Source organism: Populus alba, chromosome 17 (assembly GCF_005239225.2).
Source record: "Populus alba chromosome 17, ASM523922v2, whole genome shotgun sequence".
In the NCBI taxonomy this organism is placed as follows: domain Eukaryota; kingdom Viridiplantae; phylum Streptophyta; class Magnoliopsida; order Malpighiales; family Salicaceae; genus Populus; species Populus alba.
The window spans coordinates 119,357-259,480 of record NC_133300.1 but is presented as its reverse complement, the minus strand read 5'-3'; the positions used below and the strand labels follow the sequence as shown (position 1 = coordinate 259,480).

Sequence of the window (140,124 nt, the reverse complement as noted above, 5' to 3'; positions counted from 1 at the left end):
GTGAGGAGGTGTCGTCAACATGGACCCCACACCTCCACCTTTTTCCTCCTTTGTGGTGGACAGACACTCCCCTTTCATGAGCCCCTCCGTCCTCCTTAATTCTAAAACACTAAACATTTTTTACTCTAATTAATTTCTCCATCACTCACCACCCACGCTCACTTTTTTAATCAGTATTATTAAACTCATAATATTTAGATTTGACTTGATTTTTTAAAATATGTTTTAAAATTAATTTATTAACCGGAATCGATAATAACTTTGATCTTCATCGCTGCTCTTGCACACACTCTCTCTCACTCAATCGCACACTCTTTTATTTAAATAAATAAACAAATAAACACATCCCTTCTTCAAAATGAAATAACTATTATTAAAATAAATTAATCAAGAAACAAAGACAAAGCTTTTTTTGTTTTCTTAGTTTCTGGTGTAAAAAATAATAATAAAATCCCCCCCCCCCAGCCCAGTAATTAAAATAGCACAGGCATAGGGAGCTTCACCTTTCTCTTTCTCTCCCTTTCTCTCATACAGAAAACTTAAAAATTCCTCCATTTAGAATTCAGGTTTGGTAGCTGCACAATCTCTCTTTGTTTTAATTTATTCCATTTACACGGTTTTGATTCTCATATCCTTTATATTTCATATGTTTTCTCAATTTTTTTGAGCTTTTAATTGTTGTTGAGCAAAAAGATATTAATTTTATTGTTGATTGCTGCTAGTTGCTTATTGATGCAAATGGGTTTTGTGTTTTAGGGTCTGGTTGTGGATCTTTGATGATACTGATTGATGAAGGAGGAGGGGTTTCTGCTTTTTAGGGCTCTTATTTTTCTCTAGTCATGGAAACTGTTTATACCCCCGCTGAAGTTATATGATTAGTGGGTGTGCTTCTTTTGGTCGTTTTGGTACTTCAATTATTAGATTCAATTTGTTCAAGGAGGCCCAGCAAAAAGTGAAAAATTACTGAATATCTGCTTCTTAGTTTGGTTGCATGTAGCTGTTTGGAGAAGAGAATCGAATGAAAGGAGGAGGAGGAGAATTGAGATTTTAGTTTTCTGGAACCTGTCATTTGTTTTGATGGAACTGGGATTTTAAAGAAGGGGAATTCACTGCATTTTTTACTGGGTTCTTCAGTACTTTTCTTACTTGAAACATATATGATCGTGTTGTTAGGGAGTATTGAGTGTGTGCTTGATTGAGGTTTTTTTTTTTTTTTTTTTCTTTATTTCGGTGTGTCAAGGTGGTGGTGGTATAGTTGGAAAGTATGGAAAAGGAGATAACAATTGTTGAGGGCACTGATATGCATCTGGAGGATGAGTTTTTCCCAGAACAGTCATTTAGTGTGGAAATGGAGACTGAAGAGAATGAAATTGTAAGTCCAAAGAGTGAAATTCAATGTTTCTCATCAGAAACTGGGGAGGGAAGTAATGTTGTATTTTCAAGAGAAGCACCCCTTATAAGTAAAGAGTCAAGAATTTCTGGTGTTTGTAGCTGTAGTACGAAAAAACTCAAGCCACGTGTGGTTGCGATGAAGTCTGAGATTGGCAATAAGGAGAATTTCGGACAGGAGAAGAAACTCAGCAGGCAAGATAGGATTGAGTTGGGTCGGATGTTTCAAAGCGCAGTGAGTTGCCATGACTGGGAGCCTGCTGAGAGCTTGATATTGCTGGCCGATGCACAAACCCTTAATGATGCCTTGTGCATCACGCTGGACTCTATCTGGTTTTTGAGCACACAGCAAGAACTTGATGGGATAACTGGACTGATTAAGAAGATTATAGCTAATGGCGCTTATGACTTCACTAGAGCTGCTCTCAGAACTTCTTTTCTTGCTTCATGTGTTTCTGCCTGCCAGAGCCAAACAATGCATCTTGAAGACACAGTCAATGTAATGGCCCAAAGGTATACTTATGAAAAAATGAAAAAAAAGTCTGGCTTTTTTTCCTAGTTTATGGAACATCGGTGTTTACTTGTCCATATGTTTGGATAGAATTTATGTTGTGTGTTTGTATGGGCGTGTATAAGTATATACATTTGTTTGACATGCTATTTATATGCATGCATATGTATGTATGAACACCTGTATATTTTTTAGCACACCAATATTTATATGCATCATATATTTAGTGCTGGAACTTGTTTTTCAAAACTTGTATTCTCTATTCCAGGGTTCTGCCATCCATGCATTATGGTACACTATTTGCTTACTGCATTAGGGGGTTATTTTGTAATTGCTCTTACTGCCTTATGCTAGGTTGGATTTGCATTTCATTCTAGTGTACACCGGTGAATCTTACATTCCCATTTATAATCCTTTGGGCACTCGATATCCTTTCTGCACTTGCATATCCTGAGGTATTTCTTCTTGGTGATGAAGGATCATTTAATGTTTTGTACATTGACATGGGAAGTTATCTACCTTGATCCGCTGTTCTCGATGAATCTGTAATATATAAGAAGTTGATTTAGGTTTTGTTTTGCAGTCAATAGTTTTATATTTTACTAAAATGTACGTTTAGTCTATTCTGCTTTATTTCTCTGCCCCTTCACCCTCCCCACCTCCAACATAGTGTGGTCCTTGATATTTTAGATTTGATCTGGCAACTGTTAATCTACCCTTTGATCGGTCAAATGCATTAAATAAAATGTTGAGAGGTTAAAACAATTTTGATTCTACATGTGAAGGGGAAATTTACTTCGTATCTTCATATAGTTTTATTTTAATCCCTATACGCTCTCATAGTAAAATTGCAAAATGAAAATTTCAACAACCTGCTGGTTGAACATCGAGGAAAGGAATTGTAGATCTCATCCAGCTCCTTGTTGTGGAACTGCACTCTGGTACTGTGGGATTGCCTAATTTACTTGTGAAATTCTTGATGTACAAAAATAACCAGAGATTAAACTTTTTTGGTTAAATTTCCTGACACACTTCTGGTTCAAAAATAACCAGAGATTAATATTAGAAAATGAATGCTAATTAGTAGTTTAATGCGTCTGACATTGTCTCCTTTCAAGGAGTATAAAACACTTTCAGAGGGAGCAAGTTTTCATCCAGCCATCTGAGAATGCCATCTGTGAAATTGTTATGAATTGTTCACTGTATTTAATATGATTGTAATGCACACGGTATTTTTGCTATGCATGACTTGGCGTGACTTGTGAGCTGAAATAAATGAAGATGCATGTCTTGTTTTTATCACATCTTGTGCTATGGATTTACAATTAGTGAAATATGATTTGTTTGCTTTCTGCCTGTCCACATGGACGGGCACAGACATAAATGGCCGGATTCTGATGTGATTTTCATTTCCGTTTTATAAATGGCAAAGTCTCTGGAGATATCTTTCTGTAGGCCTTCATGAAGTGAGTAAGCGTGTATGTTTAGATTTCAGGGGGTAGGTGCTGCTCTGTGTGCTTACTTTCTGGTACAATATAGTATAATTGTCTTTCCTTATAAATTAGCTGTAGCAAATGCATGCACACAACAAAAAAATCTATCTTCTCTTTTGCATTCCTTAAAAAAAGAGAAACCAGGACTTCAGCCACAACATTTTTTTTATGCTAGCATGCATGGTGAAAGCTAATTTTTTTTTTTCTGCATCCTCTTGACGTGCATTCTTTGTTTTGCTTTCTCATCTTCAGATTGAAGGAGCGACTTCAGGAGTGCAATGGGGATGAGGTCTTGAAGGCAGAAGCCAGTGCCAAGGTTCAAAAGTTTACTGAGTGGGCTCTGAAATGTATTGGCTTCCATTCCCGCTGCCAGGTAAATAGAGACCGAGTGATTCAAAGCTCAATTGCTGAAGTTCAACTCCAATTGTCTGCATTCAAGACATTTCTTGATCTTGCTGGCAATCAACTCACTGGGAAGGATTTCACTGAGGCCTTTGATGCAGCCTGTTTTCCTCTTACTCTATTTTCCAGTTCATTCAATCCTGGCTGGTCATCTGGGATATCAGCAACTGCAATCCAAGGGTTGCTTAGCATGTTGGTTGAAGGGGGTGCAGACAATGTCAACCAGTGTTTCCTTGAAGCCTCTCGTTTCGGAAGTACAGAACTTGTGCGCATTTTGTTGCAGGTAACATTAATCACACACACATATACATTTTTCTTACTTTGCTTTTCTGTTTATGTTCCTTGAGTATTTTGGAAGGTCGAAGTTTTTGTTTTCCTTGGAAGATGAATCTTGCTATTTTATTAAGAGAGCAAGAGATACAATCAGAATCTTATTAATGATCATACCAATTCCTTAGGTGTTTTTAGGGTCAGTTTCTTTCTTTCTTCTATTTCTATGTTACTCATAAATGAGTATGGCTTTGGTTGTGCAAACCACAAATAGTTTTCATAAATGGTTGTAAAGAAGGAAGTAAATGCTGCAGTGAAGCGTTTTTAGTATAAGCAAAAATTGCAGATTTTGTAACCTATCATGTTTGTGTAAGATGTGCTCGTGATTTTTTTTGGTATGTTCTGATGAATTTGGCTTATCTTTTTTCCTCACACCACACTGTAGAACAATTTTTTCCCCTTCTAAAGCGCAGCTGCAATATCTATTTCCATGCACACATGTCGTGTGTGCGTGCGTGTGTGTGTGTGTGTGAGAGAGAGAGAGAGAGAGAGATGCTCTAAGAATTTTTCATCAATCTAAGTATGCGCATCTGACATTTTTGTTTGAATTTATTGCTTGTCAAATATGGGATCAATCTTTTTAGATTGCCCATAGGAACAGCTTGGATGTTGATGTTGACTTGGCCCTAGGTTTTGCTTCTCACTATTGCAAAATTGGTACAATGGAATGTCTTGTGGAAGAGGGCAATGCTATAGCCTTCCTGGGTCCTTTGATGAGAGCAGCTGAAAGGGGTTGCATGCAGGTTGTTCAGTGGTTTGTGAAAAGGGGTTGCCGTGACATGGAACTCTGCCTTGCTCTCACGGCTGCGACTTCCAGTAGTCAAGTTGATGTTGCTGGATATCTCCTCCCTCACGTTCCTCAGCATGTTCTTGCTGCCCTCAGCATAGAAATTCTCAAGGCTGCTGGGGAGCGAAGTGGTGGGTCACTTGATGGTGTGGCGTTTCTTTTGCATTCTGATTTCTTGGGTGATCCTACTGCTACTTATGCTGTTGCAGACAGCATTGCTCGCTCTGATGATGAGTCTGTTGCCCCTGAGCTCAAGGCTTTTCTTCGAGAGAACTGGTCAGAGGCAGCTTTCTTGGATGGATTAAAGCAAGGACAAGAGCATTACATGAATCTCGTGATGATTTTGAATTGGGGTAGATCGCCTATATCCCTAAGGCATCTGCCAGGCCCTTTAAGAGTGGCAGTTGCGTATCTGCCATTGTACAGGGAGTGTGCAGCAACGGGTGGTCGTTTATTTTCACAAAGACAAAGGGGGCTGCTTGTTGAAGCTGTGAGAAAACTTGGGGGTGGGTCCTTAGAAGATGTGAGCCAAGGGAAAGAGCTCTTGGCTGTTTTGGAGCATTACCTTCCTCAATTTCTGGTTCATCCCCGCAGGGTGCCCTAGAAGATCTTGTGCTGTGGATTTTGACCAGTGATTTCCCCACCATATCTCATAGATGCCATAGACAATAAATATTTCAACTGTGGTTAGGGTGACGGAGCTTTTAAGGTTGTCAATTTTCCGTCCATGATGTGGCTGGCAAAAGTACTAGTTCTCTCTGGAATTATTATACCATTATATCGATCTTGTGCATGTTTAACTATAATGAGCAAGGCAGAGAGCAACTATGTCACAAGGGGTTTTATATGCATAATGAAATGTATATTAGCTAACATAATCTTTATATAAATATATTTTCTTTGCTCTCTCTTAATTCATTTTTAATTTGGTCAGTAAGCAGGATCCCTTCTCCTTTCCTCCTCCCGTTTCTTTCTTTTGTGGTTGGATTGATAAGTTTCCAAGGAACGAGAGAATAAATGCTGTCGTATTGTTTGTATATTGAGACCGTGTTGACTGCTTCCTGTTCATGATGGGATGGCTTGCCTGGTGGTTGGACTTGCAAAGGATGCGAATGAAACCCGCCACGGAGGGTGGTAAAACAATGATGTTTCACATGGCATTCGACCAGCAGCCATTTAATCTGTGTGATGAATCATGGTATGGTCATGGATCTCATCTGTGAAATTATTCTCGGGGATGATGGGATGGGTGGGTATGGAATATGTCCATTATGTTAATAGTCATCTGCAAATGCCTTGAAATTGGGTGAATCTAATACGGGAAAGATCTCAACTATTTGTCCGGCCATATATATATATATATATATAGAAAATGTTTTCCTTCTTTTTAGCGTGTTCGTCTCATATTTTAAGCAATCGGCCATGTAAAAAGCATAAAAAAACAGTTTAAAACACGATTACACATCGGCCCTAGTGAAAAGGGTTTGCTACCATTTGAGGTTAGACCAATGCGAAGTATATTATTCAAACCAAGCTATATGGTCAAACGATGCAAGTGACCAAATCATGGTTCGTAGTCTTTATATCCAATTAAATATACTTGCTATCGAGTCATGTCCGACATCATGTTCCTTTCAAATTCTTGGTTAATGCATTGAACTTCATACGATGCCATGTATAAAAAAACAGAAAGTGCTGCTATCAACACATTAATTTATTTAAACACTTCCTAGATATGGATTTGATTTGGAAGTTCGTTTCTATTTCAACATAACCATCATGGCTGGGAATATTCGCATTCTAAACAGCAGCAACACAACCTTGAAGAAAGATAATTATAAATTTCAACTAGAAACTAGTCAGGTCATGTGGGGATCCCTTGTACCGTAGCTCTCTAGGCAATGGAAATCAATCTCTCAAAATACCAAGAGATTGAGCCTCCAATTTATATCTTTTTTAATCAAGTTCCTTGTGGCTTGTAATTCATCACTGACATAGCTGATAGTGAAGTATAGGCAACAACAACGAGGGAAGATGAGAATTCCAAATATTTGATCTATGGCAACAATAGCAGCATATCCCTGCTTATATATAATTAACTCCATTTCCGTGCTTTATGCATAAGGTCACCTGCAAATCTAGTGAACGATGAACAAGGCCACACCAGTTTTTATGACTAAGAGATAAAAGAACCTTTATCTTTTCTTATCAACATTTTCAGAGAGTTACAAAAGTTGTGTTGAGACACACAGGTGCATAAGTTTTCTTGAAACGCCATTTACACATATGCAAAAGTTATATCCCTTGCATTAGAAGGCATGAAAGCAAAGATTATGAGCAATACCAAGATACCTATTGGTAGCAGAAGTAACATGAAAGGTGGCGGAGGCAATGGTGCTAGTACCAAAGGAAGAATCAACAAAGATGCAGTAATACACATGAGCAAAAGCAATGATGCCAAGCTGAAATGGCTTGTAGTCAACAACCTTCTGGTGCTCCCTTGTGAGAGTGATCGATTATACTCAATTTTCTTTTTCTCTGCACTTGCATTAGGAGGGGAACGATGATTATTAGCAGTGATCCTTCTTGCTCTCACATCCATAATGCTGCTTGAACGATCTTGCAGATTGATTATGCCTCTTGGCAAAGTTATTTCTGGTTCAGAATGTTCGTAACTCATTTAAATCCTTCTTGTTCCCAAAATTCCCAACACCCCGGATAAGATCAATTACTTTCAACTACAGAATTAATTTCACAATGCCAGAGACCTTGCAGTATATCAATGGACAATCCCTTCTTTCCAAACCAGAAGAATCACCCTCCGTGGTTAACTTGGATCCCAATTACAGAATGTAGTTAAAAGACTAGACGCAGCAACAATTAAAGCTGAGTCTACCAATGATCACAACAACTCTGTGAATCAGCCAAGTTTGTCACTTGTGAATTCACCACTCTCCTGCAGGTCCTTATCCTTGAAGATAATTCACAAATCAAACATCCCAAAAACCTCTAACGCCTCTTGGATCTAAATGTGGATAGCTGGTCCTTTGATTGCTAGAGATCTGTGTACCAGATTCAACCAATCTACAGAAGCTATCTAACAAAAACTCATTTAGGCTCTCTTCTCTAAATGTATGGACAGCTTGTCTGTCTGCCGGTTACTGGAGAGCTGATCAGCTGCCTTGAAATTCGTACCAAGCAACGTCGTCCCCAATAACCCAACTGGATTCCAAGAAAAAATGATAAAAGATTCAATCAGTTTCAATAAATTTATCATCTTTCTATTTAACAAGAAGCCAACAGACACATCAATCCAAAAAAATGGAAAGTTTAAGAAAGATGCAGTATATCTACTGCATAGGGCTCATCTCCTCCTCCTCTCTACAAGATCACATGTTTAAGGGCTAACAGGAGTTAAGAAGTACGATTTCTGTTAAACATATAAAGCATAGAGAACATTAAAATTAGAAGAAAAAAGAAACATGGGTTACCATAAAGATTGATTTTTGAAGTAGATTCAAGAAACTCTATCAAAGAGTACAAAAAGAAAAGAAACCTGTGATGAAATTCAAGAAAGATGAAAGGATAAGAGAAGGGCGGACAAGATAGGAACCTGCGATGCCGTGGCTTCTGACGGTGAAGCTGGAAGAGGTGGTGGGAAGAGTAACAGGAGGATTTCCAAGCAAGGCAGACAGAGAGAGCGAGAGAGAGTTCACAATCATACACCGTTTGCGTCTCACACTCTCCTCCTTTCTTTAACGGTGCAAGTTTTTTATTGCTAAGAAAGATGGGAGGAAGGATAGAGATCTCTTCCCCTTCAATTCAAGAGGTGGGATGGAAGAGATGGGGAAGCGTGCCTGTCATTGGAAAATGGATGGAACTTTGAGAGGGTTTTTTGGCTGCTTGCGCTGTATTTGTAACGCCACCATGAGTACAGTGAATTTACCCAGACAAGTGGGGTTTTGCTGACATTGCAAGTTGCCGGTTTTGGAAAAGGAAGGCCTTGTGTTTCCCAAGGTTCACCTCCCCTCGCCTCTTCTCTATTAAAGTTATTACACTCTTCCTCCCTTGAAGACGAAGACACGCCTCTTGCAGCCCATTATATGTTGATGTCACGTCATGCTGTACTCGTTTCACTGCCTGCCATTTCGTGATGACACGTGTTCATCTCACATTAATCAAAATCTTAGCCCTTTGGATCATTACTGGTGTACATTATTTCAATAATAACACAATACATCGATCCCGCTTTTCGCCTGGGGGTCAGATTTTATGCGTGGACCGACTGGAATCAATAATATGACTTTAATTCAATTAGATGAAAGGGAAAAAAAAGTAAATAGATTCACAACTCGTTAAATATGGTTAAGCAAAATGAAATAAAAAAAGTAACATAAAAAATCAATTTTGATTAACTTAAATTAATATAATAAACCTATAACTTGGAGGATATCTCATTAAATTTGTGTTAATTTATAATTCGAGGTATTAAACTTAAAATATCCTATTTCAAAAAATAATAGAGGACAAAAGAATACATGTACACCTCGAAATCCAAACCCAAAACAAGGCAAATGAGTATTTTTTACGTTGAGAGGCATTACACACATCTCAAAATACATGTACATATCTCACACATTCATAGGTGTTGTATAGGCTCACCTTACATTTTTTTTTTCTATTTAGTTAAATACAAAATCACTCCTGATTTGATCTCATGTTGTAATTAAAACAAAAAATCATTATGCAAGGATAAAAAGTGACCTAGAGCTTTGGTTTATTTATCTTTTATTTAAAGGGTATTTTGATTATTTTATTGTGCATTTTAGTTGTTTATAATTTTTTATATTTGACTAAATATCAAATTGAAAACAAATAAAATTTTATCAAATGGGAAAAACAAAAAATTAGAAATCAAAAAAATAAAAACTGAAGTTGAAATACAAAAAACATAAACGACCAAACTAAAAATATTCAGAAGAGGAAATAGAAAAGAAAAGAAAAAAAAAAAGGTTCACTGATGACAAACCAGACTATCATTTAAGACACACACCGCACCATTAGAAAGAGATCATGATGCTTCCATAAACATAATATAATGGTATTTTTGGACACCGCGAAGCGCTGCACATGTCTCAAAGTGTGTGTGGGCCTCCCGCGCACCATTAGGTATCGTACATGCACGACCACATTTTTATTTAGTTTGTTAAATACAAAATTATCTCTAATTTGATCTGATGTTATAATTTTTTTAAAAAAATCATCATGAGAAGACCAAAAAACCCTTTGACCTTGTGTTTATTGTTTTTTTAATTTTAGTGGCATTTTAGTCATTTCATCATGTATTTTAATTATTTAATATTTTGTATCTATGTTCAAGTATCAAATTGCTTCTCAACTGATATTATATTATAGAACAAACCATTATGAAAGTACAAAAACACCCCTTGATGTAAGGTTTAGATTTTTTTTTATTTCTAATGGTATTTTAGTTGTTTTATTTTCCATTTAAGATATGAAAAAACATATAATCAATTTAGAAAGGATAAATATTCCACGTGAAAATACTTTAATAACTGTAGAGGTTAGGTTTAAGTGTTTAAGTCTTTTGGGCAGAGTCAAAGTAGTTATCATATTAGGACTAGAGCTAAGTTATTTTTCAAGGCAAAATAGGATTACCAAGTTTAATAATGTGAATAAATAGTGGTGCCCTAGCTAGGGTTTTTCAAAGATGGAAGGCTAGCTTTTACAATATTTTTATTCTAGAAGATGTCAAGTGGACCAAGAGAGATGGTGAAGTGTTAGGTGTCAACAAATGGGAAGATGCCACGTGGAATCCATACTTGAAAAATCATCCTTCCTTCTTTGATTCAATGCATCACATCACTTCCATACCAACTTGCCTATTTCTGTGATTTTAGAATTGGATTTGCTGACCTTTCCAAGCTCCCACCACACCACGGTTTCGCCCATGGTTCCATTCGCTTCTCTTCAACTAATCAAGACCAAAACCACTGTTTATCAACCGACCATGTTTCCATGGACATTAAAAATAAAAAGAACACTGCACATTATTGCCCTGCATTAAGCTAAATTTTTCTTTAATATTAAAAAAACATTTAGATATTGCTAATGTTTTTCTTAAATAAAAAAAAATAAATTGTAATAATATGTGGTTGATTCAATGTGGCTTGGTCAACTTTGTTGGTTTAAAAACAATTCTGACGACCTGTAAAAACATAGTTTGACTAAAAATTATTTTAAGATGATATCTTTTTTAGTATTAAGATAATAATATATTGAATTGATTTGGATCAACCCAGATTAACATGTTAAGTCATTGACCCTGGTTATGAGACTATAATAACCCTATTGAAAACAAATCAAAATAAATTATAAAGCCTAATTTCCAATCAATCTAATATTAAAGAATGCAATGAAAAGAAATATCGATTAAAAAAACCCGAATTAACTTGTCAACTCGTATTTTGAGTCATAAAACCGGATAATTTCATATAAAAAAAATAAAAAAAATTTAAAATTTAATTTTTAATTAATTCAACCGAGTTAATCCATTAAAGTAGCGATCCGTGAAAGTAGATAATTCAATAAAAAAAATATAATATTGAAAGATAAAACATGTTTTAGTGTATCTGTTAATATTGATTAATTATATATCTATATTTTCTAACTAGTAGGATCCATTAATTAAGGTGTCTAAATCTCCCCATAGAAACAAGTACGTAGTCCAAATATCCCGTGCAAGAACCTCAAAACATTCTTGAAATTGCGGTCTTATTGTCAGGGCACCTACTATGTTGATTGAATTCCAACCCATTTCTCGTTTTTGGCCGGTAGTCCCTTCGATGGTCACTTTTGCTCGACGATGACTGCAACTTTCATCTTCAAAAACATGCAGTGTTGTCTGTGTTTATGGAGTATGTTTTCGAGACAGAACTTGACAATAAGATAGGGAGTTCTTGGAGTGCTGGCATTGAATAATAAACGTCAGACCTTAAACGAGTGACATAAGGTTTGCGAAAGATGCTGCAAGGAGACCTAATGAAGCTCCATGGAAGCTTCATTCATGTTGTTGTTGAGCTAGCACCAAAGGGTTGCCAGACAAATTAAGTGGTTGAACTTGGACGATTGTTTTGTGCTTCTTCATTCTCTACAGTGACTGGAATTGCCATGGCACCAGGAATTTTCTAAATATAAAGACCATGTGCTTCAAAGATCTTGGAGGATCTTCTTTAGGGCAAAAAGAAAAAAGTAGTGGAAATCTTTAGAAATCCAAAAGGTGGGCAAGCAGGGGTGATCCCGGCCATGGCAGTATCCAGAGTGATTGGACCCTGTCATTTCACAGCATACTGTGCTTGCACCGTGAAATCAATGGTGGCTTTCAGATGTTTTCTATCATGTTTTTTAAAATGATTTTCAAATAAAAAAGATGTTCTAATTCTTTTTAATGATAAGGTAAAGGGGTATTATTAAAAAATTATTAATACTTCTTGAATGAATATGATTTTTTTTTGACAATTTAAGGTCTATTATAAATATATAATGTAATATTGTTTTAATATAGTGAATATAAAAATTCATTACTTTTATAAATGCAGGTATATTATCGAACCATGTTTTTTCTAGCTTATTTATTATTGTAATTATCATCAATAATTGCTGTGCTTTTTTCGCAACAATGGGACCAACCCAACCAACCGAGTAATGAGAACTGACCCGTATGTAGGCTCTTGCCTGGAGGAAATGACATTTTAGCAGGCTAGCCAAGCATGATCCATGAAAGACGATTGTATTGTATGCAATAATTTGTGAGTGGAATGGAATTCATTTTGTGATGGACATGACTTGATGTTCCTCCAGCGCCGACACCCGCCGTGTTGCTTCAGCACTGCCTGCCCTGTTCTTGATTCCTCGAAACTTACATCTCTGTTTGTTCACAGTTAGAACATAGAAAACGATACAGTACTGCAAATGGCACCGCTACTATAGCAGCAGCAGTTCTCACCATCTTAGCTCACACAGTGGTCATACATTTATCTGATTGTATTGTTGGATAGTGACAACTTGTGCAACCAACTGTGCAATGTAAAGCAAATCACCCAACCAATTATGAGTAAGAACAAGGCACAACACAACTAGACGTTGAGAAAGGATCATGAAGTCATTAAGAAGCGAGGCAAGAGAAGTAACGATTTGCAGATACAAACTGTCTTAACCTACACTGTCTGCTGAGACCGTAAAAGCTATGAAATGAAAGTAAGACAATGTTGAGCAGGATTTTCAATCTAGCCAATCAAAAATCTGATGTAACAATGAAGAATCTAGCAAACAAAAACAGTTACCATACCTCATCATCATTGGCACCGTCTTCTTTGTTCATCTTGAGTATGGTTGTGGCACCCTCCTTGCTGATGGGAAACTTCATAGCTCTGAAAGGAGTGTCCGCATTAATATGCCCTTTCATGGTGTGACCGGTGCCTTTTCCTATAATGATGTCCCAAAGTGCAGAACCAAAGTCCTTAGGCCTGAAGGTGATGGGAACATCAATGTAACTATTTCCATATTTATCAATTTTAGTAGATCTTTCCATTTTTATCACGTTTCCTTGAATCACTCTCAATGAAGTAGTCGATATCGGCAGTTGATGGAGGGGCAGGGGCAGGGCTTTTGATGAGCACATCAACAACAATGTCGGCTTTGTCAAGGTTGATGGAGGGGACGTGAATGGCAGTAACATCGGCAGTTGGCTTCCCAATGCCAATAGCTCCCTCCGCAATCTTTCCACCAATGTCATGAATGGAGTCCTTCACCTTACCAATAAATCCACCCTTGTCTTCATCTTTCTCCTCGGCATCTCTATCACCTATTTGCTGCTTGTCAGAAGAAGCGAACACATTCCACAAGCGAATACCTTCATTCAATTTCTTTTTCTTGTTCTTTCATATTAATGCAATGCTTCTTCACTCATGACTTGTCAAACAATTTCAAGTACTTGTATATAATATATATTAGCACAACACAGCTGGGAAGACAGCTTATTTCTTGAATTCTTACTTTGATTGATTGATTACGAGTACTGAACTAAGAAAAAAAAATAGAAGCCAAGGTAGTGCTTTTATTTATTTATGCATGCCTGTTTGTTGTCATAAACATTCAACAAATCAATAATAGTAGTAAGCACTACATTTATCTTATCTAGCAAAAAAACTTTCCATCATTTCATTCCCTTGATGATTATTCATCTTTGCTGCTTCTACTCCTGTCTTCACCTATATGCTCCTTGAGGATTTCTCTCAGGTACTCTTGCTGCTCATAACTTCCTTCTATTTCCTCCCACTGCATCAATCAAACATCAACAACCACATCCATAGATACAAACTATCAGAATTCAGTTGTTCATAAATAAAAAATAATAATACTGCCACCCATCATCATAAATACATGTAATACTGATGCTTTCTGGATGGTGAGATTTTAGGAGGAACTCACCTCTTGATGAGACAATGATACCACGTTCCAACCAGCAGCAGCAATGTACCTCCGTTTCAGCATGGTATGTCCTAAAGGCATCCCTGCAGTATATAACAGGATAAATAAACAAAAGCTAGGTAGCTGAGTGTGAAATAATAGATAATCATTGTAAACTTGGCAAAGGTACCAACCAGTATTCCTGGAGAAATGAGTTGGTCCATCTATCTCCAAAGCAATTTTCTTATCAACCACAACAGCATCCACAGTGTACCCATCCACAACATATTCTCTCACCCAATCAAGGCCAGTGCTGACGAGAAGCCGAGCAACTTCCTTCTGAAATGATGAAGTTGTTTTCTGATTAAACCTCTTAGTTTTTCCAGCACGAGCAATTTTCTCCTCCAGATTGTCCCCAAGAGACAACCTAAGATGCGGGTACTCAAGCTTCAAGCATTGATTCACAAGATGAGCCTGAGAAGCAAACATGATATCCTCTCTATATTGCTCTGAAAGCCTTTGCTCCTCAAAATGGCTCAGAGTTCTCCACACATTTGAAAAGAAAATTCGATCCAATTGTCCAAGAACAGCATATGACCAAGCTATATTCCCAAGCTGATCCCTATTAAAACTGAGCACTGGAGACCGTAGACGTCCTTCTGCATCGAGATCTCCACTGTCTTCATTGCTTCTCTCCTCATCAGAGTATGATGTTTTAGTCTTTAAGGAGCATTCAAGTTGGTTTGCATTTTTGAAAACAGTATCCAAGGCATCAAGCAAAGAGTCAGCTGGCTCATACAGAGACGCAAAAGCCCACAAAACCTGAGCAAGCTCCTGCTCTTGGAAAGTATGAATTATCTCGGAGCCCCTTTTTGATAATGCTGAAAATAGATCAGGAGCAGAGTGCTGCATTGAAGCAAAAGCACCAGCGACATTAGCAACATTCTGTGAATTAAACTCCCCAACCTTGGTTAAGGCCACCTCTGCAACTCTATCCATTTCCGACAAGTAAAGTAGCTCCCCTCCTATCTTAGACAATGCCCAAGAAATATTTGAGATACCTTGCGCTGAACATTCAGGCAATGCTGTCATAGCAATACCTACCAGCATCGACACCTCTTTCTGTCGAGCAAATGCCAACCTACGAGTATTCATCATTGAAACCTTCTCCATGTTCTTAGCAATTCGATGAAGTGCAGTGGCAATATTCAATGGGGATAGCGGTGAAGGACTCAACCCCTTCCCAACAGCCATAATCATCTCAGCAGTGATTTCCAAAACTTCCTCTGCAGTCTGTGCTTCCACAATCGCTCTATTCAAGTTAACCTCTTTCTTACGATCAGAAGGTCCAGAGAATTGGGATAGCCTCTGAAGAAACTCTTCCATGGTCTTCTCTTTCCTTTCTTGAAACATGCCATCCCCTAACATACTCACCATCCTTTTAAGGTCAGCATCATCATCTTCCAATTCAACACCTTCGTCCAAATCAAAATCCAAATCATCCTCTTCAAAGTCCTTAACTTTCTTAACCTTACCAACCAACTTTTTCTTATTCCTTTTCTTTTTCTTCTTCTTTACATTAATCAAATCTTCCATTCTCTGACTCAACCCCCTCGCCTCAATCGACTTGAGGGCAACCTTTCTCGCCCTCAAACACCAATCCATCCCATCAGTATCTTTCAGCAATCCTGAATTTTGTTGCTTTTTCTTCTTCTTAGATGCTTGACAACCCAATGGATCAAGCTCCCCGAGAAACTCCAATTTCCAATCCTCATCTTCCTTATCCTTATCACTATCAACAACTCCTTCACTGCTAACAACACTATCTCTACTTAAATACACACACTTTGTCTTCGTCCCTCTAGAGAAACCCACTTCAAGTCTTCCATACATAAACCCAGTTCCAGCTTTCATCACTGGAATATTATAACTTGTTTTTGGACTGAAAATGAAGGGCTTTAAGAAACCATGTTGAGGGAAGGTGTTTAGTAACCCTTTCATACTTATAATTCTCTTTAAAGAATATATCTTTCTTTAAGAGAAATAAACAAAGAGCAAAGAAAGCATGAAAAGAAATAAACAGCTCAAAGATAATGCAGTCCTAACAATGGCCATGAAGAGAAATCATCAATTTTTGAGAAAACAAAACATACCCATCAAAGGAAACCCACTGGTGGACTGGATGGAGAAGGAATTATTGCTCTATCCTTCTTCAAGTGCTGGCAAGTATTAGCAGAGTTATCACTGTGGAGTGGACGAAAGAGAAGAAAGTGCCCCGCAACTATTTTTACATGTCGGATAAGACTTGGGATTTGCTTTTGTTTTTCAGCTTTAGCCGTTTTCGTGCCCTTGCTTGAGTTAATTATTACTCCTAATAGTTTTCAGAATCATCAAATTAGTCCTTTTGTTATCAGAATTAATCTAATAATCCCTTAACTACTGTTGTCAATTTAGTAGCGTTTTGCTCTAAAACTTCCTTTTCCTAACACAATTTCCCTAAATACTTCTCTTTATGTATTCTATTTTTCAAGGAAAAAATAAAATATATTGAAAAAGTTCATAAAATTAACAAAAGACTAAATTATAAATAAATTTAAAAATAGAGGAATTAAAGTTTGGATTTTAAAACAATAAGGATTAATTAATTAGTTAGGTCTAGCTTATAATTAAGGCCTGGTATGTATTTGAAACTCCGTTTCAACCACACACAAAAAACATTAACAATGTTTTTTGTAAGTGAAACACGGTTTCAACAACTTAACCAAACCATTTCTAAAATCTAAAAAAAAGGGGTTGTATCTGGAAGAATTTTTTGCCCAACCTAATTTCTAAAACATGGTGCTTAGTGAGACATATTTTGCAGATACAGTTGAAAATTTTCAAATAATTTAAGCAAGTAAAATGTGTGAAAAGTCTCAAGTTCATAAGTGTAGAAAAATCACTGAAAGAATCAAACTTCATTGTAAATTCCATATTGAATGACATTTTAGGTGGAAGTGGCAGTGAGATTGCTCATCCCCCCCCCCCCCCCCCACACGAAAATGGCATTGCACATCTTGTTTAACTTTTGTTTTTAACTATATGAAAGAATCAGCTTGAGAAATAAATGAATGATGATCCTGTTGTTCAACATTCAACAATATCATAAAATGCTGCCATCTGGGATCACTGCACTCTCTAGGACAACCACTATTCCTCCACTGATTATGTAGCCATCAGCTTCCCTGTTGCATTCTTGTACATTGTCTTTGTTAATAATCTGCAGAACACAATTGCATAGATGTTACATCAGTAAGGAATGACAGGAACTCAATACTCAGTCCCACAGAGACAAACAATCCTGTTTTAATAATGTCTCAGACTCGCACCTTAACATTCTGAAAGCAATTGTATTTTTGTGTACATCACTTGTTTTGGCTTTGGATTAGTTTGGCTATGTTTATGATTCTACATACCATTACATTTCTGCCAATCCTTGCATTCTTGTCTACAATAGCTTTCTTTATGTGAGTTTCATCGCCAATTCCTATCGGAATCAACATGCCCTTCTGATCCTTGCCACTTTTTTGGATATAGTTTTTCTGTTGAGCATCCACATCTCAGTTAGTATCATCACTAAATGTACATACTTGTGTTGCTTTAGGAAAACTAAAAATGAAAGTTGCTTTCAATAGCTCTCTCTTACTTGATAGATATCAGAACCCATGATGATTGAATCTTCAATTATGGCCTTCTCTCTAATGATTGTCCTCATACCAACTACTGTTCCTTTGATCTTGCACCTCTATTCTTAGAAAGACCAAAAAGATATTTCCAAGAAAATAAAGCATGACGAGATTCAGAAACAAGATACAACACAATCTATGACATCATATTCCTTACTTCGAGCAAAAGGGAGAAACATAGGAGGCTGATGGAAAAGTTATTCTTACATCAAGGATACAACCATCTCCAACCACACTTTCTGTGATGGCAGCATCGGTTACAGTAGTCGGAGGCAGATAGCGAGGCATGGTGTATAGAGGAGCATCTTTATCGTAGAAGCTGTCAGGAAAGGAATGAAGTTTGTGTTAGCTGATGAGAGGCCATTATAGGTGTTATACTTCCATCCTTCCAGGAAGAAAAATTACTGACTTGTATCCCATGTTTAATCTCTTTATGCACTCCATGTTTGCTTGATAAAATGCTGCAATGCTACTCATGTCCTCCCAGTATCCATCAAATTCATAAGCTTGAACCTGCTCCATGCACATAATAAGAACTTTCTCAATGAAAGCTCATGGAAGAGAAGGAAACATGAAGCATATTTTTGGACAAAGCAAACATAGTTAGTGTAAAAGTTAATGCTTAATTAGCTAACTCCAGCCTGACCTTCATTCCAATCGATATTGTGCCGGGTATTACTTCAGTTCCGAAGTCATTTGCCTCGGGGAAGTATTCGTTTAGAGACTTGCTCATAATGTCTCTATTAACAAGATAGATCCCCATGCTGGATAGCTGCCTACAACCATTATCATTGAATGCTTGGGAACTTTGGACCTGAATTTTAGGAGAGATTCTTTAGAGAACACGATCCCCACAGGAGTCGCGGGTTCGAAACTTTTAGGAGGAAAATAATATTTACTAAAATCAACTTACTGCCCTCTCTGACTTCACATCGAACTCTGTAACTTCATTTCGAGAATTCACTTTTAATATGCCAAAACCAGGATCTTGATCTCTTATTGAATTCAAAGCTGCAATGGTTATATCGGCCTGGCTACTTCGATGGGCCTTTACTAGTTTCTGGTAGTCCATTCTGTAGAGATGATGGCCAGGAAGGACCAGAAACTCAGACACTGGGTACTCTTCCAGTACCCACAAGCACCTTCTCATTGCATCAGCAGTTCCCTAGTACAAAAAGAAACAGAAATGATCACATTGGCTTTGCCGACCATAGCTGCCCCTCATTGAGTAGAAGCTATAAGCATCGAATACGCATGTGTTACAGAAGTAGATAAGCTATCAGACCTGAAACCAGCCTTGGTCTTCTAGACTCTGATATGCCGCAATCACTTCAACAAACCCGTCTTTGCCGAGGCCTAAGCCAGCATATGCTCTAGAGAGGTGAGAATTGAGAGAAGTAGAATTATATTGTGTTAGAGCATATATCTTGTTTATGTTACTGTTAATACAGTTGCTAATAACTGCATCAACGATTCTGTAATTTGCTCCAATGGGAATGGCGCCTTCTGATCTTCTTTTTGTCAATGGATAGAGCCTTGACTCTGATCCATCTCCAAATACAATAGCTGCAACACTCTGCCATAAATGAATTCTCAAATATTATTCACATATAAGCATTTGCAAAATCCTGGCAAAAAGTACATTAGAAACTAAGGCAACATACGAAAGAAAAATAGACCTGATTTACTTGAGGGAATGATGATATGGGATGTTGAGGTTGCTGAGAATTGGATATGAACAAACTTGGCAAAGAGAAAGAAGAGAAAGTTGACAAGTGTTTTCGACGACTATGAGCCAATTCAAGGATGCAGTGCTTTGCTTGGGGATTTACAGGGTTGGAACTAGAAAGCTGCAATATCGCCATGTCAATAGAGAACAATTGACTATATGATGTATCAATGAAAGAAGATGAACCCTTAATCAAAATTATGATCTTTCAAGGTATATAGAGACTAATGGAGGAGAATATTTTCATTTCTTCCAAGCTGCTATGAAAAAAGATAAATCTTCCTTGCGTGGCTTGTACCTGCAGATCAAAAACTAGCCGAATGCCGTACAAAATGACAATCTTTCATGGTCCATGTGGGCAGCTTGCATGTTTGCGATACTATGTTTAACTTAGGTTCTAAGCTTCGTGTTGCCTTTTTTTTCTCTTTATTCCTTGGCTTGATTGCGTTTCGTTCACTTTGTTTGTTAGGATTAGCCAAATCAATGGTGCTTAATACAACTAATACAGTAACATTAAACCTTCCAATAGAATTACCGCAACGTCCTTATGCCCTTCTGAGATGGTTCGCAGTTCCTCTTCCCCTGTCCTTTGTTTTACTGAAAAAGAGAGGGGGGGTTATTCGGTCATTTAGTTTTAGAACGAATCTTGAAGGGCAATAGCCAGTGTCTGGCATTCTGGAATAGAGTGGCTATCAAGGGAGGTATTGTCTCAGCTTCACGGTGTACTGGCCAACAGCCTCCCTTTCTGTCTCTGTTTCACTCCTCTGCTCACCCACAATCTTCATGGGGAAACAAGATGGCCGAGGTGAAAGTGTTATGGCAGTTCTGTTCATGAAATATTATGGCAGAGTTCCCCATGGGTGAGGAGACATGGGGAAATAAAGTATGAGACAAATTGCTGCCAGTTGCAGCAATTTGACATGCACACATGGTTCCCCAAAGAAGTAACAGAGGAAAAAAAAAAAAAACACATCCATTTGACATGTTAAGGCAAATGAGCAGTTAGCATAGTTCTGTGTTTTTACAACATCAAACATGCTATCTTCCATTGCCAGTGCAAGTTCTGGTATGAAGTCAATTTCTTGCAGCCGACAAATAGCTGACTATCGTCTGAGATATTTAGGCTGCATTTTTATTTTTTCACTAACTTCTCAGCACATAAAAATTTCAACTGTTTTAAAGAAAAAGAAATCTACACAGTACAGTCATTTCCCAGGAGGGATAAAGGATTTCTTACAACTCTCCTCAAAGTAACAGTCTTGTTACTTTAGATGGTGCTCAAACAAGGATGCCATCTCAATCTGCAAACGAAAAAAATTAACCGAAAATTAATAAGAATTATCCAATAAAAAAACTCCAACTCGCCATGTTACATTACAAGCAAAAGGAAATAACCATGGTGTGATAAGAACAAAATGAACTTGGGAAAGAAACACATTACAAGCAAAAGGAATTATCTCATATGAAAAAGTTTTGAAACAATACATGTTGATGTAGACTATAAAAAAAGAAAATGTAAAGTGTAACATAGTTATTTCGCATTAAAAAGTTAAGAAACAATTCATTTAGAAATAGGCTATAAAAAATTATTAAGTGTAATATACTTATCCCATATTAAAAACTTAAGAAACAATCCATGTGGATGTAGGTTATGTATAATTATCCTATATTGAAATATAAAAAAACAATTCATGTGAATGTAAGTTATAGAAAAAAAGTGAAGTGTAATATAGGTATCCCACATTAAAAAATTAAGAAACAATCTATGTGGATATAACCATTTATAGTTATCCAACATTAAAAGGTTAAGAAACAATCCATATAGATATAGACTATATATAGTTATCCCACATTGAAAAGTTAATAAACAATTCATGTGGATATAAGCTATAAAAAAATAAATATGTGAGACTAAATATTTATAAATTAATTTTATATTTTTTGGGTTTATTAAAAAAAAAAGATCTCACTCAGGTTATGCCAGGTCACTCGGGTTTTGGGTTGACTTGGTAGGTCGCCTTGGTTTGACCGGGCTAATTGCAAGCCTGAATTTTTTGTGATTTGAAACCCAGCCAAGGCCTGGGTTCAACTCGTCAGGCCAGACCAGGGTTTCAAATCACAAAAACCCGCACATTGAAACCATGTGCCAAAGCCTATTGAACCTATTGCAAGCATTGAAAAAATGTAGAATATGAAACATGAACCTAAAGGACAATTGCCTTGGCTGAGCAACTAGACAACATTTCTTTGAACCACTCACTACACCTCTAAAAAGTTTATTATGTTAAAAGAAAATATATCGTCCATTGACAACAAATTAGATGAATACTTTTCTCAACCTCCTATCCCACAAGAAGATTTGATAAACAGAAAGATATACCAAAGAAAATCAAGGAAGAAATTAATAACATGTAAGATGGAAGAAGACAGAAAACTAAATACTAGAAAATAATTAATCAGTACATGTACTTATCCCAAGCATTAATAATGTAAATCCAACACAATCAACTTACAGCTGTCAAAGCAGCCTCAGCACCCTTATTCCCAGATTTGCCACCAGCTCGATTTATCGCCTGCATTTATCAAAACAAACGATTTCAGATGAAACATTCTCGGAAAAAAACCTATGAAGCGTGCTTTTGTTTTATTCAAATGCTTCTTTCACAAGTTTACCTGTTCCATGTCCTCGCATGTCAGAACACCAAATATACATGGAACCCCTGCAAATTCATCAAGAGAGTATTATAAGTTTTCACTGTGAAGCCTTTCAACAGAATTGGAGAGAGCAGCAGTAAACTGGTATACAGCTACCTGCCAGATCATTTCCTCAAGGGTTGACAAAGCATGCATGTTATGTTACATTAAAGGAGAAAGCAATTTTTCAGTTATAAAAGAGTTAGGCAGAAACAGAGCATATTGATGCTAAATGACACCTGAAGAATTAAAGTTGGTCGTATGCAACCGTGTACACACTTGTGTGTGGTGTGTGAAGAACAAAAGAAGAGATGGTGTTTTATCAGTTTTGAAAAGTATTATACACACCACAGTGATATTTGATGCAATAATGACAACTTCAACCACTCTTCATCTGTGTCTGTTTCCATCTTTGAGCCCATGGTGCATTTCGACATTTACTTTATTATATGGCATAATGTGTTACAGAAACTTGTATATAACAAGATAATTACTATAGTGAAGGACAAACCCTTTGAACCTTGGTCAACAGAGTTTCAAAACCACGCAATAAAACCAGCGAAAAGTGTAAACACCAACCTGAATTTAAACCAGCAGAAAGCACACCAGATGCTGCTGAATTAGCAACAGCATCATAGTGAGTGGTGTCACCTCTTACCTACCATCATCAACAAAAAATAATTCACATACTAGGCCAGCCTGGAAGTAGTACTTCAAGGAAAGTAAAATGAGGAGGAAGCCACCCCTCATAACACCAAAATACTTCCATCAAATAGCAACTTGTTTCAAGGTAATGAAGAGAAATCATTCATACCACAGCTCCAATACACACCACTGCATGATATTTTCCTGACTTGCCTAACCTTTCTGCAACAATGCCTATTTCAAAACTACCAGGAACCCATACAACCTGATGAGAAACATAATAAAACAACCACACCCTTATCAAAATTCACTAACAAAAAGAAAACAAATTTGAAAAAAATAGCTTCTCAAATAAACAGTTTGCATACATCAATGTCTTCTTCTTTGACTGAATATTTCTTGAAAGTTGCAACAGCTCCTTCTAAAAGTGGCCTGGTAATAATCTCATTGAACCTAGCCACGACCTTAGATTGTCGTTTCCAGTAATCAATGTCAACATAAGGAAAATCAATTCAAATGAAAGCCTAAATAAACAGAAAAGCAGAGAAACTTACGAGTGCAAAGCGAAACCCCTCAGTTTTGGTAACTGAGCCTTCCAAATGCCTAACAGCTGCTGTTTCCACAATGGACGACCGCTCTTTCCTCTCAAAGCCAATGCTAGTCGTCCCAAACCCTGAAAAGTTTTGAAATTCACATCACAAATAAATGATCTTTCATGGCTGAATACAAAAAAAAAAAAAAAAAAAAAGTCTAGCATTAACAATAAAAAATTACAGCAGGGTTGGATCCCAATGACTAAGAAAATGAAATTAACATCTTTCACAACTATTATAGCTAGTAATTTGGATTGAATAGAAATGACTGACCAATAGAAGATGATGAGGAAAAAGAGAGCTGTGTTGGTTTCCGATAGAGAGGCGAAAAGCTTCGATTTTGATGATGAAAAAAGTGAACAGAATTCGATAATAAATCTTTCGTTGAAGCAGACAGTAAAACCATTTCCTTTTTCTTTTGATTCTCTTAAGATTGACAAGAGAAAATGGGAAGAACCTTGACTATTCAAAACCCTACTTGACCTCACTCTATCTGGAGTATATATATCATGGTGGTTTCGATATTAAATTATTAATAACGTTAGATCCGAACCCGGGTTTTGTTTGTTGGTTGCTAACATAAAGTCCATTTTTTTCCTTACAAAAAGCCCATTTGATGTCAGTATAGTTCCCTTTTTTTTTTTTTTGTATCGATCTAGTGAATTGTGAACTATTTGACTAGTGGCACTATGCCAACCACACCATACAAAGTACCCCTAAAACCCTAAAAAAAAAAAAACAAAAAAAACCCTCCCCGTCTCCTTCTCATCCTTCTTCTTGAGCGAAAAATGTGGATTCAAGGGGCAGTGATTTGTGAACCATTGAAGCCACTCTATCTTAGCAACCCACTTAGCTCTAATGGAACTAGTTTCTTCACCAACCATTATCAGGTAATGTAAAAAGCTGGGGCTATCATGTTACTGCTTTCATTGTATTGTTTTCATAATCAAAGATCTTACTTCTTTTTTGTTTGCTTGCTGTATAAATCAATATAGACTAAGAGGGCAATGGAAAAAAATGAAACTTTAACAAGCTAAGTTAGCAAACACCCTTTAGTACATAAACATATTTTTGTTTTGTGACATCAGAAACGGAGATCTTCTGTGGTTGTAATGTCCATGACAACCAAAAGTACTGCAGTTCCTATCATGGTATGATACGGTATTGTTTTTATTTATTTATTTATGATTATATTGTATTTTTTTTCTTTTTACTAGGTTAGCTGACGTGAATTGTTTCGTCATTATGGTGATTAGGGGAAAATTGACTTTGGATGTTATTAATTTGTATTATTTTGTTAATTTGAGGTAAATGGCTGTAATGGAAAAATGGGGAGTTCTGTCATATTGGCAGCGAATTCTGCTGGACTTCAAATTCTTCCAAAATCATTTGGCCCGGAAAAGGAGGCTGGTAATACTGTGGAAGTTTTTGGGAATGAGATTAAAATTCATGGTCCTTCTGAAAGAGAAAGCGTGCTTGCGTCTCTCTATGATGAGTATCCGAGCATGATTGTGGTGGATTACACTGTGCCTGATTTGGTGAATGGTAAAATTTCTTGGAGCTATTGACTCTTGAAACAGAAAAGAAATTTTAATTATTATCCAGAAGAGAGTTCTCGTGGTAGTTCAAGTCTGAAATTCATAGATTTGGTATTTTACTCTGAGTTCAAAATGGAATTTTTTGTTGGCAACCTTTGCTACCTGAAAAGAAAATATTTTGGTGCTGCCAAAAATGGGATATGGATATCATAATTAAAGTTTTTTTTTTTTTTTCAATTCTTTTAGTTTTCTCTTGCATCTAGGATTTTTAATGTTAGAATTGCATGGAAAAAGCTAATCCATTCATGTTGAAAAAGTTTCATAATTCATCATGTGTTATAATATTACAGACATTGTGAAGCTTCCTGTTGTGATTTTGTTCTTTCTTTTGTTGATCATCTTTTAATCTTTTGACCTTTCTTTTTGTAATGTGTAGATAATGCAGATCTGTATTGCAGAGTTGGGGTGCCATTTGTGATGGGAACTACTGGTGGCGATAGGGATATATTATATAAGACTGTGGATGCCTCAAAAGTTTATGCAGTAATCTCGCCACAAATGGGGAAACAGGTGATGGGATTGAGTGCCTCGAACGGGTTGTGAAATGTAATAGATCCTGATGCTGTAAGTTATCATGTTCTCCGTACTAATGGGTTATTTCTTTTTGATAGGTGGTTGCATTTCTTGCAGCCATGGAGATTATGGCTGAGCAATTTCCTGGTGCATTCTCTGGATACTCCCTTCATGTATGTCTTTCTGCATTGATTCCCTTTTGGAAAAGAAGTTCCCTTCCTCACTTGAGTTTGTTGTCAGTGGTGCTAATATTGCTGATAAACTTATTTAATTTTTAGGTGAAGGAGTCCCATCAAGCAGGAAAGCTGGACACGTCTGGAACTGCCAAGGCTGTCATTTCTTGCTTCAAGAAATTGGGGGTGTCTTTTGATGATCAGGTGGTATTAAAGCATAACTTATTCTTATATCTTCATGAAAATAGTGAATTTCATGCTTCATTTGCTTGGTTTTCATGTAAAAGTTGAAACTTGACATGATTACAAAAAAAATTGAAATTTGGTCATGAGGTTAAGTCATAATACTTTTATTACCAGCCCTTGTTTGGCACATCTTTTCTGGTTTTAAACTTCACACTCAACCATGTTGTCTTATAAGTGTTTTCATTGAAGATTTGGTCCTATGCTGTGTCCACCTCCCAAAAAAATGTACTGTCTTTTTAATATGATTTTTTGCTGACTGTTCAGATAGAAATGATCCGAGATCCCAAGGAACAAGTGCAGTTGGTGGGAGTTCCAGAGGAGTATTTGTCTGGTCATGCATTTCATTTGTATTATCTGTCATCACCTGATAAAACGTAATAACAAATATTCGTTCTCATTTTTATTTGAATTCTGTTATTTTTTTCTTTTTTTAAAACAATTATCTTTTGGATTTCTTTTCGTGCAGTGTTTCATTTGAGTTTCAACATAATGTGTGCGGTAGATCAATCTATGCTGAGGGTACAGTTGATGCTGTACTTTTCCTTGCTAAGAAGGTGACAATGCTTCAAATCCTCCTCTCATACTTAAGATTTAATTTAGTTATATTCATAATAGGATAGCTCCTTGACATAAAACCTCTTTTGCCAATTTTTATTGCTCAGCTCTTGTAATCACTACCTCTTCTACCTCACTGCTCTTCTTTGGTAGTTTCACTATTTGAAGATCCTATGATAAAACGTTCTGAGAATACATATGTTATTGAGAAATTTAGCTGTGGTTTCGAAGTTGATTGTCAGTAGTAATTTCAATGTGATGTTTCGAAGTTGATTGCCGGTAGTAATTTTAATGTGATTAAAACGCAGATTCAATCAAAGGCTGACAAGCGGATCTACGATATGATTGATGTCTTGCGGGAGGGTAACATGAGATAAATTGCAATGGAGGCAACAAGCTAGCTTCCCACTCCAATTTCATCCAATCTTGCAATGGAACTTCCATTGGCTACATAGTTTAATCCAATGAGCACTCTCTGAAAATTGATTGAAGGCTTAGGCAGACTTAGCTAAACCTGAATCGGATGTCTGCTGCGGCACAGAGATCAGGGTAGTGCTCCCAAGCCTGCAAGAAAAACTTGAGCTACAAGTGTGGAAAGCGAGTTGGAGTATCATCTTTTTTGCGATGTACAAGGAGGATAATAATGCTGTAGTGCAGGCAAGTTTGGATTTTGATACTAGTGAGGGAATGTTAATTGCTTTTGTTTCTTAACTAGTTTTCACGGCAACTTTTTGAGGCATGCCTATCAATGACTGTTCTAGTTGAACCATTGCGCAATACAATGTCTGGGATTGAAGAACTCGAAAGGGTTACAGGGAAAAACCATGGTTCAGTGATTAATAAGAGGCGGTTTGTTACTGCGGTCAACCACCCGGTTGGCCGCTTCAAAAGCAACGGGTTGGCCATAATAACAAACAAACAAGCTTAAATCTAATTTCAGAAGTTGCTTGCCCTGTAAGTGTATTTCTTGTACTTCACCTGCCCTTCTTCAAGAGTGGGATCGATATGGTTTTCTTCTAGTGGTGCATCAAGCCCTTGCCTGCATTTTGTGTCCGATAATCTGCGAGAAGCACAGCCGTGCTTGATTGCGAAATGGTCCGTGTTCTGCATCTAAGCACAAAATCGTGATTCGAGTTCCACAAGGCACTAAATATTTTTGTTTCTCTTTTGGATGGCACTAAATAAGTTGAATTTGATTATAAATCTGTGTGTTTTATCTTTAATTTTAATCCAAATTATTTTGTTTCTAATCTTCTACAAGGAAAGCATAAAAAAATATTTTGCTATACTAATTCAAGTTTTTTAAAAAGATAATCACTAATTTAATTGAACATAACTATAAAGAAAGGCATGTCCCTGGATTTTTTTTGTTCAAAAATTAGGATCAACTAAATCGGTGCCCTGCTCTATACTGTGGGAATGACTGGCCAATTTTTTTTTAATGTGAAAAAAAATGCTTAGATCGTATATTTTTAAATAAAAAGGGAAATTTTATGACTTAGATGATTAATTTTTTTGGATCCAATAGGATTGGGTAATCTAATAATATGATTACAAAAAGGTAACCATAATAGATGAATTGAACAAAATAATATTTGACAATAACCCTAAATCCTTTTTATTCTCCCTCTAGTGACAAATCATAACACTAAGAATCGTGGTAACGTCCATGTTTCCTGTGGTTTTACTTTGCAAGCTGTTTTGTTAATTAACAAACACTTGTTACTGTTCATGAGTTCCACGGTCTGCTGCATTTGAAACACAAGAAAAAGGGGAAGCAGCTAAGAGATGCTTCCTACTCGCGACAAAATGTTGAATCGTGTTTTTTTTTTTTTTTGAAAAACCTGTGTAGTTAATTGATTTCATTCGCACTGTTCACGTGAATGTGAACAACAATTTTTTTTTATTTTTTTTAATTAGTTTAAGGTGGATTAAATTTACTCGTACTGTAATCTTAATTTTATTCTTGATAATATTTTACTTAATTTTGTAGTTCTTGTCGGATGAATTTTGTACGTAATGGAATTGTAGATAATTTTTTTAAAAGTAATTTTTTATATATAAAGTATGATTTATTTCATGATGTAATAACAATAGTTAAATCCACAATATTTAAATTAAAAACCATTAATATTAATATATGTTTTTTAAAATTATTTTATAATCTCAATTTCAAAAGCATTCTTAATCAAACACATTAAACTATTTTTTCTTCAACCTCAATTTCAACTACAATTTTAACCAAACATCTATTTTTTCAAACCAGCCTCAACTAAAAAAATACTTTTTATAAAACAACCTTTTTCAAACCACAACCACAACAGCTATCGTAATATCAAATATACTCTAAAAAAGTAAAAATGGTGTTTTTATACTTCAATTTTTGGCTAGTTACATATTGACCCAATTGTTTCTTTTATTTTTATTTTTTTTCTCACTAAACTATTTCTCTTTTAAATTTTAATGCTATTTTAGCCCTTTTTGTTTCAATTATATCTACCTATTTTATCTAGTATTTTTTTTAAAAAATTTCATTTCATCTATTTTTTATCCGGGTTAAATTTAACTATTTTACCAATCTGAAAAAAATATTCTAATTGATTGTTTACAACTAGGAAATAATAAAGAAAAATTTTCATGTAAATTTCACTAATTTTTACTTTTAAGGTTATTGTTGTAGTTTTACTATTTATAAAATAAAATCTCAAATTATCCTTGATGAAATTTAATAATTTTAAATGATCCTTGTAAAAATATCAATTCACTTTTAAAATTGATAAGATGTTGTTTGTTTGCTGTTTTTGTTTTTAGAAAAAATGGTAAAAATATAATTGTTGTCCACAATGTCACGTGTCTTAGAAATAATGTTTCTACAATTTTTTTTTTTGTTATACTTGGTTTTAATTACCCTAAACTTATATATTTTTAAAATTATTAATTAACGTGAAATGTGTATCTTTAAAATCATTTTGGAAAGAGAGGACTTAGTTTGACATTATAAAAATAAGGAATTACACCTTTTTTATCTAGCAAGATGAATAAAAGTTTAAAGATGTGTTTGAAAGTGTTTTTATTTATGTTTTTTTTTTTTTTTGGTTTTAAAAAATATTAAATTAATATTTTTTAAAGGTTTTGATGTGTTAAAATTTTAAAAAATTTATTTTAATATATTTTTATGTGAAAAATCATTATAAAAAATACCTTGTACTATAATCTTAAATACAAATTAAAAAAAAATAATTACAATGATTTTTCTTTTTTAATTTTCAATTCTTTCCATCTGAATAAATTGGCACAAACTTTTATATATTTTATTTTATAATTTTTAATATTTTTAATTTGAATGAATTAACTCATATATTTTTTTGAATAAAAGTTATAAGGTATCATTCTAAAATAAAATAAAAAATTTAATTGAACACAAAAATAAGAAAAGAGAGGAACATGTATTATTGTTTTGATTTTTTTTTTATTGTTTTTAGATTATTTTAAAAAAATAAAAAATATTATTTGAATATATATTAAAAAAACATTTTAAAATAAAGCTGAAATATTCCAGAGACGAGGGGAGAGGGAGAGGGAGAGGGAGATAGATGGAGGGAATGGTGAACAGAGAAGATTTGAAGTCGATGCTACCGTTTCTGCCTTTACTACTTGGCTCATCAAATCTGTTTTGGCCATCCCAAGTGGTTAAATCACTCGAAACCCTCTCAAAAGGACCTCTTTACAGCAAAGTTGACTCAGGTGAACTGCTTTTCAATGCCATTTCCCATATCAGAGATTCTCTTGCTCTCCCTTCTCTGCAACCTGTCGCTCCTTTTGCCCATGGAGGTTATGCTCTCTTCTTTGACGAGGTAACCTTTAAACTTAACTCGGTTTTCCCTTTTCTTTTCTGGGTTCTCTCATTTTTATTGCGTCTTTCAAGCTTCAATGGTTAAAATTTTTCAAACTTCCATAAAAGAAGAGTTGAAAAAGCCCATTATTTCGCTTGCTTTATATTTGATTCATTATGTACAAAGTTTTGAAATTTGACAGAAAAGTAGTTGAATGGGTGAGCTAAGAAGGATATGTTGCAAATTTCAGTCTAGGAGAGTTATTTTGAGAAAAAACCCCATCATTTCTCAATTCTTCTTAGTTGGTTTTGTATGGTGTGTACGCATTTTTCATAAAGTTTTGAGCTTTCTGTTGATTTTTTATTTTGTATTTTCATATGCATGAACTGATGCCTAGCAAATCGTTTTAGTTTGCATGTTATCATGCTAAGATCAGTAAATAAATTTTCCCTTAGATGTTATGCTGAATTTGTAGGAGTTCAATGCAGCTAATTTCCCGGGCAGAGGCTTCAAAATGGTTTGAAGAGGTTGTCCCAGCGTTGGCTAACTTGCTCTTGAGATTGCCATCTCTTTTAGAGTCTCACTATCAAGATGCTGATTACTTGTTTAATGGTGTCGGAACTGGCCTTCGCTTGTTGGGTTCACAAGAAGCTGGCATAGTGTTCCTTGGCCAGGTATCTCAGCGTGTTTGGTTTTTCTTTTCTCAAATATTATTCTTTTATTGGATTCAAATTTTGCTTAAAATGCATCAAGTGAATTTCATTTGGTAATAAAAATAGCACGGTGACACTTAATCTGTAGGATGTTGCAAACGGCTTCTTGTTATCTTTTGAATATCCTTTTTTAAATTACAATTTCATTCTGCACTTAGAAAAGCATTTCTTCATTTACAACATCAGAAACTGATTATGTCAATCAATGCTGCTCTTCAGGAATTGGTTGCTGCTCTCCTCACATGTGCGTTCTTTTGTTTGTTTCCTGTCTCTGATAGAGGTTCAAAACGTCTTCCAACAATAAATTTTGATAATTTGTTTGAGTATGTGACCTTCAGCTTTCTTTTGTGGACATCTTGAACTCATGCATCATGTAATAAATATGAGCTGTCGGCACTAGACCTAAAAATTGTAATTACCTAGGCTAGCTATGGTCCCACTTTATTATCATTTCGGTCTATTCATTCTTTTTATCACATGGGGATGGTATTTTTCATGAAGAGTCAAATGACCAGTATTGTGTCCAAAAGGAAACTAATTGAGACAAATAATTACTTCATGCTGGAGGTTTAGGTATTTTGTTGTAGGCTACTGTATTTCATAGAAGATGCAAATGTATTCTGGAACTTGAACCTTATTATATAAGAAAGAATTTAGTAAAACAGTTCTGAAAGATAGAAGGAATAATGTTCACGTCTTCTCATGTCATCTTCTCTATATTTTGTACGATCAGACTGTTGAAGACAATTGCTTAGGATCTCCAAAATCCATATACTTAAGACCAGGCAGTTCACTAACTGTACAGTGTTACACAAACAATCTCTGCTGGATGCTTTTATGCCACATTTTATTGTCGAGTAAATCAAAGTTTTACTGAATGCTATTTACCAATTGGTTTTGCTTCTATAATTCAGTTCACCTTGTCAATGTTTAACTGAAGACTCATTTTAAACTTTTTTCCTTGACCTGGAAAATAAATCCATCTGACACTTCAGTGCTTCTCAGGGATATATATGAGAGTTACAGTAAAAAGCAGGAGAACAAAATAAAGTGTATTATGCATTATTTTGAAAGGATATGTTCATCTATGCCTGAGGGCTTTGTCTCCTTTGAGAGGAAGGTTCTTCTTTTAGAACAACTTCCTTTGTGTGTTTCTTATCCCGAGGCAGATTTTTGGAGCAAATCTGTTGTTTCTCTCTGCCCTTTTGAGGTAAGTTAATAAATGGATTCATGCATAGCTAGCCAAAGTTCAAATTTAAACAATCAGCGGAAAATTATCAACCTAATCCAGTAATTTGTTTAATTTCATTCTTGATTTGTGGCATTTACTTGTTAGTTGGTCGTTTCATCTTTCTAGGTCCATAGTTCAGGCTTCATAGAAGACCAATCCAATGGAGCTCTTGAAGTTGATTTTGCTAACAAGTATCTCGGAGGTGGTGCTCTTCGTAGTGGCTGCTTGCAGGTATGAACTTTTTTATGGACTGTTGATGTCAAATCGGTTATGGTTGATACTCAAATTAGTCCATTTATTCACACAACACTTCATTTCTTCAATTGTTTCTTGCATATTTTTTTCCTTATTGTCATGTTAAAATTGCTGTTATCTTCTTGCCATATTACTTAACTAATATTGAGGATATTTTGTTGCTTTATCATCTTTTGTAGGAAGAGATACGGTTCATGATCAGTCCTGAGTTAATTGCTGGAATGCTTTTCTTACCTTGCATGGAAGACAATGAGGCGATTGAAATTGTTGGTGCTGAAAGATTCTCAAACTACACAGGGTGAGGATAACTTGGTGGAGAACTTCAAAACTTGACTTTAAATATACCATCAAGCAGTATATCTGTTTTATTTGTTACTTGAATCACAATAGTATGATATGTAGGCATGTATTCATTGATGAATTAGTTTCTTGGGTCATATGAATTGGTGTGTATAAACTGGGGTATAGGTATAGTGCACAGATTTGATTTAAAACAATCGAAAATTAATCATCTTGTGATGAGTTCTTGTTGGTGGGTTAACAGCCTTGTCAGTCTCAACATGTGGAGCTATCCAATGTAACTATCATGGTTGAAGGTGTGTGTTTCTAGGGCACTCCTTTCTTTTTTGTGTTTTGGCTCCCACCAAAACACTTATTTGGAACTGAAACCATGTTTGCCAAAACAGGGAACCCATTCCATTTCTGATGTTTTCTTAGTGTGTGTATGAGAAATCAGATAACAACGTGTGGAACTGAAATGATCATAGTCCAAACGGTGTGTATTTCTAGGGTGCACCTTTTTGTTTGTGTGTTTTGGCTCACACCAAAACACTTATTTGGAACTGAAATCATATTTGTTAAATTAAGTAACCCATTCCATTTTTGTATGAGAAATTAGATATCATGTGCAGGTGCTTTCTTTACTTTGTGGAATCCTACATGCTGATGCATGCTGTAAGCAAGAAATGTTAAGAAATTAAAATGACTTATTCCATATAACTTGATGGATTTGTGCAATATATGATCATCTATAGGTGTTTTAGTCATACTCTCCAAAATGTCAACCTAATGTTTTTGTGATGACATATTATGAGTATCATCATGAATTAATATGTAGGCAGCTTTTGTGGAGGTTTTATCTTTATATCTGTTTTTTATACCTGTTGGTTCAAATGTAACTATTTTTACACAATGGTAAACTTTTAACCATTGATTAACTAGCTTACGATTATACTTGTTTGTTATCCTTCCTTTATTAACGTTGAGATACAAACTTTTCTTTTTATGTGCTGAATTTGAAATAACAAGCATTTCCGTAAGAATGGAATATTGATTTCAGTTAACTAATGTTGCAGTCAATTTCTTATCAGTCTCCTCTTTGACTGCTGCAGGTACGCCTCTTCTTTTTGTTTTTCTGGTGACCATGTGGACAAAAGGAATGTTGATGGTTTCAGAAGATGTAAAACCAGGATTGTTGCCATTGATGCATTATGCAGGGCAGGGATGAGACAATATAAGTGCACATACCTGCTTCGGTATGTGAAATTTGGTTTTCCAGTGCCACACAGACTTGCATATGGAATTGAAAGGAAGGTTTTTCTTTGAGAGAACTTATAGAAGAGTGTGACATGGTTCCATATGTGAGTTATCAACATGACAAATAGTATTTCTCAACAAAACTAGAATAAAAAAAGGATGAACATGTGACAAGTGGTGGGTGCTCGAAACAACATGACTCTCTTCTAATTTCATGTTGTTCCATTTAGACTTTTCCATGCACACCAAATGGTTGTGCATGTTGAGTGAACCTCCATGAAAGTTGTTGTGATTTTCTTTTGAGAAAAAATAAAAAAATAACTTTCCAATTTACAACATGCTCTATCAGTGTTTGTTTAATAGGAACACAATCAAGGAACTCAATGTTGTTTTCTACAGCTTTCTTAATTGAGAATTCAGGAAGATAAAATCTGAAATTCTAAGTGTGGTTTGGGAAAATAGTATGCTCCTGTGCCCCCCTCCTCTTCCTGTGTAGAGCTTTTAACAATGTTTTGTGAAAACACCTTTGAAAGTAGCTTCGATTCTGAAATAGATGAACTTGTCCTTGGTGACAGTGGTTGAAATTCATTACTCATACATAACCAATAATTTGGCATGCCTTCTAAATGCTGCTTTAGAATTTATCATATAATAAATTTTTTTCAAGTGAAGTTGTTAAATTGTGTAGAATGATGAAACTAACTTTGAGAGACCTGTTGCATTTTAGATTGTTTGTTTATCTTTCTACATGGCTTCCTTGCCTAAATATGCAGCCTGTGAGACTGATGGCTCACTATCTTGTCGAACAGTCAGGATTTATGTGCAATCTGATTGCCAAGGAGGGTTTTTAGTTGATTTTGTTAATTTCTCTGAGTCCTACTCGTTTGGTTTTGGCAGGGAGGCTAACAAGGCATTCTGTGGCTTTTTGGATCAATCTAATTGTGACCATCACAAAAGCCCGTTTCAAGATGGTGGCTCACAAGGTTCTCAGTGTATGGAAACTGATAAAGACACTAATGTTGTGGTGAAGGACTTTCCGGTGCGATCTCCACCAGTTTTCTGAGCATTTTGCTTTTCATTGTCTTTTTATTTTTCATAGTCAGAATGATATGAACCTGCCCATGCACAAAATGATTGATCTGGTTCTTCCATTATTATGTTTCTTTCTCAATTCTTGTTGTTATGCTTGGAAATAGATGGATGAAGCCCCCTCAACTTCTGTTGAAATTGCAATGAACAGAGGAGAATATATAAACCAAGTGATTGGATATTCTGACAAGAAGGGTAGTTGGTGTCTTGACCTTGAAGATAAAATCGGTATTGCTACAGGGAATTGGGGGTGCGGAGCTTTTGGTGGAGATCCTGAACTAAAGACCATGATTCAGTGGCTTGCAGCTTCCCAGGTAATCTTTTTATCGAGCTCTACTTGCAAAAGCTGTGTAGGGAAGTTGATGCGTGCCGGTTTGTAGCAGCAGCTTTAGCATCTTGACCTGCTGTAGGAGATATTGGTTGCCAAACAGCTGTAGGATTACCATCACGAACATGCACATAATTTATGTATAACATAAACCATTATGAAATTACTAGTAATTTGTGTGTTGCCACTGCTAGCGAAACTTCTATCTCCTCCAGCTTACCTTCCTCCTGTTCCATACCGAGATTTCTTTAACCAAGGTGCATTTGTTTCAGGCAGCAAGACCTTCTGTTTCGTACTACACATTTGGCATTAAATCGTTGCAGAACCTGAATCAGGTACTTGCAGTAAAATTAAGCGATGAAAGCAGAAACAATTCACTCCAAGAAATTGATTAAGCTTAAACTACAGTCTTTGTAATTTTTATATTCTATGTTCAAAGCCATGCTGTTGCTGAATACAGTTATTGTTCTGCAGGTGAGTCAATGGATTCTGTCACATGAATGGACGGTGGGAGACCTTTGGAATATGCTGGTGGAGTACTCTTCTCGGAGATTCAACAAGGAAACTAACTTGGGTTTCTTTGCATGGTTGCTTCCTACCCTATTTGCTCACGATGCTAAGATGTCAAATTTGACAAGTACACCTTAATTTTTCTGTTGTTTTTCCATTTTTTTAACAATGTAATCAACTGCTTAGTTTCTTTTTTAATATTTCATATTCCATGTGTTCTCTCCGCGAAAGAAATGAAACTTTGCACTAGTTGTTGATGAATATCTGAAAATGCTTGCCTTGCCTTGTAAATTCAAAGATGTAGATAATCTTGAAAACCAAGTCATGCTAGCATAGGGAAAATCATGTTTCACCCTTTATTTATCTTCTTCTTCTTCTTTTTTAGGTTTGGGGTTTAAAATAATAATTATTTGACCAGGATGTATTTTTAATTCAACCCCCTGTATTCATTATTCTTCCTGTCTGCATCTAGGTAGTTTTGTCCACCTGAGCCCATAGATATTAAATCTGAACTTAGATTCATCCGGGATCTCGTCAATTTAGTGGTTAGACTGGTTTGATTAAAATAAAAGATTGGATAAACAAAAACCCAATAAAATTTGATTGATCCATGATTTGTACGACATGTAAAAACCCGGAGACTGGCAAAACCATTTCCACTATAAAAGCATCTTTAATGTAGATTTAATGTAGATGTTAAATGGATAGCTAAAAATAAAAAAGTAATAATTTGGTTTTTTTTATTTGTTTTTCATACTCCAAGAGGAAAACGGGAAAGCCAAATGAAATAATAATAGGTAGTTTTGTCCACCTGAGCCCATAGATATTAAATTTGAACCGGCTTGTTAGATTCATCCGGGATCTCGTCAATTTAGTGGTTAGACCGGTCTGATTAAAATAAAAGGTCTGATTAAAATAAAAGATTGGATAAACAAAAACCCAATAAAATTTGATTGATCCATGATTTGTATGACATGTAAAAACCCGGAGACCGGCAAAACCATTTCCAGAGCATCTTCAATGTAGATGTTAAATGGATAACTAAAAATAAAAAAGTAATAATTTGGTTTTTTTTTATTTGTTTTTCATACTCCAAGAGGAAAACAAGAAAGCCAAATGAAATAATAAAATGTTTTTTTTTTTTTTTTTTATAAATGCTATTTTTACATATCTCTTAAAAGAGCTAAAAATAACAAAGTGGAGCTAACAAAAGAATAAACCAATTAAATCTAGCCATGTGAAAAAAAAAACATGAAAATCATTAAAAAAATAAAATACTTATTTATTCTATTCTAATAAAATTGACTTTTCAAATGATTTTTTTTATTAGAATACACGTAATAAAAAAATTATAGTTATATTATTCAAAATGTTTTTTTTTTTAATTTACACTTTAAAATAGTATCCTCATTGGAGATGCTCTATTGCCAAATGCACTGCTAAGAAACAATAACCAAACGCATGAAAATCAGAGCCCCATGTCTATGTCATTAACTTGCTTGATTTGGTGGCAAGTTGATATGCTTTTTATATCATCATTTTAGATTTAAATTCGAAGGGAGCTGGGAAACAATTGTTTTCTTCCTTTTCTGAATGCTTAAAAACAAGGGTGTATTTGGATATTCTCGGACCAACTCATACATAAATCAAGATTATATTATCTTCTCGGACGATTTAAAAGACGCACCCTTTATTTTGACCTTATGCATTTAGATAAACTCACTATTTTTTTTTTTTTTCTTCTGAAAATTAACCTAGAAAATAAATAAAAAATATCTATACACACCTGCGAGACAGGTCATGAACATTAGGGTCACAGGGCATTTATTGCCATACAGACCAAGTCAGTCTATGCTCACCTCGTCAAATTAATAGATTATTTGGTGTTTAAAAAGTTATTTTAAAAACTCTACTGTCGCTAAATGGACTTCTGCACTTGGAGTTGAATCCGAGGGCTAGAATCAATGACAAATGCCAAGGCATAAATAATAAATGCTTCCTTGACAGGTTAGGAGTCTGGACAAGTGGAGAGCTCAACCACCAAAACCTAAACATGGACTTCTCCATTAATGGGGGCTGCTTTTTCTTACATCTTTTCAAGTCAAAGCACAACCAAACCACGGCTAACTACTCCACCCGGGATTCATTTTTACATCCTCTGGTCCATCTTGGAATCATCCCTAAACTTGAATATGTTCAATGAGGTTGTTAAATTTAACAACATTCTTGGAAATTTCCCACAACCTATGACGTCTGTTTGTCTTCCAAGTCTCGAGTTCTAGTCCGGACAAATTTGCTTCCAAAGTAATTCAAAGAGAGGGAGAGCCACTCGTGTAAGTTTCTCTGTTTTTTCCTCACCATCGTGCTAAAAGGAAAGTTTCAAACTTTAGACTTTTACCCACCCAGAAACAGAAATAGCTGATGATCAAGCAAGCATAAGCTAGTTCAGGTTGCCTAGATGGACCCTCCAATCTTCTCCATTGTGTCCAAAATCGTGTGTGCTAAACTTGCATACCTTACAGTTCTGCTTCATTGATTATCACTTGAGCTAAATGGGCTCTTAAAATTCATCGACGCGGTGGAAATCACAGTTCAAACTAAAAAGCATAAAAAATAATGCTTTCGGCTTTAAACGTCATTTACGGAGATAAATGCTTAGACAACAAACAGACACCACTCAATTGTTCACAAACAGTAGTGCAGCGAATATTGTCCGCAAAAACCAATTAAAGCGATCATTCTCACACGATTATACTCCCAACTTTTTTCCTATGGAAGAAAGTTAAATGGATCGTTAGCTTAAAAAAACGCAATGAAAAGTGGAGAAGAAAAGAGAAAAACAATTGTTGTAGTGAGATAATTATACTCCCAACTTTTTTCCTATGGAAGAAGACCAAATCCTTGGAAGCATGCTAGTCGCATGCTCTCTAGAGGAGCTTTACAGACAATCACCATTTACAGGCTTCATCACATAGAAGAAAAATGGCCCAACTGGAACATTACCTTATTTTTATCACCTCATCTAGCTTGGAAAAGAAATATTACAGGAAAAAGAAATAGATAAAAGGGATCAAGATCTTGCAACATTTGATCCCAGAAGTGTCATTTCTGGGCGCTTGTTACACAGGGCTAAACTCTTTGGCTCCTGAACCTCGCAAGCTTCTTTGTTTGAGGAGAAGCAGCAGTTGTGGAACGAACTGCCGGCGACGAAAATCCACCTGAGAAATCTTCATGAACAGACCAAAATCTCCGATGAACTTTTTTCTGAGAATTTGTGTTCTCCATGGATGGTTGGAAATGTAGCTCACTTTTAGGTGCCTCGTGAGTGTAGAAATCCGAGATGTTGTAACTTAGTGCAGTACCAACTGACAGGCACTCATATTGCCTCCGAGTTTTGTTCTTCCTGAAAGCTTTGCAGACCAAAGGAATGAGTCCCTCCATCAAAACACAACTTCCCCTTTCTGCTCTGTCTGGTTCTTCTTTTTCCCTTATGATTAATGGAAAAACAAATGAAACAAATGAACTGCTTGAACAAGGTTTGGAGTCATAGACTTTGGGGTTGGTGGGGTGGGGTGTGGGTGTGCTATATAGCGTCCAAAAACTTTTCTTCTATGTGGGGATTAAAAGTCCAACACGTCTAATTGTATTTTGAACCTTCAGAAGGAAACAAAACAAAATTTACCATGTTCTAAATCTCTCCATCAGATGATCATCATCATCAGAATAAATTATAATAAAACCAGAGAAAAATCATGGAAAACTATAGAAAAATCAGTTAAAAGCTCTAAAATAGTGACATGGCATGGCATTGAACAAGCAAAATAAAGAAACCTGTTCATTAGAATATAGATTACATCAACAAGACCTTGATATTTCTTCAAATTAAACATTATTTCCTTTTCTTTATAGTGAAAAATAAATTAAAGAACTATATCTTCCTTTTGCTGACTAGGTCAAGTTTTGTGAGCACACGCATGTAACATCAGGTCTCAATTGGGAAGCAATTCTCTCGTAACAAAACCCAAGTTAAAAACAAACCGTGTCACAAGAGAGCAATGGTATTTTGCTCAATTGACCTGTAAGCTCTACTGCAGTTCCTCAGCTAAACTTATTAAAAACATTCCCACTAGATATAATAATAATGATTAGTTACTGTTCTACGATAATCCAAGTTGATTTGGTTTGAGGTTACATCAAATGATGTCCTGTATTGACCATTGGCAGGGCAAATGAAGCTGTTAATTTTCATTGCTTCTGCTAAGCAGAGCTGCCATAGGTTATTGATGGATTACTTCTTCACTACAATCCATAGATGACTATGTATAGCCGGCAATAGTGGGTGGGATAATTAAACAAAAAGTCTTATATGCCATGGTTCTTGTTTACCTAATCATCTTACAGGATGTAGTGATGGTGACATAGAACAAGCATATATAGGAGTATCAAGGTCATTCCTTTTATCTTCTAACATCATGAATGATACTAACAGAATACTCTGGATTTTGTCGACTTAAGAGGCAAGTATGACCTGCACAAATGTAATACCTAGAAACCAAATCAGGGACTGATTCTTGAGAGAGTTTACCTTTGATTCTTACATGACATGGCAAGTTGGCAACTAACTCTAGATAAGCTTAATCAAATTAAGTTGAAAAGTATTATAATGGCAAGCATAGATGCATATTCATATGACTTTTTTTTGCAGGATCACCATCTAGAAGTATTGCAAATGAAAAATCATTTTATCAGAAACTTCAAGCCAAGTTTTCTTCTTGTTTATTATTTTCTTTCATTCATTTACTAGAAAAACCTCCCTCATCCATCCAATGCTTGAATCATAGTTGATCTACTCTAGTACTTAAATCTTAGATCAAGGGTGCGATCTGCATATTCCGGAGGGAAAAGAACTGGAGAGTCCTCCAAAAGATCATTTTCAGTTTACTTAGACTGAGTCTACTAGAATGTCGTCACAGCCCTGTTCTTTAGTTCAAGGGGCAAAGTTTAGGTGTTATTCAGACAGCTTCAAGGTTCTTCTGGTACAAGTTTCCACAGATAGATCCTTACTTATATATATATATATATATATATATATAGTGGCTAATCAGTTCCAAAATATTGATTTGGAGACTTTGTATGATGCTTGCTTCAAGCATTATCAAAATTCAGAAACATATCCCAAATGCTTTGTGACATTAACATTAACTCAATTAGCCTACCCAACCTTGTGACATCTCCGGCAATTTATCTGAACAAAGCTATCACAAGGATGACATCCGAGTTCTCATCTTCTTGTGAAGCTGAAAACAATGTTTTTAAATTTCTAATTATCATTACCCTTTCTTGCCCATGCTGTTCCTCTACTTCAGCAAGCCATTCCTATAACTAAAAAATTATTTCCACAAGCATACCCAAAGATAAATAAATTCCCAAAATCCATGATACATCAAGAATGTGACACGTTATGTGAGATTTCCTTTGCTGAGTGACTTGTTTTGGAACTAGCTTGTTCACTTAGGATATGAAATTCTAGCTGAAAGCTTGTTTCTACTTATATTCAGACAATGAAATTTAATATGAGATCCGTGAAATGGGTTAGTTACCTCAAATACAAGACTGCCAAAGATGGTGAATCCAATATCAGCAAATAGGCCTCTTGCACCATCAACTTTATAGTGGAGTTGTGACTTCCCACCCGGACCACAACCCGCCAAATCAATATACTCAATCACTGCAAGACAGGCTTATAATATTGCCAGTCTATTTGTACCATTGACAGGGAAAAAAGTTGAAAATAAAGGGTTTTTGTAAAGAGTTTTCGATCTCAAACCTGTTCGTATGACAAAGGAAAAGCTCTTCTATTAGCCACAACACGATCTTTTCATCTTATACAGTTTCCCATGTTTACCTCTGAATCTTTACTCCTCAGAACATCCAGAGATCAGAAACTGGTTTGTGAATTTTAAACCTCCTTGTTATAAACCTTCTACCAACAGTAATTTTGAGAGCATCAAACTCATGGCTCATGCAACTTGGTCTGTAATTTTAATTGTATTACATTTCTGTTATACATGCAATTGCCATATTTAGTAATAGCTAATGCTGTATCCAGCGTATGATTCGTTTCAGCATATATTTTACCTATTTTGAGATGCCACAAATTGGTATTTTCAAACTTGCTCTGTTATAACTTTCAAACTGAAAGTTTGGTTCATCTTTCTAGCCAACAAATAACAATACACCATCATGGTCTGTGAAACAGCTCTCAACCTATGTTTACCATCTTTTTCTTTTTTCCTATGCTATGCTGCTGTGTCTTCTGACACCTTCTTTTAAAATAAGTAGGACAATAAAAAAGCTATGAACAAGAAGAAAACACACATTTCTGAGGTCCAAAACATCAAATTATATCTATTTTTTTCCACAATTTAGCAATGGAATATAGTGTGGTAATGGATTTAAGATAACATAATGAATAACAATATTCAAACAAAGGAAAATCAAGAGATACAATTGAAATACAAATTTTGGAACAAGTAGAGTACAATAGTGATCATTAAGAACCACTTTTGAGCCAAGGTTAGTCAGATTTTCTCTAATTGAATTAGATAACAGGGAGGAATTATGCTTGAAACAAATGGTTCTTGTAGCATAGGGTCCAATCTGAATCATCTGAACGAACAAGACCACCTCCATCGGTGCTTATGGACTCTGCACACGAACATGGTGGCTGTGAAGGGAGGCCATCCTTGGTTTTGCCACCTGTATCCTGTTCCTTCTTTACAAATTCAGTAGATCCAATACCATTAATTGAAATGTGATCAGTTGCGGCCTCAACGTTGAGCTGAGGACTCTTATGAGATTTTAAGCAATCAATATTGCAGACATTGCCATCGTCCTCTTCATCAGACAAGTATCTACAACAATCAAACTCATCCATCTCAAACATACGACTCATCAACCCTTCCCTCCAAGATATTCTCATCTGAGATTGTGATACATTCTCGATTGTAGAATTAGAAAACCAAGAATTCCGATCTTCCAAAATTTTGTGAAACTTGGAAAGATCGACTGAATTGGAAGGCATGGTCAGAGAATCAAACCGGAAACTTGAATTGGTTGGATCCCATACTGACGCATGGCTCATGGGAGATAAACTAGTCATCTGAAGCTGCTCAGCCACTGAATTGAGATCAGAATCAAAGTTACATTTCTTTCTCTTGCCATCTACTTGTGTCCCAGACGCACCGACTCGTCTATCACAGCTAGTATCAGATTGGGGAGTTTGAATTATATTTCCACTACCCAACGAGCCTATGGAGAATGGGGAATTCTCTCCATCAGTGAAATGTCGATTCTCCGTCTCTTCTTCTAAGGATGAAACAGGAAAGTTATCGCATAAAGGAGTTCCCAGAAATCCTTGAAACTGAGGGACAGGGAGCGCACTGGGAGAAAGCAAAGAAGCACTCCTCCTCCCAGCACTAACAGTAGAAATACTCCTGTTCGCACTGGTATTGCACAACTCCGGTGAAAAACCACCATAGCCAGATGAAGGTGAAGCAGGAGAGTTGTGTATGGCACGCTCCTCCAATCTCCTAAAACGGCGTGACCTGTTCCGAGAATTGTCCTTCTGACCCTCATCCTTCTCATCACAAGGTGATAAAAGCCAATGCATTGAAGCGTCAATAGGCAAAGGCAACATAGAAACATCAGAATTTTCGATAAGCCCTACATCATTCGCTTGTTTAATATCATCATCGCTATCAAAACTACCAAGAGCTTTAGCTTCTCCTCCTGCGAGTATCCCTCTAGGCCTACATTTCCTCTTGTCAGTAACCCCCGACACAACATGACCAGCACCGTAACAAGTAGCAGGAGTAATCGTTTCCACTGTCATCAACTTCATAGATGACCCACATTGTATCTCTGGTGATACTGAGGGCTGAACTGGAGGGGTCTTGGTATTGCTACTTGTCGAGTTTGACTCAGCTTTACCGTTTGATGATTTCTCATAACAATCATCATTCATAACCTTACCACCAACTCCTAAATTCAAACCAGACCCGCTTCCCACTTTACACAAAGGAGTCAAATTGGCTCCACTACCCTCACAAACTCCATCGATCATCACCTTTTTTAACTCTCCAGGCCCAGATTTCAGCTTATTTTTCACAAGACTGCCACTTGAATCCAAAAAGGAAGAGACTTTAGAATCACCAACTTCATTCCTAGAGGAAGCGCGTTTTTTACCAGATTGCCACTGGTATAGACATGGCGGGTGGTTTCTCTTCCCCTTCTCCACCTTTTTTGAAATGGGTTTCTCCTTCGTGGGTCTCATACTAGGAGCTGACTTAGGAGTTCTCGAGGGCTTTACTTTTGTCAGTCGTTGATTACTACTACTACTAAAAGGGGTTTTTGCAGAACTGGAAGAGGAAGAAGAGTGAGAGAGAAAGAACCTGAGACAGCCCCTAGGAGCTTCAATGGAGGATAAAGAAGAAGCATTGCTGCTATTGTCAATGCTGGTGGTGTCAATGCCACCATTGTTGAGATCTTGAAGTGCGTTTCTTCTAAAACTTGGCTGATGATGCTGCTGTTTCTTTCTCCTTCGAATCTTGGTGGGTTGTTCTGGTAATGCTGCAGATGGGCATTTTTGGTTGTGGGTTTTTGATGATGATTGGTTCATTTGGTAGGAGAATGGATTAGAGATAGTGCAATCTGTGATCTAATCCTAAAGAGGGAGAAAGTGAATAATGATGATGACTTGTTTGATTTGAAATTAAGAGGGAGGAGGAGTTTTGACCCCCCTTTTGAGTTTGCCCTTGCTTCTCTTATATTCTACTGAAATACCACTGGATTAATTAGAGGTTAAATGGGCCCTACATTGTTTAATTCAAACCATAATCACATTGGGTTAATTTGATACAAAATTGTTTAGATGTTCACAAGAGTTTAAGCAACAGCGCCAAATAAATTATTTATTATCAAAATAATTATTCTTTAATGGATTTGAAGAACTCATTTTATGCAAAATTAAATAATTTCTTCATATTAATTATTTATTATTTCTTTCTCTTTTCAATCATCCATTTCATAGTTCTGGTGTATAATAATATTATTTCCGTACTTTTTATTTATTCTTTCTTAATTATATATATAGTTGATTTTTTGAGCGTTGGATAATGAAATATTTATGATGAAATGGATTCTTCCACAAGTATCGAAGATGTTGAAGTTTTTATTTATGGCGTGTCTATTCCTTCTCTCAAGACGATTACTGAATTCTCAATATAAATTCATGAAAGTCCCTGGCCATCTTTATCTTCCACAGGACCCTTTAGGCTCCCTTATAGATTCATATATAAGGCCTCTTTTCATCTCTTCAGACCCACAAAGCTCAGGTTCTTACTGCTTTCAAATTTGTTTCTGCTTTCCTGTTTCTTACCTTCATCTCAGAATATAACACCATTTCTCCCAGAATATGAATCAACCAGAGGCTGCTAGAGTGAAGCTAGAGCTGTCAAACCTGTGAAGGGACTGAAAAATGTTGTGGTTAAACAGAGGGGTCTGGAAATAGCAAGTGTGGTTGGAAAGCCTTTGTTCACTGAAAAATTATCAACTCCTCCAAGTGGAAGACTTCAATTTCCAAGAATTTGTGTCCAAGTGAATGGTCATTCGGAGTTACCATCTGATGTTCTTGTTGAAGATGAGCATAGTTTCTATAGAGTAGGTGTTGAGTATGAATGAAAACCTCCCAGATGCAAGTATTGTAAATGTTTAGGAATATATAACACATGGCAATAGAAATATTCGTCAATACTGATACATACCTTCAACTATCTTTAATTAGAGACACAAGGAGGAGGTATCACAGTGACGGCACCAGGTTTTCAAAAGTACCTGGCTGTGTATCTAAGAATAATGCTTCGACAAACAGCAATGAACATGATAGAAGTAAAATGCAGGTGTTAAAAAAGTCATTCATGAGAAACTGCAACCACTTGTTTTCCAATATTGCGGCCTGCAAAGAGTCCAGTTAGAGCTGCCGGAGCATTTTCAAGGCCTTCTGCTATGTCTTCCACGTACACAATCTTTCCTCGTTTGATGTAAGGCAGAACCATGTCTAGATATTTTGGGAACAGGTGAAAGAAATCATAGACCAAGAACCCTTCCATATGAATGCGTTTCGGCACAAGATGCATCAAGTTATGAACACCTTCCGGATGCTCGAGATTGTATTGTGAGACCATTCCACAAACAGAAATTCGCCCACGGACCCTCATGTTGAGCAGGACTGCATCAAGCATTTTTCCTCCAACATTTTCAAAGTAAATATCAATGCCATCAGGAAAGTACCTGCCAAATGATGGAGCCAATTTGGTTTTTAGATTTTACCCTCAAATAACTTGAAGGGGAAATGTCAAAAAGAAAAATATTTTGGTTTACCAACTGAATAGATTAGCAGCACCATAGAAATTTCAACTGCCTAGGTTACCTATGCTGACTAAAAGCCGTAAACATCAAAAAATAGACTCCCTTGCACCACTGGAATATCATATGAATCCCTTACCATGGCCTAGTGAATAGGAATTTCAAGGCAATAAAGCAGACCATACAAAATCCACCACCTCTTTCTTTAACCACTTTAAGATGCCTTCTTTCACAGCTTGAAACAGATGTTACAGGTTTTTTTTCCTAACATCTTTGATCTTACAGCTCTATACAATTTTTTTTAGTAGGGTTCCATTTTACCACCACAGGTCCAGTTTAAGCAAATTGTACCGCTAACCTTTTCAAAGCTGCATCCAAGTCCAGCTCTTCTTTGTAGTTGAAAGCATCATCAAAGCCAAACTTATTCTTCAACAAATCAACCTTATATTACAGAAATGAGAGGAGGACAGGAGAAATGAAGGTCAAGAAAACAAAAATAAAAAAGAAGATAATTCATGAGATTGCTTGCTTCACTTTGACAGAAGAATAAACACTAGGATGACAATTATCTATTTAACTTCCATGACACAAAGGGAGAGCCATTTGATCCTCTGATAACTTGCAAGTTCACCTACTTTGTCATGCACGAAAAAGGAAAGCATATACAATATTGGAAATAGTAACGGGAAGCCCAGGGAGTTGATGCAGACCATGAAAATATGTATTCAGAACAGATATAGGACAGAATATAGAACTACTCAGCACCATATCTCTCACTTACTGAACTACATGCTATCCATGTTTTCCCCTAAAATTCAGACTGAGAGAAAAAAATAAAGTAAAACAATATCCTTGTCCAACAAAATTTTATCCCTAGATGCAGTCAAGATTTTTTACAAGCTTCTAACCATGAAATAGACAGAGTATTGTAAAAGGAACTGGATGTCTAGATACCTGTTCATTGCAACTTCCAAGCAATGGAACGACAGAAAATTCATATGCACAAAAGGACTAACCTTAAAATTTCCTACGGACAAAAGGATGTAAAATCTTTGTCAAATTCTGGTGTTTTCTGTAAGTCTTGTGTTTTCTAGGCTATTCAGATGTTGTTTTTTGGAAACTGATTAGAATGCATTTACTTGTAGGCTACTTACGAACTTAGATCCTCATTGGTACATTATTAGAAGAGTAAGCTTTCAAGAGAAGAATATGTTTGGATGCAAGAAACACCCCCTGTTTCATGGTGCCTAAGATTTGTGTGACACTGAAATTCCCAGGAACCTATTGAATAGAACATTCATGTACCATCTTTCTTTGGCTCTTTCAGTTAATATATTTTGCTTGCCATTTGGCAGCTTTCGACCAGCTTTCTAAATAGCAATGAGTGTTTGTCTTTTGTATAATAACTTATTCTTCAAGCAGGTTTGCAATTTCAAGTTTTATTGTGTTCCAGACTTTGAAAAGCAACAGCGTCAGATTAGACCGAGAAGCAGTGCCAAATAAAATAGGAAAAACACAAATAACCATAAACATTCACTAAGGAGACATACCTTGTCTTTGCTTCCAGCACTTCCAACAACATAGCAACCTAACAACTTTGCAAACTGCCCAACAAGCTGACCAACTGCACCAGAGGCTGCTGAGATGAAAACAAACTCCCCTTTCTTAGGAGAGCATATTTCATAGAAGCCAGCATAAGCAGTCAAACCCGGCATTCCTAGAAGAAGAAATCATAATGGAAACCAATGATAGTTACAGTAATATCTAAGTGTGTTTGGGCACACGGTGCAAACTGCGTTCCTAAAAATTTTGACCATGCCGAATGATTAATCAAGACAAAGAAGCATCTGAAGAGGAAAAAGGCAAGCATGTCTACTCTCAGGACACAACACATCACATTTTAGCCAACAAATTAATATCCTGACATGACTAGAAGAATCAATAACAGCCCTACACCATGCACACTATAAGAAGTGGGTCTCATTTCTCTTGAGCCACATATCATCATCAACAAAATCATAAAAGATGTAAACTTCCCACACCCCATTCAATAACTCGAACTTTACCGAGTTCTAAACACAATAGTTTGGTTTTCTAGAATTCTCAAAAAATCAAACAAAACATTAAAAATTTCAATCAATTTATTAGCACAAACAATGATCTGATTTCATAAATAGAACAGTTACAAAAGCCGAAAAGGCTTACCAAGAATTCCAATATAATAGGAAAGGGGCACATCTTTGTCATGGATTTTAAATAGTGTCTCTGTTGCTGTAATCAGACTGTACTCTTCCCATCCAGTCATTCCCCAAATGTAGTCACCCTTTTTATAATCCGGATGCCTTGAATCCAAAACTTTAGCCACTCCACGCCCACTAATAGGCTACATTCATGCAAATTCGAAGCAAAAAAATGTTACATCTTACTTCAGTAACACACAAACAACAAAATCTATTAGTTTATGAGCTGAAGTAAGCTATTATCTCCATAATTTCCATCCACTTCAAAGCAAGTAAATTTACACAAAAAATCCACAAAAGCTACAGCTTCATTGTATAATTAAGAACAAAACCATGTTACAAAATTAATTACAAAAAAACTCAATTGCTGAAAAAAATTGAAAAATGCAATCTTTACTTCAAAACATGCTAAAAGCAAGAGAAACAGTGATAAAACTCAAATGGATCTAAGGTAACTCACCGAGCCAGGCTTCAAGGGAGAAATATAAGAGCCCTGAAAGTTTCTCATTCGGTTTCTCATGTAAGGATCACAAGACAAGTAAAGATTTTTTACAAGAACACCGTTAGTACAATCTTCTGGGACCTTGAGTGTGATAGTACTGGTAGTGATGTACATGTCTGACTCTTTAAGAACACCAGGCACGTAGTCCTTGAAGATCACTTGCTTGTTGCTCACCACTTCACCATCATCACTCTCCATTTTTCACTTCACAGTTGTTGCTTCAGTTTGTCTCTGTAGTGTAGACAGAGGAGAGTGGTTTGTTCCTGGATAACGTGGACGACTGGTCATAGGAGTGATGTTTTAGGTGGGCGATCTTAAGGATAAGTTATCTTATGAGTCCCTAATATTTGGCTGTTTGACTTGACAGTTTAGTCTTTAATTTTCTAGACATTATTTTGAATTTTATATATAGCTTGAACCCTATTTTGGACTAAGGGATTAACTTAATAATTAAAGAGTATATTTTCTTTCTTCATTTCTTGAGTTTAAATTTATTAAACTTCTACCGTATCAAGTTCGTAACAAATTATAAGAATAAAAAGTAACCTTTACTAGAAAAGCAAAAGAAATGAGTGTAAATTTGTGATTGCGGCAGTTTTTTTTTTGTTTATGATTTGAAAATAAATGATTAAAAAAAGTTATATATATATTTTAATTAATATAGAGTTTTTGATGAGATTTAAGCAATAAACAAACATTTTTAAATATACAATGAAGATAAAATATAAATCATACAATGTTGCTTATAATATATTTAATTAGAAGTGAGTTTCCTTATGTTTGGTATTGTGGTAATTTTTATAGTTGTGGTTTAAAAAAAGTTGTTTTATAAAAATTATTTTTAGTTAAGGTTAGTTTGGTAGTTATATATGTTTGGTTAAAACTATAGTTGAAATTGTGATTGAACAAAAAGTAATTTAATGTGTTTCATTAAGAATGCTTTTCAAATTGAGGTTATAAAATAATTAAAAAATATATATATATATATATATTAATATTAATGGTTTTTAATGCAAATGTTATGTCATCAAGCGATCTCCGTCTAATTTATGTAGTATTATTGAATAATGTTAAACATTAGTTTTTTTTTTGAATAAAACACAATTAAAAATAAAAATAAAAATTAAATTTTGTTTTTACCGAATAGAATTTAGTTTAACGCATTTAGTTTTGGACCGAATCCGGTCCGGCCTGAACAGTAGAGAGTGTCTCCACTATTTACTCAAGTGAACAATGAAGAATGAATTAATTTACACTCACTGTGTGGGAAAGAAGTTGTATTACAGGAACACAACGAGAAATATGCAATTTCTACTTCAACAACACAAGGTTCTCAACACAAATAATGATAGAGCCCACACATAAAAATTACACTTGATTTTATAACTAAACAATATATTGCAATTGTTAAATAATAAATGTTGTCGTAAATGCTTAGGCAAACCGGCTCTAAGTGTTTTTTAAAATTGCTTTACCTTTATAGAATTATTAAATTAATATTATTTTAATTGTATTTTATAATTGTAATGCGGTGATATTTAAAATAAATTTAAATTAATATATTTTAAAAACACGCGCTACGTCATCAAACAGGTGTGAGACAAAGTCGAATGAATATCAAGTAATAATTTATTTATTTATTTGTTCTAAGATAGAGTATGGTCATCACATGCACTTCACTCGATGCTTCCCATCATCCCCCCTCCATGTTCCGCGTTTCCACCTCCACTCGTTTGCGTTAAACTGAGGCTTTGTCTTTGTACTTCTGATTAGTTAGCGTTGAGCTTAGGCTTTGTACTTGGTTTTCCTACCCGCCAACACCTACCGGCTATATATACATGTGCGTGCATGGTAGGGAGCACATCTTTGATTCCAGATCCCACTTTCGTCTAGCCTTTCTATTTTCCAACGCTACTTGAATATTCAGATTGCATAGGAGGATGGAGTTGAAGTTCGTAGAACCTGTGGCCAAGAATGGAAAGGAATTGGCCCTCGTTAATGAAGAGGATGTTGCGTCGGAGTTTAAAAGATGGGAAAACGCTGTGGTTGCTTATTTTCCTGGCCATGATTCAACCTTCGGACCACCTTCTTTCGGCAAGTTTATCAACAATTTAATCGACTCGGAGTGGAGAAAATATGGGAATGTTAAGGTATATTCTAAAGGGTCAGGAGTCTTTGTCTTGGATTTTGAATCTGCTCGTGGCAAGGAGTTGGCATTGAGTGAGGGTCCAAGGTTTTATGATGGTAGTAAACCTTTTATTTTAAAGCCATGGAGTCGTGATATGAGCTTGGAAATCAAAGAGTTGAAGTCTGCACCGATTTGGATTAAGTTACCGAATCTGAGGTTGCATCTGTGGTCTCCTGAGGCACTTGGTAAGATTGCAAGTCTGGTGGGCAGACCTTTGTTTGCTGATACAGTGACAGCATCAAGAGAGACGTTATGCTTTGCAAGGGTTTGTGTCGAAGTGGATTTTGAGAAGATGTTACCTGATTCAGTCACCATTGAGGATGACAAGGGCTACAGCTATGATCAAAAGGTTGAGTATGAATGGCAGCCCACATCTAGATGCTCCTATTGTCTGCACCTTGGGCATTCTGATTCTTGTCCAAGACGCAAAACGATTTTCCCGTGCCCGTTCTGTTTGGGACAGCACACGGTGCTGCAAATTCTTCGTCTACGACAGCATTCGGTTCAACTCCTGCAATGTCCGGTGATGAAGCCCCGGTGTTTGGTGCAAACTTTTCGTCCACTCCAGCATTTGGTTCAACTACTGCTTCAAAATTTGGTTCCACTCTGCTTAGTACTACTGCTCCTGGTGCTACCAGTCCAGAGGATGATGCAAGGACTTGTTAGTCTACTCCAGCGCATATTTCAATTTACCAATCTCCAAGCACAATAATTTGATTTTGAAACCTATTTATTATCTCAAAACAGTGTTCTGAATTTCATAAACTGAACCAATCGTGGTCATGAATTGCGATTAGTGTCTATGTTTCTGTAATAAGACTATGTTGTTCTTGAAATTTGTATGTCTTGAATCCAATCCTTTAGCAACTCCTCGCCCACCAGTAGGCTGCATTTGCATGATTTCAAGCATCCAAGTGTCGTCACCAATTAATTCAGTAACTACACAAAAACACGTAAGAAACCCAATCATTCTACAACATGAATTCATCTAGACTCTTTAAAATTACCACCTTCTTGACTCTTAGCCATTTCAGTCCTGTAATTTGACACACGACTTGCATAAGAATCCGATAGTTTCACTTCAATGTAGCGTTAAAATCAATCCCATGTCACAAAACGGCGTACAGAATCCAAATTTTTACTTGAAAGGCAATAGAAACAGAGATGTCACATTTTGCAAGTTTTCTAGCACAGTATCATATCAAAAGGGAAACTGCAGTTCACACTTGCCAGCCATGTATGTATTTTAGTAGCACTACAGTAACCTAACCTTAACAAAGATGCAATTCAGACGAAAAAGAAGAATAAAAAAAGCTAACCATGAATTCCAGTATAATAGGAAAGAGTCACATCTGTGTGTTGAATTTCGGACAGTCCCTTTGTTGCTGTAATGAGACTATACTCTTCCCAACCAGTTACTCCCCAAACCAGGTCACATTTCTTGAACTCTGGATGCACTGAATCCAAAACTATAGCCACTCCATATCCAATCAAAGGCTGAATATTTTCAAACAGACACAAGCATTAGCTCAGGAAATAAGACCATTGCATGGAAAATTGAGCTAAAGTCATCAACAACCCTATTCTCAATTGTATTGATCACATAAAATCTTTTCAATGAAATGCTAGATAAACAGAATGAAGAAGGTATGAGTGACTGACCAAACAAGGCTTGTAGGACTCAGCATAATATCCTTCACGTTTTAGCATTCTACCTCTCATGGCTGGATCTCACGACAAATGCAGATTCTTGACTAGAATCCCAGGAGTTCCTTCTGGTACCTTAAGTTTGATGGTACCGGTAATCAAATACATGTCTGAATTCTTAGGCAGACCAGAGAAGACATAGTCTTTCAATATCACCTGCTTGTTACTTTTCCGTCACAACTCATCACATTATCTGCCAATATAATGTCAAGTTCTGATAAGCAGGCTTTGTCACATCAGGGTAAATGCTGCATTTTGTACCTACTCATGATGTCCTCATCCCAGCTCAAGAAAGGAACCTGTTGGCCTGCATTTAAGAAGATCATCGAGGGAAACAACATGATGGGCAGGATTCTTGTGTTAAAAACACAAAATGAGGAAATTACCTTCACAACAGAAGTCTGTTAAAATCATCCAACAGCATGTACTAGACTTGAAGGACAACTTCAAAACATAAAAGATACCAAAATGAATGAGAGATAACCTTGATGACGACACCATTAACTTCGAATGACTTCGTATCTTGGACCCTCTGAAGTACAGGGAAGAAAAGACTAACTTATAACAGACCAAACTGTTCTAGCGGTCCACAACTGAACCTATAATACAGAAATTTTATTCTTGAGAAACTATAATAACTTTCTTTCCATGATTTCTGCCAGTAAAAAGTCCTTCCAGAGCAGCTGGGCAGCTATCAAGGCCTTGAGCTATGTCTTCCACGCACGCTATCTTTCCTTCTCTGATATAAGGGAGCATGAAGTCCCAGAACTTGGGAAAAAGATGAAAGTAGTCAAAGACAACAAATCCTTCCACACGAAGCCGCTGGTAGATGATGCACATCAGGTTTTTTATGCCTTCTGGATCATCGAGTGGGTATTGTGAAACCATTCCACAGAGAGCAATGCGTCCATGGAGCCTCATGTTTAATAGAACTGCATCAATTATCTTTCCACCAACATTATCAAAGAAAATGTCAATGCCTTCAGGAAAGTACCTGGAATCAATCAGAAAGCAGTAGCAAAAAATTGTAGACTCAGAATTTGAAGCTGGCAGTACTTGTCTGTCCAGAATGAGAAGGTGGCACTTTTTTCCCCTTCATTGAAAATGGACTTGGAGATAGCCCACCATCATCTTCAATTCATGCATGCTATAGTATTATCTTCAGAATTTACTGCTATCAGGACAAGATGGATGTCTTTTTTCAATTGGACTGAATCTACATTAATCATGGACTTGCAAATTAAGCTAAACTAAAGCAAAACCTGACCTCTTCAATGCTGCATCCAAGTTTTTCTCTTCCTTGTAATTGAAAGCGTCGTCAAACCCTAACTTGTTCTTCAACAAATCAACCTTAACAGAAATTCAAAAAATAAATTGAAAAAACAAAATGAGATTTCTTATTGAAACTTGGGTACATTTTCAAGATGAAAAGAAGGAAAGTGAAGACAACAAAGCTGTTCCTATTCTAAACAAAAATTCAAATGCTAAACTATCTTCCTTGTGCTTCAACATCTTTCTCTGTTTGGAAATCACAAGGAGTTATGTTCTCTGTTGTACGTTAGTCCCAAATGAACTGACCTTTTCTTTACTTCCAGCACTACCAACAACATAGCAACCCATCAATTTTGCTAGCTGCCCAACAAGCTGGCCTACAGCACCAAATGCTGAAGAAATGAAAACATTTTCACCTTTCTTTGGTGCACAAAATTCATAGAAACCAACGTAAGCAGTCAAACCAGGCATACCTATGGAGAAAACACAGAAACACAATTAGTTCCCAAACATTTCAACAAGTTTCTTAGATTTTGCTTCTGTATGAACTTACCAAGAACACCCAAATAGTAAGAGAGGGGCACATCCGTGTCTGGTATTTTAAAGAGGGTTTCAGGTTCTGTAATCAGACTGTATTCTTCACTTCCAGTTGTTCCCCAAACAAGATCACCCTTTTTGTAGCCAGGGTGTCCGGAGTTCAAAACCCTACCCACTCCATAACTGGTGATCACCTGCATTAGTTTTCAAGCAGGAAACTTTTGTCCTAGAATCCTGAGATTTCTCTTCATTTCATAGAAAATGTAATTAAAGAGGATAGCATCACTTACAGAGCCAGGAGGATAGGAAGAGAAGACAACAGGGTTTTCGATATTTCTTGATCGAATATACTGATATGGCTCAATGGACAAGTAAAGAACCTTGACAAGAACTGTGTTTGAACCTTGTGGAACTTTCAACACCACAGTTTCAGTTGTGACATGAAGGTCTGATTCTTTGGGCAAACCATTGATGTGATGTTTCAGCAAAAACTTCTTGTTTCTCACCTGTACAGTTTCACTAGAACTACCACCATCTGTGTCCATGGCTGACAATATTAAAGACAACTTCAGCTACTGCTCGATCTTGGAAACCAGACAAGAAAGAGAGCCTGCCATGTTATAGCAACTTGACTAAACCAATCATACATGAAGAAAAAGTGTCAGCAGCTTTCAACATCATGAATGTCGTACAATCTAAGAACACATGCCATTTTTTAGATACGTGGCTTAAATTTTGGCTAGGAGTCAAGTGGATTGATAGAGAAATATTGGCTTGGTGTCAAAGATTAAGCAATTGGGGACAAGGTCACGAGAGTGATCATAAACCATTAGAGCAAAGTCCATTACACTATATCGATCATGGCCAGTTTTAGTGTTCAAGGTCTATTATATGTTGGGTTCTATCGACTTATACAGGCCTTTCCCCCTTCCATGGAGGATTAATTTGGGTTTGTCTAGCTAATAATTTTAGATTATAACTTGCTGTGCTTTTATACGAGTGTTAGATTTCTTTTGTTTTCTTTGTTGGGTTATGCCCAAACCAAAATAATAACCCTTTTCTCTCTTCTCTTTTCTTTCCCTTTTAATTGTTTGTTCAATTATGGCAATTTACAACATATATATATCTAGTTATGGAAATGCATTTAGCCTCGGGTTTGATATTTTTATTTTTTATAAAAAAATTATATATATATATATATATATAGATTTTTTATTTATTTTTATAACTAAATTTTTTAAGTGCAAATAAAAAAAAATTTATACATACATGTAATAAAATAAATTAAGAATTATGTATGTTAATAAATTAAAAATAAAAATTAAAAAATTAAGAGATAAATATAAATCAAGATATTTAATCTTGCAAGATGAGATATTTACTTGGTTGTGTTTGCTAAATTTATCTAATTAAAATATTTTTTTATTCAATCAAACAATAATAAAAATAGACACAAACATTAAATTATTTGAATAAAATAAAAGAAAAAACATAATATGCAAGATTACATATATTATAAATATTATCTGAAAATAAATAATTTTTATTTTCATAAATAAAATTCATCTATACAAAAGATAAAAACAAGAAAATTATAGATGAATAAAAAAATCACTTCAAAAATTAAACACATACAACATAATTTTATAAAAATATTTATCCAAAAAAAAGTTAAATAAGCAAATAAAAAAAAATCATAGATGAGCGATATTAAAAAACTAACCAAAAAATAGCCTAGGCGCGTAGGCATTGCAAGGAAAAGCCCTAGCATATAGGTGGGCCTTCAAGCCTAAGCCCGCTCACCCATTTAAAAAAAAATTATAAAGGGACAGACAACGTGTAATCCACCCTTTTTTTTTTTTAATAAAATACATAAACGAAGTGTTGCCTACAAGCCTAGTTTCTGGTCACCATAATGATGCTCAGAAAGTTAGGGGAGCATTTCTTGTGGGAAAAAAACCCAATTTTAAGCCATTTTAACAAAAAAAAAAAAAAAAAAACACCTTACTAACATTCTTGAAACACTCACAACCCAAACCATCAACTCAAAACACCCAAAAAAGGATCTAAAAACTCATAATTAAACTGGTTTAGATTTATCTTTCTTGGCGTAGATCTATCTTTTCATTAAATATTGAGAAACCAAAAAACTACCATTAAACCCCTCTCATCTCATGGAACTCGTAAACACAAAAAAACCTGTTTTGGTGGTCAGAAATGGCTTGAACGATGTTTTTTTATTTTATCACTAGAATTCAACAACCCTTCTCTCCCTCCTCTCTTTAATTAAAGATTGAAAAATAATATAAATAAACTTTAGTACCAAAATTGAATTTTTTAAATTTCAAGGGATCTAAATTGTATAACTTGTGTTATTTTGAAAGTTTAAGGATCTAAATATAATTTTCTTGAAATTTATGGCACGCTATCTATGTTTAATGTTTTTATTATTATTATTATTATGGCTCATTTTCTTCCAATTTTACCTTTGACTAGAAAATCTAAAGCAATTGGCTTTAAATTAGGATTTAAAAGTCTAAAATTCAAGGACTGAAATGAATTACTAAGAAGTGCATAAGAATTCCACAATATTTACCCATCCTTTTTAGTTTTATATACTTTATAGTAATAAGAAGTGTCAAAGACTCGTGTGTGTGATATTTGAAAGGATCAACTTATAAGTTGGCAGGTTGACATGGTTTATTCTAAAATTACATTATTTAAGTTTTTTTTTTCAAAATAAATTTTAATAAACTAAAACAATATATATTTTTTTTAAATTTTAGAATTGACTTAACCTGGTTTTATCTAATGCGCGAAAAATACCTACAATTAATCGATGCAAAAACAACAACCATAGCTTGTTATAAAATAAAAAATATTTTTTAAAAAATACCCACAACTATAATATCAAGTTACATTAAATTTACATTAAAATATTTATGTAAATATTTTAAATTTACACTTGAGATACATTCACTAGAATCCGGGGCTTTTTAACTTTGTTTTTGAAACTTTAGAAAGCAGGCAGCGAGTTTTAGACCAAGCTCCTTGGTTTTTTTGAAGTGAAACCTATCAATCATTTTGAAGCCTTGGAAAACTCATCTGAGTTTGAGAAAGCAATATTCTCTGCCTACTTGGATCAAATTAAGCGACTTGAATATGCATTTGTGGCCTTCTCCTCAGGCTCTTGCTCCGATAGCAAGTGTGATTGGAAAGCCTTCGTTCACTGAAAAAATTATTAACTCCTTCAAGTGGAAAGACTTCAATTTCCAAGAATTTGTGTCCAAGTGAACGGTCATTCGGAGTTACCATCTGATGTTCTTGTTGAAGATGAGCATAGTTTCTATAGAGTAGGTGTTGAGTGTGAACGAAAACCTCCCAGATGCAAGTATTGTGAATGTTTAGGAATATATAACACATGGCAATAGGAATACTGCTTCGACAAACACGCAATGAACATGATCGAAGTAAAATGCAGGTGTTAAAAATGTCATTCTCGAGAAACTGCAACCACTTGTTTTCCGACATTGCGACCTGCGAAGAGTCCAGTTAGAGCTGCCGGAGCATTTTCAAGGCCTTCTGCTATGTCTTCAACATACACAATCTTTCCTTGTTTGATGTAGGGCAGAACCATGTCTAGATATTTTGGGAACAGGTGATAGAAATAATAGACCAAGAAACCCTCCATATGAATGCGTTTCTGCACAAGATGCATCAAGTTATGAACACCTTCCGGCTGCTCGAGATTGTATTGTGAGACCATTCCACAAACAGACATTCGCCCACGGACCCTCATGTTGAGCAGGACTGCATCAAGCATTTTTCCTCCAACATTTTCAAAGTAAATATCAATGCCATCAGGAAAGTACCTGCCAAATGATGGAGCAAATTTGGTTTTTAGATTTTACCCTCAAATAACTTGAAGGGGAAATGTCAAAAAGAAAAATATTTTGGTTTACCAACTAAATAGATTAGCAGCGCCATAGAAATTTCAACCACCTAGGTTACCTATGCTGACTAAAAGCCATAAACATAAAAAAATAGACTCCCTTGCACCACTGGAATATCATATGAATCCCTTACCATGGCCAGTGAATCCGAATTTCAAGGCAATAAAGCAGACCATATAAAATCCACCAGCTCTTTCTTTAACCAGTTTAAGATGCCTTCTTTCACAGCTTGAAACAGATGTTAAAAGTTTCTTTCCTAACATCTTACTGCTATATACAATTTTTTTTTTTTTTTAGTAGGGTTCCATTTTACCACCACAGGTCCGGTTTAAGCAAATTGTACCGCTAACCTTTTCAAAGCTGCATCCAAGTCCAACTCTTCTTTGTAGTTGAAAGCATCATCAAAGCCAAACTTATTCTTTAACAAATCAACCTTATATTACAGAAATAAGAGGAGGACAGGAGAAATGAAGGTCAAGAAAACAAAAATAAAAAAGAAGATAATTAATGAGATTGCTTGCTTCACTTTGACAGAAGAATAAACACTAGGATGACAATTATCTATTTAACTTCCATGACACAAAGGGAGAGCCATTTCATCCTCTGATAACTTGCAAGTTCACCTACTTTGTCATGCATGAAAAAGGTAAGCATATACAATATTGGAAATAGTAATGGGAAGCCTAGGGAGTTGATGCAGACCATGAAAATATGTATTCAGAACAGATCTAGGACAGAATACAGAACTACTCAGCACCATATCTCTCACTTACTGAACTACATGCTATCCGTGTTTTTCCCTAAAATTCAGACTGAAAGAAAAAAAACAAGTAAAACAATATCCTTGTCCAACAAAATTTTATCCCTAGATGCAGTCAAGATTTTTTACAAGCTTCTAACCATGAAATAGACAGAGTATTGTAAAAGTAACTGGATGTCCAGATACCTGTTCATTGCAACTTCCAAGTAATGGGACGACAGAAAATTCATATGCACAAAAGGACTAACCTTAAAATTTCGTACGGACAAAAGGATGTAAAATCTTTGTCAAATGCTGGTGTTTTCTAGGCTATTCAGATGTTGTTTTTTGGAAACTGATTAGAATGCATTTACTTGTAGGCTACTTACGAACTTAGATCCTCATTGGTACATTATTAGAAGAGTAAGCTTTCAAGAGAAGAATATGATTGGATGCAAGAAACACCCCCCTTTTCATGGTGCCTAAGATTTGTGTGACACTGAAATTCCCAGGAACCTATTGAATAGAACATTCATGTACCATCTTTCTCTGGCTCTTCCAGTTAATATATTTTGCTTGGCATTTGACAGCCTTCGACCAGCTTTCTAAATAGCAATGAGTGTTTGTCTTTTGTATAATAACTTATTCTTCAAGCAGGTTTGCAATTCCAAGTTTTATTGTGTTCCAGACTTTGAAAAGCAACAGCGTCAGATTAGACCGATTTGTGTTTTTCCTGTTTTATTTGGCACTGCTTCTCGGTCTAATTTGATGCTGTATCTTTTTAAAGTCTGGAACACAATAAAACTTGGAATTGCAAACCTGCTTGAAGAATAAGTTATTATACAAAAGACTAAAAAGCTCTTTTCTAGTTAGAAAGCTGGTCGAAGGCTGCCAAATGGCAAGCAAAATATATTCACTGGAAGAGCCAGAAAAAGATGATACATGAATGTTCTATTCGATAGGTTCCTGGGAGTTTCAGTGTCACACAAATCTTAGGCACCATGAAAAGGGGGGTGTTTCTTGCATCCAAACATATTCTTCTCTTGAAAGATTACTCTTCTAATAATGTGCCAATGAGGATCTAAGTTCGTAAGTAGCCTACAAGTAAATGCTTCTAATCAGTTTCCAAAAAATGACGTCTGAAAACACAAGACTTACAGAAAACACCAGAATTTGACAAAGATTTTACATCCTTTTGTCCATAGGAAATTTTAAGGTTAGTGCTTTTGTCCATATGAATTTTCTGTCTTTCCATTACTTGCAAGTTGCAATGAACAAGTATCTGGTCATCCTAGTGTTTATTCTTCTATCAAAGTGAAGCAAGCAATCTCATTAATTATCTTTTTTTTTTTTTTTTTTTGTTTTCTTGACCTTCATTTCTTCGGTTCTCCTCTCGTTTCTGTAATACAAGGTTGATTTGTTGAAGAATAAGTTTGGCTTTGATGATGCTTTCAACTACAAAGAAGAGCTGGACTTGGATGTAGCTTTGAAAAGGTTAGCGGTACAATTTGCTTAAACTGGACCTGTGGTGGTAAAATGGAACCCTACTAAAAAAAAAAATTGTATACAGCTGTAAGATGTTAGGAAAAAAAAACCTGTAACATCTGTTTCAAGCTGTGAAAGAAGACATCTTAAACTGGTTAAAGAAAGAGCTGGTGGATTTTGTATGGTCTGCTTTATTGCCTTGAAATTCCTATTCACTGGGCCATGGTAAATGATTCATATGATATTCCAGTGGTGCAAGGGAGTCTATTTTTTTATAATAACTTATTCTTCAAGCAGGTTTGCAATTCCAAGTTTTATTGTGTTCCAGACTTTAAAAAGAAACAGCATCAGATTAGACCGAGAAGCAGTGCCAAATAAAACAGGAAAAACACAAATAACCATAAACATTCATCAAGGAGACATACCTTGTCTTTGCTTCCAGCACTTCTGACAACATAGCAACCTAGCAACTTCGCAAACTGCCCGACAAGCTGACCAACTGCACCAGAGGCTGCTGATATGAAAACAAACTCCCCTTTCTTCGGAGAGCATATTTCATAGAAGCCAGCATAAGCAGTCATGCCCGGCATTCCTAGAAGAAGAAATCATAATGGAAACCAATGATAGTTATGGTAATATCTATATCAGCAGTGTCTCACTCTAGTTGCCCTGAACCTTGTGAGGTTAAGAACAACAGCCAGTATCGTGAAATCATTTTCTGAGATCATTGACCATGCCCAATGAAGAATCAAGACAAAGAAGCATCTGAAGAGATAAAAGGCAAGCATGTCTACTCTCAGGATATAATGTATCACATTTTAGCCAACAAATTAATATCCTGACATGACTAGAAAATCAATAACAGCCCTACACCATGCACACTATAAGAAGTGGGTCTCATTTCTCTTGAGCCACATATCATCATCAACGTAATCATAACAAATGTAAGCTTCCCACACCCCATTCAACTCAAACTTTACAGAGTTCCAAACACAATAGTTTAGTTTTCTAGAATTCTCAAAAAATCAAACAAAAAATTAAAAAATTCAATCAACTTATTAGCACCAACAATGATCTGATTTCATAAATAGAACAGTTACAAAAGCCGAAAAGGCTTACCAAGAATTCCAGTATAATAGGAAAGGGGCACATCTTTGTCATGGATTTTAAATAGTGTCTCTGTTGCTGTAATCAGACTGTACTCTTCCCATCCAGTGATTCCCCAAATGAAGTCCCCCTTCTTATAATCCGGATGCCTTGAATCCAAAACTTTAGCCACTCCACGCCCACTAATAGGCTACATTCATACAAATTCCAAGCAAAAAAAATTTCACATCTAACTTCAGTGACACACAACCAACAAAATCTATTAGTTTATGAGCTAAAGTAAGCTATTCTCTCCATAATTTCCATCCACTTCAAAGCAAGTAAATTTACACAAAACATCCACAAAAGCTACAGACTTTCCACTTCATTGTGTAATTAAGAACAAAACCATGTTACAAAATTAATTACAAAAACTCAATTGCTGAAAAAAATTGAAAAATGCAATCTTTACTTCAAAACAGGCTAAAAGCAAGAGAAACAGTGATAAAACTCAAATGGATCTAAGGTAACTCACCGAACCAGGCTTCAAGGGAGAAAAATAAGAGCCCTGAAAATTACTCATTCGGTTTCTCATGTAAGGATCACAAGACAAGTAAAGATTTTTTACAAGAACACCGTTAGTACAATCTTCTGGGACCTTGAGTTTGATAGTACTGGTAGCGATGTACATGTCTGACTCTTTAAGAACACCAAGCACGTAGTCCTTGAAGATCACTTGCTTGTTGCTCACCACTTCACCATCATCACTCTCCATTTTTCACTTCACAGTTGTTGCTTCAGTTTGTTTCTGCAATGTAGACAGAGGAGAGTGGTTTGTTGATGGACAACATGGACGACTGGTCATAGGAGTGATGTTTTAGGTGGGCGATTTTAAGGATAAGTTATCTTTCCTAATATTTCTGTGTTAAATATACAAATACTCTCAAATATACGATGGGGTAAAACAAAAACCACACTGTGTGTATTAAATAATCAAACACTTTAAGAAATATAATATTAGTAGATAATCAACTATTTTGCATATATAATATCTTAAACTTTTGATTAAAAGATAAGAAGGTATCGAATCCTAAATATCGAGCGTGTTTTATAGCAATTTGCATGGTAAAACTGATGGTTTTACGCAGCTAGCATTACGTTGTTGATAGGATTATTTAAATGAATATATATATATATATATATATATATATATTATAAAATTATAAAATTGATAATTTTTTAAAATTTTTTTATAATGTTAATATGTTGATGATAAAAATAAAATAAATTTTTTTTTAATATATTTAAAATAAAAAAATATTTCAAAAAACCGGCTTGAAATATAATATCAACCACGATCTTAGTGAACAAACGGAATGTGAGACAAAATCAAATGACTATCAAGTAATAATTTATTTATTTATTTGTTTTAAGATAAAGAAGAGTATTGGGACCACACATCACATCATCCCCCATGTTCCACTCGTTTGCGTCAAACTGAGGCTTTGACTTTGTAACTTCGATTAGTTAGCGTTGAGCTTAGGCTTTGTGCTATGGTTATCCTACTCGCCAACACCTACCGACCTGAGTTCCTATATATACATGGCAGGGAACACATAGTCCCACCCACCTTGCAACATCTTTGATTCCAGATCCTACTTTCTTCTAGCTTTTCTATTTTCCTTGACATCTAGCCCTGTGATACGTATGTTCTTGAATTTCTTTGCGATCTGTTCCATCTCATCCCTTCTCTTCTCCTGAACATCAATCAAACTTCTTATCCCTTCTGTCTTGTCTTGTCCTGTCCTGGAACATAAATCAAACGCTACTTGAAATATTCAGGTTGCATAAGAGGATGGAATTGAAGTTCGTAGAACCTGTGGCCAAGAATGGAAAGGAATTGGCTAAAGTTAATGAAGAGGATGTTGCGTCGGATTTTAAAAGATGGGAAAACGCTGTGGTTGCTTATTTTCTTGGCCATGATTCAACCTTCGGTCCACCTTCTTTCAACAAGTTTATCAACAATCTAATCGACTCGGAGTGGAGAAAATATGGGAATGTTAAGGTATATTCTCAAGGGTCAGGAGTCTTTGTCTTGGATTTTGAATCTGCTCGTGGCAAGGAGTTGGCATTGAGTGAGGGTCCGAGGTTTTATGATGGTAGTAGACCTTTTATTTTAAAGCCATGGAGTCGTGATATGAGCTTGGAAATCAAAGAGTTGAAGTCAGCACCGATTTGGATTAAGTTACCGAATCTGAGGTTGCATCTGTGGTCTCCTGAGGCACTTAGTAAGATTGCAAGTCTGGTGGGCAGACCATTGTTTGCTGATACAGTAACAGCATCAAGAGAGACATTGCGCTTCGCAAGAGTTTGTGTCGAAGTGGATTTTGAGAAGATGTTACCTGATTCAGTCACCATTGAGGATGACAAGGGCTACAGCTATGATCAAAAGGTTGAGTATTAATGGCAGCCCACGTCTAGATGCTCCTATTGTCTGCACCTCGGGCATTCTGATTCTTGTCCAAGACGCAAAACGACTTTCCCATGCTCGTGCTGCAAGGAATATGGACGTTTCTGCTGTAAGCGAAGCTGTGGCCCTCCCAGGTTTCTGTTTGGGACAGCACAAGGTGCTGCAAATACTTCGTCTAAGACAGCATTCGGTTCAACTCCTGCAATGTTTGGTGATGAAGCCCCAGTCTTTGGTGCAAACTATTCGTCCACTCCAGCATTTGGTTCAACTCTTTCTTCAACATTTGGTTCCACTCTGTTTAGTACAACTGCTCCTGGTGCTAACAGTCCAGATGATGATGCAAGGACTTCAATGTCTACTCCAGCATTTGGTTCAGCGCTTGCTGCTGAATAAATTTCAATTTACCAATCTCCAAGCACAATAATTTGATTTTGAAAATTGTCGAAAAGAAAATAAGGAATTATTTTTTCAAACCTATTTGTTATCTCAAAACAGTGTTCTGAATTTCATAAACAGAACCTTAAGAATAGATTAAGGCCCATCTTGGACATGAATTGCGATTAGTGTCTGTGTTTCTGTAATAAGACTATATTGTTCTTGAAATTTGTATGTCTTGAATCCAATCCTTTAGCAACTCCTCGCCCACCCGTAGGCTGCATTTGCATGATTTCAAGCATCCTTCTACAACATGAATTCATCTAGACTCTTTAAAATTACCACCTTCTTGACTCTTGGCCATTTCAGTCCTGTAATTTGACACAAGACTTGCATAAGAATCTGATAGCTTCACTTCAAAGTAGCATTAAAATTAATCCCATGTCACAAAACGGCGTACAGAATCCAAATTCTTACTTGAAAGGCAATAGAAACAGAGATAAAACTCATAAAATTCTTTACAAGAATCCCATTCTTACATTCTGGTTCTGGGACCTCGAGTTTTATGGTACCTAGTTGTCACATTCATGTCTTATCTTTAAGATGACCAACCACATAGTCTTTAAAGATCACTCTCCATTGTTGCTCACTACTTCACCATCACTCTTCATTGCTTAATGTTAGATTTCCTGTTCCTTCCTGCACTCCCTCCCCTTGAATATTGCTTAGTTTCTTCAGAATATCAAATCCAGATATTGTGTAGTCCATGCTTGAACTAGAATATCTTAGTGGAATTAGTGCAAGACAATGTCTTACAATGAACTTTGATCTTTTGCCAGTACCTTCCTCTAAATTCCTCTTGGAAAGATGAGAAACAAGATCTTAGAAAACAACCACATCTAACAAAAACACTTTCAAAAAACCTTAATTACAATTTTTTTTGCAAGAAATGAGAAAAAGATTCAATCTTTACTTCAAAAATTCTAAAAGGGGAAAGAAAGAAACAAAACTCCAATGAGTGCGAACTTAACTGGCCATACCATGCTTAAAGAGAGGTGTTTTTGAGCCTTGGAGGTTTCTCATTCAGTTTCCCATGCAAGGATCACACGAGCAGAAGAGAATCTTGACAAAAACTCCATTAGTAACCTTCTGGGACCTCTGCATTGTTCACTGTTGCTTCATTCTCAGTGACAGAAGACAGAGAAGCATCGTGTTTTAACAGTTGACTTGCATAGACAACTTGCCATATGTGAATACTGAATGCAGTTGGCAGAGAGATTTGAAGTTTAAGTTGCATTTTAGTCTCTCTATTTTGAGGTGGTTTAAATTTGAATATCTCTGTGTTCTAAAACGTGGTTGCCATACCATTCAATGGAGATGGAAAACTGGTGGCTGGCTTAAAAACATTTTCAGAGCATTTTGCACAATGGTTACGGTATTTTAAAAGGATTTAAATTATATAATTTACACTATTTTAAAAAATTGAGCGTCTAAATATATGGCACTCTACCTATGTTTGATGTCTTTTTTCATCAAATCCCGACCTAGTTCACAAATAAACCCAGCTTAGAACAAACCTATATTGATCAATTTCTGGGTAAACCCGTCAAGCCGAGTTGTGTCTAAATATATAAAAAAGTCCAACCACATTATTGATTACATTTAACTTGTAAGAGAAAGAGGATGCATACGATTCTCAATGGTCCATGAGAACGCTACAATTAGGTTGGCTTGTTATTCTCTAGCAACTATAACAACTTTCTTTCCAAGATTGCTGCTATTAAAAAGTCCGACAAGAGCAGCTGGACAGCTCTCAAGAGCTTCAGATATGTCTTCCATATACACAATCTTCCCTTCTCTAATGCAAGGCAACATGAAGTCCAGGAACTTGGGAAAGAGGTGAAAGTAATCAGTGACAACAAATCCTTCCAAGCGAAGGCGCTTGTAAATGATGTTCATCATGTTCTTTATGCCTTCAGGCTCATCCAGTGTGTACTGTGAAATCATTCCACAGTGAGCAATGCGGCCATTAAGTTTCATGTTGAGTAGCACAGCATCAAGCATTTTGCCCCCAACATTGTCAAAGCAAATGTCAATGCCTCCAGGAAAGTGCCTGCAACGAATCGACGCGAAAACAACAGCAAGAACTTGTGGATTGAGTTTTTTGAAGCTCACATTTCTTTAGATTGATAATATGGTGAGTGGGTAGCTCCATGGAGGGTTTATAACATGGTGAGTGGGTAGTTGGAGCAGGGCAGGCTGGTTTTTAATTGATTATGCATCACACAAATATCCTTTAATGGGGGATCTTTTATCCAAGGTCTTAACGCTTTCAAGACAGGGAGATATTATAGCACAAGACCATGCATATCAAGGATATATTCTGAAAGCTAAGTCTCGTTGCTTTGAGGTGTGATATACCTAATTTTTTAAAAGCTATCTCTGTAGGAAGAAGATGGATGGCCAAGAAGCATGCACAATCATATATATCAAGCACAGATAAAGGCAAAACCTGACCTTTTCAACGTGTCATCCAGGTTTTTCTCTGCTTTATAATTGAATGCCTCATCAAATCCCAGCTTGTTCTTCAGCAAATCAACCTTATATAAGAAATTAGAAGAAAGAAACAGCAAATTGTTGAAACTGGGTAATCTTGAATGGCAAACAGAAAGAAAACTAGTGATCATGACAACAAAAGAAAAGATCAGGTTAAAGAAAAGCTGATGTTCTGCTACAAATGGATGTGCTCTTGATAGGATATATATGAGAAGTTGGAAATCACTATAAAAAATCCATGGAAAGTTCAGGCCAGCAGACCCGATGTTAATGTCATGAAAAATGAAATACCTTTTCTTGACTTCCTGCACTGCCAACCACATAGCAGCCCGTCAATTTTGCTAGCTGCCCGACAAGCTGCCCTACTGCCCCAAATGCCGAAGAAATGAAAACAGTCTCTCCTTTCTTAGCAGCACAGAACGCATAAAAACCAACATAAGCTGTCAAACCAGGCATACCTATGGAGAAGACACAAAAACACCTTTAGGGCTCCAAAATCTTTCAGAAGTTTGCTGATCAAATCCTTGAAAACTTACCAAGAACTCCCAAATAGTAAGATAAGGGTACATCTGAGTGTTGGATTTTAAAGAGAGTTTCAGGTTCTGTAATCAGACTGTACTCTTCCCATCCAGTTGTTCCCCAAACAAGATCACCCTTTTTGAAATCAGGGTGTCCAGATTCAAGAACTCTACCCACTCCATAACTGGCCATCACCTGCAAAAAACCTTTCTCAGCAGAAAAGGGTCAGCCTGTTACTTCACAATCCTGGAAATTTGAGTCTGGCCGTCTGTATATGAAAGGAAGAGAAGAAAGGAAGATGTAAGACTTACAGAACCAGGGGAATAGGAAGAGAAGTAGCCAGGTTTTTCGATCTTCGTGGATCGAATATACTGGTAAGGATCAATGGAGAGGTAAAGAACCTTCACAAGAACTGCATTTGAACCTTGTGGTACTTTCAATTCTATACTTTCAGTTGTTAGATGAAGGTCTGATTCTTTTGGGGAACCTTTGATGTAGTCTTTGAGCATCAACTTCTTGTTTCTCACAACATTTCCAGCACCACCATCAGTCTCCATTGATAATAGCAACTCTAATCAAATCCTGTTAATCTATCTTGAAACTAATGAAAAGAGACTTGTTATCTACTGATATGAGCTGCGAAGCAGCCACATGTCAGTCATGACCTCATTATTAAACAAAAACACTAAAAATATTCATTAATTTTATATGTTATCATACTTTTAAACTATTTGTATCGAGATTATTATAATGCATATTCTCACACGTGTGCGATATCATATCGACTATTCTCCTATATAGAAATAGTTGATAATAATATAAGAAAGGATGATAAATTTTTATTTTTTTATTTGTAAAAAAAAAATAAGAATTGCCATCTAATATTTTAATTATTAAAAAACATAATTAACCTTGAAATTTAAGAAAATAGACTTATTGTGTAAAGAATTAGTATCTCTAATATGTTTTTTTTTTAGATAAGTTGTATTGTTTATTTGTCTAATATAAATTTTAGAAAAATATATGTTTTTTAACTTGTTTAAAGTTGAAAAAAAAATAAAAAAAATTATTTTTAATATTAACGCATTAAAATAATCTAAAAAATACTAAAAATTATTAATTTAAAACAAAATAAATAATTTTTTAAAATTTTTTTAAAATAAAAAGCAAATAGGATTAGCCGACCGAAGTTTTGCTGAGAGGTCGCCCTCTTTATACTCATCTTTCCAGCTCTGTCATGTCCACATGCTCAGTACTTGTAAATGGAAGAGTCTTCAGCCACGCTGTTAGCTTTTCGATGCTTATCTCATCACTTCTATTTATACTGCCTTGGCTTGTTTATTTTTATATTTTTAATAAATTATTAATTTTAATTTGAAATTTGAATTCAGAAAATAAGTTAATAAAGTATATATTCTATTAAATTAATATTAAACCAGTCTATGAATTTGCAATTCAAATAGAGATTTTTTATTTACCTCTTGTTGGCTCCATTGATTGATATTTGAAAGCATGTGAACACATTCATATGATCATTACCCTAAGATGTACAGAATATGAGATAATATAATACTGTGATCCTATATGATATGAGATGATTTTTAGATTGGTTTACCATCACCTCTTTACCTGGAAGATTCAATTTCTTGACTATATAAAATCTGACAGATATGCAGAATAGTAATTTTGGACTATAAAACGTGAGGGCAATTTTCTTTCTTATTTTCTTTTTGCCGGGCATAAACTTGAAGTCGAAAATTGGAGAGGCGCAGTAACAGTTGAATAAAAAAGCAGAAAAGAGAGAAAAATATGAATTTTCCAGTGGTCACGCACATACTCTGTGAAAGGAAAGTGGCCATTAAGTTTCATGTTGAGTAGCACAGCATCAAGCATTTTGCCCCCAACATTGTCAAAGCAAATGTCAATGCCTCCAGGAAAGTGCCTGCAACGAATCGACGCGAAAACAACAGCAAGAACTTGTGGATTGAGTTTTTTGAAGCTCACATTTCTTTAGATTGATAATATGGTGAGTGGGTAGTTGGAGCAGGGGCAGGCTGGTTTTTAGTTGATTCTGCATCACACGAATAATATATATATATCAAGCACAGATAAAGGCAAAACCTGACCTTTTCAACGTGTCATCCAGGTTTTTCTCTTCTTTATAATTGAAGGCCTCATCAAATCCCAGCTTGTTCTTCAGCAAATCAACCTTATATAAGAAATTAGAAGAAAGAAACAGCAAATTGTTGAAACTGGGTCATCTTGAATGGCAAACAGAAAGAAAACCAGTCATGACAACAAATGATAAGATCAGGTTAAAGAAAAGCTGATGTTCTGCTACTAATGGATGTGCTCTTGATAGGATATGAGAAGTTGGAAATCACTATAAAAAATCCATGGAAAGTTCAGGCCAGCAGACCCGATGTTAATGTCATGAAAAACGAAATACCTTTTCTTGACTTCCTGCACTGCCAACGAAACAGGAAGGGGTCCTGGACTCATACAACCATTTGATATGACAAGCCCATCTTTATTAGCTGTAAGTCTCAATTTATTTCACAGCCCATGTTCTCAAAATTTTGAGCCCTCCTTTCAAATCGATAATATTCAGTTCATATAATTTTTTTTATTCACATGTATCTTGTTTATCTGAATAATTTTTTATATTTTTTTTAAAATATCTTATGATTATTAAAACAAGTTAGAAAAAAAAAAATATCAAAATAGTATGCTCATATTTTATTTGTGATTCAAAGCTAGAAAAACCCTTAAATATGATAAATCATGTTCAAAACCTATGCATAAAATTTAAGAATAATAAAAAAAAATTAAATCTAATTTTCAAAGAAAAATGTATTATTAGTATTATTAATAGACTTTTCAATTCAAATAAACTTTTGGATTATCCTTTTCTTAAAATAATGAGATTTTAAGTTTTATGCTACTCAAATTACGATTTAAATCATCAAGATCATTTAATAGATCTTTTAATTTTTTTTTCATTATGATTAGAAACATCATGTTTACTAATCATTTCATTACTCAATTTATCCATCTTTTTCATCAAAGGTTACATCATTCCCTCCAACCTATCTTGTTTTTTTTAATAAAATCCTTCTTATAAATTCATAGGATTGGTATATAACCTAATATAAAAAATTTAATTATAAAATACAATACTGAAAATAAATATTTCGCTAATAAAATGAACTATTTCATGATTTAGAGTAATTATTTAGGGATCTAATTCTAAGAACCTCTTTATTACAAGGACTAAACTATAGATTTCATAAGAAACAACAATAAAAGAAAATCAAATAAAGACCAATTTGTAAATGAAAATAAAATATAGAAGCTAAAATAATTTTTAAAGAAATTACGCAAGAACTAAAAGGAAACCTTATCAAGTCTCCCCTCACATTACTAAACGTTAGCAATAATGAATATTCTCATTACATCACTTATCAATAACATGTTTTTATTTTATTTTTTTACATATGACATGAATGCTACTGTTAGCAATAATAAAATACAACAGTCCATAGTCACAAATTTGTAACTTTAAATCATATGGAAACATCGACTCTCTCTAGTGGACTTGCTGCGTGGTCCCCTCTCAGCAATCCATTTATTTATTTACAGAAGACATGGCATTATTTTTAATGTATATATTTTTTAAAAATATTTAAAACCGCAACTATTAAGAGTGTGTTTGTTTTTGCTGTAATTGTTGTGGTTGCGGTTGAAAAAAAGCACTTTTTTTAAAAATCACTTTTCCTGTGGTTTGTTTAAAGATTTGAGTGTTTGGTTAAAAGTGTGGTTTGACTTTATTGCGGTACAAAACATGTTTGGTTAAAACTGTGGTTGCGGTTGCTTTTGTACAAAAAATGACTAAATAAAAAAAATTAAAAAAAAAATGACATTAATAAAATAATTCATTGTGTTAAGAGGAAATAAAACATTTTTTCCACATAAATACCGACAATAATAGAAGCGTGCTTTGTTATTACAGAAAAGATTATTGTCCCATCAAACTATTTGCAATGCCATCACGAATATAATCCATACGCGACGGCCTCTGGTGTCCACTTGTTTGTGATTGTGGAGCGACATCGGGAAAAATATCTTGAGGAACGAAATCAGGATGGCTATCAAACTTGTTGAATGCAACATCTTGGGCCGACTTCCGTCGAATATAGTTGTGTAGCGCCATTGATGCGACAACAATTTTAACCTGTGATTTGTATGGAAACTCAGGCATGGTTTGCAAGATTCGCCATCTTTTCTTCCAAACTCCAAATGTACGTTCGATTACACATCGTAATGATGAATGGACTCGGTTAAATAGTTCCTCCCGACTCCGTGGTTGTCCTCGTCGACGAAATTCAGGAAGATGATATCTTTCCCCTCTATATGGACCCAAGTAACCGTACTCATTCGGATATCCCGAATCAACGAGATAATACTTCCCTGCATAAATTTTAAAATTGATTAACGCTTACAAAATACTTCATATTAAAACAAATTACACCAGTTGAACAACAAGCACAACTTTTTTTTATATATACCTTCTGGTGGTCGTGGAAATTGTATGTTTGTATTTCCAATCGCCTCATAAAAAATTCTTGTATCGTGAGCACTACCTTCCCACCCAGCCCAAACAAATATAAATTGCATGTCAAAGCTACAGGCTGCCATTATATTTTGTGTCGGTATACCTTTTCTACCAATAAAAGGTATTTGATTTTCTTGTGAAACACATGCACGTACATGTGTTCCATCAATCGCTCCAATACAATTCTACATACAAAAAACAATTTTTCCGAATCAATTTAATTGCACGTGAATATTTGATTGTAATCTTTTGAAATATTTAACAACTTGTACTAAATATTGCTTACCTTGAAATAGGGCATGTATCTGGGATTCATTTCAATTTCCAATGGTGTTGTCGTGAATTCTGGATCGACTGGTCTGATTAAATCAGCTGCTAGCAAGCACACAGAACGAAGAACCTCGTTGAAATTTCTAGAAACAGTTTCACCTGAATGCTGAAAACGCTCCTGCACTTCCCTATTCGACGCACCGAGAGCTAAAGTGTAGAGAAACATGCCTACTTTCTCAATAACACTCATCCGTCTAGAAGGTTTCAACCCGTACATCGTTTCCAACTCCAAAGCCAAACTCTTCAATGTCTCAGCATCCATACGAAACATGTTCACACAACGAATCCAATGGCCATTTAAAATTTCAGTCAACCAGCGCATGCCAGTGTTGTATGAATTCATACACGGCTCTTTATAAATATACGTATTGTAATACATCGCTAGTGCTCCAGCTGTGCATATGACTAATTTTTTGCGATCACACTCTCTCTGCCAAAATAAATCTCCAACGGCATCGTCATCCTGTTGATTTAGGTCATCGTGCTGAGCCTCACTATTATAGTTTACATAACGATCACCAAAACTATCTCCAAAACCACTTGCAGAACTTGTACCAGCAAACCCATCAGACACATATCGACCCACATTATTCATAACATTTTCATAATGCTCATCAAAAAGCGTATTAAACCAATTCGCGTCCATATCTTTGCACGTAAATTTAATACCAATTTCCAACCTGCATAGTATTGGTACAAAAAACATGTTCATTAAAAGATTTGTTTTTAAAATATGTGTCGCTCATGCCGGTCTTAACACATGCAATATTTTTTAACACAACAATAATTGGAATTTTCAACCTGCAACGTTACATTAACATGAAAGTTTTTTCTTGTGTAATTTTTTTGCAATATTTAAAACAGTACTGGTGACATTAACTTATCCCCCAACATATATATTTTCGGAATCCAAGATAAAGGAAATTATTTACAGCGTCATTAACTTAAGGAAAAAAAATATAATTTCAAATGAACCCTACGAGACGAAAAAAATTTACTTAGAAGTTTCGTATTAAATATTATACAACAAAAACATACATGCAACATCAAAAAACAATGTTCATACATTAAAATGCTGTAAATTAATTGGTGGCATCATTAACTTAGAAGTTTCGCATTAAAGGAAATTATTTACGGCGTCATTAACTTAAGGTTGAAAAATATAATTTCAAACGAACCCTACGAGACGAAAAAAATTTACTTAGAAGTTTCGAATTAAATATTATACAACAAAAACATACATGCAACATCACAAAACAATGTTCATACATTAAAATGCTGTAAATTAATTTGTGGCATCCACTTAAGGTTTCTTAAGAAAACTAAGTACCTAGAAGGGATAGATATATAAATACGAAAAAAGAAAACATACATTCACTGCTTAAATACACAATAACAGCAGCCTTAAAAGCATTTATAGGTGTAAATTCGGTAACAGCTGTGCAATAGAAAGCTTTATGACCTAAAAAGCATCCTTAAAAATCAACTAACCTTGTAATGGCAAAGAACCTCAATTTGCAGTATACAAACAGAAAAAAACCTGCAATTACAGCCCTCACTTCTGTGGGAAGGGTTAAAAATTTTATTCTCAGCCAATCACACCTCTTTGCAAGCATACTACTTCTTAAATACAAACACACACACAGCACAAACAAGCTGTTTTTACTGCCATACACATCAGCAACCCATAAATTGTACACTTACCAACCATTCAACCAAACATTCAACCAAACATTCAACCAAGCAACTCCTATTCAACCCACTATCAAACATGCAAGTAAATTCACAATAATTCACAGCAGTAGCTGCCATTCCAGTCAACTAAATTCACCCAATCAGCAGCCATTCAAATGAACATAATCTCAGCCAATCATCCATTCAACTCATAACAAATGCAATTCGTTAGGTGAAAATCTAAAATACAAGGCTGAGAAAGCATCCTGAATACATAAAATGTTCCAATCATCTCAAACATAACTAATTAGGCAACAAATACAAATACAAAGGCAGAATCCATAAATATGAAACGTTACAAGGTAATAAACCTGAAAAAAATAGCAAATTCATAACTGTTTGCATCAACCATTATGCAATTCTACAGCCGCAAGAAGACCTCATCATCCTCACCCTTTTGTGGACTGGTAACTGTGAAAAAAACAGTTAAAATACAATATGTTAACAGCTCATTGGAATACAAAACATTAAAAAAACATGAAATATGGAAAGCATGCAATAATTACCAAAACATATTAAACACAACAACATTTAATTGCTGCAACATATAACAAACAATAAAATACATAATTGTAAGTCTTCCATATATCAAATGAAAACTTACTTCAAGGTCGGAAGTTAACCCTTCGCTCAAACATTAATTTCAGCCACTGAAATTTTCGGTCCATATCACCAATTGTTGCCCACATTTCCCTCCTGCTTCTAACCATAAAAAACTCTGTTGCAAAGCAATACAGCTCACTGCCGAACACCACTTCCTCAATGGAGTGGAACTCCTTCATCACCTCTTCTATGCTACATCCTTTTTTATCGAAAACACTTGATGTGCACTCACTCTTGGTAGAGACACTATCCACTAACTTGTCTAATCGCGAAAACAATTGTGATCCCCTTCCAGCACCCCTTTTCTTTTTCTCATTTTGTTGGGAGCTTTGTTGCGCACCTTTTCTCTTCCCACTACTACCAGTTGGATTGGCATTGCTTGTGCTGTTGGCGAAATGGACACCAGCCACCATGTTATTGACATCGGCAACAAAATTTGGAAGACTATCCTCCTCAGAATCGCCACTACCTTCAGCAAGATTAGGGTCTTCATTAACTGCATTATTTTGCCTTTGACAGCCACCATCTTCATCCGAATTCAGACCCTGTGATGGAGCCCAAGCATACTGACCGGTAGCAACTGTGTTTGTAAACATGATATCATATTTACAACACAATCCTGGATCAATGCCAGCATGCCTAAACTTTCTTGCCCCGCGTATCTCCTACAACAAGGGACAAAGAAGAACAAAATGCATAAAAAATGATGTAAAAACACGAAAGCAAGCTGCTTATAACAGCTCTAAACATACTGAAAAAAGACAGACCTGGTTTTTAGCTTTCCACCATTCATCTGGAGCTGCAATTGTTCCAAGTTCAGCACTCCATCCAACTCCTGTTTCGGAAAGCAACTTTTTCCAGATTCTCCAATCTTTTTTAATTCCGTCCCACTTATTCTTTAATTGAGCTTTCGTTAATGCATGACCAGTTTGATCCTTAAAGCAATTGATAACATATTTCCAACCAGCTTTGTCGAAATGTGTGTTGGGTCGCATACCTTGCTCAATTGCTTTAATACATATGTCACAAAATGCATGCAACATCTCTCTACTCCAACAAGCCTTATCTTGTGATTGAGAATCGTCCATGTTGTTGGTTAAAATGTGTTGTCTAATTAACAAATAAAGGTTACTTTCCTAGAGGCGATGTAAAGGACATGGAATGCACAATCTATACTAATTAAATTGCAAGCTGAAATAGAAATTGCAGATTGATTACACTGCAAATTGATTACATAGACTTACATAATCAGCTCAACACTTTCATTGATAGGTTTATTTCCATTAAAGTGTTTACAAGCTAATCTATTCATTGCCTAAGCGTAAGATGGCATGCTAAAGAGACAACGTCCAACATTCAGTGTATATAGCAATATTCAAGTACTGATTTATTTCCATTAAAACATGTTCAAATGGAATCCTCCTTCAGTTTTGAAAATTTTCCTAATGTTAAACACATCAGCTAGTTAAACTCAACATTAGGCACTCATTAAAATGCACATACTTGAACTCAACCTCAGGCCATCAACATAACCCCACATAAGCAACAACACAAAACAGTGTAACAATAGTTGAAGAACCTGAACAAACACTACATGATAGGGCATCACAAACCGAATTATAACACAAAGTAAGCTGAACAAATCACTCGCAAGTACAACTCTGTTTTACATTAAAAAAACAGAGTTTAATTGTAACACATACAAAGTTATCGAAATAAAAAAGGAACACGAACACAAACACAATAACAGAGCATCATAAACCGGAAGAAAAGCAGATAATGCAGCGGCAATAATAGAAAATGTAATATACAACTGGCATAACAAAGTAACAGAATTAAAATCAACCGAAACATACATAATCAAACACAACAATAACAAAAATTTTTATTCTAAACCCTAAACACAACAACTGAAAATTAAAAACTACATTAATTTGTGCAACAAACACAGAGCAACTGACCTTAATTTTTCCTTTGCAACCGAGACAGAGATTGGTAAGATGCTTGGCCTTCAGCTTTCCAAGAGGACAATTTCGATGTTGTATTTGGTTCTGGCAAAGAAAACACAGAGCAAACGAAATGTGTGGTTAGAGAAAACAATGTGTTTAGCAGATAAGCCACGATGTAAACAATTTTTCAGGTGAAGTTCGAAGAAAATTACCTGGGTCACAGTGTGTCTTCTTCAACCGAGAAAGAAGTTCGTCATAGCAGCAGATCGGTGGCAGATGGGCGTGATCTACACCGTGATACACACAGTGGTGATGATATGTGTGAGAGAATGGGTATTGTGGGTGTGTTTCCCTCGCTGTGAAACAGCTAGCTTGAAACGGAGAAGACTGATTTTTGGCTTGAAATCAAGAGGAGAAGGACTGATTTTTGGCTTGAAATCAAGAGGAGAAGGACTGATTTTTGGCTTCGGGCTACTTTGGAGGGGGAGAGCTCAGTGAGGGAGGAGAGATGGCTTCGGGCTGCTTTGGAGGAGGAGAGCTGCAGTGAGGGAGGTTAGAGCTGCAGTGAGGGACGTTAGGGCTAATTAATTTTTTTGGTAAAGTTATTAATGTGTTTTTTCTTAACAGCAGCCACGCAAGAAGCATATGGCAGATGCTTTTGATAAACCTGCGTTTGGAACGCAAAGACAGTGGGCCCCATGCTATTTGAAAACACCGGTTGCTGTTAACCAAACAGCTTGTTAAATTAAAACGCCTGAAACGTGGACGTAACCACGTAACCAAACGGGTTCTAACTACAACCAAACACCCCATTAAATCTGACGCGGCTTTCGAGTCCTTAATTCCCACTCATCCTTCTTGAAAAACTACCCAAATTAGATGACGAAGACTTTGGAACTTTGGACGCGGCACGTAGTTAAAAGTCAAATATAACTTTGAACGATCTCTTGTTATTTGCTGCTGTTTCGCCATCCACAAATGGCTCTTGATGCAAAACTTGCTCTTTTTTTTATTCATATCCTTAGTGTTGCCGGCAATGGATACAGTTCTTTACAAGAGAGAACTACTACGGGAGTGAAGATGAACACAGGGAAAAGTTGGATTCTTCTTTCAAGTAAAAAAACAAGCTTATCAAGATCAACTATCTATCTCATGTAAAAAAATAAAATAAAATAATTGCCGTAGGTGAGAAGGTTCATAGCAAAGAAAACAAAATATCCACGGGTAGCAGTAATCCATTTTCAATTGTCTGCTGCCTTACTTTTAGCTTGTGTTGATGGTCAATATTAACTGCGAGGAAGCATCATCCATCATCCATATATATATAAAATCCCAATTCAAATTAATGTGTTATCTGTTGCTTCCCCTTTCTTCTGCGACCAAGATAGCTTGAAAACTTCAAAGCAACCTCAAGAGTAAGAAAAGAACTCTCTCATTGAATTTTGTGACACCCTTCACTCATTTCCACCTATTGATGTGATTTTTGTTAAAATAATTAAGATTAAATACAAAAAAAAAATTAAAATTCTGAATAATCTGTATATTATGAGTGCTTAGTCTTAACCTAAATACAAATAAAGTATATATAGGTTAAACTGAAAGTACTATTCTACTCTTAATAAATAAGACTACATAAATATTATTTAACATCTCCTCTCAAACTCACAATGTGGCAACTACATGTATCAAGAGTTTGCCAATCAGAAAACAAAAACGAGAGATGGAATGCGCCTTGGTAAAGAAATCTACAATCCGCAAGGAAGAAGGAATAAAAGACAAAGTAATGGTGCCATGCTTAAGATGACGACGGGTAAGATGACAATCGATCTCAATGTGCTTAGTTCGCTCATGAAAAACTAAGTTGTGAGCAATCTGAATATAACTCTGGTTGTCACAATACATAGGAGTAGGATGAGAAAAGAAAACTCCCATATCAGCAAGTAACCAACATAAATAAACAATCTCTTTGGTAGTAGATGTAATGACACGATATTCTGCTTTGGTGGATGATTGAAAAATAATAAATTATTTCTTGCTCTTCGAAGAAATAAAAGAATCACCTAAAAAGATATAGAACCCGGTAACAGATTTGCGATCTATGAGATCACTACCATGATTAGCTTCAGAGTATGCACATAACTCCAAGGAAGAGGTGGATGAAAGTAAAAGACTCTGAAAAACTATACTTGAAGATGTCGTAAAATACGAAGAAGAGCTGCCTAGTGAACAGTAGTAGAAGAAGCAACAAACTAAGTAACAACATGAACATCATATGCAATGTTTAGATGAGTAATGGTGAGATATACCAAACTCCCAACAATAGTGTGGTATAAAGTAGGATTAATCAAAAGTAAACCATAAGAAAAAGAATACCTTGCATTAACCTTAATAGGAGCATCTACAGTCTTGCTATCAATAAGTCTAGCCCGTTTAAGAATATCTGCAACATATTTCAACTGAGAAAGAAGGTAACCTTTAAGTGAGTATGCTACCTCAATACCTAGGAAATATCGAAGATAACCCAAATCCTTCATTTCAAATCATCTAACCAATTCTGTCTTCAAAACTAAAATACCATTAATATCATCACCAGTAATAATCATGTCATCAATATATAAAGACAGAATGTTGCAACCTGCATCAATGTACTTAATAAAAGGAGCAGAATCATGATTGCTAGAAACAAAGCCAAGAGATGAGATCACAATAGAGAAATTCTCAAACCAAGCACGGGGTGCTTGTTTGAGACCATATAATGCTTTCTTAAGCTTACAAACATATCCAGAGTCGCGTGAAATACTAGGAGGGTGTGGCGTATAAACTTCTTCTTGAAGATCTCCATTCAAGAAGGCATTTTTAACATCAAGCTGAGAAATATGCCACTAACGAATCGAAGCTACGACAATAGGAGTAGGAATAATAGTTATTTTTACAACCCGGGCAAATGTCTCCTCATAGTCCATACCATATTGTTGAGAGTATCCTTTTATAACCAGCCTAGCTTAATAGACCAATTAGAATTAGTCTTGATCTTATACACCCAATGATAACCAACAACATTCCTACCAGAAGGTAGAGGAACCAGATCCCAAGTATCTATCTTATGCAAAGTAGAAAGTTCCTCATCCATAGCTTGCTGCCAAAGCGGATCAAGAATTGCCTCTTTATAGTAACAAGGCTCAAAGAGACAATGAATAAAAGCTAAAAATGAAGTAAATGATGAAGAATAACAAGAAAAAAGCAAAATCTAGTAGTTTTGTGGACTTACGAATACAAATGGACTGGCGTGGAGGTGGATCCACAATCTCAGATGAAGCTTAAGGGGCTGTAGATGAGAATGGAGCTTCAGGTGTGCTAGAGAGTAAAGTACCAGTACTTGTAGAGTTATGATTACAAATTGATCCAATATAGGGAGAGATATCATTACCAGAATCCTTAGAAAAAGGGATCTATACGAATACGATCAGATTTAGTCAGGCTATGAGTAGTGGATAAAATAGAAAAGAAAGTTATATGCTTAAGGACGACAACATGACGAGACACATAAAGTTTCTGAGTTATTGGATTAAAACAACGATAACCCCTTTTACCTTCACCATAACCCAGAAAGACACAAAAAGCAAATCAAGAGGATAGCTTATTGTGTTCTACATGAGGATGAAGAACGAAACAAGTACAACAAAATACTCTAAATGAGGAATAATCAGGGATATATCCATATAACTTTTCAAAAAGAGATAGACCCGAACTATGAGAAAATGGAATTGTATTAATCAAACTTATAGCAGTAAGAACAACTTCTCCCCAAAACTTACTAGGAACAAAAGCAGACAACAAGAGAGAATGAGCAGTTTTGAAGATGTGCCTATGTTTTCTTTCAACATCACTATTTTGCTCAAGAGTATCTAAGGCACATGAAGTTTGGTAGATGGTTCCATCTAAGGCAAGCAATTGGCAAAATTTATTAGAGGTATATTCCTCACCCAAATCACACTTAAAGTATTTGATCACAGCAGAATGTTGAGTTTTGATAAGAGCTCGAAAAGCTGCATATATCTCAAAGAATTTAGAACAATGTTTCATTAAATAAACTCAACAATAACGAGTATGATTATTAATAAAAGAGATATAATATCGAGACCCTCCTTTTGTGGCAATAGGAGAAGGCCCCCTATATATTAGAATGAATCAAATCAAATGGTGAAGAACAAACAGAAATACTTCGATTAAAATGTAAAGTAGAAAATTTTGCAAGTTTACATCCACTACAATTAGAAATGTCACAAGTTTCAAATTTTCTAAAGCTCACGTGGATGCCAAAAATCTCAAACGAGAAGACAAAACATGACCTAGACGGGAATGCCATAAATAAAAACTAGAAGGTGAAAGACTCAAATAAAAGGAAGACAAATCAATAGTAGTAGCAGTAGCAGTAGCAGTAGCAATAACAACTGGCACTTTTAACTCATCCAAAATATATTGTCCATTCTCCCTATAGCCTGCCCCAATCAGCTTTCGACACTGTAGATCCAGTACACAACAAAAAGAACCAGAAAACATGACTAAATAATTACTAGAATCACATATTTGACCAATAGACGCAAGATTCTATTTGAGTTTTAGAATAAGATAAACATTAGGAAGAGACAAGTGAGGTGTGATAATAAAACCAACACCTGCTAAGGGCATAGGAGTGCCATTAACAGTCATAACATGATTGGAGGATAAAGGGGACATAAAGGTAAAAGATGAGGTATCTAGAGATATATGATGAGAAACACTAGAATCCAAGACCCATTCAGATTGTAACATAACTGAGGAACCATGAGGCAACTGACCTATGGAAGAAGAAGCGAACATTGCTTGTGGCTGCAAGGAGAGAAACTTCTGAAATTCCTCAGCCAAAGTATTAGGATCGGTAATAGAGCGTGGCGAAGCTACTATTACGGTATTGTGGTGTGGTGGTTTATAGCCCTGAGGTGGGCTATGAGCATTAGATTGTGACTGACTGCCAGGCTTCCAAGCTTGATTCTGCTATCTCAACTTAGGACACTGAGCCTTCTAATGACCTTTCTACTTATAAAAACTGCACTCATCGAAGTCAACCCTTATTCCAATGATTAGAGAATGGTTTAGAAAGTACTAATAGTACATAATGATTTGAAGCACAAAGAATTCCCTTTTCAAAATAAAACTGACGATTTATTTCTTTAGTTAATAACTTATTGACAACAGAGTCAGCAGAAGGTAGTGGAGAACGATGCAGAATTGAACCTCAAAGTCCTTCGAAATCACTGCGAAGTGCTGTTAAAAACTGTACTAATTGTTGCTGCTCTCTACACTCAATATAGGCACCACATGCCTTTAAATAGGTTGATTCTGTAGAGTCAATTGATCCCAAAGGTTTGTCATAGCAGAATAAAACTCTTGAATACTCATATTCTTCTGATGAAGAGCTCGTATGTCATTATCTAATTGATACTGTTTTGCAAAATTTGATTGTGTGAATAAACTTTGCAAAAGATCCCAAACCGCTTTGGTTGTCTCATACTTCGCCAACTGCGTACCTAACAAATGCTCAACAGAATTGTTGATCCAAATAATGATCTTTGCATTATTTGCTTTTCATGTATCTATTAAAACAACATCCCCTCCTCAATATTCTTAGGTATCATATAAGTTCCACTAACATACTTCCACATCTTTTTACCCTTAAGGAAATTTTTCATTACATAACTCCAATACGAATAGTTCTTCCCATCCAATCTCACACTCACAGACTGAAGTGAATCATCTTTTTCAGTAGCCATAATCAACAATCATAGAAAACCAGAATACAAAAGCAGCGGAAAATAAAATACCAAATTGCAGAAACTAAATAGAGATTGCAGAAACTAAAAAAATATCTTCCTGATAAAATACCAAAATAATTAAGAAATTGAATGCAAATATGAAATTACAGAAGCTGAAGGGAAGATGAAATACTAAATTTTGCAGAAGTGGAAGACAAAATATCACTCCAAAAAATTTGGATCCGCGAAAGCTATGTTCGGGATTAAGTCTCGTTCCATAAAACCAGCTCTGATACCATGTTAAAATAATTAAGATCAAACACAAAAAAGAGGCTAGAATTTTAAATGATTTATATATTATGAGTGCTTAGTCTTAACTTAAATACAAATAAAGTATATATAGGTTAAACTAAAAATATTATTCTACTTTTAATAAATAAAACTACATAAATATTATTTAACAGCTTCTACTTTGTTTTTTTTATTGCTTTTCATTTTACCTTAAGTAATATCAGTGCTAGCTGCAAACTCATTGAGTACTGATCTTTGTCTTGTTTTATATATTTAGTGTAAGTAGTGCAACTGAGCCTGATGTTTATTGCTTGAAGTCTATTAAAGATACCTTGGAAGACCTCTCTTCATGTGACTTCACCAATCAGACTGAAGGTTTCATCTGTAGGTTTGCTGGAGTCGAATGCTGGCATCCTGATGAGAACAGAGTCTTAAAGCTAGCACTCTCTAACATGGGAATATTAAAAAAAATTATGTTGATGAGGTTTCGTGCTTATAGTTAATTATTTTTAGGAATTTGCAAATAAAAACATTTGATATGAAAGTTAAGGAAGTTTTCCTTCCTTTTTTTTTTTTTGATTTTAAACTAAGAGTAAGTAAAAAAACCATAAAACAGGGAAAAAAATAACCGTAAAAACCGAATTATGAAAACAAATCGATTAAAATTTTAAAAAAACTAATCGGTTCGATTTAGTTTCGGTTTTATAAGCCTGAAACTAAAAAAACCGAACTGAAAAAAACCAAACTAAACCAGTTTGAACAGGTTTTTGTCCTAAGAAATCAAACCAAATCAAACCAAAACTGGTCAATTTGAACAGGTTTTATTTTTTTTTTAATTTCAATTTGGTTACTTTTTTCTCAATAAAAATCCAAACCAAACCGAAAATTATCACCCCTGGTTTGAACATTGAAATCACAATTGAAATGATTTATTATTAAAATTGCTCGGATAAAAGATTTAATCTCAGCTAACATTTAAGCTGACTGACGAGCAAATACTTTTATTGAAAAAAAAAAGAGTAAATTGAAAGAAGTTAAAAATGAGGACCTAAGCTTCTTGACTACTTTGTTTCCCCCACACTTTCGTGGAAATTGTAGCAAAGGGCCATCCATTTCAACGCAGAAGAAGTAGCTCAAGAATAAATGCTCTCTTTGGAGAGATTTCAGAAACAAAAACAGATTTCAATTCAAATTTCCTTTTAAGTAGGTATTTATGATTGTTATTTCTCATTTTTTGTCATTCCAACCATTCCATTGTAGTCTACTCTGATGAACTCTCAAATCCAAATGGCTAATTTATTTTTTATCTACTCTCTAATGCTCTCCTTGTTAGCTACTTTCACCGTAACCAGTGCTACTGACACTGATGTTTATTGCTTGAAATCTATTAAGGATTTTATGATAGACCCTTATGGATACTTCAACACCACTTGGGATTTCAACAACAATACAGAAGGTTTCATCTGTAGATTTCGGGGAGTCGAATGCTGGCATCCTGATGAGAACAGAGTCTTAAATCTAGCACTCTCTAACATGGGGCTCAAGGGCCAGTTCCCTCCTGGCATCGAAAACTGCACAAGCTTAATTGGCTTGGACCTTTCAAGAAATGAGCTTCAGGGACCGATTCCATCTGACATCTATAAAAGGCTACCATACATCACTTACCTTGACCTATCCTACAACAGCTTTTCTGGTGAAATCCCATCAAGTATTGCCAATTTATCTTTGTTAAATGTTCTAAAACTAGACCATAACCAACTAAAAGGAAATATCCCACCACAAATTGGCCTTCTCCCTCGACTCAGGAACTTCAGTGTTGCGGACAATCTATTGTCAGGTCCAGTGCCAGAATTTGTTAATGCAAATTCTACATGTGGTGTTTTTTGCCCAATCGGTGGTTTTTCTTCATCCATAAATGTGAATTATGCAAACAACCCTGGCCTATGTGGAGGGCCTTTAGATCCTTGCAAAGGGCATAGCAACGAATTTTATTCTTCTTTCAGAACTGGGTTTGCAGCTGGTTATACGGTTTTTTCTGTTTCAGTCATTGTTGGTTTTTTGTCCTGCTGTGCGCCATGGGTGCATGTCAAAAAAAGGAATAAGAAGATTACGATACAAACGATGGTAATGCTGATTTTGAGGAAGAACAGGAAAGAAGCTGATAATTTAAGTTCTTCGCCATCGTTTGAGAACATACAAGGAGGAGGCAAAGAGGTACTGACTATATGATTACGTGCATGTGATCAACTTTGAGTGGTTTGCTTTGAAATTGATTGCAGGACTTTTTTCTTTTCTTTTTTTCCTGTTATTAGACATTTCTAATAATCTCTTATGAGTTTTGAGTTAACTATTCACCTGCAGTTACATGATGTCTTAATTTACAGAAAGTCCTAAATTCTTTAACCTGCTTCAATTTCAAGGTAAATACTTGTGTTTCTTCAACAATTAGTGAGTAATGGATTGGGAATCTATGTCCTCAGATTTCTATGTTGGAGAAGAAGGTTCCAAGAATGAGCTATTCAGATCTTAAAGATGCAACAAATAATTTCAGCGAAAACAATGTCATCGGGCAGGGGAAGATTGGGATGCTGTACAAAGCAGCGTTGCCTAGTGGTTATCTCTTTGCAGTGAAGAAATTACACAACTGTCGAATCCTCGAGGAGCATTTCGTGTTTGAATTGAAGACACTTGGTTCATTGAGGCATGTCAACTTACTTCAACTTCTGGGATTTTCAATCACATCAAAACATTGGCTTCTGGTTTACAAATACATGCCAAATGGTAACCTTTATGATTGGCTACATCCAATGGAAGGCCAGGCAAAGATCATGGAATGGACTGTGAGGTTTAAAGTTGCAATCGGGTTGGCAAGAGGCTTGTCATGGCTTCATCAGGACTGCAGTAGTACTATCCGAGTTTACCATCTTAACATAAGCTCAAAGTGCATCTTACTTGATCAGGATTTCGAGCCAAAGTTGTCGAATTTCGGGGAGGCGATAATCGTAAATCCAACTACCACTTCCCCCTTGAATGGTGAGTTTTGGGATACAGCATTTGCTAAGGAAGATGTGTATGGATTTGGAGTTGTGCTCCTTGAGCTGATCACGGGGGTGGATTCTAGCAGAATGACTGGTTCCTCGAACAGTCTTCTTAATGAATGGATTAGTCATCTTTTGACTAGTTCCAAGATTTATGATGCCATTGATAAGTCTCTGGTCGGGCAAGGATTTGATGATGAGATATTTCAGCTGCTTAAAGTTGCATGCAACTGTGTTGATTCCATTCCAGATCGAAGACCAACAATGCATCAAGTGTACAAAGACATAAGAGCAATGAGGGAGAGATGTGGCCAAATTGATGATTCAGAGATTCTAGTGCAGCACCATGACATTTACCCTCCCAGCTCAAAGGGTAAATCTGTTGAGATTGAAATGGCGTAGAGTCAATGGAAACAGGAAAAACAGGACAAATTTAGGCAACTCTATCATGTTTTGTTATAATAAATAAGTATGTAAGAAGTAACGGTGCTGTTTGAGAATAAGCTTGAACTATCTATCCAAATTCAAGGTACTGCAAAAGTAACTACAAATATTTCAAACTAGTCTCTTTTCTGGGGACTTGAAAAAAACCTCAGGATACAGCTTAAAGTTTTGTATACAACTACGTCCAAATCGTCCCAAAAGTCTTATATGAGGTTTTCTCACCTTTTCCCTAAATTTAAATCATTAAAGTTCTTATTTTAATTATCATCATTAAATTAAATAAAAATAAATTTTCATAAAAACCTATAAGGTTTTTACTTTAAATTATGTGGAAGCAATTGTTAAAAGAAGTTGATATTAAAGTTGAGGAAGTTTCCTTTCTTTATTTTTTCTTTTTTTTTTATTTTAAACTTTGAAATCACAATTGAAAAGAATTATTAAATATACTAAGTATTATTAAAATTGCTCGAATAATTTAATCTCAATTAATATTTAAGTTGATTGACGTGCAAATACTTCTATTGACAAGAAAAATAAAAATAAAAATAAGCCTACATTATTTGACAAAAAACTTATAAATCAGGACTTAACCTTTTTTTTTTTTGACTAATTTGTTTTCCCGCACTTTCGTGGAAATTGTAGTCTCTTTAATTACGGGTCCCATAAACTTGGATTTTGATGCAGTAGACTTGGCCTTTTGACTTGAAGAAATAGACTAACATATCAACGCATCTTTTCTTTATTTATTTCCATAGCAATATATAGTCCATACCAATATCGGCAAAAGAAAAGGTACTTTTAAAATCTTATAATTTTATAAGTTAAAATGTATCTAATATGTTAAATCAGATTAAAACTTAAAAATTAATAAAATTAATCAAACTTAGTAAAATTAAACTGATTTTATGATTTTTAAAAAATTATACATTCTAATAAATATACCTTAACATGTTCATTGTTTGAAATTTATATCTTACAAAACTTGTGTAATTTGATAATTAAAAGCTTGATTTTAATTATAATTATTAAAAAAATTTTAATGATACAAATTATTTATAGATTTTATTTCCGTAAAATTAAAATACTTATTCATTCTTCACAATTAATATATAAACTATTAACATATCAACATATAAATTATTTAAGTGTGTTTTATATTGAGGTGGTTTTTATTCAAAAATATGATTTTTTTAAAAAATATTTTTAATTATGTTTTTGAAAAAAGTTAATTTAAAAAATATCTTTAATTAAAAACTATTCTAGGATAGATTTTTTATTTACAAAATAAATAAACATACAACATATTTTAGCTTGTCAATTATGCAGAATAGGTGACAGTGCTTGTTTCTTGATGGCACGTGCATTTCATTGTTGGTGAAATTGTAAATATAATTGTTTTATGCAAAACCATCATTCCTAAACAACATAAATGCATATGCTTGAGAATAAAAATAAATAAAAAAATAAATAAAAAAGGAGGGGTATTCACTGAACACCTCCTCACAAGATAATATTAACGGTTTTATCTCAAGAGCATCTTTTTTCATGGAATATTCAGCTAAATTTAATACACAAAACTCCCATTGATTAATGTTTGCTAAGAATGTCGTCAATAAATAAATAAAACAATATTGAGTGCAAAATCATTTTAGTGTAATAATTTATCATGAATGAGGTTTTCTCACCTTAACATGTTTTCCCTAAATTTAAATCATTAAAGTTTTTATGAACACTTATTATAATCATCACCATCATCAAATTAGCGTAGGAGAGCTTTTAAATCCTTGGTTTCAGAAAAGGTTAGCATTTCATCGATAAAAATGAATCTTCAAAACATAGATGTGAAAATCGATAGGGTTTTTATTTTAAATTATATGAAAGCAATCATTAAAAGAAGTTGATATAAAAGTTGAGAAAGTTTTCCTTCTTTGTTTTTTTCTATTTTAGTTTAAACTTTGAAATCACAATAAAAAAGAATTATTAAATATACTAAATATTATTAAAATTCCTTGGATTAAAAATTTAATTTCAATTAACATTTAAGTTGACTGACGTGCAAATACTTCTATTGGAGAAAAAACAAAAAAGAAAAAAAAGAAGAAAAGTAAGTCTAGACAAAGAAGTTATAAATTAGGACTTAAACTTTTTTGACTAATTTGTTTTCCCACACTTTCGTGGAAATTGTAGTTCTATATATTTTTCCTCTCTCACATTTCCCTCTCTCACATTTTTTGACTAATTTGTTTTCCCATACATTCTCTCTTGATGTACTGTCCCATCATGAACTTGGAATTTGAAGCAGGAGACTTGGCTTCTTGACTTGAAGAAAGAGACTAACAAATCAATGCATCTCCTCAACGTGTTCAATTAATGATCTCTTTTTATCTAGCAAAATGCTGTAGAAAATTAAGAGCTTCTAGACATTGTTAGCGCTTAAACTTTGAACGATCTCTTGTTATTTGCTGCTGTTTTGCTATTTACAAAATGGCCGTGGGTGGTGCAAAACTTGCTCTTCTTTTGATTCATATCCTCAGTGTTGCCGGCAATGGATACAGTTCTTCACAAGACAACGACCACGGGGGTGACGATCATGAACATCGGAAAAAGTTGATATCTTCACTCAAAAGTGGGTTTGTAATAGGTTATGTCTTCTCTTCGGTTTCCTTTATAACTATTTTCATGTCCTATTGTGTGCCTTGGGCTCGTCTCATGAAGAGGAAAGGGAATGACGTGATGATGAAGACACCAATGATGACATCTTTGATGGAAAGGCAAGAGAAGAAGAGAAAAGAAGCCGACATCCAGGTATCCCCATAAGATTTTCATTTCATCATCATATTTTTAGTTTCTTGCTAGTTTTTTTTTTTTAATATTATTATTATTATGAAGACGATATATGTAGCTGCTTTTATTAAGGATAAATCAATATTCTTCAGTTTCCAAGACCATGGATCGTTGCAAACTTAATTGAATAGATCACAGACCAAAACATTAACTCATTACAGAAATAGCCGAAAAAAGAGAAACCTCTAGTCCACGTCCTTAATTAAAGTACCACACAAGTGGCACAAGCAAAACAACACAATATAATATAAATACCAATCACAAGCAACATAAAATTTTATTTTATTGAATAAAATTACCATACAACAACTTTCATTTGAATTTTTATTACTTAATATTTTTTTTCTAATCAAAACATTCTCAGCTCTATCCCATTCAAAATTTTCCGTGTAGTTAAAATTTGTAACAAAAAAGTTTCATTAACATTAATAAACTAACCAAATTAACATAATAATAATAATAATATTTAAGTTAATATTAACCTTAAACCTTCCAAACTATTCATAAATCATAGGTTTCCATTCAAGATGTTTGGAAACTTGACTCTATTGAATAATGGAATTTCCATTGATGATTTCATCGTCGATGTTATGGTTTCGACACCCTTAATGTTTGTAAACTTGAAATTACATTCATTAATTAAAATTAATGTTTTTTTAAAAATTATAACATGTCATTGTGAGGGAAAAACAAACTTACATTGAAAGGTCATTCTTCCACTAAGCCTTCCAGGTAAATGGATCCTGCTGTGAAGGGACCACCCCTCAACGTGGTGGCATCGCGTACTTGACGAGCCAATGTTGAAAGTGGCTGCATGTGTCTCAGGTGTTAGATCTTGGTCGATACCTAATGACTCATGGTTGTCGGAAGCGTTGTTGGAAGAACTAGCAGCGATTCTGTCTGTACAATGTGTTATTCACTTTCTCTTAGGCACTTACACAAATTAAAGGATTAAGATATTATAATTCATTCACATTTTTAAAAAATTTGACAGCACCTCCCTTATATGAGAGACTACCTAAAATTTTTAAGACTGCAAATATACAATAATTTAAATTTGATTGTCACAAACAAATTGATTTTATTCAATTTGTTTCCTTGTCATTGTGTGAAGAGTTCACTCAACTTGTACTCAACCTAGGTTTTAGATTTTTTTTTTAAATTCTAAAGTTTGTCAATATTATCATTAGTGTACAATTGTTTGGTTAATTGTATCCAAAAATTTGGTTAATGTTTTAAATTAAATAGTAAAACTTTCTTGTTTTTTCTCTCCTGTAATATTGTTTAATTACTTTTTAGAATTCCACATTTCAACATTCATACACAACTCATGCATTTCTAAATACTATTTAAAACATCAAAAGCAACCCAATTTGGTATATAAATAAAAATTTTCATAAACCTTTAATGTATAAATACTCGAAATTATATCAATTAACTCTTAATTTTCAACAACTCAAAACCACAAACCACAAACCACAAATTATACAAACATGAAATTAATCAATAAATTAAACAATATATTTAACCAATTGAACCCCAATTTACAAAAATCCAAAATAATAATTAAAATTAATCCTATACATTTAATTGAAATTGAACAAAAAAATTGAAACAAAATGTAGAAGTTTGGACACATGTTAATTTTCTGGTATCTTAGGTTGAGTGGTTTCATCATGGATTTAACAACATAAAAGTTCTCTTTCAATCTATTTTATTTAGATAAATTGTTTTTTTACCCATTTAACAATTCTGTTATAACCAACCTCACTCAACTCATGATCCGATTTAATAGTAAACATTTGTGCAACAACTGATAATTCACTTTAATTTGTGCTCTCATCTCATAATGGTTTATCAGAAACTGTTCAAAGACATAAAAAAAAAATTATGTCATATCTGCATTAGATTCTTCATCTACAATTAAAAATTCATCTGCATAACCTTGATTTATTCTCATCACATCTATAACTATATTCCTTTAAGGATTATTATTGTTATCTATAATTTCATGCACATTGCTAGAGCTAGAAGTTGACTCAACTATCCATTCTACCAGTAATTACCAGCTGTGGAGCTCAGTTATGGAGGCAGCAAAGTGGTCACCTCTCTCATTCTGTGCATGTAAACTGTTGAGATCATTTTGCACTTTGTTATGGCTCCTGGACAAATGACAATCTTATGAATAATTCTAATTAGCAATTGTTTTGTGTAAAATAGCGTTGTTCATCTTTCACTAATTCTCATCAGTGATTTCATGAACAGAGTTCGGAGTTGGAGAAGTTGGTTATAAGGACAAGTTTCGCGGCACTCAATATTGCCACTCGCAGTTTTGACCAAGACAATGTCATCGGAGTCGGAAGGATGGGGACAATGTACAGGGCAGCACACCGTTATGATTTGTTCACTGCAGTTAAGAGGTTACATGACTCTCAACCTTTAGGGAAACAGTTCAGGTCTGAGCTAACAATTCTAGCCAAGTTCAGACACATGAACATAATTCCACTACTGGGATTCTGCGTAGAGTCCGGGGAAAGGCTTTTGGTGTACAAATATATGCCAAATGGGAACCTCCATGATTGGTTACATCCTGTGAAATGCAACGCTAAAAAACTGGACTGGCATGCCAGGGTTAAAATCGCCATCGGAGTAGCCCGAGGCTTGGCATGGCTTCATGATTTTAACAACTTCCTAATAGTTCATCTTGACATATGCTCAAGGAGCATCTTGCTGGATAAATATTTTGTACCAAAGATATCAAATTTTGGAGGGGCAATGCAAAGGAGATCAAATGACAAGGGCTTAATTGCAAGTAGTAAGATAGGTGAAGTGGAATTGATCAAGCAGGATGTCTATCGATTTGGTATTCTTCTTCTTGAGCTAATTGCAGTTCATGATCCTGACCATAACACTCTAGAGGAGAATTTGTTTGAACGAATCGCTCATCTATCGAGCAGTTCTTCTGGCCTCTATCATGCTGTTGATAAATCTCTTCTTGGTCAAGGATTTGATGGTGAAATACTTCATTTTCTGAAGATCGCATCTAGCTGTATTCATCCCGTTCTAGATCAAAGGCCAACGATGCTTCAAGCATTCCAAAAGTTAATGGTTCTCAGGGAGGGGGAGAGAGAGATTCATCGAAAGCCCTAAGCTATTGGCTCAACTGATCACTAGTCGCTGCTAATTAAGGTGATGATAGCATTGAGCTGGAGTCAGCAGAAACAAAATGGAACAGCAGATGTGTGTCTGCTATATAATATCGTTGTTTCTGGTTTTGTAAGTGAAACGATACAGATATGGCCTCATTGCCAAAGCACTCTTCGGGAGTGTTATTGGAAGGCAGTAAGTTTTCCAAATTTTTAATTTTTTTCTTTCAATAAAAAAATTAAAATTAAAATATTTTTTTAGTATTTTTTTATTATTTTGATATATTAATATTAATAATAATATATAAAAAATTATTATATATATTTTCAAACAAAAAAACATCACCTTTTACCATTATCTCCGCCAAGCTCTAAGAGAGTAATGATATGATCTGTTGATAACTCCGAGAGTGTCCTGAAGAAGAGTCTGTTGTGAGAAATGGCAAACAACCAATGAAAACAGAAGAAAAAAAGTTAATTTAAAAAATATATTTAATTAAAACTATTCTAGGATAGATTTTTATTTACAAAATAAATAAATATACAGCATATTTTAACTTGTCAATTATGCAGTTAGGAGGCAGTGCTTGTTTCTTGATGGCACGTACATTTCATTGTTGATGAAATTGTAAATAATTGTTTTATGCAAAACCATCATTCCTAAACAAAATAAATGCTTATTCTTGAGAATTAAATAAAAAATTAAAAATTAAAAAAGGAGGGGTATTCACTGAACACCTCCTCACAAGGTAATATTAACGGGAAAAAAGTGTCTTTTTCCTAGGCGTTTTTCTTTTTCTTTTTAATTTTATTTTCTAACATATATTTTATTTTCTCAATTTAAATTATATCGTTCAACATTAACTCAATTATTTTTAATCTAGTTTTTATAAAGTTACCATAGACTCATTACTTAGACTATAAGTTTGATATATTGATTTTTTTTATTTTTCTAATTGATTTTTTAAAAATTTTATATTTCAACAATGAATTGATTGAAAATTAAGTTTCATGATTTGTTTTAATATGTTTTCTGTGAGATTATTCTTATCTTATGAATCGAGTCATGAGTTTGATATATTAACTTTAATTGACTCAATTTTTTTTTTGTCCTTTCTTAATTAATTTTGTTTTTAAAATCTCATATTTTAATACTAGTTTGATTGAGAATTGGATTATATAATTTGTTTTTTATTGAGTTATCCTAGTTTCATGATCATGATCACAAGTTTGATATATTAACTCAGGTTAATTTAGATAATTTTTTGAGGTTCTTTTTGTAATTGATTTTTTCTTTCAAATTCATTCTTCAATATTATATTTATTCAAAATTGAATATTATAATTTTATTTTTATTTGTTTTTTATTGGATTATTATGATTTCATTACTTTGTATGTAAATTGTTAGGTTAATCTTGATTGACTCAAATCAATTCAATATTTTTTTTTTAATATTTTTTTTAAATATCTCATCTTAAATATTTAATTAGAGTTAAACTATGTTTTTATTGGTAATTTGAGCTGTTTTTGGACCTGCAAAAAAAAAAAGTCACATCAAATCAATTTCCACACAATTTAAATCTTTTGTATTGAAAATATATTATTAATGCCTAGACATTTCTTCTTACTTTTAAAAAATTAATCCGACTAGCGACGTGCAGATCAATTAATGATTTAGTGTATGCCTTTACATTTATCTTTCAGCATGTATATCAATAATGAAAATGAAATGAACGATGAGATTATACAAAGAGCTTACGATTCTTCCAACTAAATTTGTTTAGTACAATCATTTATTCAAGGATATCAAATATGTTGTCGAGATTTGATGAGAACATTAAAATTAGAACACTTATAAGAGGTAAATTCTCTTAATCTTAACTTGCTATATCAAATTGATACGAGGGTTAGCAAGTTATTTTTTATCCATAGATATAAATAATAAAATAAACATTAGATATCTATTATTAAATATAAAGAAAAAGCATGGCTAGTGATCATATAGTTGGTAGCGAGGAAGTGACGAGCAAGAAGTAAGTGATTTTATTTGTTGAAAGTGTGGTTATTTTTAAAAATATTTTTATTTAAAAATATATTAAAATAATATTTTTTTAATTTTTTAAAAATTATTTTAAATATCAGCACATTAAAATAATCTAAAAACACAAAAAAAATATTAATTTAAAATAAATAGAAAAATAAATTTTTTCAAAAATCTTTTCTAAATAAACTTTTTCAAAAAATCAAACTGGCCATACATACGTGACGACAAGTAACTATTATCAAACTAAAAGCACCAGAAAAAGAAAGTGGTTATACACGAAGGAAGGGGTATTGGACTCATACAACCATTTGATATGACAGGCCCATCCTTATTAGTTGTAAGTCTCGATTTATTTCAAAGGCTCATGTTCTCAAAATTTTGAGTCCCTTCTTTCCAATCGATAATATTTAGTTCACATAATTTTTTTTATTTATATATATCTTGTTTATTTGAATAATTTTTTATTTTTTTTTAAAAAAATATCTTATGATTATTAAAATAAGTTAGCAAAAAAATATCAAAATAGTATGCTCACATTTTATTTGTGATTCAAAGCTAAAAAAACCCTTCAATATGATAAATCATGTTCAAAACCTATGTATAAAATTTAAGAATAAAAAAACAATTTGAATCTAATTTTCAATGAAAAATGTATTATTAGTATTATTAATAGACTTTTGGATCCAAATAAACCTTTGGATTATTTCCTCTTTCTCTTACAGCTAGGAACATCATGTTTACCAATCATTTCATTACTTAATTTATCCATTTTTCTCATCAAAATCTTCATCATTATCTCCAACTTATCTTATCTTTTTACAAGATTCTTCTTATAAATCTATAAGACCAATATGTAACCTAATATATATATGAAGCACAATAGAAAAAAAAAAAAAAAAAGAATACTAGGATGGTGAAGGGTTAAATTAAAAAAACTAAACAGAAAAAAAAAAAAAAAAACTATCAAAATAAACAGTGTTTTGTGGATGTGGCTAAATAAGTGTTTTGTGGATAAAATGAGCTATTTCATGATTAGGAGTAATCTTCTAGGGATCTAATTCTAAGAACCTCTTTATTATAAGGACTAAACTATAGATTTAATAAAAAACAACAATAAAAAAAATCAAATAAAGACCAATTTGTAAATGAAAATAAAATATAGAAGCTAAAATATTTTTTTAAAGAAATTATAAGAAATAAAATGAAACCTTATTTTTTAAGAAATTTCACAAGAACTAAAATCAATTTTATATCACTTTTATTTGACAATGTTTGGTAATGTCATTGAAATTATATATTTTAAAAATTTTAAAATTTATTTTTTAAAAAATATTTTTTTCAGATTATTTTAACATGATAATATTAAAAATAATTTTTTTAAATAAAAAAAATACTTTAAATCACAACCGTTACTATACTTCAAAGCACCTTATAATAAATAAATTATATCTGACGCGGTTTCCGGGTCACTTGTTCCAACTAATCTTTCTTGAAACACTACTAAGTTAACTTAGACCGGACTTGTCCACTGGGATGACAAAGACTTTGGAGCTGTGGACACGGTACGTAGTGAGATATCTGACGCGGTACGCATTGGTCTGTGTACCCGCAGGTGTGACATCTTTCAACATAGACTTTGCAGCGAAGAAGGTGACTGTTGTAGGGGACCCCATTACTTGTCCTGGCGAGTGTGTCAAAGATCAAAAGTGCTCAATTCTGGACGTCTACGACCCCTGCTGCTGCCTCAAATTACACAGAGCAGTGAACAAAATAATATACTTAATATTTGGCGATTATTCTAAGCTAATTAAGTGTGATTAGGCGCTTAATTTAGTGTAAATGCAGGCTTAGCATGAGTGGCTGGACCCGAAGCTTTGTCTCTTAGAAGTTAGTAAGGATCAGATGAGGAGTGGTCATCTGGTTCACTTCTCGACTAACAATCTGGGACCTAATTTGTTCCTGTGTGGTCGGAAGAAGGGGTGGAGTTTTTGATTCATATCCTAGAAGAAAACATTTTTGTAATTATCAAAACAAGTTAATAAATTTGTGGACTTTTCTAAAATTGCTCGGATTAAAGATTTAAACTCAATTAACATTTAAGTTAACTGACGTGCAAATAATTCCATTGAAAAAAAGAAAAAAACAAGAAAAAATAAATCTACATTAATTGAAAACAACTTATAAATCAGGATTTAACCTTTTTCGTGCAAATTGGAGTCTATAGGGCCATATTCCATTCTCTCTTTAATTACGTGTCCCATAAACTTGGAATTTGATGCAGGAAGACTTGGCTTCTTGAATTGAAGAAATAGACTACCAAGTCAACGCATCTTTTCTTTGTGGCTTATTTATTTCCATACGACTCACTTTTAGATAAATCTTGAATTAAATACAGGGAACAAATAAGATGTTTCTATAACTACAGGGACTAAAATGAGTTTCTGCCACCTTCAACCTATACGATCCACATCCATGAATACTACCCAAAACTTGTTTTTAAGCTGTGGATTTTGGTTTCAGAGTCCAAAATGTGGAATCAGGCTTGCATATTTTATCAATATACTCCCGGAGCTTATTTGTTATTCACTTAAAGTCCTGGAAGCTAAGTTTTCACAGCGGAGTTATCCCTGTTTTAAGAAGAAGAGATTAAATCTAATATAAGAATTAATGGCAATCAAAACTTCCTAAGTTCCAACAATTGAAATTAATTACAAAACAACATCAAAATCATTAAAAAAAATACAAAAAAACATTAAATTGATTTTTTAAAATCAAATATACTTTTAAAATATAGTTCCAAATACAAAAACAAAAGATTTAGCCCTACTTATTAAGGAAATGGGTACTTTTATTTTTAATCAAATATAAAAACAAAAGATTTAATCTCAGCTAACATTTAAGTTGACTGACGTGCAAATACTTTTATTGAAGAAAAAAAAGAAGAGGAAATTGAAAGAAGTTGAAAATGAGGACATAAGCTTCTTGACTAGTTTGTTTTCCCCAAACTTTCTTGGAAATTGCAGTAAAGGGCCATCCATTTCAATGCAGAAGAAGTAGCTCAAGAATAAATGCTCTCTTCGGAGATTTCAGAAACAAAAAGAGATTTCAATTCAATTTTATTTTTAAGTAGGCTTTTATGATTCTTATTTCTCATTTTTGTTCATTCCAACCATTCCATTGTAGTCTTACTCTGATGAACTCTCAAATCCAAATGGCTAATTTATTTTTTATCCACTCTTTTATGTTCTCCTTGTTAGCTACTTTCACCGTAACTAGTGCTACTGCCACTGATATTGCTTGCTTGAAATCTATTAAGGATTCTATGATAGACCCTAATGGATACTTAAACACCACTTGGAATTTCAACAACAATACAGAAGGTTTCTTCTGTGGATTTATGGGAGTCGACTGCTGGCATCCTGATGAGAACAGAGTCTTAAACATCAGACTCTCTGACCTGGGGCTCATGGGCCAGTTCCCTCTTGGATTGCAGAAGTGTACGAGCTTAACTGGTTTGGACCTTTCACATTATGAGCTTCAGGGACCGATTTCCATCTGACATCTCTAAAATACTACCATTCATCACTAACCTTGACCTATCCTTCAACAACTTTTCTGGTGAAATCCCATCAAGTATTGCCAATACATCTTTCTTAAATGCTCTAAAACTCGACTACAACAAGCTAACAGGTCATATCCCACTAGAATTTGGCCTTCTCGATCGGATCAAGGTCTTTACTGTTACTAACAATCGATTATCAGGGCCACTGCCAAATTTTATACGTAATAATATTCCAGCAGACAGCTTTGCGAACAACACAGGACTCTGTGGGATGCCTTTGGATAGCTGCTCAAGTCATCAAATGAAGTTTCATTACTTCTTCAAAAGTGGTTTTGTGATTGGTTATATAGTTTTTTCAACTTCAGTTGCAAGTTTTTTTACATCCTGCTGTGTACCATGGGTGTATATTGGGGAGAGGAAAAAAAAAATCACAATATCAGAAATGATGATGTTGATGGTGAAGAGGAAGCATAAGATAACAGATGATGATCAAGCAGGCAGCTCCTCAACAGTAGGTCTCTTGGAGGAAGGAATTAAAGAGGTACTACTCTTTAAGATTGATATCTTTTTTGTTTTAGCTTTGTTAGTTTTTATTTTTTAATTCCTTATTCAAGTTTTGAGCAAGAGCAGTTAAGTTTTTACTTCCAATTACAGGATGCTTATCTACACAAGACCCTGAATTCTTGAAGCTGGTTCAATTTCAACGTATATATATGTTCTTCAGTACTAATATATTGAGATTTCTGTCCACAGATTTCCATGTTGGAGAAGAGGGTTACAAGAATGAGCTACGCAGATCTTAAGGATGCAACCGATAATTTCAGTGAGAACAATTTCATCGGACAGGGAAAGATGGGGATGCTGTACAAGGCATCATTGCCTAATGGTTATGTCCTTGCAGTGAAGAAGTTGCATGACTCTCGGTTCCTTGAAGAACAATTTATATCCGAGTTGAAGATACTTGGTTCATTGAGACATATCAACGTACTTCCACTGTTGGGGTTTTGCGTTGAGTCAAACCAAAGGTTTCTGGTTTACAAATATATGCCAAATGGTAACCTTTATGATTGGCTACATCCCATGGAAGAAGGTCAGGAAAAAGCTATGGAATGGGGTGTGAGGGTTAAAGTCGCCGTCGGATTAGCAAGAGGCTTGGCGTGGCTTCATCAGAACTGTCATACCGTCAAAATAATCCATCTTGACATTAGCTCAAAATGCATATTACTTGATCAGAACTTCCAGCCCAAGTTATCAAATTTTGGAGAGGCAATGCTCGTGAGTTCGACCTGCGCTTCCTCCGTAAATAGTGAGTTTTGGGAGATGGCATTTGTGAAGGAAGATGTGCATGGATTTGGAGTTGTGCTTCTTGAGATGATTACTGGGGTGGATCCCAGCAACATGACTGCTTCCTCAAACAATGTTCTTAATGAATGGATTGGCCATCTTTCGAGCAGTTCGGATTTTCATGGCGCGGTAGACAAGTCTCTGATCGGGAAAGGATTTGACGATGAGATCATTCAGCTGCTTAAAGTTGCATGTACCTGTGTTGATCCCATTCCAGATCGAAGACCGATAATGGTTCAAGTGTACGAAGACATAAAAGCAATAAGGGAGAGATGTGACCTAGTAGATGATTCATCGCTGCTAATGCAACCTGAAATTTGCCCTGCTACTTCAGAAAAATCTGTGGAGATTGAAATGGCAGAATTCCAGTGAAAACACAGGACAAACGAAAAGCAAGTCTGCATTTTCTAGTTTCTATCATGCTTTGGTGTAATGAACCAATATTGTACACAATATGATAGCTTTTGAGAACAAATCTCCAGAAATTTTACTGTGGTTCAAATTATTATTATTTTAGAATAAATTACTATATATAGCATGTTAGCAATAATATTTAATCACTAAAATATAACAACAGATAGCGACAAGTTTTTAAGGTTAAATCATATGGAAGCATCCATTCTCGCTAGTCGAGACCTGCGGTGTGTTCCATGAACTTGGATTACGGGAAACTTGCTTTTTGACATGAAGAAATAGACTGTCGAATCTTTATTTATTTCCAAACTTGTCGTTTCTTGGACACTTCAAAGCAGACTCGGAAACATGCAGCAACGACTTTTCACAAGATCTTTTGGCTCAAGAGCATCTTCCTTTTTTTCATGGAATATTCACCTCAAATTAATATTTAAAACTCTCATTTAATGTTTGCTAAGCAGTGGTCAAATTAAGAAATATTAATTGTAATTCTCAGGGGTATAATTTAATTGGTTAGATTTTGAGTTTGTTTTTTTAGAGATTATTAGTTCGAGTGTCACAAATCTCAGGACTATTGGAGACTTATATGGTCGTTAACTTCAGGGTCTCGAGAGATTAGTTGAGGTACGCATAAACTGACCCGGACACTAATGATTACAAAAAAAAAATATCAAGGGTGAATTTTTTTTAGTGTAACAACATTTTATCATAAATGAGGTTTTCTTACCTTAACATGTTTTCCTCTGATTCTAAATTATTAAATTTTTTATTTATTGTTAATGAATTATTTTTTTATTTATGTATATAGTTCTTGATTTATTTAATTAAATACATGTATAACTATTTTTTATTTACACTTGGGGTTTTCTATGTATAAAAATACATTGAAAAACTCACCATAACCAATTTTTTTGTTGTGAGAAAAAATATATGAGTCCAGTGGAGAGCGAGTCAAATAACTAATCAATTTTTTATTTTTTATGTACTCAAATTTATTTCAATGGCAATATAATTTTATATACATACGTGACGACAAGTAACTATTATCAAACTAAAAGCACCAGAAAAAGAAAGTGGTTATACACGAAGGAAGGGGTATTGGACTCATACAACCATTTGATATGACAGGCCCATCCTTATTAGTTGTAAGTCTCGATTTATTTCAAAGGCTCATGTTCTCAAAATTTTGAGTCCCTTCTTTCCAATCGATAATATTTAGTTCACATAATTTTTTTTATTTATATATATCTTGTTTATTTGAATAATTTTTTATTTTTTTTAAAAAAATATCTTATGATTATTAAAATAAGTTAGCAAAAAAATATCAAAATAGTATGCTCACATTTTATTTGTGATTCAAAGCTAAAAAAACCCTTCAATATGATAAATCATGTTCAAAACCTATGTATAAAATTTAAGAATAAAAAAACAATTTGAATCTAATTTTCAATGAAAAATGTATTATTAGTATTATTAATAGACTTTTGGATCCAAATAAACCTTTGGATTATTTCCTCTTTCTCTTACAGCTAGGAACATCATGTTTACCAATCATTTCATTACTTAATTTATCCATTTTTCTCATCAAAATCTTCATCATTATCTCCAACTTATCTTATCTTTTTACAAGATTCTTCTTATAAATCTATAAGACCAATATGTAACCTAATATATATATGAAGCACAATAGAAAAAAAAAAAAAAGAATACTAGGATGGTGAAGGGTTAAATTAAAAAAACTAAACAGAAAAAAAAAAAAAAAAAACTATCAAAATAAACAGTGTTTTGTGGATGTGGCTAAATAAGTGTTTTGTGGATAAAATGAGCTATTTCATGATTAGGAGTAATCTTCTAGGATCTAATTCTAAGAACCTCTTTATTATAAGGACTAAACTATAGATTTAATAAAAAACAACAATAAAAAAAATCAAATAAAGACCAATTTGTAAATGAAAATAAAATATAGAAGCTAAAATATTTTTTAAAGAAATTATAAGAAATAAAATGAAACCTTATTTTTTAAGAAATTTCACAAGAACTAAAATCAATTTTATATCACTTTTATTTGACAATGTTTGGTAATGTCATTGAAATTATATATTTTTAAAAATTTTAAAATTTATTTTTTAAAAAATATTTTTTTCAGATTATTTTAACATGATAATATTAAAAATAATTTTTTTAAATAAAAAAAATACTTTAAATCACAACCGTTACTATACTTCAAAGCACCTTATAATAAATAAATTATATCTGACGCGGTTTCCGGGTCACTTGTTCCAACTAATCTTTCTTGAAACACTACTAAGTTAACTTAGACCGGACTTGTCCACTGGGATGACAAAGACTTTGGAGCTGTGGACACGGTACGTAGTGAGATATCTGACGCGGTACGCATTGGTCTGTGTACCCGCAGGTGTGACATCTTTCAACATAGACTTTGCAGCGAAGAAGGTGACTGTTGTAGGGGACCCCATTACTTGTCCTGGCGAGTGTGTCAAAGATCAAAAGTGCTCAATTCTGGACGTCTACGACCCCTGCTGCTGCCTCAAATTACACAGAGCAGTGAACAAAATAATATACTTAATATTTGGCGATTATTCTAAGCTAATTAAGTGTGATTAGGCGCTTAATTTAGTGTAAATGCAGGCTTAGCATGAGTGGCTGGACCCGAAGCTTTGTCTCTTAGAAGTTAGTAAGGATCAGATGAGGAGTGGTCATCTGGTTCACTTCTCGACTAACAATCTGGGACCTAATTTGTTCCTGTGTGGTCGGAAGAAGGGGTGGAGTTTTTGATTCATATCCTAGAAGAAAACATTTTGTAATTATCAAAACAAGTTAATAAATTTGTGGACTTTTCTAAAATTGCTCGGATTAAAGATTTAAACTCAATTAACATTTAAGTTAACTGACGTGCAAATAATTCCATTGAAAAAAAGAAAAAAACAAGAAAAATAAATCTACATTAATTGAAAACAACTTATAAATCAGGATTTAACCTTTTTCGTGCAAATTGGAGTCTATAGGGCCATATTCCATTCTCTCTTTAATTACGTGTCCCATAAACTTGGAATTTGATGCAGGAAGACTTGGCTTCTTGAATTGAAGAAATAGACTACCAAGTCAACGCATCTTTTCTTTGTGGCTTATTTATTTCCATACGACTCACTTTTAGATAAATCTTGAATTAAATACAGGGAACAAATAAGATGTTTCTATAACTACAGGGACTAAAATGAGTTTCTGCCACCTTCAACCTATACGATCCACATCCATGAATACTACCCAAAACTTGTTTTTAAGCTGTGGATTTTGGTTTCAGAGTCCAAAATGTGGAATCAGGCTTGCATATTTTATCAATATACTCCCGGAGCTTATTTGTTATTCACTTAAGTCCTGGAAGCTAAGTTTTCACAGCGGAGTTATCCCTGTTTTAAGAAGAAGAGATTAATCTAATATAAGAATTAATGGCAATCAAAACTTCCTAAGTTCCAACAATTGAAATTAATTACAAAACAACATCAAAATCATTAAAAAAATACAAAAAAACATTAAATTGATTTTTTAAAATCAAATATACTTTTAAAATATAGTTCCAAATACAAAAACAAAAGATTTAGCCCTACTTATTAAGGAAATGGGTACTTTTATTTTTAATCAAATATAAAAACAAAAGATTTAATCTCAGCTAACATTTAAGTTGACTGACGTGCAAATACTTTTATTGAAGAAAAAAAAGAAGAGGAAATTGAAAGAAGTTGAAAATGAGGACATAAGCTTCTTGACTAGTTTGTTTTCCCCAAACTTTCTTGGAAATTGCAGTAAAGGGCCATCCATTTCAATGCAGAAGAAGTAGCTCAAGAATAAATGCTCTCTTCGGAGATTTCAGAAACAAAAAGAGATTTCAATTCAATTTTATTTTTAAGTAGGCTTTTATGATTCTTATTTCTCATTTTTGTTCATTCCAACCATTCCATTGTAGTCTTACTCTGATGAACTCTCAAATCCAAATGGCTAATTTATTTTTTATCCACTCTTTTATGTTCTCCTTGTTAGCTACTTTCACCGTAACTAGTGCTACTGCCACTGATATTGCTTGCTTGAAATCTATTAAGGATTCTATGATAGACCCTAATGGATACTTAAACACCACTTGGAATTTCAACAACAATACAGAAGGTTTCTTCTGTGGATTTATGGGAGTCGACTGCTGGCATCCTGATGAGAACAGAGTCTTAAACATCAGACTCTCTGACCTGGGGCTCATGGGCCAGTTCCCTCTTGGATTGCAGAAGTGTACGAGCTTAACTGGTTTGGACCTTTCACATTATGAGCTTCAGGGACCGATTCCATCTGACATCTCTAAAATACTACCATTCATCACTAACCTTGACCTATCCTTCAACAACTTTTCTGGTGAAATCCCATCAAGTATTGCCAATACATCTTTCTTAAATGCTCTAAAACTCGACTACAACAAGCTAACAGGTCATATCCCACTAGAATTTGGCCTTCTCGATCGGATCAAGGTCTTTACTGTTACTAACAATCGATTATCAGGGCCACTGCCAAATTTTATACGTAATAATATTCCAGCAGACAGCTTTGCGAACAACACAGGACTCTGTGGGATGCCTTTGGATAGCTGCTCAAGTCATCAAATGAAGTTTCATTACTTCTTCAAAAGTGGTTTTGTGATTGGTTATATAGTTTTTTCAACTTCAGTTGCAAGTTTTTTTACATCCTGCTGTGTACCATGGGTGTATATTGGGGAGAGGAAAAAAAAAATCACAATATCAGAAATGATGATGTTGATGGTGAAGAGGAAGCATAAGATAACAGATGATGATCAAGCAGGCAGCTCCTCAACAGTAGGTCTCTTGGAGGAAGGAATTAAAGAGGTACTACTCTTTAAGATTGATATCTTTTTTGTTTTAGCTTTGTTAGTTTTTATTTTTTAATTCCTTATTCAAGTTTTGAGCAAGAGCAGTTAAGTTTTTACTTCCAATTACAGGATGCTTATCTACACAAGACCCTGAATTCTTGAAGCTGGTTCAATTTCAACGTATATATATGTTCTTCAGTACTAATATATTGAGATTTCTGTCCACAGATTTCCATGTTGGAGAAGAGGGTTACAAGAATGAGCTACGCAGATCTTAAGGATGCAACCGATAATTTCAGTGAGAACAATTTCATCGGACAGGGAAAGATGGGGATGCTGTACAAGGCATCATTGCCTAATGGTTATGTCCTTGCAGTGAAGAAGTTGCATGACTCTCGGTTCCTTGAAGAACAATTTATATCCGAGTTGAAGATACTTGGTTCATTGAGACATATCAACGTACTTCCACTGTTGGGGTTTTGCGTTGAGTCAAACCAAAGGTTTCTGGTTTACAAATATATGCCAAATGGTAACCTTTATGATTGGCTACATCCCATGGAAGAAGGTCAGGAAAAAGCTATGGAATGGGGTGTGAGGGTTAAAGTCGCCGTCGGATTAGCAAGAGGCTTGGCGTGGCTTCATCAGAACTGTCATACCGTCAAAATAATCCATCTTGACATTAGCTCAAAATGCATATTACTTGATCAGAACTTCCAGCCCAAGTTATCAAATTTTGGAGAGGCAATGCTCGTGAGTTCGACCTGCGCTTCCTCCGTAAATAGTGAGTTTTTGGGAGATGGCATTTGTGAAGGAAGATGTGCATGGATTTGGAGTTGTGCTTCTTGAGATGATTACTGGGGTGGATCCCAGCAACATGACTGCTTCCTCAAACAATGTTCTTAATGAATGGATTGGCCATCTTTCGAGCAGTTCGGATTTCATGGCGCGGTAGACAAGTCTCTGATCGGGAAAGGATTTGACGATGAGATCATTCAGCTGCTTAAAGTTGCATGTACCTGTGTTGATCCCATTCCAGATCGAAGACCGATAATGGTTCAAGTGTACGAAGACATAAAAGCAATAAGGGAGAGATGTGACCTAGTAGATGATTCATCGCTGCTAATGCAACCTGAAATTTGCCCTGCTACTTCAGAAAAATCTGTGGAGATTGAAATGGCAGAATTCCAGTGAAAACACAGGACAAACGAAAAGCAAGTCTGCATTTTCTAGTTTCTATCATGCTTTGGTGTAATGAACCAATATTGTACACAATATGATAGCTTTTGAGAACAAATCTCCAGAAATTTTACTGTGGTTCAAATTATTATTATTTTAGAATAAATTACTATATATAGCATGTTAGCAATAATATTTAATCACTAAAATATAACAACAGATAGCGACAAGTTTTTAAGGTTAAATCATATGGAAGCATCCATTCTCGCTAGTCGAGACCTGCGGTGTGTTCCATGAACTTGGATTACGGGAAACTTGCTTTTTGACATGAAGAAATAGACTGTCGAATCTTTATTTATTTCCAAACTTGTCGTTTCTTGGACACTTCAAAGCAGACTCGGAAACATGCAGCAACGACTTTTCACAAGATCTTTTGGCTCAAGAGCATCTTCCTTTTTTTCATGGAATATTCACCTCAAATTAATATTTAAAACTCTCATTTAATGTTTGCTAAGCAGTGGTCAAATTAAGAAATATTAATTGTAATTCTCAGGGGTATAATTTAATTGGTTAGATTTTGAGTTTGTTTTTTTAGAGATTATTAGTTCGAGTGTCACAAATCTCAGGACTATTGGAGACTTATATGGTCGTTAACTTCAGGGTCTCGAGAGATTAGTTGAGGTACGCATAAACTGACCCGGACACTAATGATTACAAAAAAAAAATATCAAGGGTGAATTTTTTTTAGTGTAACAACATTTTATCATAAATGAGGTTTTCTTACCTTAACATGTTTTCCTCTGATTCTAAATTATTAAATTTTTTATTTATTGTTAATGAATTATTTTTTTATTTATGTATATAGTTCTTGATTTATTTAATTAAATACATGTATAACTATTTTTTATTTACACTTGGGGTTTTCTATGTATAAAAATACATTGAAAAACTCACCATAACCAATTTTTTTGTTGTGAGAAAAAAATATATGAGTCCAGTGGAGAGCGAGTCAAATAACTAATCAATTTTTTATTTTTTATGTACTCAAATTTATTTCAATGGCAATATAATTGCAAGGCATTTTGAAGTAGTTATACAAAATTATATAATCCATACCCATCACTACTTTAAGACTCTTAAATTAAATACAGGGAACAAAGGAAAAATTTTTATAACTAGAGGGACTAAAATGAATTTCTGCCACCTTTAACCTCTATGCTCCAGATCCATGAATAGTACCCAAAACAGGTTTTGAAGTTGTGGGTTCTGGTTTCAAAGTCCCAAAATTCTTTCCAAAACATGTTATGGATGAAAAGAATTGGGTCATTTTAGACTTGGAAGCATAGTTTTAAAACCCGGACCGGTCCGGCGGGTCGACCCGGGACCCGGCCGACCCGGGCATGGGACCGGTCCGGGTGAAGGCTAAAACCCGCATGGGAATTGGCCCGGCCAGACCCGGTCGACCCGGCGGGTCGACCCGGAACCCGGTTGACCCGGCAAGACCCGGTCAACACCCAACCTCAAACTTGTTGGCTTTTTTTTTTTTTTTTTTTGCTAAAACGACGTCGTTTTGATTTTTTTAAAAAAAACTAAAAAATAAATTTTGACCCGGCGACCCGGTCGAGACCCGGAACCCGGACCTTGGACCTGGCCGACCACCGGGCCGGGTCTTAAAACTATGCTTGGAAGGGAAAGTTGTAATACCCATCAAGTTTGCATACTTTATTAATGGACTCCCAAAACTTATTTTTCATTCAATTAAGTCCTGAAAACTAAGTTTTCACAGAATCTATGTTTATGTACATATAAGAAAGAAAAAGTTACTTGTATGATAATAAAAATGGAATAGCTTAATCTAATATAAGAATTAATGGCAATCAAGACTTCCTATGGCTCAACAATTGAAATTAATTAGCATAAAAATAAAATAAAATTGAGGTTTGAATTTAAAAATCTTATAACTCATGAATGGCTGCGTGTTTGATTTAGCCCCATTTTCAGGAAAATGGATACTTTTATTTCTAATCAAATTTATATCATTCTCAATTTCCATATTTGCTTCCATTTATTTTTTTTTCTTCTAAAAAAAGACAATTTATCTTTCAATTACTGAGATTAATATTTGTGTTACACATGACATGACATGCCATGATTTTTCTAACAATACACGTAACACTTGTTTAATTTCCCATATTAAAACCCATTAAACCAATACTCCAGGGTCCAGGCACAGTAAACAAACCCCAAATAAAAAGATATGTTTCTTAAAACCCGCCTTGAGTTCTTCAGCCCTACACCAGGAAAACTTGGAAATTTATATGGAAGGGTATTTGTTCTTTCGTTTAAATTTTAAAATTGTAAATTGTAGATTTTAAATGAATGGAGTCAAGATCATAGAAGTGTCAATGTATTTCTATCTACAAAACTTGCTCTTCTTTCGATTCATATCTTTAGTGTTGCCAGAAATGGATACAGTTCTTTATACGATTAATAAAAGAAAACATTTTATAATTATTAAAACAAGTTAATAAATTTGTGGACTTTTCTTTGTGGACTAACAAATCAATGCATCTTCTGTTCGTGGGTGGACTCAACAACGTGTATTTTGAGACCATCCTTCCAAATCGATAATATTCAGCTCACATAAATTTTTTTGATATTGTTATTATAATTGTTTTTATTTTTTTTATCAAGATAAAATTTTTCAGTGACATATATCTTTTTTATCTTATCATAAATATTAGTTTTATAGCCTGAATATTTTTTTTATTTTAAAAAAATCTTATTATTATTATTATAATAAGTTAACAAAAAAATATCAAAATAGTATGCTCATCTTTTATGTGCGATTCGAAGCTAAAAAAATCCTTAAATATTATAAATCATGTTCAAACCCTATGCATAACTTTTAAGAATAAGAGAACAATTTCAATCTAATTTTCAATGAAAAATGTATTATTAGTATCATTAATAGACTTTTGGATCCAAATAAACCTTTGGATTATTCTTTCCCTAAAATGCTGAGATTTTAAGTTTTATGCTATCTAAATTACGATTTAAACTATCGAGATCATTTAAATTTTTTCCTTGACTGAAATCTCTATTTTACTTAAATTTACCACCAAACTCTCTCCTTAGTTGTGTCTCGTATAAAATATTTTAGTGTATTTTAGTGTGTACGATTCTTCCATCATCTTTCTTATCATCATTGGAGTTTTAAGCTATATTTTTATCTAGAGAAAAAAATGCTCATGTAGTATGTTGCTACCCAATTTTTGACCCATGTTTTTGATATATTTTCTAAAAAATCCAAAAATAGAGAAAAACAATGAAAATCCAAAAAAATATGTTTTTTAATATATTCTCGTTATTTTAGCATTTTTAGCGTCGTCTAAAAAGAATTTAAATTTTTTTTAAAAAAAATTTCGAACGCGTTCAAATTTTCACGTGTTATTTTTAAATTATTGATTTTCCTCATTTGAGTCGACGTTGATATTGCTCGTTTTCAAAAAAATATATAAAAAAATAAGAAAAATCAAAATTTACAAAAAGAAAGAAGTTGAGGGACCAAGTTGAAAAACCTAGCAATATTTCACCTACAAATACCAGTCTTCTCAACACATTTAGGGGGGGTAATTTTGACAACATCAGAAAAAAAATAAAGAAACCCTAAACCTAACCCTATCCTTTTCAAAAACCACTACAAGATTTCACAGTTTTACCGACGGAAATATTCCGTCGGTGTGTGATAGAACGTTCGTTGGTAAAGTATTTACCGACTATATTACCGACGAAATACTCCCGTCGGAATACCTTTTGTCGGTGATTCCACATTCCGTCGCTATATCGGTCGGTAATACAAAAAAAACATTTACCGACGGTTTTACCGACGGACCGTGCGCGCCAAAAAAAAAAGTTTCCCGCTTGGAATATACCGACGGAATATGTTCCGTCGGTGTTATGTAAATACCGACGGACTACATCCGTCGGCAAAAGTGTCGGTGATATTTCATACCGACCGAATAAATCCGTCTGTAAATTCGTCGGTATTTTTATACCAACGGATTATTTCCGTCGGTGATGGGATGGAATACCGCAGACACTGTCCAATGCCGACGGATTATTTCTGTCGGTGAATATGTCGGTGATGGGTGTCCAATGCCGACGGATTTTTTCCGTCGGTAAATCCCTGTGTAATTTTTTTTTTTAATTATTTAGAAAAAATAATATAAATTAATAGTAATACAAACCAATTATGCAAATAAAATTTATATTAAGCAACAAAAACTCAAAGTTAAATAATATTCATTACAAAATGAATGTGTTTTAAAAAAAACAATTAATATAAAGGTGGAGGAGGAGGAGGAGGAGGGTGGGGGTTAGGCGGCCAAAAAGGATTAGGCGCACATGTTCCACCTTGTGTCATGTTCATGACCATTTGACGAAGCTCTTCATAGGCCGCTCTTTGTTGTTCAGACTCTGCTCTGCGTTGTTCGTCCGCCAATCTGTGTTGTTCGTTCGCCAATCTTTGCTCTTCTTTGAGTTGTGTGTACGCCTCTGATAGGTGGTCGCACCTTTGCTGCAAGGCCACAAACTCCTTAGATTGGGAGCTCGATACAGATTGGGAGCTCCCACCGGTTGAAGCAGTACCGGTCGACCGCAACTTGGCAGCGGTAGTGTTGGAGAGCCCGTAAACCCGATTTTTATCGGGTCCACCTGACGATCCAGCCTCCATCCACAAATCCGGATCGAATTCCGGATGGGTCGAAGGATCATCCCCGTATCTCTCCCTCAACCGATTATTATAGGTCTCCTGAAAAAAAAAATAATCATATTCAATTCAATAAACATGATAATAACTTATAAAATAAAATGGTTGAACAAACACACCACAAACTGTTGAGCACGGTTGTCAACGAACTGTTGCGTCCCCTTTTGGCGGTCATGACTCCGCACGTGCGTCTCCACAAACAGCTCCATAGGGCTCGGCTCACGTCCAAGAGACGTAGCCTATATATAATGAAACAAATGTATTAACAACAAATTAATTGAACGATATATTTCATTTAAATTAATCTTACCATCCGTTTCGCATGTGCAGCAAACGGAACGGAGCCGCCGGTGTGCGTTGTAACCGAGCCATGAATTTGCCGATTCCGGTTGCCGGCACCGGACTGTGAGCGTCGAGTGAACCGCTCAGACGTCACGTGCTGAACATAGTGCGGCCATATATCTTCCGGGATGTATATTGGTTTGAAATCCCTCCAAACCGCAATATCGTTCCAGCCTTGTAACCCCTTATCCCTCGCTGTTTTTTTTTGCTTTTTTCTGGGCATCATACCAAAAATCACGCAACCTAATTCACGCACGAAAAAATTACATTTCAAAACATAAATAATTATGAAAAAAAAAGTCGTATTGTTTTCGATGTTACCTAATTGCCGCGTGATTTTCCCACACCCTCCTCACAACACTGTCATGTTCATCGTCCCAGCAGAATCGATGTTGTATATAAAAAAATAATCTTTTAAAATGTTAATAAATTATTTACAATTATAACTTGAATTTATTAGAAATAAGCTGAAAATTATATATTAACACGAACCTCAAATCTACGAAACCATGCATTGATTTGAGGCATCCATTCAGGATGTCTGGATATCTGACTCCATTGAAACAATGGAATCTCCATCGACGCTTTAAACGCCGATGATATTAATCGGGCGGCCTCAATGTTTGTGAACCTGAAAAGAAATGAAATTAATTTGTGATTACTTCATAAATTATGTTTTAAATTTGTTTTTTTTTATATAAAAAAAACTAAAACATTAACAAACTTACATTGAAAGATCGTCCTTCCACTGTGCCTCGAACTGGCGGGTAAATTGATTCCGCTTCGAAGGCATGCCGCGTCTGCGATGTGAAACATCGCTGGAAGAGGCAGCATCGGTTGACGGCGCAGGTGGTGTAGGTGCCTCTTCTTGAGAGGCACCTAAGGAAACATCATCATCGCTGCTAGACGAACTTGATTCGACTAGACGACTAGCTCTGGTTTTCATTTTGCGCATCTAAACAATTTTATATTAATAATTGTATAATAAAATTCAAAAGTTAAAAAAAAAATCGGCAGCACCTCCCCTATACTGGATACTACCCAAATTCACAAACCTGCAAATATTAACAATAGCCACAACCAATCGAACCAATCTATACTAATTATTCCAACATATTCAACTATTAATCCTTACAATTCAATAAATTCAAAACAATAAAAAATATGACAAAAAATATATTCAATAAATTCAACAAATTATAATTCAACAAATTAATCATTACAATTCAACATTAACAATTATAATTCAAAAAATTCAAAAAAATATTCAAATATTCAACTTTAACTAATTCTAAGTTAAATTAACTAATAACAATTCTAACAACACAAACAAAAAAAATATTCAATAAATTCAACAATTAAATTCACAAATATTCAACAAATTCAAAAATTATTCAAAAAAATATTCAAATATTCAACTTTAACTAATTCTAAGTTAAATTAACTAATAACAATTCTAACAACACAACAACAAAAAATTTTTCAATAAATTCAACAATTAAATTCAATTATTCAACAATTAAATTCACAAATATTCAACAAATTCAAAAAATATTAAAAAAATATTCAAATATTCAACTTTAACTAATTCTAAGTTAAATTAACTAATAACAATTCTAACAACACAACAACAAAAAATATTCAATAAATTCAACAATTAAATTCAATTATTCAACAATTAAATTCATAAATATTCAACAAATTCAAAAAATATTCAAAAAATTCAAAAAAAAAGGAACGAAATATACATACCTTAATAATGTGTCAAATTCAAAACTTTATCTACATTGCAACAAAAAACACCAACACAACAAAAATAAAAACAACTAAAAATAAAATAAAATAAAATAAATTAGAAAAAAAACACATACCTTTTAATATAATGAAGATTTACAACACCAAATCTTGCTAGAGATTAAAGGTGAAAGTGTTTAAGGATTGAGGTGAAAAAAATGAAAAATCTAAGGTGAAAAACGGAGGAGAAGCGAAGCGGCGGAGAGAAGAAGAAAAAATGAGGCGAAGCGGCGGGGCTGGAACTTATAGGTCAATTTTACCGATGGAATCACCGACGGAATTCACCTCTGTCGGTAACAGGGCAAAATTCCGTCGGTAACAGGTAAAAATTCCGTCGGTATTTTTTGAATTTCGCTCCGAATTTTTAAAAGCCCTCCAAATTTTTCGTAGTCCGTCGGTGATTCCGTCGGTAATCTGACAAGTTCAGAGGCGCAATTAACGCACTTTGGAAAACGTGCAGTCCGTCGGTAATTCTGTCGGTAATATGTGTAACCAAAGAATTACCGACGGACCTACTCCGTCGGTAATTAGGTGTTGGTGGTATTTCGCGTAAATATTTTCGAACTCTCTGTGAGGTACCGACGGATGATTATCCGTCGGTATGGACGTCGGTGATTGTGGCATTTTGTTGTAAATATTTTCGAACTCTCTATGAGATACCGACGGATAATTATCCGTCGGTATGAACGTCGGTGATTGTGGCATTTTGTTGTAAATATTTTCGAACTCTCTGTGAGATACCGATGGATAATTATCCGTCGGTATGGACGTCGGTGATTGTGGCATTTTGTTGTAAATATTTTCGAACTCTCTGTGAGATACCGACGGACTAGAATCCGTCGGTGTATGTGTCGGTGAAGCCGTCGGTAATGTCGTCGGTGGTGGTGGCATTTCGCGTAATTAATTTCGAACTCTCGGTAATCTGACAAGTGCTTACATGTGTTCTGAACCATGTGGCAAATTGTTCATCTTGTAATTGAAAGATCTGGGATTCGGTCAGCTGCGAGTTATTGGAGAGCAAATATTGTCGATGTTGCCTGCAAGTGATAATGAGTGTATGATATTATAATATATAATTAACAGTATATTACTGACAAAGTTTAATTACTATTACACATATATAGACTTACTGAATAAATGGTCTCAGCTCATCACAGTTAAATAGAACATAGTTGTGTGCTTGTTTGAATTCTATTTCCGACAAATATCTTCCTCTTACGGCATTTTTAGGTGTGGGTCGTCCAGTATTGGAGAATATTGACAAGTTCCCACTGGAAGGCACTTTACCGCCATCGTCATGCCGTGGAACGCGATTGATTCTTGTTCTCAGATGAGGTTCGAAATAGTACGAGATAAATGTTGATATCTCTTCAACAATATAGGCCTCAGATATCGAAGCCTCAACATGCGCCCCTCACAAATCAGCCTCCACCGAATCCAGGCCGCATCCTTCCCTAAGCTGGTTCTCTCCCAAACAGCCACATCTAGAACCGGGGAGCCAAAGGGAGACCGCCGCTCCTATTTATTTTGCTGTCTTCTTCTCCACCCGCCAGACCCCGAAGCTGCTCCACACTCAACAGCAGATCGACCACCGGGGAAGAAGAAAGAAGACCGGGAAGGAGGAGCAGTCCTCCCTCCAACGGCGCCCACAGAAGTGGCCTCATCTCCTCACTCGGCCTCAACAGAACAGGTCTCCACCAACAGACCCCATCACAGCGCGCCGATCTCCCGGTCATGGCAGTGGTGGGCGATACCGCCGGTGTAGAAAGGAAGGAGGAGAGGAGAAGTCACCGATCTAGCCATTCATGCATCTAGCCGGTCGGCGGCGCGTGAATCTCTTACCAGACCAGTATATCCGGTTTCCTAGTAGCCTTCAATAAATTACTAGGTGGCGACTCCAATGAACCAAATTCAAGCAAACACTACGCAACAACGAAAAATCGCCAGCCGATGCCGCGCGCCGGATTTTTTTTTGACGTGCGACAAAATGACGACTCCACTGGGGAAGGTACTGTTTCTGACATTATTGGACTAAGCTTTGTGTATTTGATGTGTTTAAGTTTTTTGCATTTTTATCTTTTTGTTAATATTTTTTTCCATGTATTTTATAGAATTGTTTCATGCATCACCTGTATTTATTTTTGAAAGCACACATAAGCTTCTAGGTTAGGTGGGGAACTAGCGATCTGCCCTAAGACTATTGGTCAGGGTTCAGATGCGTGAAACACCCAACTCATATCTGAGTGCCTGCTTGGTAATGGTGGGTATACGTGCCTTAACCATTCCTTGCAACGCCCCCATACTGTTTTTACGAAGAACGTCACTAGGCAGATATGAGACCCTTTTGAGACCAGATAGAAAACTTACCCATGTTCACATAATAAATAGAACCTTTCCTTAAGTTGTATGTGCTATCGTTGTCTGCATCAGGGCAAACCCTTCTTGAAGCATCTTGAACTCAAGACTTGTGGGTGACACATTGGCCGTCACTCCGAAAATTTTCATTGTAGAGTTTGGGCAAAAATCACGATTCTTGCTCCATCATACAAGAGTTACGACCATATTGTCACCCCTCGAAGGGCGAGTTCATCATATAGATTACATGTTCATACATTTTTCATGCATGCACCAGAATGAAAAGTAGGTCCCCTACGAGTCTACAACACCCGACTTTGAATGAAGAAAAAACTCAGAAGATGAAGGGTATGCTCGTCGTAATTTTTGAAGACATGTGTGACTTGCTTCTAGCTTACTCGAGTAGATACTGAAAAATAACTCTAGGAAAGTTCCTTCCAACCGACCTATCATCTTTGTTCAAAACCCAACAATGACTTAGCCCAAAGAAATTGGGGGCAAAATTTGTCAAGAGCCTCGGCGCAATCATGTATTTTCACAAAAGCTTTGGTGGGAAGGCTAACCAAAGGGAATTGCACTACCGGTGCATAATGGAGCCCATTCTTGTGTTGCAAAAAAAAAAAAAAAAAAAAAACTACCTCAGTTTGATCATGCCTAGAAAATTTTGTTTCAACCTATTCCAGTTTTGTTGGTAATTTGGCTCTAAATTTCATAAAAAAAAAAAAAAAACTTTCCCTGTCAAATGAGCCTTTTCTTGTTAATAAGATCATGTGTTTTCCTGTGTTCATAACATACCTTCAATTTTGTTGTTGTTTCATGCAAATAACATATTGAGCATAACCTTTAAGCATGAAACCATCACAAAGAATCTTTGGGTGTGCTTTCCTTTCTTTCAAAACTATGCATGATCGCATATGTTCACAAGGACTTTTTGGGAATTCAAAGTTTAGTACAGAAAATGAAATCATGTTGATGTTTGTCCAAAACAAACGAGTTTTGGAAATTCAGGTGATTCTTTAGAAAGGTAACTATACACCTAGAAAAACCCAAAAAACAAAAAAAACAAAAAAACAAACAAACACCATGAAGTGACTCTAAAACTGAGTTTTGATTGCATGAATAATGAGAAATCACTTTGCATACTCGCATGAAAGCAAGGTTTACCGATCCTAAATGCATGCATTTGAGATGAAGAAAGGCCATCCTTGATAATTCTTTCACAAGGCTTAAATATATCATTTGTAGTCCCCTTTTGAGCCTAATAAATATTTCTTGAAAAATAACCTTGGCTAGAATCACACCCCACACTGGGGGCAAGTGCGATGACATAGAGAAAACCTCAATGATCGAAAGTGCCCAAGCAATACTAGGGGGTATAAAAGAAAATTCTCAATCATCAAAGGTGCCTAAACAAATCTAAATGGGCATGAAGAAAAACCCAAAGGATCCAAAAGTTTTGAGCAAAAAACAAAAAAAAAAAACAATATGATGATGCTCAAAACCATATGAAGAAAACAAAAGCAAAGAGAACAAGCCCAAGCCCAACACAAGGGGGCATGATAGACAATTTTTGAAAGACAGTCAAATGACAAAAGGTCAAGAAACAAGCATAAGTGATCCTTAGTCTTCAAATCCTTTAAATATGGAAGCAATCATTAAAAGGAATTGATATTAAAGTTGATGAAATTCACCTTCTTTATTTTTCTTTTTTTTAGTTTAAACTTTGAAATCAAAAAGAGTTATTAAATATACTAAGTATTATTAAAATTGCTCGGATTAAAGATTTAATCTCATATAACATTTAAGTTGAATGACGTGCAAATACTTTTATTGAAAAAACAAATAAAAGAAAAATAAGTCTACATTAATTGACAAAAACTTATAAATCAGGACTTAACGTTTTTCGTGCAAATTATGGTTCTATAAGGCCATATTCCATTCTGTCGCATCCCATAAACTTGGAATTTGATGCAGGAAGACTTGGCTTCTTGAATTGAAGAAATAGACTACCAAGTGATCAATGCATCTTTTCTTTGTAGTTTATTTATTAATTTCCATACCAATCACTTTAAGATAAATCTTGAATTAAATACAGGGAACAAATAAGATGTTTCTATAACTACAGGGACTAAAATGAGTTTCTGCCACCTTCGACCTGTACGCTCAAGAATAAATGCTCTCTTTGGAGATTTCAGAAACAAAAAGAGATTTCAATTCAAATTTCCTTTTGAGTAGGTATTTATGATTCTTATTTCTCATTTTTGGTCATTCCAACCATTCCATTGTAGTCTTACTCTGATGAACTCTCAAATCCAAATGGCTAATTTATTTTTGGTCATTCCAACCATTCCATTGTAGTCCAAAATGGTTTTTTCTGTTTCAGTCATTTTTGGTTTTTTTTCCTGCTGTGTGCCATGGGTGCATGTCAAAAAAAGGAATAAGAAGATTACGATACAGACGATGGTAATGCTGATTTTGAGGAAGAACAGGAAAGAAGCTGATAATTTAAGTGCTTCGCCATCGTTTGAGAGCATACATGGAGGAGGCAAAGAGGTACTGACAATATGATTATGTGCATGTCAACTTTGAGTGGTTTTCTTTTGAAATTGTTGCAGGACTTTTTGCTTTTCTTTTTGTCCTTTTATTAGACATTTCTAATTATCTCTTATGAGTTTTGAGTTAACTATTCATCTGCAGTTACATGATGTCTTAATTTACAGATAGTCCTAAATTCTTTAACCTGCTTCAATTTCAGGGTAAATGCTTGTGTTTCTTCAACAATTAGTGAGTAATGGATTGGGAATCTATGTCCTCAGATTTCTATGTTGGAGAAGAAGGTTCCAAGAATGAGCTATACAGATCTTAAAGATGCAACAAATAATTTCAGCGAAAACAATGTCATCGGGCAGGGGAAGATTGGGATGCTGTACAAGGCAGCGTTGCCTAGTGGTTATCTCTTTGCAGTGAAGAAATTACACAGCTGTCGAATCCTCGAGGAGCAATTCGTGTTAGAATTGAAGACACTTGGTTCGTTGAGGCATGTCAACTTACTTCAACTTTTGGGATTTTTAATCACATCAAAACATTGGCTTCTGGTTTACAAATACATGACAAATGGTAACCTTTATGATTGGCTACATCCAATGGAATGGACTGTGAGGTTTAAAGTTGCAATCGGGTTAGCAAGAGGCTTGGCATGGCTTCATCAGGACTGCAGTAGTACTATCCTAGTTTACCATCTTAACATAAGCTCAAAGTGCATCTTACTTGATCAGGATTTCGAGCCAAAGTTGTCGAATTTTGGGGAGGCGATAATCGTAAATCCAACGAACACTTCCCCTTTTAACGGTGAGTTTTGGGATGCAGCATTTGCTAAGGAAGATGTGTATGGATTTGGAGTTGTGCTCCTTGAGCTGATTACGGGGGTGGATTCTAGCAGAATGACTGGTTCCTCGAACAGTCTTCTTAATGAATGGATGGGTCATCTTTTGACTAGTTCCAAGATTTATGATGCCATTGACAAGTCTCTGATCGGGCAAGGATTTGATGATGAGATATTTCAGCTGCTTAAAGTTGCATGGCACTGTGTTGATTCCATTCCAGATCGAAGACCAACAATGCATCAAGTGTACAAAGACATAAGAGCAATGAGGGAGAGATGTGGCCAAATTGATGATTCAGAGATTCTAGTGCAGCACCATGAAATTCACCCTCCCAGCTCAAAGGGCAAATCTGTTGAGTCAATGGAAATGTGGAAGCAATCATTAAAAGAAGTTGATATTAAAGTTGAGGAAGTTTCGTATCTTTATTTTTTTTTCTTTTTTTATTTTAAACTTTGAAATCATAATTGAAAAGAATTATTAAATATACTAAGTATTATTAAAATTGCTTGAATAATTTAATCTCAATTAATATTTAAGTTGACTAACGTACAAATACTTCTATTGACAAGAAAAAAATAAAATAAAAATAAACCTACATTATTTGACAAAAACTTATAAATCAGGACTTAATCTTTTTTTTTGACTAATTTGTTTTCCCGCACTTTCGTGGAAATTGTAGTCTCTTTAATTACGGGTACCATAAACTTGGATTTTGATGCAGTAGACTTGGCCTTTTGACTTGAAGAAATAGACTAACATATCAACGCATCTTTTCTTTATTTATTTCCATAGCAATATATAGTCCATACCAATATCGGCAAAAAAGCAAGTTTACTTTTGAGTGCAATATCATTTTAGTGTAATAATTTATCATGAATGGGGTTTTCTCACCCTAACATGTTTTCTCTAAATTTAAATCTAAATCATTAAAGTTCTTATTAATACTTGTTATAATCATCACCATCGTCAAATTAGTGTAGGAGAGCTTTTAAATCCTTAGTTTCAGAAAAGGTTAGCATTTCATCGATAAAAATAAATCTTCAAAACATAAATGTGAAAATCGATAAGGTTTTTTATTTTAAATTATATGAAAGCAGTCATTAAAAGAAGTTGATATAAAAGTTGAGGAAGTTTTCCTTCTTTGTTTTTATCTATTTTAGTTTAAACTTTGAAATCACAATAAAAAAAGAATTATTAAATATACTAAATATTATTAAAATTCCTTGGATTAAAAATTTAATCTTAAATAATATTTAAATTTTCTAAAGCTCGTGTGGATGCCAAAAATCTCAAACGAGATGACGAAACATGACCTAGACGGGAATGCTATAAATAAAAACTAGAAGGTGAAAGACTCAAATAAAAGGAAGACAAATCAACAGTAGTAGCAGTAGCAATAACAACTGGCACTTTTAACTCATCCAAAATATATTGTCCATTCTCCCTACGGCCTGTCCCAATCAGCTTTCGACACTGTAGATCCAGTACACAACAAAAAGAACCAGAAAAATGACTAAATAATTACCAGAATCACATATTTGACCAATAGACACAAGATTTTATTTGAGTTTTAGAATAAGATAAACATTAGAAAGAGACAAGTGAGGTGTGATAATAGAACCAACACCTGCTAAGGGCATAGGAGTGCCATCAACAGTCATAACAAGATTGGAGGACAAAGGGGACACATAGGTAAAAGATGAGGTATCTAGAGATATATGATGGGAAACACCAGAATCCAAAACCTATTCAGAGTGTAACATAACTGAGGAACCATGAAGAAATTGACCTATGGAAGAAGAAGCGAACATTGCTTGTGGCTGCAAGGAAAGAAACTTCTGAAATTCCTTAGCCAAAGTATTAGGATCGGTAATAGAGCGTGGGGAAGCTACTGTTGCGGTATTGTGGTGTGGTGGTTTATAGCCCTGAGGTGGGCTATGAGCATTAGATTGTGACTGACTACTAGGCTTCCAAGCTTGATTATGCTATCTCAACTTAGGACACTAAGCCTTCCAATGACCTTTCTACTTATAAAAACTGCACTCATCGAAGCCAACCCTTATTCCGATCGATGATTAGAGAATGGCTTAGAAGGTACTAATAGTACATAATGATTTGAAGCATAAAGAATTCCTTTTTCAAAATAAAACTGAAGACATATTTCTTTAGTTAATAACTTATTGACAACATAGTCAGCAGAAGGCAGTGGAGAACGATGCAGAATTGAACCTCAAAGTCCTTCGAAATCACTGCAAAGTGCTGTTAAAAACTATACTAATTGTTGTTGCTCTCTACACTCAATATAGGCACCACATGCCTTTAAATATACTGATTCTGTAAGAGCCAATTGATCCCAAAGGTTTGTCATAACAGAATAAAACTCTTGAATACTCATTCTTCTGATGAAGAGCTTGTATGTCATTCTCTAATTGATACTGTTTTGCAAAATTTGATTGTGTGAATAACCTTTACAGAAGATCCCAAACCGCTTTTGTTGTCTCATACTTCGCCAACTGCGTACCTAACAAATGCTCAACAGAATTGTTGATCCAAATAATGATCTTTGCATTATTTGCTTTTCATGTATCTATTAAAACAACATCCCCTCCTCAATATTCTTATGCTTTGTTTGTTTCAAGGAAAATGAATTCTCGGAATTCATTTTCCTCACTTTCCCATGTTTGGTGACTATCAGGAAAATAAGTCAAAGGAAAACCAATTCCTTCCAATTCCAGTCAACTTAAACTTTCCCTTTCCCCGTAGGAAAGTGTTTTCCTTCTGATAAAGAAAGGAAAACACTTTCCTTAGCTGACGCTGCCAATGAATTTTAATTAATAGCTACAGTAGCATCGCATTTTAATTCACTGCTACAGTAGCAGCGAATTAAAATGCAATGCTACTGTAACAGCGACTTATAATTCACTGCTGTAGCATTGAATTATAATTCGCTGCTACTGTAGCAGTGAATTATAATTCGCTGCTACTGTAGCAGTGAATTAAAATGCAAAGAGTTGTTTATTTTATTTAAATAATGGGTTTTTGATTAAATCAAAGTTTAATTAAGTCTTCAAACTCAATTAAATTCTTGATTTCATTAATTAAAATAATCTAAAATTTAATTAAATCAATTCTCCAATTAAACCCTTGATTTAATTAATTAAACTAGTCAAAAGTTTAATTAAATCTTTAAACTTCCAATCATGTTGCCCTTAACCCAAATTTTAATTCATCCTTCATTTATTTTATTTTTATTTTTCATCATCATCTTTTTTTTAAAATAATAAAAATAAAAAGATCAAAATTGGGTTATGACAATTATAAGTGATTAAATATTTTATATATATTAGATAAACTTGAAAAAAAAATTAATTCATTAATAAATTATTTTCCAGTTCATTTTCCATAACACAACCAAACACTGGAAAGTGTTTTCCAGTTCATTTTCCATAACACTACCAAACATCGGAAAATACTTTCCCGGAATTCACTTTCCAGGAATTCATTTTCCTCGGAATTCACTTTCCAAAAGGAAACCACTTTCCTGCAAACAAACGGAGCCTTAGGTATCATATACGTTCCACTAACATACTCCCACATCTTCTTACCCTTAAGGAAATTTCTCATTACATAACTTCAATACGAATAGTTCTTCCCATCCAATCTCACACTCACAGACTGAACCGAAACAGACTGAAGCAAATCATCTCTTTCAGTAGCCATAATCAACAATCATAGAAAACCATAATACAAAAGCAGTGGAAAATAAAATACCAAATTGCAGAAACTAAACAAATATCTTATTGACAAAATACCAAAATAATTAAGAAACTAAATGCAAATATTAAATTACATAAGCTGAAGGGAAGATGAAATACCAAATTTTGCAGAAGTGGAAGACAAAATTTCACTCCAAAAAATTTGTCTATTGCTTTTCATTTTACCTTAAGTAAGATCATTGCTAGCTACAAACTCATTGAGTACTGATCTTTGTCTTGTTGTGTATATTTAGTGTAAGTAGTGCAACTGAGCCTGATGTTTATTGCTTGAAGTCTATTAAAGATTCCTTGGAATTGGAAGACCCTTACAATCACTTCTCTTCATGCGACTTCACCAATCAGACTGAAGGTTTCATCTGTAGGTTTACTGGAGTCGAATGCTGGCATCCTGATGAGAACAGAGTCTTAAAGCTAGCACTCTCTAACATGTTGATTCCATTCCAGATCGAAGACCAACAATGCATCAAGTGTACAAAGACATAAGAGCAATGAGGGAGAGATGTGACCAAATTGATGATTCAGAGATTCTAGTGCAGCACCATGAAATTTTTAATGTATTCTAATGTTTGCTAAGAATGTCGTCAATAAATAAATAAAATAATATTGAGTGCAAAATCATTTTTAGTGTAATAATTTATCATGAATGAGGTTTTCTCACCCTAACATGTTTGTCCTAAATTTAAATCATTAAAGTTCTTATTAACACTTATTATAATCATAACTATTATCAAATTAGCGTAGGAGAGCTTTTAAATCCTTAGTTTCAGAAAAGGTTAGCATGTCGTCGATAAAAATGAATATAATAAAGCATAGATGTGAAAATTGATAGGGTTTTTATTTTAAATTATATTAAAGCAATCATTAAAAAAAGTTGATATAAAAGTTGAGGAAGTTTTCCTTTTTTGATTTTTTCTATTTTAGTTTAAACTTCGAAATCACAATAAAAAGGAATTATTAAATATACTAAATATTATTAAAATTCGTTGGATTAAAAATTTAATCTCAATTAACATTTAAGTTGATTGAAGTGCAAATACTTCTATCAGGAAAAAAAAAAAAAAAAAAAAAGAAGAAGAAGAATAAGTCTAGACAAAGAAGTTATAAATTAGGACTTACTTTTTTGACTAATTTGTTTTCCCACACTTTCGTGGAAATTGTACTGTCTCATCATGACATCATGAACTTGGAATTTGAAGCAGGAGACTTGGCTTCTTGACTTGAAGAAATAGACTAACAAATCAATGCATCTCCTCAACGTGTTCAATTAATGATCTCTTTTTATCTAGCAAAATGCTGTAGAAAATCAAGAGCTTCAAGACTTTGTTACCTTAAACTTTGAATGATCTCGTTTTCTCTTTTTATCTAACAAAATGCTGTAGAAAATTAAGAGCTCTAGAAATTGTGAGCTTAAACCTTGAAGGATCTCTTGTTATTTGCCGCTGTTTTGCTATCTACAAAATGGCTGTGGGTGGTGCAAAACTTGCTCTTCTTTTGATTCATATCCTCAGTGTCGCCGGCAATGAATACAGTTCTTCACAAGACAACGACCACGGGGTATTCACTGAACACGGGGTATACAGTTCTTCGCCGGCAATGAATACAGTTCTTCACAAAAGCATCATTCCTGAACAATATAAATGCATATTCTTGAGAATTAAAATAAATAAAAATAAATTAAAAAAGAGGGGTATTCACTGAACACCTCCTTACAAGATAATATTAACGGTTTTATCTCAAGAGCATCTTTGTGTTGGAATTTGTCATTAATGGGCAATAAATGACCCTTGACAATTGCAACTGCTGAACATGGTGGTTGCACCCACCATTGACAAATGGTGCAACCCATGTGCAATCATTTATTGTTGAAGAAAAGGAGCCACCATTTGCCTATAAACGAGGCATGTGTTGAGAGCTAAATGTGAGAGGAGTGTGAGAACGTGAAACATGTAGAGAGAAAAAGAGAGCTGCAAGGGCAGCAAGAGAGCTGGGAGTAGAGTGAATGAAGTGATCCTCCTCCTCCATGTGTGTTGTAATCCTTTCTCTATCTATCTCTAATAACATTGACTCTCTCCCGTGGATGTAGGCGGTTTTTCCAAACCACGTTAAATATTGTGTCTCAGTGTGCTTACCCCTCCTATGAGCAATAATCAGTACATCACCGGTCCCGGATTCTGCACAACAATTGGTATCAGAGCTGATGGTTTAAGTGGTGTTTGATTTTTTGCTAAAAAATGAAAGTTGTCAAAATTATGTTTTGACCATACCATCGTGTAGAGGAGGCCGATATGAAGCCACTGGTGAAAACGGCATCAAAATCGGACGTTCGACATGGCAGCACTCTCCATCACTCTCCGGTGAGGTGGCGAGCCATGCACGCAGACGCGCCCCACACGTCTTCTTCGCCCGGATGGGCTGACCCGACCCATGAATAGTATGAACAATAGACCTGAACAGTATGCACAGTAGCATGCAAAGGATGACGTCATCATGACGTAATGATGACATCAGCATGCATTGATCAGTCAACTGACACGTCAGCATAGTGGGACCTATCTGCCACGTCACCAGCCTCGAGCCAAGCCGAGTTGAGCCGAGCCGAACCGAGCCGCGAGCCGAGGGATAGGATCCAGTGTAGCTGATCCTATGTGCAACCGGATCTGAGATTGAATCTGAGCCATTGATCAGACCAGAATTGTTTTGATCAAATCTTAGTCGTCTGAAGTGCGATTTGGACGATTCAAGACATGTTTCCAGCTAATTTGATCGTTCCGGATGGAATGGTATGGTCCGATCATTGATATTCGAGACCAAAAATGGTAGTGGTGTATTATTAAAGAGAGATTGCCCGATCAGTAGGCATCTGAAGGTCTGGATTGAGGTCGATGGAGATTAAGAAGAAGAAGGTGCACATGTTTGTCCAATTACATGTGCTGAACTGTTAAGTGGAGAAATTTAATGCCTTGAAGGAAGGCAAAATTGGGACACTCTGGACACCCGGTTATGTGGACAATTAGAGGTGGAGAGTGAAAATTGATGAAGACCAATCTTGACGAATCTAAGCACTGGTAGTCTCGCTAGATGTTGAGAAATCAGGAATGAAACCAGGATACCCAGATCGCTTGTAAAGGAAAGCTGCAACAAAGCTAGCAAATGGTTGTATATACGGAGAGACAGTACGATGGATAGATATGCCCTAAGAAGTTCTGTCTAGGAGATTGGGTTTTAAGCGGGACCAGTGTGACCCCTCCAATCGTTCCTGGGAACTTGCTTAGTGGAAGAATTATCCATACGGTACTATTTTCGTATATGTAGTAGTTTGTAATGAAACTGATGAAGACTAGCAGGAAGACGGCACAAGGGGAACAGTTGGGTTCCGTATGATCAAGGATCTGATGGAGTGGTGATTTCTCCAAAGAAGGAAGATTCGGTGACTGTGATTTCTTGAGGGGATAATTGATGAAGACCTTGATAATGGAAGAGAAATACAACAAGGGGATAAAGGTTGGCACCCTATTTTGACTTGGATAGGTGTTGTGACGGGATGAGTTGCTGTCAAACATAAGCAAGGAATAGGGAGAAATCTGGAGAACAAATATTGCACGAGGGCACACAGAGATTGTGCAGGAGTACCCGTAGGATCCTAAAGAGGTACTGTAATGAGACAACAGGTGCAAGGAGAAGAAGAGTTCCCAGATGAAGCTCAGAGCAGAGACTATGTGAGAAAAAGTTGTACAACAAGAAGTCTCTTGTGCTATTGATAAAGGCAACAAGTAAGGACCTTTCCAATGCATGCAAGGATGGAAAGATGAGTTGTTGCAGAGGCACCTAATTGAGGGGGTGCGAACGCCTGTGATGAAAGGCGACCGCCTATGATAAAAGGCGAAGACACCAAAGAGAGTTGGTGTAGATGGAGCTGTCAAGCAGAAAGGCATAGAAGCTCCAAACATAGAAATCGAGGTGGAGGATTGCGAGGAGTATACCGCAACTTTCTCTTTCTATGTAATCAGTAGCAGTAATCTCTCCCAAGTCCACATGGTGGTAGAGAATCTTGGAGCCACTTTGAAGCATCTCAACTGAAGGAGGATGCGACCGCCTATGAAAGGCGAAGACACCTTAGAGAGAAGGTGTGTGGGCCATGATAGGAGCCCCAGTTCAGACCGCCGCATGACGACGAGCGGAGACACCTCAGAGGAAGGTGTGTGGGCCATAATATGAGCCCTAGTTCAGAACGCCCCAGAGCCAATGTGATGGCTAGATATAAGTGGATAGATGGATAGCCAATAAAGTGGCTATGATGAGTATGAAGACAAATGCAGGATTGACTTTCATGGATATTGCCCTCATGCTAAAGATCAATGAGCTAGAAGACATTTGCCTTGGACAAGTGGATGACTTGTGGCGTATTAAGACGCGGCTGCTATGAAGGAGCAGAGGGTATGCGCAGGTTCCGGGAACAAGTTGACTCTTGTCAAGGTAGTGAACTCGGTGAAGGCATTGTGATACTCACAGTATCAAGATATATATGGATCAACCTTTAATGGGCTGCCCCCATGGTTAAAGGTGGAGAGCTACCTGGACTCTTGAGACTAAGAGCGAGAGACTCATGAAGAAGTAAGGCGTGGTTCCTAGAGTGGAACAGAGGGCAGGCGCAACTCCTGGATGAGTAGACTCTTGGAAGAGTGGTGGGCTTATGATCATATTGAGATAATCAGATAATGACTGTCGCACTTGGAAATAGAAATTTTCGTTTGAGGGGGTGTTGTAAGCCTTGGAGTAAGGCTTGGTGAATCATTCCAGACCGAGCATGGTTGATACGCTTGAAGGGGAATGTTGTGTCCCAGAGACAAGCGTTAACACTCTTCAGATGTGATGTGTGAGACCATCTAGTTGAAGTGATCCTTTGGTATAAGCAAGGGTGTGCTTTGGGTGACTCTGGTGATTGAAAGGTTAGGCGAGTACCTGTAAACTTGGCCACAGACGCTCTTGGAATGGTAAGCTTGGAAGAGCTGCAGGATGCAAGCTTGTGCTGAAGAAGCAAGAGGATAATTGCCCATATAAATGTCAAAGGGGGTGATTGTTGCGATTTGTCATTAATGGGCAATAAAGGACCCTTGACAATTGCAGCTGCTGAACATGGTGGTTGCACCCACCATTGAAAAATGGTGCAACCCATGTGCAACCATTTATTGTTGAAGAAAAGGAGCCACCATTTGCCTATAAAAGAGGCATGTGTTGAGAGCTAAATGTGAGAGGAGTGTGAGAACGTGAGACATGTAGAGAGAAAGAGAGAGCTGCAAGGGCAGCAAGAGAGCTGGGAGTAGAGTGAGTGAAGTGATCCTCCTCCTCCATGTGTGTTGTAATCCTTTCTCTATCTATCTCTAATAACATTGACTCTCTCTCATGGATGTAGGCGGTTTTGCCGAACCACGTTAAATATTGTGTCTCAGTATGCTTACCCCTCCTATGAGCAATAATCAGTACATCACCGGTCCCGGATTCCGCACAACACTTTGTTCATGGAATATTCAACTAAATTTAATACACAAAACTCCCATTTAATGTTTGCTAAGAATGTCGTCAATAAATAAATAAAACAATATTGAATGCAAAATCATTTTAGTGTAATAATTTATCATGAATGAGGTTTTCTCACCCTAACATGTTTTCCCTAAATTTAAATCATTAAAGTTCTTATTAACACTTATTATAATCATCACCATCATCAAATTAGCATAGGAGAGCTTCTAAATCCTTAGTTTTAGAAAAGGTTAGCATTTCGTCGATAAAACTGAATCTTCAAAACATAGATGTAAAAATCGATAGGGTTTTTATTTTAAATTATATGAAAGCAATCATTAAAAGAAGTTGATATAAAAATTAAGGAAATTTTCCTTCTTTGCTTTTTTCTATTTTAGTTTAAACTACAAAATCACAATAATAAAGAATTATTAAATATACTAAATATTGGTCTGAGTATGGATGGGCATTCCGGGCGGGTCGCAATAAGTCACGGGTCGAAGGTTTGGACCAATAGCAATTTATCAACATTTTGCCTGCTTCCAATTGATGACCGGCTATTATACAAGTGTTGACCTAAGCCTCGTACGGCTCTTCCTAAGAACCGGAAGCCCCCCCTCTCTAAATAGAAATTAGAAAAAAATGAGACATCAAAAAAGACTTTTTCAAAAAGCCTTCGCCCTCCTATTCAACGGGGCTATTAGAGAAGCAGCTTCGTTCCTTGACTTCAAATTCCTTGGATTTAAAATTTAATCTCAATTAACATTTAAGTTGACTGACGTGCAAATACTTTTATTGGAAAAAAAAAACAAAAAAAAAAAGAAGAAAAATAAGTCTAGACAAAGAAGTTACAAAATTAGGACTTGAACTTTTTTGACTAATTTGTTTTCCCACAATTTCGTGGAAATTGTAGTACTATAGGACGTGCAAATACTGACGTGCCATCCATTCTCTCTTGATGTACTGTCCCATCATGAACTTGGAATTTGATGCAGGAGACTTGGCTTGTTGACTTGAAGAAATAGACTAACAAATCAATGCATCTCCTCAACGTGTTCAATTAATGATCTCTTTTTATCTAGCAAAATGCTGTATAAAATTAAGAGCTTCAAGACTTTGTTAGCTTAAACTTTGAATGATCTCTTGTTCTCTTTTTATGTAACAAAATGCTGTAGAAAATTAAGAGCTCTAGACATTGTTAGCGCTTAAACCTTGAACGATCTCTTGTTATTTGCTGCTGTTTTGCTATCTACAAAATGGCTGTGGGTGGTGCAAAACTTGCTCTTCTTTTGATTCATATCCTCAGTGTTGCCGGCGATGAATACAGTTCTTCACAAGACAACGACCACGGGGGTGATGATCATGAACATCGGAAAAAGTTGATATCTTCACTCAAAAGTGGGTTTGTAATAGGTTATGTCTTCTCTTCGGTTTCCGTTATAACTATTTTCATGTCCTATTGTGTGCCTTGGGCTAGTCTCATGAAGAGGAAAGGGAATGAAGTGATGATGAAGACACCAATGATGACATCTTTGATGGAAAGGCAAGAGATGAAGAGAAAAGAAGCCAACGTGCAGGTATCCCCATAAGATTTTCATTTCATCATCATATTTTTAGTTTCTTGCTAGCTTTATTATTATTATTATTATTATTATTATGAAGACGATATATGTAGCTGCTTTTATTAAGGATAAATCAATATTCTTCAGTTGCCAAGACCATGGATCGTTGCAAACTTAATTGAATAGATCACAGACCAAAACATTAACTCATTACAGAAATAGCCAAAAAAAGAGAAACCTCTAGTTCATGTCCTTAATTAAAGTAGCACACACAAGGGACATAAACAAAAACAGCACGATATTATATAAATAGCAAGCACATGAAACATAAAATTTTGTTGAATAAGGTTACCATACAAAAACTTTCATTTGAATTTTTATTACTCAATAATTTTTTCTAATCAAAACTCCATATTATATCTTTTTCTAAATTGCTTATAGACTACGAAAAACTTCCAGAATAAAACTAAAAAAATAAAAAAATATCAATTAAATAGGATAAAAAATTATACATCAACTACACTACTAGAATTTTTAAATCTACTAATAGAATCTTCTTTAGTATTTATACTCTCAATCCGCCGGTATGGATTTTACCGATGGTCTCATTGATAAAAGCACTTTGTTGGAAAAACTTTTATCGGTGATTTTATAGTCTGTTAGTAATATTATTACCAATGGGTTTACTAAAAGAAAAAGCACACCAAAAAAAATTACCCGCTTCATTTTGTCGGTATTTTCATTGGTGAATATGACATATCACCGATAGAAAAACCGTATGTAATTCCATCGGTGATTTTTTTCACCTTTGGTATTTCTCTCGGCGAATTTGATATATAACTGACAAAAACAATCATATGCAATTCCATTAGTGATTAAATAGTGGTAGTGACATTTGCAGTAATTCTTTCCAACTATTTGGTATATACTGATGGACTTAATTCGTCAATAACACCATCAGTAATAATTTTAATTTTTTTAAAATCAAAATCTATGAAACAAAAGTAGAAAATAATTAAATTAATATAAGAATCAAATATTTATTACAAATTTAAACATTTATAAGTTCAAATACATTTAATTTAAAATAAAGGTGTTGGAGGAGGAGTAGCAAACGAGTCTTCTTTAGGACCATGTGGCTAATAAAAGGGAGTATATGTACCATCCATGTGTGATTTCATCTCCATTACCAATTGGCAGAATTCGGTTGTCTTAGCAGTAAGATGGGTTGTTTGAGCTTGTACTCATTGGTCTAAAATCGCTTCGGACTTCAGAATTTGAGTGCTCAGAATCAATTGCGAGCATCCAACGATTGAAACATTGTAAGCCATTTGCAAGTCTTCGGTCATAATGTTAAAGAGACTGTACACCTGATTTTTATCGGTTTCACCAGGCGATCCTGCCTCCAACCACAAATCTGGATCATGATCTAGATAGGTTGAAGGATCGTCTTCGTATCTTTTTTCTACTAGATGTTATATGTATCTTGAAAAAAACTTAGCAAATTAAAAAAATAATAACTTAAGAAAAAAATAGTTGAAAACCAACATCCACAAAGTGCTAAGCTCGAATATCAATGAGCTGCTGCACCCTTTTTTTGATGGTCATCACTCTGCACGTGCGTTTTCACAAAAAGATTCATCGAGATTGACTCGCGTCCAAGAACCGTAGCCGTAAAAGAAAACTGTTGTTGGTTAAATATATTTATAAAAAGCAACAAATAAAAAAATGGATATCATAAAAGAAAAATCTTACCATTCGTTTCAAATGCAAAAAAAGGGAATGGAATCGCTGGTGTGCGTGGTATGAAATTGTGAACATGTTTGTTTCGGTTCTCCACACCAGACTGTGACTGTCCCACAAAATGCTCGGACATTACATGCTCAATGTATGTATGTATGTATGTATTTTCTGCCCATACAGCCTTTGAGACATACAACGATCTAACATCCTTCTAGCCTGGAAGCTCTCTTTCTTTCACATATTTTTTTGGCTTTCTTTTGCACCTTGTACGAAAAATCATGCAACCCATATAGTACAAATGAATTATCTGTTAGTAAATAAAAAATAAAAATGAAGAAAAGGATTAAAAAATTTATCTTGATTTCAATCTTACCTAATTGCAACGTGATTCTCCTAAACTCTCATGGTAATGACATTGTTATCTTTAACCCATTCAAATTTTTCATTAATATTAATAAACTAATAGAATTAACGTAATAATAATAAAAATATTTAAGTTAATACTAACCTTAAACCTTCCAAAACCATGCATAAATCATAGGTTTCCATTCAGGATGTTTGGAAACCTGACTCCACTGAAATAATGGAATTTTCCTCGACGATTTCATCGCCAATGTTATGGTTCTGGCAACCTCAATGTTTGTAAACTTGAAATTATAATTTATTTTTCCAATGAGTCTAGTACTTTCGAATAAATGGATCCCACTGTGAAGGGATAACCCTTCGATGTTGCAGCGTCGCGCACTCGATGAGCTTGCTTTGAGAGTGGATGCATGTGTCTCAAGTGTCGGATCTTGGTCGATACCTAACGACTCATCATCATCGAAAGCGTTGTTAGAAGAACTAGCAGCGATCCTGTTTGTACAATGTGCTATTGACTTTCCCCTAGGATCTACACAAATTCGACAGCACCTCCCTTATACGATAGACTACCAAAAAATTTTAATACTGCAAATACACAATATTTGAAATTTGATTGCCACAAACTAATTGATTTTATTTAATTTGTTTCCTTGTCAAGAGATCACTCAACTTGTACTCAACCTTAGTTTTAGATCTTTTTTTTTTTTTTAATTCTAGAATTTGTTAGTATTTCCATTAGTGTACAATAGTTTGGTTAATTGTTTCCAATAACTTGGTTAAGTTTTTAAATTAAATAATAAAAGTGTCTTATTTTTTTCTCTCTTGTTATATTATTTTTACTTACTTTTCATAATTCCACATTTCAACATTCATACACAACTCATGCATTTCTAAACAATATTCAAAACATCGAAAGCAACCCAATTTGACATATAAATAAAGAATTTCATAAACCCTTAATTTACAACTACTCGAAATTATATCAATTAACTCTTAATTTTCAACAACTCAAAATCCGAAACCACAAAGTATACAAACACAAAATTAATCAATAAATTAAACAATATATTTATCCAATTTAACCCTAATTTACAAAAATCTAAAATAATAATTAAAATTAATCATGTACATTTAATTGAAATTGAACAAAAATATTAAAAAAATGTAGAAGTTTGGACACGTCAATTTTCTGGTATCCTAGGCTAAATGGTTTTATCATGGAATTAACAGCATAAAAGTTCTCTTTCAATCAATTTTATTTAGGTAAAATACTTTTTGCTTATTTAACAATTATGTCATAACCAACTTTACTCAACTCATGATCGAATTTGATAGTGAGCACCCATGTAACGACCGATAATTTACTCTGATTTATGCTCCCATCCCATAATAGTATGTCAGAATCTGTTTAAAGATTAAAAAATCCTGGTCATATCTACATTAGGTTCTTCATCTATAATTGGACATTCACCTGCATAACCCTGATTCATTCTCATCACATCTATAACCATAGTCTTTTAAGGATTACTATTGTCATCTACAACTCCATACACATTGTTAGAGCTAGAAGTTGACCCAGCCATCCATTTTACCATGATCTCATGAGGAACATATGGTTCTCCATATGCAAACCAACACAAGTATTTTTTTCATGAACCCTTTTTGTAGAAGATGCATCATTATAACATTTAGATCAAAAATACATGGACATTATCGCATGTGTGTGGCATCGCGGCGATCGTCCACTCTTTTAAGTATAGTGTCTACTTGACAAATGTGTGGAGATAAGGAATTTTTGTCTCTTATCAGTTGAACAATGGGATGGGAGTCGCCACCTATTATTTTGGTCACTAGAAACCCTAACTAGTCTTAGAAATCGGGTACGGGGACTGGTTGCATAAAGGGAAGGTACTAACACCCCAAATATTCCCTACCTAAGGTAAGCTGCATTGTTTTATTGTCTAATATATGCTACAGTTGTTTCGTATTTCTAATTGTTGGTTTGTCTATGGTTTAAGAAAAGTTCTCATCGGTAAGGAGATCCTTATCTTATCAGGTACAACCTAATCGTCTTAACATCAACAAATAACTACCTTTTTTAATATCGAGAATTACATTTTACGTATAAATTTATAATCTTTTGATGTTAAAAGAAAAACAAAATAAATTTTTGGATTTTTTAAAATATTGGCCAAGTTCTTGTGGCTTTAATAAACTGGTTATTAAAGTCAAAATGCATGTTAAAACATATTTTTTTGAAGTTTTCTTTGTTGTATGAAAATACAATATGATTGTTTTTGCTTTGAGAGACTTGGTTGTATGCACGAAAACAAACATATTTTTTTTATAAAAAAAAATGTTTTGACGAAAACCAGGTATTTTAATACCAGATTTTTATTTTTACAATATAAAAATACAAACCAATATTAAGCAAAATTCAGTAGAAAAATATGTGGGAAAAATCACAAATTTTCAAAAATATTTTTTTGATATTTTTTGGACTGGACCGAACTTACCTGGCCTAGTGAACAATGGAGCACTCTCCACTGTTCACGCAAATTAGTGGAGACGGTGCAACAAAGAAGAAGAAGGAGAAGAAGAAGAAAGAGGGGCGGACCTGCGGCGACTTTGAAGCGGTGCTGCTAGCCGTTGCTAACTGGAGAATGGCTTGGACGATGGTTGGCTTCGCTTCTTCTTCTCTGTATTTTTTTTCTACTTTGTTCTTCTTTTTTTATGTTTTATTCTTTTGTTTCTCACGGTGCTGTTGTCGATGGGAAGGACGGTGGCAACTGGCGGTGACGATGATGGTGGAGCGATGGTGGCTCTTCTCTACTGTGACAAGTAGTGTTTTGCTGCTATTTTTCTCGTCTGTGCAAAGGTGTGGGTTTATTCCTTTTCTTCACAGGTGTTGCAATAGGGGAGGAAGATGGTGAGAGGATGACGATGCGTTGCTGGCGGTTGCTAACCAATGGAGTTGTTGTGGGGGGCAACGGGGAGGAGTCGAGGCAGCTGCTACAATTCTTCTTTTCCCCTGTGTGTTGCCTCTATCAACAATGTCCTCATCTCTTTATTCTTTCTCAAATCTCTCCTTCCTTCTCTGTTTTCAAATGTTTAGCCCTCTTTTCTCTTTTCAAAACCTTCCTCTCCTCCTCAGAATTTTCTCCCTTCTTTATATTTATAGTCAAGCGGAGAGAGAGTCCCCCTTGCCTTGTTCCATCAAGGCACATGAGGGAAACAGAGCCGGTTGTTTGCAGGGCATGGTTGGGGTATGGGTTGTATTAATGGTGGCAAGGTAAGGGGGATGGCTTGTCTCCGGGTTTTGTGGACAAGTGGGAGGAGAAAGAGAAGGAGAATATTGGGAAAAAAAAGATTTAAAATCTTCTTCTTCCCTGCCTCTGCATGCGCAGGGAAGAAAAAGAACAATGCCGTTTAAAATGACACTGTTTTGATGTTATTCATTTCTTTACAAAACACTTACATCACAAATTCAAAATAAATTTCATCAATTTACAAACAAATATAATTTTATAAAATCTCAAACAAACCCTAATATGTACAAATCATACATTCATAGAACATATTTCTATGAGAAAAAAGCTACAAAACAAGTAAACACTTAAACAAAATACATATACTACAAAAATATGAAATAAAAATTAACATTTTACAACTAAGTTTTTTTTTTTTAAAAAGGTAGTTTTGCTTACTTGAAACAGGAAATCCGCAATAAAATCTGAATAAGAACAAGGATGCTGATAAACTAAGTGTTGGGGTGGCCGAATTTGTAGTGAGAGGTTGATTTGTGAAAACATTAGGGGGGGTGCTGTTTGTTGTAGAGAAAAATGAAGAAGAAGAAATGAAAGAGGGGGAGAGAATGGTAGCTTATCAAGTCATAAATTAAATTTTACAGATAGATTTATTAACAGAATTAACTTATTAGTAATTATAGATGTAAAAGTGCCCACGTTATCATACCTTTTAGCTTTTTTTTCAATTCTTTCTTTTCTCACAGTAATTCCTTAGGTATATACCGAGGGAATATTTCCATCAATGTTTACCGATTGATATACCAAGGGAATAGTCAGTCAATAAAGTTCATCAGAATAATTTTGACAAAAAAATTATGTCAGTGTTTTAATTTGCATTTGCTAATTTTTTGGTAGTGAAAAATATTTTAAATTCTAAACAGTAACTTCTAGGTGGGGAATCAACCATGGACTTAGTAGTAGACCTTCAAAACCCTGCCAAGGACACATAAAAGAATTTTGTTTCTCATTAAAAGTGGATTTATGGTTGGTTATACATCATCTACTATTTCAATTGTAATTGTTTTTGTATCCTATTGTTTTCCTTCAATCCATCTAAAATAAGGGTAACACAATGCCAATGATGAGTAAAGTTAAGAATAATTGGGAGGCTTAACCTATTGGTTAGCCAACCTTTATATATATATATGTGTAGGGCAATATACAATAGTAATGGTGAGGTTACAACACAAGAGTATGACTACAATATTTCCTATATAGTATGCCTACAATATTTCCTATATAGATACATTAATATGCACCCTCAAGATGGAGGTGGATGATCAACCTGAAGCTTGAACCGAAAAGCAGTAAATGGAGTAGTAGGGAGAGCCTTAGTAAAAACATCTGCAAGTTGATCGTAAGAGGGGATAAAACGAAAATAAATCTCTTTCTTCGTAACCCTGTCTTGTACAAAGTGATAGTCAACCTCAACATGTTTAGTGTGAGCATGGAAGATAGGATTTGCAGATAAGTAAGTAGCGCCTAGATTATCACACCAAATAGTAAGAGTAGAGGTAGAAAGAATCTACAGATCTCTCAATAGATGCTAAAGCCAGATAACCTCAGCAGTGCCATCAGCTAAGGCTTTATATTCAGCCTTGATGTAGGAGCGAGCAATTGTGCGTTGCTTGCTAGATTTCCATGAAACCGGTGTCCAACCAAAGAAGGCAAGATAACCACCCGTAGACTTATAATCATTAGTACTACTTGCCCAATCCGTATCTATAAAGCCATGGAGAACAAATGAGGAACTATAAGTGATATATAAGCCATAGGTGAGCGTACCTCGTAGACAACACAGAATGCGTTTAACGACACCCCAATCCGTATCTATAATGCCTCTAGCTTACTCAAGTAAATATTGAAAAATAACTCTAGGAAAGTTTCTTCCAACCGACTTAACATCTTTGTTCAAAACCCAACAACGACTCATATATATATATATATAAATATAATCTTGGTCATCTTCCACAGATTTGTATGTTGGGGAATATTGTGAAGAGATTGAATTTCGTAGGCATCAGCAAGGCAACAGCAAATTTTAGCCAAGCCAAGAAAATTGGATTGGGACGAATGGGAACCATGTATATGGCTACCCTTCCTGATGGTAGGTTCCTTGCAGTGAAGAGGATAGTAGACTCTCAGCAGTTTGAGGAACAGATAGTTTCTGAATTGAAAACATTGGGAACATTAAAGCATAAGAACTTACTGTCCCTGTTCGGATTCTGCGTAGAATCAAATATAAGGCTTCTGGTGTACAAGTATATGTCTAATGGAAACCTTTTTGATTGGATACATTCAGTGAAACACCGGAGGAAGACTCTGCAATGGCCTTTGAGGTTGAAAGTTGCGGTTGGGGTAGCAAGAGGCCTGGCAAGGCTCCACCATGGCGGCAGAGGTCAAGTGGTGCATCTCAACATAAGCTCAAAGTGTATTTTGCTTGATAAGAATTTCGAACCTAAGTTATCGAATTTCGGAAAGGCGATGTTGGCAGTGCATGATGAGTTTTGTGAGATGGCGCTTGTTAAGGAAGATGTGCACGGATTTGGAGTTGTACTGCTTGAGCTGATTACTGGGATGGATTGTAGCAGAATGAATTTTTCCTCAAACAGTATTCTTAATGAATGGATTGGTAATCTCTTGAGCACTTCTTATTTTAAAGATGCCATGGATAGGTTTCTGATTGGGCAAGGATTTGACGATGAGATCTTTCAGCTGCTTAAAGTTGCATGTAACTGTCTTGATTGCATTCCAGATCAAAGGCCGACAATGCTTCAAGTGTACGAGGACATAAAGGCAATAACCAAGAGATGTGAAGTGGTTGATGATTCAGAGATCCAAATGCAGCCTGAAATTTGCCCTGCTACTTCTCAAGACTAATCTGTTGCCAGCAAAAACAGGACCGAAGTTATCAGATCTATATTTTCCTGTTTCTATCATGTTCATAAACCAACATGTAAGAAGCAATATTGTATAGAATATAATTGTGTCCGGGAATAAGTTGCCAGCATTTTACTTTGTAATTCAAACAGAAGATCAATCTGATCAAAATACGCCGATGAGTGAAAATGGTTTGGATAATACTTCCTGATCTTGTGTTGCATGTCAAGAGCAATGGATTCAATTCTTCCAGCTTAGAATATTCAATTCTCCCATTGCATATCTTCTGGGCAATGCCATCTTGTGCCATTAGCAGCACTAGCTGTAAAACTAACAATATCCCTGTGTGTAGGAAAACAGTACAGATTTATGGCCTCATTGCTAAGATTGCAATAACGTGGTCTGTTGACAATTCATAGATTCTCCTCAAGAAGAATCTGTTGCGTGAACAAACAGGATAAACATCTTTGATTAATACAAGATATACAGGAAGCTGGGTATGCGTTAACAACAACTCCTAGTTACAGCTCAATCAATGCCTGAGCAGAAAAAAGATTGCCCTTAAACTTCTCCTAGTTACAACTCAATCAAATTCCCTCTCTTAATTTATATAACTCTGTTACAGATGTGAAACCAGACATCCTTTTGCGAAAGGATTCTGCCTTTGGGTGGGTGAAAAGGCTTTGCTCACCTCAGATGATTCAGATAAGAGAGGAACACCGAGACTCTCCTCACGAAGAATCTGTTGTGTAAACGAACAGGACAAACATCTTTGATTTGATGTTGCAGGTTGCAGTAAGAAAATATTTTGGTGGTTAAACATGAAGGAAGGGGTACTGACTCCTACAACCATTTGATATGACAGGCCCATCTTTATTAGCTGGAAGTCTCGATTTATTTTACAGGCCCATGCTCTCAAAATTTTGAGGCCATCCTTTCAAATCGATAATATTCAGCTCACATATTTTTTTTATTCACATATCTTAACATAAATACTAGTTTTATAGCCTGAATAATTTTTTTATTTTTTTAAAAAATATCTTATGATTATTAAAATAAGTTAACAAAAAAAAATATCAAAATAGTATGCTCATATTATTTGTGATTCAAAGCTAAAAAAACCCTTAAATATGATAAATCATGTTCAAAACCTATGCATAAAATTTAAGAATAAAAAAACAATTTGAATCTAATTTTCAATGAAAATGTATTATTAGTATTATTAATAGACTTCTGGATCCAAATAAACCTTTGGATCATTCTTTCCCTAAAATAATGAGATTTTAAGTTTTATGCTATCAAAATTACGATTTTAACTGTCGAGATCATCAAAAAATTTTCCTTGTCTTAAATCTCTATATGGCCGAAATCTACAATCAAACTCTCTTCTTGGTCATGTCTCATATAAAAGATTTTGGTGTGTACGAGACTTTCTTCCATCATCTTCCTCATCATCATTGGAGTTTTTAAGCTACATTTTTATCTAGAGAAAAAAGTGTTCATCTGGTAGATGTTTTAATCTCCTTTCCCTTACGACTAGAAATATCATGTTTACTAATTATTTCATTATTCAATTTATCCATCTTTCTCATCAAAGTTTCTATCATTACCTCCAACTTATCTTTGTCTTTTTTAAAAGATCTTTCTTATAAATCTATAGGATTGGTATATAAACCTAATATAAAATAAATAAATTAT

General features: G+C 34.9%; 18 protein-coding genes and 1 long non-coding RNA gene across 33 annotated transcripts; 8 read left to right on the top strand and 11 right to left on the bottom strand.

The window, feature by feature from the left end:
• Positions 1–269: 269 nt before the first annotated feature.
• On the top strand, positions 270–5,826 carry LOC118056086 (ankyrin repeat protein SKIP35). Its single transcript, XM_035068189.2, has 4 exons — positions 270–566; positions 757–1,902; positions 3,646–4,078; positions 4,710–5,826. Exons 2-4 carry the CDS (start codon positions 1,265–1,267, stop codon positions 5,514–5,516), a joined length of 1,878 nt encoding a protein of 625 aa, XP_034924080.1. The 5' UTR covers positions 270–566; positions 757–1,264; the 3' UTR covers positions 5,517–5,826.
• A 1,820-nt stretch (positions 5,827–7,646) lies between these two features.
• Positions 7,647–9,014, bottom strand: LOC118056087 (uncharacterized). The gene is made up of 2 exons (XR_004688757.2): positions 8,526–9,014; positions 7,647–8,134 (listed from the first exon to the last, which is right to left on the bottom strand). It is a non-coding gene; the product is annotated as an uncharacterized lncRNA (long non-coding RNA).
• A 5,014-nt stretch (positions 9,015–14,028) lies between these two features.
• Positions 14,029–16,692, bottom strand: LOC118056088 (RAP domain-containing protein, chloroplastic). Of its 2 annotated transcripts, XM_035068192.2 has the most exons (4): positions 16,555–16,692; positions 14,596–16,357; positions 14,423–14,505; positions 14,029–14,269 (listed from the first exon to the last, which is right to left on the bottom strand). In XM_035068192.2, the coding sequence occupies exons 2-4, from the start codon at positions 16,313–16,315 to the stop codon at positions 14,168–14,170; spliced, it is 1,905 nt and encodes a 634-aa protein (XP_034924083.1). In that variant the 5' UTR covers positions 16,316–16,357; positions 16,555–16,692; the 3' UTR covers positions 14,029–14,167. The 2 variants fall into 2 exon arrangements, with proteins under 2 accessions (XP_034924083.1, XP_034924082.1); XM_035068191.2 differs by having other exon boundaries at positions 14,596–16,683.
• A 163-nt stretch (positions 16,693–16,855) lies between these two features.
• LOC118056089 (inactive glucose-1-phosphate adenylyltransferase small subunit 2, chloroplastic) lies at positions 16,856–20,774 on the bottom strand. Of its 2 annotated transcripts, none has more exons than XM_035068193.2 (9): positions 19,806–20,774; positions 19,412–19,702; positions 19,040–19,291; positions 18,773–18,940; positions 18,536–18,639; positions 18,334–18,445; positions 18,087–18,185; positions 17,857–17,982; positions 16,856–17,660 (listed from the first exon to the last, which is right to left on the bottom strand). In XM_035068193.2, the coding sequence occupies exons 1-9, from the start codon at positions 19,989–19,991 to the stop codon at positions 17,544–17,546; spliced, it is 1,455 nt and encodes a 484-aa protein (XP_034924084.1). In that variant the 5' UTR covers positions 19,992–20,774; the 3' UTR covers positions 16,856–17,543. The 2 variants fall into 2 exon arrangements, with proteins under 2 accessions (XP_034924084.1, XP_034924085.1); XM_035068194.2 differs by having other exon boundaries at positions 17,553–17,660; positions 17,770–17,982.
• Positions 20,775–20,813: 39 nt separating this feature from the next.
• Positions 20,814–24,303, bottom strand: LOC118056091 (6,7-dimethyl-8-ribityllumazine synthase, chloroplastic). The gene is made up of 8 exons (XM_035068196.2): positions 24,061–24,303; positions 23,749–23,867; positions 23,563–23,658; positions 23,364–23,459; positions 23,129–23,207; positions 22,529–22,575; positions 22,369–22,428; positions 20,814–21,156 (listed from the first exon to the last, which is right to left on the bottom strand). The coding sequence occupies exons 1-8, from the start codon at positions 24,191–24,193 to the stop codon at positions 21,118–21,120; spliced, it is 669 nt and encodes a 222-aa protein (XP_034924087.1). The 5' UTR covers positions 24,194–24,303; the 3' UTR covers positions 20,814–21,117.
• Positions 24,304–24,479: 176 nt separating this feature from the next.
• LOC118056090 (4-hydroxy-tetrahydrodipicolinate reductase 2, chloroplastic) lies at positions 24,480–27,671 on the top strand. Its single transcript, XM_035068195.2, has 9 exons — positions 24,480–24,677; positions 24,876–24,938; positions 25,095–25,332; positions 25,762–25,895; positions 25,997–26,071; positions 26,177–26,275; positions 26,582–26,691; positions 26,784–26,871; positions 27,181–27,671. The coding sequence occupies exons 1-9, from the start codon at positions 24,576–24,578 to the stop codon at positions 27,247–27,249; spliced, it is 978 nt and encodes a 325-aa protein (XP_034924086.1). The 5' UTR covers positions 24,480–24,575; the 3' UTR covers positions 27,250–27,671.
• A 2,763-nt stretch (positions 27,672–30,434) lies between these two features.
• On the top strand, positions 30,435–36,574 carry LOC118056092 (poly(ADP-ribose) glycohydrolase 1). 2 transcript variants are annotated; one of them, XM_035068197.2, is made up of 11 exons: positions 30,435–30,726; positions 31,194–31,379; positions 31,638–31,741; positions 32,424–32,628; positions 32,776–32,880; positions 33,084–33,202; positions 34,296–34,439; positions 35,338–35,479; positions 35,637–35,843; positions 36,130–36,192; positions 36,332–36,574. In XM_035068197.2, the coding sequence occupies exons 1-11, from the start codon at positions 30,466–30,468 to the stop codon at positions 36,503–36,505; spliced, it is 1,710 nt and encodes a 569-aa protein (XP_034924088.1). In that variant the 5' UTR covers positions 30,435–30,465; the 3' UTR covers positions 36,506–36,574. The 2 variants fall into 2 exon arrangements, with proteins under 2 accessions (XP_034924088.1, XP_034924089.1); XM_035068198.2 differs by lacking the exon at positions 34,296–34,439.
• A 6,412-nt stretch (positions 36,575–42,986) lies between these two features.
• Positions 42,987–45,047, bottom strand: LOC118056073 (uncharacterized). Its single transcript, XM_035068178.1, has one exon. It carries the CDS (start codon positions 45,045–45,047, stop codon positions 42,987–42,989), a length of 2,061 nt encoding a protein of 686 aa, XP_034924069.1.
• Positions 45,048–46,126: 1,079 nt separating this feature from the next.
• On the bottom strand, positions 46,127–49,861 carry LOC118056095 (2-alkenal reductase (NADP(+)-dependent)-like). The gene is made up of 5 exons (XM_035068209.2): positions 49,493–49,861; positions 48,998–49,175; positions 48,343–48,509; positions 47,151–47,233; positions 46,127–46,717 (listed from the first exon to the last, which is right to left on the bottom strand). Exons 1-5 carry the CDS (start codon positions 49,730–49,732, stop codon positions 46,339–46,341), a joined length of 1,047 nt encoding a protein of 348 aa, XP_034924100.1. The 5' UTR covers positions 49,733–49,861; the 3' UTR covers positions 46,127–46,338.
• Positions 49,862–52,434: 2,573 nt separating this feature from the next.
• LOC118056094 (2-alkenal reductase (NADP(+)-dependent)-like) lies at positions 52,435–55,999 on the bottom strand. 9 transcript variants are annotated; one of them, XM_073405703.1, is made up of 9 exons: positions 55,529–55,999; positions 55,255–55,432; positions 55,008–55,174; positions 54,697–54,779; positions 53,816–54,423; positions 53,586–53,736; positions 53,385–53,504; positions 53,042–53,219; positions 52,435–52,661 (listed from the first exon to the last, which is right to left on the bottom strand). In XM_073405703.1, the coding sequence occupies exons 1-5, from the start codon at positions 55,781–55,783 to the stop codon at positions 54,045–54,047; spliced, it is 1,062 nt and encodes a 353-aa protein (XP_073261804.1). In that variant the 5' UTR covers positions 55,784–55,999; the 3' UTR covers positions 52,435–52,661; positions 53,042–53,219; positions 53,385–53,504; positions 53,586–53,736; positions 53,816–54,044. The 9 variants fall into 9 exon arrangements, with proteins under 9 accessions (XP_073261804.1, XP_073261805.1, XP_034924098.1 ...); XM_073405704.1 differs by having other exon boundaries at positions 53,385–53,622; positions 53,691–53,736; XM_035068207.2 differs by having other exon boundaries at positions 53,385–53,622; positions 53,691–53,736; positions 53,914–54,423.
• Positions 56,000–58,632: 2,633 nt separating this feature from the next.
• Positions 58,633–63,421, bottom strand: LOC118056096 (2-alkenal reductase (NADP(+)-dependent)-like). 2 transcript variants are annotated; one of them, XM_035068210.2, is made up of 5 exons: positions 63,037–63,421; positions 62,535–62,712; positions 61,841–62,007; positions 59,542–59,624; positions 58,633–59,110 (listed from the first exon to the last, which is right to left on the bottom strand). In XM_035068210.2, the coding sequence occupies exons 1-5, from the start codon at positions 63,274–63,276 to the stop codon at positions 58,732–58,734; spliced, it is 1,047 nt and encodes a 348-aa protein (XP_034924101.1). In that variant the 5' UTR covers positions 63,277–63,421; the 3' UTR covers positions 58,633–58,731. The 2 variants fall into 2 exon arrangements, with proteins under 2 accessions (XP_034924101.1, XP_034924102.1); XM_035068211.2 differs by having other exon boundaries at positions 59,542–59,609.
• A 3,515-nt stretch (positions 63,422–66,936) lies between these two features.
• On the bottom strand, positions 66,937–69,083 carry LOC118056098 (2-alkenal reductase (NADP(+)-dependent)). 2 transcript variants are annotated; one of them, XM_035068212.2, is made up of 5 exons: positions 68,733–69,083; positions 68,439–68,616; positions 68,194–68,360; positions 67,864–67,946; positions 66,937–67,459 (listed from the first exon to the last, which is right to left on the bottom strand). In XM_035068212.2, the coding sequence occupies exons 1-5, from the start codon at positions 68,976–68,978 to the stop codon at positions 67,081–67,083; spliced, it is 1,053 nt and encodes a 350-aa protein (XP_034924103.1). In that variant the 5' UTR covers positions 68,979–69,083; the 3' UTR covers positions 66,937–67,080. The 2 variants fall into 2 exon arrangements, with proteins under 2 accessions (XP_034924103.1, XP_034924104.1); XM_035068213.2 differs by having other exon boundaries at positions 68,439–68,627; positions 68,733–68,870.
• Positions 69,084–72,439: 3,356 nt separating this feature from the next.
• Positions 72,440–74,012, bottom strand: LOC140954884 (uncharacterized). Its single transcript, XM_073405869.1, has 3 exons — positions 73,323–74,012; positions 73,140–73,221; positions 72,440–72,891 (listed from the first exon to the last, which is right to left on the bottom strand). The coding sequence occupies exons 1-3, from the start codon at positions 74,010–74,012 to the stop codon at positions 72,440–72,442; spliced, it is 1,224 nt and encodes a 407-aa protein (XP_073261970.1).
• On the bottom strand, positions 73,107–78,345 carry LOC140954750 (L10-interacting MYB domain-containing protein-like). Its single transcript, XM_073405487.1, has 2 exons — positions 76,471–78,345; positions 73,107–76,368 (listed from the first exon to the last, which is right to left on the bottom strand). The coding sequence occupies exons 1-2, from the start codon at positions 76,789–76,791 to the stop codon at positions 75,706–75,708; spliced, it is 984 nt and encodes a 327-aa protein (XP_073261588.1). The 5' UTR covers positions 76,792–78,345; the 3' UTR covers positions 73,107–75,705.
• A 6,564-nt stretch (positions 78,346–84,909) lies between these two features.
• Positions 84,910–87,405, top strand: LOC118056099 (probably inactive leucine-rich repeat receptor-like protein kinase At5g48380). The gene is made up of 2 exons (XM_035068214.2): positions 84,910–85,949; positions 86,216–87,405. The coding sequence occupies exons 1-2, from the start codon at positions 85,005–85,007 to the stop codon at positions 87,173–87,175; spliced, it is 1,905 nt and encodes a 634-aa protein (XP_034924105.1). The 5' UTR covers positions 84,910–85,004; the 3' UTR covers positions 87,176–87,405.
• Positions 87,406–89,701: 2,296 nt separating this feature from the next.
• On the top strand, positions 89,702–93,211 carry LOC118056075 (probably inactive leucine-rich repeat receptor-like protein kinase At5g48380). Its single transcript, XM_035068179.1, has 2 exons — positions 89,702–90,022; positions 92,327–93,211. The coding sequence occupies exons 1-2, from the start codon at positions 89,702–89,704 to the stop codon at positions 93,209–93,211; spliced, it is 1,206 nt and encodes a 401-aa protein (XP_034924070.1).
• Positions 93,212–98,247: 5,036 nt separating this feature from the next.
• LOC118056076 (uncharacterized) lies at positions 98,248–106,647 on the top strand. The gene is given in 6 exon segments (XM_073405868.1): positions 98,248–98,801; positions 98,803–99,354; positions 99,567–100,471; positions 104,593–105,472; positions 105,685–106,275; positions 106,387–106,647. Coding segments are annotated over 6 exon segments (3,603 nt in total). The 5' UTR covers positions 98,248–98,387.
• An 11,643-nt stretch (positions 106,648–118,290) lies between these two features.
• LOC118056077 (probably inactive leucine-rich repeat receptor-like protein kinase At5g48380) lies at positions 118,291–123,536 on the top strand. Its single transcript, XM_035068180.2, has 3 exons — positions 118,291–118,447; positions 118,711–119,693; positions 123,287–123,536. The coding sequence occupies exons 1-3, from the start codon at positions 118,355–118,357 to the stop codon at positions 123,534–123,536; spliced, it is 1,326 nt and encodes a 441-aa protein (XP_034924071.1). The 5' UTR covers positions 118,291–118,354.
• A 6,110-nt stretch (positions 123,537–129,646) lies between these two features.
• Positions 129,647–138,649, top strand: LOC118056078 (probably inactive leucine-rich repeat receptor-like protein kinase At5g48380). Of its 2 annotated transcripts, XM_073405768.1 has the most exons (3): positions 129,647–130,147; positions 137,521–138,178; positions 138,302–138,649. In XM_073405768.1, exons 1-3 carry the CDS (start codon positions 129,827–129,829, stop codon positions 138,424–138,426), a joined length of 1,104 nt encoding a protein of 367 aa, XP_073261869.1. In that variant the 5' UTR covers positions 129,647–129,826; the 3' UTR covers positions 138,427–138,649. The 2 variants fall into 2 exon arrangements, with proteins under 2 accessions (XP_073261869.1, XP_073261868.1); XM_073405767.1 differs by having other exon boundaries at positions 137,521–138,649.
• Positions 138,650–140,124: the final 1,475 nt, after the last annotated feature.

Coding starts and splice junctions, on each gene's coding strand:
- LOC118056078 (XM_073405767.1), top strand. CDS start 129,827: ATGGCTGTGGGTGGTGCAAAACTTGCTCTTCTTTTGATTCATATCCTC. Junction 130,148..137,520: donor GAAAAGAAGCCAACGTGCAG/GTATCCCCATAA, acceptor CATCTTCCACAG/ATTTGTATGTTGGGGAATAT.
- LOC118056088 (XM_035068191.2), bottom strand. CDS start 16,402: ATGAAAGGGTTACTAAACACCTTCCCTCAACATGGTTTCTTAAAGCCC. Junction 14,506..14,595: donor TCATTTCTCCAGGAATACTG/GTTGGTACCTTT, acceptor TATATACTGCAG/GGATGCCTTTAGGACATACC. Junction 14,270..14,422: donor TATCATTGTCTCATCAAGAG/GTGAGTTCCTCC, acceptor TGATTGATGCAG/TGGGAGGAAATAGAAGGAAG.
- LOC140954884 (XM_073405869.1), bottom strand. CDS start 74,012: ATGGACGCGAATTGGTTTAATACGCTTTTTGATGAGCATTATGAAAAT. Junction 73,222..73,322: donor GATACATGCCCTATTTCAAG/GTAAGCAATATT, acceptor TTTTGTATGTAG/AATTGTATTGGAGCGATTGA. Junction 72,892..73,139: donor ACCTTTTATTGGTAGAAAAG/GTATACCGACAC, acceptor AAATTTATGCAG/GGAAGTATTATCTCGTTGAT.
- LOC118056096 (XM_035068210.2), bottom strand. CDS start 63,276: ATGGAGAGTGATGATGGTGAAGTGGTGAGCAACAAGCAAGTGATCTTC. Junction 62,713..63,036: donor CTCCCTTGAAGCCTGGTTCG/GTGAGTTACCTT, acceptor GTATGAATGTAG/CCTATTAGTGGGCGTGGAGT. Junction 62,008..62,534: donor CTATTATACTGGAATTCTTG/GTAAGCCTTTTC, acceptor TTCTTCTTCTAG/GAATGCCGGGCATGACTGCT.
- LOC118056099 (XM_035068214.2), top strand. CDS start 85,005: ATGAACTCTCAAATCCAAATGGCTAATTTATTTTTTATCTACTCTCTA. Junction 85,950..86,215: donor TACAAGGAGGAGGCAAAGAG/GTACTGACTATA, acceptor CTATGTCCTCAG/ATTTCTATGTTGGAGAAGAA.
- LOC118056098 (XM_035068212.2), bottom strand. CDS start 68,978: ATGGAGACTGATGGTGGTGCTGGAAATGTTGTGAGAAACAAGAAGTTG. Junction 68,361..68,438: donor TTACTATTTGGGAGTTCTTG/GTAAGTTTTCAA, acceptor TCTTCTCCATAG/GTATGCCTGGTTTGACAGCT. Junction 67,460..67,863: donor CTGGATGACACGTTGAAAAG/GTCAGGTTTTGC, acceptor GATTCGTTGCAG/GCACTTTCCTGGAGGCATTG.
- LOC118056089 (XM_035068193.2), bottom strand. CDS start 19,991: ATGGCGATATTGCAGCTTTCTAGTTCCAACCCTGTAAATCCCCAAGCA. Junction 18,186..18,333: donor GAGATGGTTGTATCCTTGAT/GTAAGAATAACT, acceptor TTCTAAGAATAG/AGGTGCAAGATCAAAGGAAC. Junction 17,661..17,856: donor GGATTGGCAGAAATGTAATG/GTATGTAGAATC, acceptor TGTGTTCTGCAG/ATTATTAACAAAGACAATGT.
- LOC118056092 (XM_035068197.2), top strand. CDS start 30,466: ATGGAGGGAATGGTGAACAGAGAAGATTTGAAGTCGATGCTACCGTTT. Junction 30,727..31,193: donor ATGCTCTCTTCTTTGACGAG/GTAACCTTTAAA, acceptor AGTTCAATGCAG/CTAATTTCCCGGGCAGAGGC. Junction 32,629..32,775: donor TTTCTCTCTGCCCTTTTGAG/GTAAGTTAATAA, acceptor TCATCTTTCTAG/GTCCATAGTTCAGGCTTCAT.
- LOC118056091 (XM_035068196.2), bottom strand. CDS start 24,193: ATGGTTTTACTGTCTGCTTCAACGAAAGATTTATTATCGAATTCTGTT. Junction 23,868..24,060: donor TTCCTCATCATCTTCTATTG/GTCAGTCATTTC, acceptor AAAACTTTTCAG/GGTTTGGGACGACTAGCATT. Junction 22,429..22,528: donor CATGCGAGGACATGGAACAG/GTAAACTTGTGA, acceptor TGATAAATGCAG/GCGATAAATCGAGCTGGTGG.
- LOC118056075 (XM_035068179.1), top strand. CDS start 89,702: ATGGCCGTGGGTGGTGCAAAACTTGCTCTTCTTTTGATTCATATCCTC. Junction 90,023..92,326: donor GAAAAGAAGCCGACATCCAG/GTATCCCCATAA, acceptor TTTCATGAACAG/AGTTCGGAGTTGGAGAAGTT.
- LOC118056077 (XM_035068180.2), top strand. CDS start 118,355: ATGGTAATGCTGATTTTGAGGAAGAACAGGAAAGAAGCTGATAATTTA. Junction 118,448..118,710: donor TACATGGAGGAGGCAAAGAG/GTACTGACAATA, acceptor CTATGTCCTCAG/ATTTCTATGTTGGAGAAGAA. Junction 119,694..123,286: donor ATTAAAGTTGAGGAAGTTTC/GTATCTTTATTT, acceptor GTGTATATTTAG/TGTAAGTAGTGCAACTGAGC.
- LOC118056073 (XM_035068178.1), bottom strand. CDS start 45,047: ATGAACCAATCATCATCAAAAACCCACAACCAAAAATGCCCATCTGCA.
- LOC118056094 (XM_035068204.2), bottom strand. CDS start 55,783: ATGGACACAGATGGTGGTAGTTCTAGTGAAACTGTACAGGTGAGAAAC. Junction 54,780..55,007: donor GTGCTGGAAGTAAAGAAAAG/GTCAGTTCATTT, acceptor ATTTCTGTTAAG/GTTGATTTGTTGAAGAACAA. Junction 54,424..54,696: donor TTGGATGCAGCATTGAAGAG/GTCAGGTTTTGC, acceptor GATTGATTCCAG/GTACTTTCCTGAAGGCATTG.
- LOC140954750 (XM_073405487.1), bottom strand. CDS start 76,791: ATGGACGATTCTCAATCACAAGATAAGGCTTGTTGGAGTAGAGAGATG. Junction 76,369..76,470: donor GGTGGAAAGCTAAAAACCAG/GTCTGTCTTTTT, acceptor CCCTTGTTGTAG/GAGATACGCGGGGCAAGAAA.
- LOC118056090 (XM_035068195.2), top strand. CDS start 24,576: ATGTGGATTCAAGGGGCAGTGATTTGTGAACCATTGAAGCCACTCTAT. Junction 24,939..25,094: donor GTACTGCAGTTCCTATCATG/GTATGATACGGT, acceptor TGTTAATTTGAG/GTAAATGGCTGTAATGGAAA. Junction 26,872..27,180: donor TACTTTTCCTTGCTAAGAAG/GTGACAATGCTT, acceptor ATTAAAACGCAG/ATTCAATCAAAGGCTGACAA.
- LOC118056086 (XM_035068189.2), top strand. CDS start 1,265: ATGGAAAAGGAGATAACAATTGTTGAGGGCACTGATATGCATCTGGAG. Junction 1,903..3,645: donor GTCAATGTAATGGCCCAAAG/GTATACTTATGA, acceptor TCTCATCTTCAG/ATTGAAGGAGCGACTTCAGG. Junction 4,079..4,709: donor TTGTGCGCATTTTGTTGCAG/GTAACATTAATC, acceptor CAATCTTTTTAG/ATTGCCCATAGGAACAGCTT.
- LOC118056095 (XM_035068209.2), bottom strand. CDS start 49,732: ATGGAGAGTGATGATGGTGAAGTGGTGAGCAACAAGCAAGTGATCTTC. Junction 48,510..48,997: donor CTATTATATTGGAATTCTTG/GTAAGCCTTTTC, acceptor TTCTTCTTCTAG/GAATGCCGGGTTTGACTGCT. Junction 46,718..47,150: donor TTGGATGCAGCTTTGAAAAG/GTTAGCGGTACA, acceptor ATCATTTGGCAG/GTACTTTCCTGATGGCATTG.